The 144,179-nt window shown below is 36.5% G+C and overlaps 1 protein-coding gene across 5 annotated transcripts; it reads left to right on the top strand.

Moving 5' to 3' along the window:
* The first annotated feature begins 33,477 nt into the window (after positions 1-33,477).
* LOC131075005 (uncharacterized) lies at positions 33,478-140,867 on the top strand. Of its 5 annotated transcripts, none has more exons than XM_058011773.2 (15): positions 33,480-33,724; positions 36,122-36,973; positions 37,288-37,600; positions 54,683-54,829; positions 55,075-55,163; positions 55,805-55,897; positions 59,295-59,421; positions 98,923-98,987; positions 99,102-99,276; positions 99,956-100,153; positions 100,295-100,342; positions 114,203-114,346; positions 138,242-138,324; positions 139,924-140,039; positions 140,357-140,867. In XM_058011773.2, exons 2-15 carry the CDS (start codon positions 36,357-36,359, stop codon positions 140,443-140,445), a joined length of 2,304 nt encoding a protein of 767 aa, XP_057867756.2. In that variant the 5' UTR covers positions 33,480-33,724; positions 36,122-36,356; the 3' UTR covers positions 140,446-140,867. The 5 variants fall into 5 exon arrangements, with proteins under 5 accessions (XP_057867757.2, XP_057867758.2, XP_057867756.2 ...); XM_058011771.2 differs by having other exon boundaries at positions 36,110-36,973; XM_058011772.2 differs by lacking the exon at positions 33,480-33,724 and adding an exon at positions 33,933-33,950 and having other exon boundaries at positions 36,110-36,973.
* The last annotated feature ends 3,312 nt before the right edge of the window (positions 140,868-144,179 follow it).

Here is a 144,179-nt window from a genome sequence, read left to right as displayed (position 1 = left end):
TTTGATTGAATTTTATAAACCCTATTGTCTTGTTTTGCATTATTTCATTGATGTTTGTTTAGGATTCTTTTATTAGATAGGGATTCATGATTTCCCTTTGATTCTAGTTAAGCAATAATGATTTTTTACTTACACACTTTCTTTTGATAATGCTAGATCAATCAAACTCTTTAGAATGTCTTAGACCTTGCGAATGATAAAAGATTGCTTTATATAGGGTTCACACAGTATTTTCAAATTTAGGTGAACATTTTCAAATGAAAATATCAAAGATCAAATCACAAATGACATATGATGACACTCACACACATTTGAAACTGGGTCCCTTGTAGATGAACTAGGGTATTGGGTGTCCTAGTCCACTCAAAAGTAGGGGATGACAGATTATTGAGATCAAGAACATAGGAGCTAGTATCAAAATTAGCATATGATGATAATTAAATTGTGGGTTTAACAATTAAATTATATAGTAGGATATGGCCCAAATAAGCCTTAATAAATCTAGGAGAAAGCATAGTAAAGTAAGGGCCCAAATAGAGTGTGAAACTTTAAAGGAATACATTTTTATATTACATGTGCTTGATTTTAAATTATATTTAATTTTAACACTTGATAGAAATGATCCAATTTTCCCAAGATTAAATAGAATTGCAATAATATATTTACATTGATTTCACCTTAGAAAACATGTTATTTGTACATATCCTAGAATGTATGCACAGTTTCAATAAGAAGCATGCACATCCTAGAAGAGAAAAGTTATATATACAAAGCCTAGACATGTGATAAAATGCAAACCCTTGAAGAGAAGGAAAAAAATCTATTTGAACTTATTTACATAATTTACATATAACTCAAAAATATATTTTACATTCTACTCTTTAAACCACACAACTCATCAAGAAATAAAAGAATTAAATATTTGATATATTTTTGCAGACTATTGATCTTATCTAGATTTTTACTAAGGTAATAGTTTCAAGTCAATGGTTTCATTATAATGCATTGTTACATAGGTACAAAAAATTTCAACTAGTCAAACATGTAGAAAGGTACCAATCGTTCATGGTAGGTCATATCTATTAGTAAATTCAAGAACAAACTGAGATATTCATGTCACATTGTAACATTGTAACCTAGGTGTAGTTGTTTTAGTAACTTATGTTTTTAAAGGAAAAATATGTGTAGTTAAAGGACACACCAATCAAGTTCACTTTCATGTTCACTTTGGAAAAAGTAAAAAATCATGGCAGTATAAAGTAGATCTAGTTCAAATCATATTTCCTTAAAGGTGTTGCACACATGACTTCTTTGATTACTTAAATTGATCTTTATTTATGAAAATTGAAACATACTTGGACATAGCTCTAGTTATGTCTAACTTATACTCTAACTTAGAGTTTCATTTTTATCAAGTATTATTTGATGTAGTGAACCCATGTAGAAATCAAGTGCCATTTTTTATTAGTCTCATTTTATTAGTTCTCAAAAAAGGATTAATTGAGACATGGATCTTGTCAAATCTAACTTGCACTATAATTTAGAGTTTCATATTTGTCAAGTATCATACGCATTTAGGAATCAAGTGTCATGTTTTAGTAATTTAATTTTATCAATGCTTTATGAAGTATTACATGCTTAGTTATACAACCCTTGTATTGGTCAATTATCACTAGGGATTAGTTAAAATAAATAAATGGTGCAAAATACAAGAAACTTAAGTCATGGTTACTTTTTTAACAATCTTGTCTTAAAATATATGAATCTACAGTTAGACCATATCAAAAAAATTGTATTCTTTTTGTAGAACATGTTTTGGAACTCATATTACATGCCCAACCCTTAAGTTCAATAAGGGTTACACTTAATTTAACCCATAATACATATGCGTTACAATACACTTTGTTATGAAAATTTTATGTAATACATAATACAAGTGAGTTATAACTCTCACATGTTATGTTTCCTAGAAGGAAAACGTTTTTAAGAGAATTGTAAATTTTTGGCCACCTTTTGGCTCACCATCTTTGTGCATAGACCCTAGTCATTAGTCCATAATGATTAGATTATCATTTTTTCTCTATTATCTTAGCTTGGTACACATCCCTAGGCTAAGATGTTGAGTGTTTACAAGTTAAAATTATTATTTATAGTTTAATGTTCAATAACATGATCCATAAGTATTTGCTACGAGTTTGGTTGTTAAAATATGTAGTGAATTTTCTTCTTTCCCATGATATTTTTTCATCATGGCATGATCCTATTCATTTAATCACAATCATGGCCCTATGTACCTATGAAGAGGAAAAAGTGAACTATTATATATTTATCTAGGTGACAAAGATGGTGGGCTTGATCAATTGAAGCTTACCATTTTAATGCTCTAAAGGTAGACATGGTCTTCCTTGATTGGACCATGGTAAATTGTGTAGTGACTAAAGGCCCACATATTTTTTATTTCTTCCACCTTAGAAAGTTATAAAGAATTGATATGAAAGAGAAACATGGAATATACCTTGTACAACAACTAATTTCTATCTTTTTTTTATGATCAATACATATTTTATATGGGATCGAGATGTGCAATACTAAATGAATGAGTGCATCGTGGGATTTTCAACCTAGTAGTATGTCCAATAGGCACAATGTTATTTACTTGCTCTATTAGAATGGATGAGAAGGCTATGTTAGGAGGTGCTTAATCGTAGAGACAAAATCAAATATTTTGGAGCCATGTATCATACATAAGGATATAGCTAGGAATTAAATGGGCAACAAGTTAGAGCTTATCTTGTGTGCATAAATGAAGAAAAAAAATTCTTTAAGACATAATTAATATTCAAATTAATTTGAAGCTATAAGTCAATGGTAATTAGTATATATAGGTACACACACATGCAAGTTGGAGCTTATATTGTGTGCATAAACCGAGAAAAAAGAAGTCCTTAAGACATGAGCAATATTCAAGCATTAATTTGAAGTCATAAGTCAATGGTACTTAGTATCCATAGGTATGTGTACATGCAATATTAATAGTATAGTGCATGTGTACATGCAATTAGAGGTTCACTATGTTAGAGAGACCTCTGAAGATTACCTATACAACCAAAAGATGTCTTTCAGGAGAAAGAAATAGTAGCAACATATTGCTTGATTATGGCGCATTAAAGATGTTGAATGTACATATGATGCCTTTCTTTTAAAAGCAAGATTGAGATAGAACAAACTAGGACTGACGCAAGTTTCTTAATCTTGTGCAATGAGACAAACAATGATAAGATAAGACAAAATCACATGACACCTAAGACATCTAGAAAAATTCTTATCTCCTTAAATAAACTTAACATGTGAATTTGTATTAAGATGATCTAAGATAATATGCCTTGTTAAGGCGACATATAATTCACACAATCCAATTATGACAATGAAATAGTTTTTAAATTTGATTTCGACAATTTAATTATTAAAAAAAAAAATCACAAATAATTATAATCTATTATATTATGAGTAAATCATAACAACAAAATCTAATTACCTACTACACAAGCACTTGTCTCAATATTTTTTGCATGAGAGAAAACTAGAGGAAGAGCACCAGTAGTTGAGCATGTACCAATTGTTTTGAAAGTTGTTGATACTTTTTATCGTCTTCATTAAGCTAATCAGGCCCCTCCTGTTTGATGTCGTGTAAAACCATCTTCCTCTCACTTTGCGTTTAGAAATTTCAAACAAGCCCACTAAAATCAAACGATAATAATCGTCGCCATTAATGACAAACATCGTTAAGCCATGAGTCACGAAAGTTGTCAATCTTTATTTTTAAACCTTTTCCCACGCAATGTCAATGTCTTTCCACCTATGCCTTCTTCAGAGATCAAAATAAAGTGGAAAATATCTCATCTTCTTTATTGTTTAGTATTTATACCCCTCCGGGAGGAGAGTTGCACAACAGGAATGCAAAATGTATCCACTTTCCTTTAACATGTCTGTGGGCTCTGCATTTTTGTTGATTTGGATTATAATTCATTTCCCATATTCAAGAGCATGTTTGCAGGATGAGAGAAGCTACTTGATGGATTTCAAGGCTGCTTTTAATCTTTCCTCATCCTCAACTCGCTTATCTTCTTGGCGGGGATTCAACTGTTGCGAATGAACTAGGGAGTATGACGTAAAATGTTCTAACTCAAACAAAATAAATGGTAAATTAGAGTGGGAAAATTTCGAATGTTACTTTTTGAAGTTTGAGGGCTTTATAGGTACAAAATTGATATAATATTTAGACAAAAAATGAATGTTAAGGTTTCATTAGGGTTATGGCTCAATTAAGATTCTAGTTAGGGTTATATTAGGGTTAAAGTTATATGATTCAATAAGAATTATTTATCGTTTACTTAGGGTTATAGTTTAAGCAAGGTTAGTGTTCAATTACAATATGATTTAGGGTTAGGGTTATGGGTCAACTAGAGTTAGTTATATGATTTAATTAGGTTTATTGTTAGAATTAAGATTAGCATAATTAAGATTAGGCTTAGGGTTTAATTCAATTTATCATTTAATTATGTTGAGGATTCAACTACTATATAGTTTAGCATTAGGGTTTATTTACACTCAATATAATTAAGATTTAGAGTTAATGTTAAGGACAAAATTTAAAAATTATTGTTAGAGTTTGTTGGTGTAAATAATTATTCATCATGGATATTATTACACTTTACTTAAGTTTACTTAAGAAATGCATTTCATAGTAGTTTGGGTATGAGACACTTGGGTGTTTGTGCCACATTGGGATAGTGTGTGTAGGAGAAATTCCACCTTTTATGGTGTTGATCTTTTTGTTACACTCCACTCTTGTTGTTACACTCCACATTCAGTGGGTGATCCACCTCATGTGGACTATTATATTATTTCTCCTACCTACCCTTGTTTCTTATTGAGCCACATGTCATGTTTGTGTGCTCACATATTCCTAGCCTTGCCTATATAAGCAGGCTCATCTACATTGTATGTAATTTTGATTATTGATCATTTTCTATTGATGAGAATACAGTTTATTCTTGTCCCATATTATGTCTCTATTTTGTACATTTCATTGAGCTCTTGATCTTGGCAAAATCTCACATGGTATCAGAGCTATTGGGGTTTCATTTCAATTCGTCTTGAAGAGGCATTATTGCGACGTCAAGAGGCAAATCTGAGGAGCAGCATCTTTTGGAGGCGTCCTAGACCAGATCCGACTCCGCCATTGCGTCCAGAAGGCCGTTTTCATGAATTTTGGTTATAAAGTTGGCCTATTTTGGTGAGAAAAAATTTTCCGCCAATTTTGCTATAATTGTACGGATTTCGAAAAAAAATTATATATTTTTTGAAAAAAAAAAAATTAATTTTCTGAAATTTTTTTCAAAAAAAATCAAAAATTGAAAAAATCAAAAAAAATTCGAAAAAAAAAAAATCATCAAAAAAAATCAAAAAAAAAACAAAAGTGTTTTTCGGGGGGTCCACAGACCCCCCCATGACCCCGTACTGCAGGTCTGCAGCACAGGTTTGCGCGCCTGTACCGGCCATCCCATCCTCCTCACGTCGTCACCCGCGCTGAGACCTGAGCCGCCGTCGCCCGCGCCGAGACACGAGTCACCGCCGTCGTCTGTCAGCTCGCGCCGGACTCTCCCATCGACCGCTCATCTCTACCCTCCACCTCTCGGCGCCTCCCCAACTTCCCAGCAGCAGCACCGACCGCCATCCGTAGTGTTCCCCGTGCCGCCGGTCTCTGCTCACGGCCGCCGCCACCTCCGGCTTCCTCAACTCCGGTTGCTCCCATCCTCCCGGCACCACCACCGGCGCCGGCTCCTCCCGACAATGCCCACCGCAACCTCCGCTCGCCCGCCACCAGCGGGCCCCTCAGCCACCACCGCCGGCCTCTCGGCTCCAGCCACTCCTTCCACCAGCGGTCAACCTAACAAGCGAACCCGCGTCCACCACGTGGCAGCAACCACTGGCCTGCTGGTACCTCTCGTACACACAGTCTGCAGCCACATCATCTGCCACGTCAGATTTCTGTACGCCACTGTACAGTGCCCAGTCAGCAAATCCGTACAGTACGGCCTGCACAGTCACCTACACAGTCATCTGTCCGTACAGTATGGACGCCCAATCAGCAGGGAGGCAAAGTTTTTGCAACGGTCATACGGTCGTCAAATTTAATACAGTGACGTGCTGATGTCAGCGTCACATCAGCATTTTTCAAAAATTTTGTAGGCCCCTCTCATTGAGCTTTTTGATTTTGCAGTTCAACTTCAAATGGTCATAACTTGCTCATTTTTGCTCCTTTTTGGGTGCAATTTTTTTTGAAATGGGCTAGAATTTTGTGCTCTCCATAGTGGTGAAGAAATTTTTTGATTTTGATGCACTGATTTTTCAGAAAATGTAGTTTTTGGTGACTGTACCTAAGTAATCCCAGTTTTTGCAACTTCAGAGGCTTCGTTTGGGGTCATACGACCTCCTTTTCATGTGCCATTTTTTTTTAAAGTGCGTATTTTTTCATCTACTTTCACATGATACTATCAAATTGATTCCATTCTAAGTAAAAATTGTACTTTCAGATTTTGGCCATTTTGGCTTTCTTGGTACTTGTATATTTGATTGAATCTCAGTTAGATTCATTGCACTATTGATTGAAGTCTCTTGTATCTCATTTGAGAAGTTGTAAAATTTGCATCATAAGTCCACTTTGCCTTGTTTTGCAAGTGGCTCATTGTAATCGCACTAAGTATAAAGTGCCAAAATCATCACTTTGGGGGGGGTACTTTGATTGATTGAATTTGGGGGGGTGTCTCTTGTGCTTTTGTGCTCTTGTGTTCCTTCCTTTTTTGCTACTATGGGTTCTTCTAAGTTTCCTCTCTTAACTCCTCATAATTATGCTACTTGGAAAATTGATGCATGGAGTAAACTTATGGAAAAAGGACTCACTCATTACATTGATGGAACTATTGTTGCTCTCGCTGATCCTAAGGTTGATCCAGTTGGTCACTTGGATTGCTCACTAAAAATATCATGGCAATTGGTACCCTATGAAAGTATGTATCAAAGGATCTCATTTTTCATATTGAGAAATGTACTCTAATCAAAGATGCTTGGCAAAAATTTCAAGACTTGTATGGTCAAGTTGATGAGATTAGGGGATATCAAATTGATAGTGATCTCACCATGTTAGATCCCAAGAACTTTGATACTATACAAGATTATGTCACTAAGGCAAATGAGTTGAGGGCACAACTCAAAGATTGTGGCATTGATAAGAATGATACTCAATTGATATTCAACTTGATAGGCAAGCTTCCACAAGAATATGCAGCATTTGTTTCTAGTTTCCAAACCCATAGGATGACAATGGGTTCAAGCTACACAATGCCTACATTTGATGCTTTCAATGAAATGTTGATGATGGAACAAACTAAGTTGATAAGCATGGGCATTCTTAAGGCTTCTAAGTCTCAAGCATTAGTGGCAAATCAAGGGAACAAAGGAAATCAAGGAAAGGATAACTCAAACAAGAAGAAATGGCAATCAAAGCCTAAAGAAAAAGCACCATCTTCTCCACAACAAGGAGATTCATCCTCTTCCAAGAGAGATAATTCACCAAAGAGGGAGAGACCTACTTGTGCTTATTGTAAAAAGATTGGTTATGAGGAACAAAGTTGCATTAGGGTTAGGATCAATGATCAAATAACGTTTGGTTAATGATAGGATTAGGATTCAATTAACTTGTTAGGATTTCATAAGGGTTCAGTTATGGGGAGGTTTACGATTCAATTATGGTGAGGGATGTAGTTAAGATTCAATTATGAATAAGGGGCAATCAAGGTTAGGGTTTAAAAAAAGTTATGATTCAATTAAGATTACACATAAGTTTCAATTACAATTACCATTAGGTTTAAGGTTAGGGTATAAATAGAGTAAAAATTAACTTTCATGATTTGATGATGAATTTTTCACATATTAATATAGGTATGCTAGTCTAAACATAATGACTTATGTATTTTGATTATATGACGTAAAATAATCAAATAGTAAAAATTCAAAAATCTTATTACATTATTTTAATATAAAATTATAATTACTAGTGTTTATTAATTGTAAAAGATTTTTTTAATTAAAAAAATAAATTTGATCAATAACTTGTGAAAGATATTTTTAAATCAAAAATTTAAATTTAATCAACAATAGTTTTAAAATTAATTAAAAAGATAATCAATGCAGAGATGCATTCTACAATGATAAGAAGAGATGCAGAGTAATGACGTAAGTGTGATAACAAAAAATCTCATCTTATATTTTAAATTCGACAATCATTTATACATCAAAATACTAATATCTAGGGTTCTTCCCATAGTGCGTTGGTTAAGTGGTGGTGTTGATGTGATCACCAAGGTTCAAACCCTTCTTGGGCCATTGTGATCGTAAGCTTGTGCTTTAGCTAATCCAATATGTTCTCATGGTTTCAGCATTAGCATTGTTAAATGGGATGAAATCTCTTGTTTGTGACCTAAGCTATTTGTAGATTCAAATCAAAAACATTACACGTGAAATAAAAGATCGTATCACATTAAAAAATTTACCACACTTTAAAAAAAAAATACTAATATTTAATAACAAAATAATATTTTCATCTCACTCCGAATTGATATTTCTTATTTATAAAATATTTGTTTTTCACCGAAAATGTGAGCCGGGGCTCCCCGGGCGTGCAAGGTCAGCATGTCGGTTATAAAATATTTATACAAATAATCCAAACTTAAAAGATAGATGATAAGAAGACACCCTCAAAACCTCAAAATGTAAATGAGACTAAATCCAAACTTAAGACAGAAGTAAACTTTTGCTATACGTGTGATATAAAAATTTAAAAAATCAGGGGTTATTAGCAGAATCCTTGTTACTTATCCCAAAGAAAACCATTCTAAAACATTGCCGACCACCGAGACTTGACTTGTGTTGCTATGCGTGAGGCTTTCTTAAAAAACCCACTCGCTACTTTTTCAGCTGCATTTTTGGCGTAGAATGACCAAATGACCAGATTAGACAGAAAATGATTCTGGTTTATTTTTGACATCAAATCTGCAAAAAACTGTTGTTGCTGAACTACTGAAACCGATTTGCTCTGCCTCTCGGGCAATTGGAATATACTCGTCTGCACACCCACTTCAGATCTCATGGCACACTCCTCTATATCATCATTTTTCCTGCATTTTTCTTTCACTCTGTCAGCATTCACAATTTCATGCTTTGTATACTCATACTTCTCTTGATTTCTATTCTCGTTTTCATGGCCTAAAGGACCTTTTTCCTGATTGTAATTTGTTGTGTTTTGTTCTGAATCCATGGTACCCATGTCTTGGAATTCTTCTATTTCACTACCTCTGTCTGTGCCAATTTCGTGTTCAGACTGAATTTCATTTTTCTCCCATGTTTTTATCAGCATTTCTGCATTGATTATATCTGGGGTGCAATCACTCCAAGAAAAAGAAAAAGATATATTTGAGTGTTTTCTCTTGAGATTCTTTACTTCATTTGAGCTCACAGATGATTCTCCACTACTGCTGCATGAATTAGATCTTTTACTATAATGACCACCCATTTTTTCCAATGATTTATTTCTCTTCTTATGCTTGGTAATGCTCAAATTTCTACTGGTTTTTTTTCTTGTTGGTGATGACCTCCAGTTGAAATAGTTTGTTTGATATTTGTTTACGCAGAAAATGCGAATGGGTCTATCATTAGGATTAGTATTCCTGCAAGCTGTTTCATTCTGTTTATCATGACAGTTTTCACAAGATGTTGTACAAGTATTAATATTATTATTTCTGGGCTCTTTCAGATGATTTTCTTTCTCTTCAATCTTTACTGCCATTGTTTGAATTTTTTCATGCTTTTTTGCTTTCCTTCTGTAAGGAAAACATCTAGAGACGAAATTAGAGGCCCGATTTCCCTTCTTCTTCTCTGAAGCTTTTTTCCTCAGCGCCATTCTTAAATGTTTTAAATGTGTCTGCAAATTTGGTGGACTTGTTTATATCTGAGTGAGAATATATTTGCAAAACAATGAGATTTTATCCTCAAATAGAGATAGCGTGGCGATAGAGATGCAGCCTTTCCCAACGGTCACTTGTATTTGGATACTGATTGTTCTGCATTTACTTTAGTGGAGAATTAAGTGATTGATTTAATCAAAACATAATTTTGATTATGAATTTAAATGAAATTCAACATATTGATTTTTATATAAATTTAGTGATGTCTTCATTAAAACATTTAAAAGATTGGTATTTTACAAGATCAAATTAATGAAAATGAAATTAAATGTGAAGTATTTAATAAGAACCCTACAAACCTAGTCCCTTAGTTGAAGAATCTTTTGCAGTCATATCCATTCTGGATTTTAACAGTTTCTTTGCCATCTTTGAAGAATATCTCCACACTTTTCAGTGTTCAGTCTTCCTCTATTGCCATAGCTTTTTCCTCTCGCAATTCATCTCAGTAGCTTTACGAATTTAACCTCCTCGCTAACTTCAAATATCACTCCTTCCAATTTAACACATCTTTGGTTCCAGAATTCAGTAAATTGGATTGACAGATTTCGGTCACACTCATTCAGCCGTTCAAGGTATAAAGAAATGCCACCCTCACTCAAAATATACCAAAGGGTGTCATCCTTCTTCACTTCATTGCAAGATCTGGGCTCAGTGTGAACCCTACTACCCCCTACTAAGACACAGTGGCTAACAAGTTTGGGAAGAACCAGAGCAACCCAACAATGTAATAAAGATGTTGTGCTACTGCAAATATCTAAAGAGTTCCACTGCATGATAAAATGCTAGCACGTTCAGGCAACCTTAGTGAAAAAAGAAGCTTGATCAAAGCCTTAGCCCTCAGACATGCAATTTTCATGCATCAAATGCAGTCTCCATAAATTTAAGTACGGGGTGGTACTGGGATGGTAACCATGAACATAAGATGATATAGTTGGAATGTACATTACTGTCCACCTTGTACATCCAGGAAGTGGCTATCCAGCCATCTAAAATATAATTTAGTGAAAAATAGTTTTAAAAAAAAACAAAAAAAACTGATTGTTCTGCTTCATATAGATTATGTTTTATTTGGCTGGATAGCCATTTCCTGTCCACCCATCTTTTCAATTCCATTGTCTTATCAGCACCATGAATATTGCTCTAAACACCACATGACCCATTGATGTAATAGAAGGAAAGAGCTTAACCCCTTTCCTAGTTATCACATCACATGTAGTTATCACATCACATGAACACAGAACAATACCATCACACCATAATCTTCATGTTATTAATAATCACAATTTTCATTAGGCATTTTTATTTAAAAGCATTAAGTTCTTATGAAGAAGCGAGGGTATAGGTTTGGGGAGATTTCAAGATTTCTCCAACACTTCTATGAGTTCATATTTATACCTAGGTTATCCATGCCATTAGCCACTTGGTTCACTTCCTTGTATATGTGGTGGGCATCATATTCCTCAAGATCATTGATAAAAAATTTACTATCCAAAATTATATCAATGTTTAAGATTCTATGTAGGGTCCACTTTGCTTGAAGTAGAGTAAAAATAAGCCTAAAGTCCCCCTCAATTTGTAGTTTTTTGTATTTCAAGGGATGGAGCATTTCAACCCCCCACAAAAAAGCATGGGGCTCTACCTTGTTATGAAATTTCATCCCCAAACCACCCAAGTAGATAGCAACAAAGTCACCCTTATGAGATATTAGAACACTACCCCTATGCTAGCAAGTCCCAAATTTCTTTTTTTGCACCATCAAAGTTCATTTTACTCCAACCATCAAGGGAGGGGCTTCCAAAAGGTTTTCTGGCAAGCTATTCTTTTGGCTCTATTAACCTTGTTGATATCCATGGAGATGGCCTATTTCTTGGCTATGGTTAGTTTCATAGAGGTAGGAAGAACTTCTAGGAATTTTAGTCTATAAATAAAAATATTCTCAATGAGGAGTTTGAGAAGGTGAAAAAGACTTCCTTAGTATTCTTAGCAGAATCTAGATGAAAATACATTTATTCCTTTCTTTCCATAGGCTCCGTGCACAAGATGTGGAGGGGTCTACCTCCAAAGCTCCTTGATAATAGGATGAGATAGAGGGGAATACCAACCATCAACAAAGAAGGTCATGTTCTCATTCATAACCCAACATAATTTAAACTTATGTACACACCTTTCCCAAAATTATGTAGCAACTAACAATAGAATAACATGTGGGACAACAATTATTCATCCTTCTAATAAATAGTGCATCTATCAGAGAGTAGAAAACCTCTCTTTTACATAGATCATATTATTTGAGTATTTTTATGGGCAACATTGCACCAGAAGAAGTGGACTTTGAAGGTTATATCTTATGGTTCCAAACTTGTTTCTAGAATCAAGTCCTAGAGAAGGATATAATAGTAGACAATAAGAAAATCTAACAATGGAGAGGCCTTTATTATTTTGGATACAAATAATTTTGTCCTTGGGAAAAAATGAGAATTTGAAGGTCTTGCAACTTCTTTAAAGGTCCCTAGAAATGATAACCATATCATATTGATTATGGTAGAAATCAAGCAGACTTTTCTATTGATTAATTATTTCATTCTTCAAAATATAGTCACAAATCAAAGTGTCAGAAAAGTTATTAGCATGAGCTATCTATTTATCGTAGGCTTGGTGACTACTCACCACTTTTTCACTTCCCTTCTATACTTTCTAAGCTACAGAGACATAAAAAGTTTTAATATTATTACCTTTAATTTTGCGTGACTCTCCTTCCTAATTTCATTTTACCAACCCCTTTTTAGAGTCCTATTTTGCAAGGGAGAAAAGTTTGAGAGAGAAGAGCCCCACCACCACATCACCCTAGGACTTGGTTTTGGTTTTAGGTTATTAGAAGGGGGATTGACCAAGTTGGGAGATTTATCCTACGCAACCACTTTGTCTTTAGATTGTTTGGATCCTTCCACCACCTTATTAACCTTGGTATTCTTTGCAACAAGAGGAGTTGGGATCAAGGCCCTGTGAAAGTGAGGGTTTTTTCCCCCTTATGTGGGTTATTTTCCAAAAAGTTGACTTTACTAGGCTTAGCTAGATGTAGAGAAAGGTGGATGGTAGATGCACAAAATTAGGACTTGATGTAAAGAGGTGACTAGCTTGTTGGGGTTTTTGGAATGAATTTCCTTAGGTTCCTTAACAAAATTCTCAACATACAAGAGAAGAAAAAATAGGAAGCTAATTAAGGTTTTGTACATAAAGTGATTTAGCAAAGAAGAGTGGTTGTGGTAGTGACAATGGAAATGTTGTTTGAGGGTAAAAGATAATGTATTTAATAAGAACCCTGCATACCTAGTCCCATGATCTTAGAAACTTTTGGCAATCAAACTAATTCTAGATGTTAACAATTTCTTTGTCATCTTTGAAGAATATCTCCATACTTCTAGTGTAACTTAGATTCTTGCTCTACCATCATACCTTTTTACTCTAGCAACTCATCTCAATAGCTTTACTAATAACCTTCTCCCTAACTTCAAAGCTCACTCCTCCCAAATAAACATTTATTTGGTCTTGGGATTTAGTAGGTCACACTTGTTCGGTCATTCAAGATGCGAAGAAATACCACCCTCACGAAAAATATAACAGAGGATGTTATGCTTCTTCACTTGATCATAAGATTCAGGTCTCGTCACCCCCTACTAAGACATAGTGGCTAACAAGTTTGGGAAGAAGCAAAGCAACCAATAATATAATAGAGACAATATCAATTTAAAGATTTTTGACACCTAATAAAATTCTAGTAAAACCAACACATTTGGACAACCTTAGTGAAAATATAGCTTTATAAAATTCTTGTCACTCAAGCATATAATTTTGATGGATCAAATGCAGTCTCCACAGATTGAAATAAGTGGTAGTATTAGGATTTGATAATGATGAGTCCACAAGATGACATAGTTGAAATCTATATCAATGTCTACCCCATCCATCCATTCTTCTGAATCCATTTCCACATCAACATCATGAACATTCCTCCAAACACCACATCATCCATCAATGCAGTAGAAGAAAAATGAAGTAAATAAGAGCTTGAAATCCTTCCCCAATAATTATAGTGATATAACACATGAACAAAAAACCAATATCATCACATCATAATCCTAATTAATATTAAGGATTTTTATTTAAAAGCATTAATCCTTATGAAGAAGTGAGGGAAAGGGTTTGAGGAGATTCCCAAGACTTCTGCAACACATCTATGAGTTCATATCTATAGCTAATTTATTCATGCCATTATGCTTATTTATTTTTATATTTACTTTATTAAAATTAAAAATTACAAACATATAATTTTCTATTTTTATTTCTTTTATTATTTAAAAATTAAATTGAAATTATATATCATAATATAATATTTATTAAAATCTTTAAAAAAAAATCAAGTATCCAACATTTATTTTACTTATAAAAATACTAAAAGAAAGTGAAAAGATTTTTTTTAATAAATAAATATACCTAGATTCACAATCTTGATACTTATGTTTTGATTGTGAACCCTTTAAAGTGAATCTTGATGTTTTGATTATAAATAAATCAGGTAAAGTGAAAAGATTTTTTCAATATAAATAAACCTAGTAAAGGATTTTTTTATAAAGGATTCAAAATCAAAACATCAAGTATCCAACATGTATCAAGATTGTGAATCTAGGTAAAGGATCTCTAAAATTTGAAAGATCTTTTACATCATTTTTAACTCATGAATTGGGCATGACATTATGTGTGTATATGTATATGCATGTGCGCGCACTCACACACACACGTGGATCAAACTACTTAAAGATTTTCAATTCAAATTTGTAAAATTTGACCAATTTAAAAAAAATTAAAAATATTAGTGTGTGCACCAAGATGGTGTGCAAAAAAGTGGACACACACCAAAAAAAAGTTGAAAAAATAGCAACCGCGTTCATGGTTTTAAAATTTTAAAAAACCTCGTACATGGTTAGGTTTGTTGTGCTCGAGCCTAAAGGGACAAAACTGGGTACGTAGTCCTTTAGGAAATAAGACCGCGTACGCAGTCCTTTGGAAACTAGGACCCCATATGCGGGTTTAGTTCTTAAAGGACCGCATAAGCAGTCCCTATTAATTTTTCTCTTTTTTGACAATCGAATGTATTCTTTTCTTTCGTGGCCGAGAGTGAGTTTTAGGGGTTTTTTTGTTCCAAACCACGCACGGGCTACATATTTTCAGACCCAGATGCCATGGAAAGAGGTCGGTTACGCATTTTTTTTGTTTTTTTTGCACATTTGATAAATTTTATTTACATTTTCAAGTTTAATTCGTTTATTTTGATTAGTTATTTTTATTTTTTATTACCAATATCAGATTTTGAAAATCCAGAACCACAACAAGATGCACCTCAAAACCCACAGCAAAACCCTCAAGATACACCTCTAGCTCCTCCTTTAGACCGTACAACAGCTACACAAGAGGATTTGCTTAATTAGTTAGGGCAAAACACTGCTAAAATAACTGGATTGATTAATAGATTGAAAACATCTTGAGCATCATTTATCCCTTGCCACTAGCCTAGAAACATTGGCTAGGGTGCCACTGCAGTTTCGAGTCAAATTACAAAATGGGGAAACTATAGGGATAGGTGTTGCACTTATTATGTTGATGAGTTATCATATGATGCAGTGAAAAGAAAAAACATAAGCAAAGCACAAATATTTGCTCTTTTTGTTGATCCTAGAACTGGTGAGTCCTTACCTCTTAATGCAGAGAGATTTCTCATACATTGGTGTACCAATGTGCAGATGAAGAATCTTTTTTGGAATAGGTGGTGGATGGTCTTTGATGGACCACCTTGTAATAATTTTGAGGTTCCATTATATTTTTTTAGGAAACTATATTGTGAGTTTGTCCTCAATGAGTGGCCTAATTATTTTGATATGAGAGAGTTCTATGGTAGAGATGGCGGCTCTGCCCAAGATAGACTTATAGCCCATAGGGTAATAGACCCGCAAAGTCGTCGCCCCCTATCACCCAAAGTCGAGGTGCATGCAATAGTCCCAGTAGCCCTAACAGAGTCGATGGAGCTACAGACTATTTATGTGGCCACAACATTGACTAATGTGATCATCCAGCATGGGACATAGTTAGCACACCCTCTTGGCCCGAATGATGATCTATTAGCTGAGGCAACTGGTGTTGGTCAGCCCATTGAGCATGTGTATCCCACTTGCTCAAGCATATGCACAGGGATGGATGTCGAGGCCAGTGTAGATGGTTCCACATCCCATCTATGCACAATTTGTGCGACCAGATGATAGACCCGCATGACTGAGGATGTGGTGGTGATGGATGAATTGATGGACATGTTGTTTGCTAGTTAGTCATAGACACAGGTGTGTTGATTTGAATTCATAACATTTTATTTATCAGTCACTTAAAATTTATAATTGTAAATTAATTTTCATTTATAAATCAATTTAAATTGATACAAACAATATGCATTTCAGAATGCACCAGTGGGTGTTAATACACCATCTGATATTCCTCCCATAGTTATTGGAGCTCCAACTTTGATGCCCGAGGTATAAATTTTGTAACATGTTAAAATAGAATAATACTTTGAATTCAAAAAGAATTATAAGATATTATAAATGTCTTTAATGCTTGACATTTTTTTGTTTTGTAGGCATTGACAGGGGACCAAATGTCCCACATTGATGATGTCACGCTCTCAGCGATCGATTCTAGCCTACAAAGTTATGTGGTATCATATTTTGTACACCATATTTTAAATGTATTCTTTTGATGGAATATGCAAGTCATTTAATTTTACATTTGTTAACTTATGTTTAATATTATCTACTAATATCTCTTGTGTTAATTTTGTTTTTTTATGGTACCCCCTCCATGTCTAGGCCTTGTCCTCAGCAAAAGAAATCCTCGATGACACCTAAACGTGGGAAGAAGGTAATTGAACACATTTTTAATTGTACAATTGTTTGAAAAGGTTGAAAGTGTCTTAGTTGGAATTTGTAAATTGGTTAGTGTTTTTTGTCTATTTTATATACAACGGCCATTGGGCTTTGTAGAATTGTTGAATGCACCTGATACGCCCGAGGATTGAGAGAGGGCAGAGGTACGTATCTCTGCTTTATTTTCTTGATTTGATGATTATATGAACGTGTACATGTGAACTTATAATAAATTATAATCTTATCATTTTTCATACGGGAAATATCCATAGCTGCTTCATCAATGGCGAGCCCTCCTCCGTGTACTAGAGAAGCATCTCAAGCTTCGGTACACTTTTGTTTTATATATTGCATTTTTTGTGTTTAACCTATAATACTTATCATTATAGTAATTGTATTTAATATTTAATCATTTTTTGTATAGGTAATAGCCATAGCTGCTCCATCAATGGTGAGCACTCCTAAGTCTACTGGAGAAGCATCTGAGGCTCCGATACACTTTTGTTCTCTATATTGTATATTTTTTAGTGTTTTTTATCTATATATGTTAGTACATTGTATTAAATATATTTAATCTACAACAGGCCCCTTCGTGGTTCCGCCATAACTTGGATCCTTTGAAGTTTGTGTTCAAGAAAACTCCTAAGACTGATAAGGAGAAGACAAAGAAGACACTAGATCCTAGATCAGCAGATGAGGTAATCTACATTTCAATTGCAAAGAAATTATGGCTAAATGCATAGTTATGTTGATAATTGTGAACTATTTTCTTCAAAAGGATTCTAACTTGGCTTTTGAATTATGGTTGTGTAGCCATCTATAGAGCCGTGTACTGCATCAAAGATGCTCAATTTTGATGATCCACCACAAGTATAGGATCATATAGTGTTAGTTGTGTTCATTGAATGACCAATACATGTAGATATATTCTACATTTTTATTGTATATCGATTTGGACATGGCATATGCCACATTTTTGTAAAATTTGTATTGACTTGGCATATATTCCTTTTTTGATATATATAAATGTTGATATTTGATCCAATAAATGTGTATTGTGTTCATTATTGTTCATTTCATTGATATTGATAGGCATATTTGATACATACAAAATTTGTTCATTGTGTTGATTATTGCGCATTTTGATATATATAAATGATTATTTATAATTGATATGCTTATTTTTTTCTCAAACTATTCGGTGTATTTGGTGGTTGCCTTTTTATAAAGTTAAATGAATATTTTCCTATGTAATCAACAATATGAATATAAACGTCTTCGGACATGTAGTGTCACGATTTAAACACTTCGTTGGTGAAGCAGCCACCAAGGTTCAAATCCCTGCTGGGCCATTGTGCTCGCGGATTTGAACAAGTGAAGTGTGGGGATGAGGTCCCCCGTTTGTGGCCTCACCGGTTCATAGCCCCGGGTCAAAAGCGTTCACGTGGAGCCGGAGGGCATGTCGTGCTAGCGTCACCGGTCACGTTAAAAAGTTTACCAGACATAGTTTAAAAAAAAAAACAATATGAATATAAACAACAAAAATCTATGATTTAAAGCATTGCAATTATGAAATATGATTTGATAAGCTTTCTAAAATATTGAATTAACCCTACAAAACTCCTTGTCTCAATCAAAATGAAATTCAATGGTAATGGTCAGATTTGATCCGTGGTAATGATCACTGGATGCTTTTGATTCATTTCGTTTATATTTATCAATGTGAGAGGTGCAAGAGCACCCTCATGCTCGCAATGGTCAAATTTTGGTTTTTGTCTTGTTTTCAATTTATTTTATCTAAATAAGGTGATTTGGGGCCATTAATGATCATTTGAAGTCATTTGTGAAAGTTTGGGGTCATTTGGATAAAAGATGTAAAAGTTGCTTAGTTGTTGTCAAAGTTGTCAATATTGTCAAAGTTTCATCATGGGCACAAACCAACATCATGAGAATATCCGGGTGGGTAGGTTTATGCTACGCATGCTCTTGTTGTGCCTCCCAATGCGTCGAAACGTCGAGAGCCATACCCTACTGGTGCGATCTCTTAAGTGCCCTGAGTCCAAAAAATTGTCAAACTTTGACGGACAATTTATTGCAATCTGAGATGTATATGATCGATCCATTTGAACCTATAGGGTCATGTGAGGCTCCTCTACAATGACCTATCTAGGTTTCTGATGACTGGAGCCATTTTTAAATGGTAGCATTTATGCTGCAAAAATTATCAGTTGCATGTAATGCAAAGTTGCAAGATAGGCTAGATTTGATTCCATTAATCATGGGAACAAACCAACATCACAAGCACATCCAGGTGGGCAGTTTTGCGCTAGGAATGCTCCTATTATGCCTCCCAATGCACCGAAATGTCGAGAGCCATACCCTACTAGCGCGATCTCTCAAGTGCCCCGAGTCCAAAAAATTGTCAAACTTTGATGGAAAGTTTCTCGCAATCTAGGATGTATATGATCGATCTGTTTGAACCTATAGGGTCATGTGAGGCTCTTATACAATGACCTATCTTGGTTTCAGATGACTTGTAGCTATTTTCAAATGGTAGCATTTTTTCACCTGCTACAAAAACTGTCAGTTGCATGCAATGCAAAGTTGCAAGATAGGCTAGATTTGATTTCATTTGTCGTGGGCACAAATCAAAATCATGAGCGCATCCGAGTGGGTAGTTTTATGCTAGGCATGCTCCTATTATGCCTCCCAATGTGCCAGAATGTCGAGAGCCATACCCTACCGGTGCGATCTCTCAAGTGTCCTGAGTCCAAAAAATTGTCAAACTTTGACGGACAGTTTCTTGCAATCCAAGACATATGATCAATCTGTTTGAACCTATTGGTTCACGTGAGGCTTGTCTACAATGGCCTATCTCGGTTTCTGACGACTCAGAGCCATTTTCAAATGGTAGCATTTTTCACCTGTTGCAAAAACCATCAGTTGCATGCAATGCAAAGTTGCAAGATAAGCTAGATTTGATTTCGTTGGTCATGATCACAAACTAACATCATGAGAACATTCAGGTGGGTAATTTTATGTTAGGCATGCTCCTTTTGTGCCTCCCAATGCATCAGAACATCAAGAGCCATACCCTATCGACAAAATCTCTCAAGTGCCTTGAGTCCAAAAAATTGTCAAATTTTGACAGATTGTTTCTCACGATCCAGGATGCATATGATCGATCCATTTGAACATAAAGGTTCATGTGAGGTCTGTCTACAATGACCTATCTCAGTTATCTTCCTGGTCATCCCAAAATGCTTGTCAATCATTTCTAATCCTGCTACTATCATGGCACCCTCTACAAGCCCATTCCTAACAAACTATTCTAATATGAGGGTGAAATGGAACATAGAGAAAGAGGGATAAGGAAGAAAAGCAACAAATTCCTATCTCTCCTCCATTCTCACTCTATCTCTCCAAAGGGTGTTTTCTCCCGTCTAAGCCAAAAAGAGGCCTTTTTCTCTTCTAGCCCGCTTCAAACATTCCAAATGCCTAATTTTTGCTCTCCTCCCTGAATCCCCAATAGGAGAAATTCATGTCAGCATATTCTAGCCCTAGGGCAGCTGCAACAATGTTTTGTCAGGGCAAAAAAGATACAGATGGTCAAGTACAGTGATACTAATATATATAATTTATTGTAACTTGGTAGGACATAGCCAAAAGCAGATGGCGTTAGCAACTGATGTGCATTCACAAGTTTTAGGGCTAATGCTAGAGTCGTGGCCCATACACCTCTAAAAGTATTCCTTCCCAAGCTCTCTAACTACAAACCCACCACAGGAAAAGCCAAAACTCCCACTTCCAAACGTGGCTTATCTCAATGCCAAAACCAACCCGACCAACCCAATCTCTTTCCCATCATTATTGTTCAAATGTACTATACCACAATATCCTACCCCAAATGATAGTGAAACCAAATTGGTGAGAGTTTTAGACCCAAGGATCTAAAGATGGCAGAGGTTTTTTGGATGAAGCTTGGACAAAAGGTTGCAGCAGTATCAACTTGGACAAAAGGTTTTTTGGATGAAGACCCATTATCTTCTTGTTGGGCACATGATTAGAAAAAGCAACTGAAGGTTGGTTATGGTCGGTTGGTATGGTGTTTGGGGTTCAAATGTTTGGTCTTGAGTGAATCTATGTTGTTGTGACCTATTTAAAGCATGTTCCATGATTGGATGGGGTTTGTGGAGTAGGAATGTGTCATTGGTGGGTAGAAGAAACTTGAAGTATAATCAAGAATGGTCATGATTGACCTTATCACATCACATAAACTCAAAACCCTTAAGATATTCAAAACATAGTCACATATATTCAAAAAATGTTTTACAAATCATCTCATGGGCTTTTATACAAAATTTGGCATTTAAATATGTGTGAATCAGCTCATCGCCATTTAAATATACAAAATTTGGCATCTAAATATGTACAAATCAGCTCATGGTCATTTAAATGTACAAAATTATGCCCCTAAATATGTACAAATCAGCTCATGGGCATTTATATATACAAAAAACGAATATAGAACAATTCACCAACAGTATATACAAATTTCTCAAAATGATTCTACCCTGAACCGTAGAATCAATCAAGTGAGCCTTCTGGATCGACTCTAACTCGTATTGTGTCAAGTATTGCCTCGTGGTCAGATTCACGAACTTTCCATAAATTCTTGTTATGAGGTCTACCACAATACTTAATCAAATGAATATTTGTTGCAATAACAAGGTTGGAGAAATGAAGAATATGTCCGTGTGTTTCAAAATCCTTGAACAACCAAACATCATAATTCTTGATAGGATATCTCCTAAGCCATGTTCCTGTCATGACAACAGACCCTACTAGGTACTCAATACCCTCTCCATCAATGATTGTGGTTGTCAATTTTCTCTTAGGCTCAATACAACGACACAAAAAGTAATCCATTCCTTCTTCATTGTTCTCTTATGCAACAACTACGTACACATGACCTGCATATTATAGAATGATAATTAATACCAATAATAATGTTTAATGTTTCAAAATGAGCCAAAAAAAATTCTTGCAATAAAATTTACCCAAAAAATCACCTGGTTCCACTAGGTCGAATACATGATTAAAATCAATTGATGCTTCCATCTGGTTCAAATGTGGTGCTCTGGGAATTTGATAGGTATCAATGGGAACCAACGGTCTACAAGACCATTTGTCAAGCCACTCTTATGATTCACATTCTTCCCACAAAAAATACATACATGAAGAGCACAAATATACAATCTATCTAGTATAAATTACCGATGAACTTGCATTTGAACTTCGAAATGAATGCATGTCATTGGATCCTGGAACTGTACAACAATCTTGATAATTTTCAATGTCAGATTCAATGATCAACCAAAAATATCTATGAACCATTGGCATACCTGCATTACTTGGTCCCATTTTAGAGTTACACCATCGCACAATTGTTGTTGCATCTATCAACTCAACACCACCTTTGTACTTCAATTCTTCTCTAGCTAGGGCTCTTTTTACGCATGCTCTTGCACCATCATGCTCTCCCTTTCCATGTCGAGCCTCAGTGAAATTCCAAAAATGTTGTACACCGCTAGTCACATGCATCCTACTCAACCAATAGAACATCCTTGTATTTTTGAATTGCGAGGTACAATTATCTGACCATATTATGTATTCTTTGTATCGTATGTTCCTTTCCCTTAAACTATCATAGAAAAATTTAAAACATCCTTGTACAAACTTTGATGAATGTATACGATCGTCACTTATTTAGAAGTGATACTCTCTTATAACCTTTCTATCCTCCTCTGTGCTATCATCTACAAGCATGAATGCTATGTGTACAAAAATAGAAACTTGTGTAGAATGGTAATACATAGATTGCACTTCATTTTGAGGTTGCAGTGTATGATTTTCAGCAAAATCAACCATAGAGACAATGGTACCAAGAGGAAATTTGTCCTTGCATAACTTGAATTTCTCATCTAAACACCAAGCTCTATGTGTATGCATTATGTACTCTTAAACTAGTTTCTCTTTAAACATTCTCATAAAATCAGCTACACATATCATTTTTCACTAACTCATATCTCTTCAGTTCTTTTCCACCTTTAACCCCATATGTCATTGTCTTGTACTTTCCAAAAGATACTAGTTTCTTACCAATCTCATGTGTGTTATCCAAATGTAGACATCTTGGCAAATATTGCAAACCACCACATGTAGCACAAGAACCTTACAAACACATCATCTTATAATAAATGCAACCATCATATCTTTTACATAACACACTTGAAATAAATTCTCTTGGTGGCTTAGGAGGTGGTTGTATATTGCATTCCTACAAAACATCATTAGTGTGCAAAGTACAACATATATGACAATAAATATCATAGTGCATGGAAAATTCAATATGCATCCTCCAACAACATGTGGTGCGTACATGATTAATCTTAACATAAAAAGGTTTTGCCATTTCAAAAAATCTTTGACTAATTCTTATTTGAGGAAACTTTTGAAGGAATCTTTCATAAAATTTTGTTTGAGTCATATCCAAATAGTGTTTGGCATGTGGCTCACGATTTCTAGATCCAATTCACCTTCTAACATCATCTCTTTGGTTAGGCGAAACCCTTGTGTTGTCATGCCAAAAATTTTCAATTAATGTTCTTAGTGCTTCAACAACAACCTTGTCTTTGCATGGTAGTCTACCCGAGAATGCCCAAAGAGAATTATTGTTTGGATCCTCTATTTCTCCCACCTATCTAATGCTTTACGTAATGTTGTTCTACTTATGTTTAATGACTTACTTGTTTTGCTTATCAAACGATCTTTTTTTACTTTCTTGCTTATTATGGTTGATGTAATAACACATGGAGTAACATTAGAATCTTTAGTATATGATTTTGAAACAATAGCTCGATATGCATCAAATATATTTCTCACAATAGTTATTTTTCTATTACTTTTGGATGATCTTAGGCCTAGAATTTTCATTGTCTCTCTAAAATTTACATTTTTAATCATTTCAACAATTAATTGGCATCTTGCAGTTTGATTTAAGTTTTCAATTAGTTTTTCCATATTCTTTTAACCATTCTCCTACAAGCTTGTTCATTCATTTTATTGGGAATTGGCTTCAAAATATTCTCATCAATGTCAATTAGATACTTTGGTTTCCTACGAATGATTCTAGGAGGTGTTAACATCAGTGCATTGCATGAATTAGGTACATTCATCACATCAAATAGAGTTGGTGTATGTTCATCATTTAACTAAATATTCAATGTAGTCTCTTAGATTCAATTGCATTAGGTTCATACGATAAATCAAATGCTGGTGCATCTTCATCATTTGTTTGATTATTCATTGTGATGTCTTCTTCAATTGCATTATGTTTGTTTGGTGAATCGAATTGAGATGTTGAGGATAATGTACCTTCTTGTCCCATTGTTCTTATGCCACGTAATTTCTTCCTTTGTTGCCTTTGTCTTTCCTTTTTAGCCTCTCGTTGTTCCATCGTTCCTCGCTTGTTCTTTCCCATCGTTAATACCGATTGTCCTAAATAGAATCATATTACATATATATGTAAACAAAAGTTCTTAAACAATCAAATAAGCATAAAATTGAGCATTATCAATATTTTTTTAAATCAAAACTATTAAACAATCACAATAACATTGACCAAAATAATAAGAACAACAATTCAATCATTTGAAATCATGCAAAACAAAATTTTTAGTTACTTCTAAATATAAAACTGTCACAGAAGCATAGTAAAAGTTGCAATGGGGCCTTCAACGACCTCAAAAACTTCTTTCGAGGCTGTTCAAGTTGTTGGCCGTCAACTAAAAGTATGTCTAAGAACCACGTACATGGTATGTTCAATAGCCATGTGCGCACTTTTAGTCCCTAAAAATGCTCAACAAACCAACGTCCATATTCCCAGTACCCCGTACGCACTTTTAACTTATCAAAACCTCGTACGCGTTACTTTTAGTAAAGAAAATGTGAAGGAAAAGAGAGAGAGAGAGAGAGAGAGAGAGAGAGAGAGAGAGAGCAGATTAAGGACATTCCATTGTCTTTTATTTTCTCTCAATTGATGTTGTGATCAAATATATTGCAAAATATGAAACTAAAGCTGAAAACAAATCTGAAACATACCATGCAATGTTGTCTCGCATTTCAACCAACTTTGAGTCTAATAAGCCAACTCCTAATGCTTTTCGAAAAATACTTCTTGACAACCTTGTCGACCATGATATAGGTGCTCAAGAGAGCTACCACCTTCTACTAAAGATATTGTTGAAATGTGGCGACTGATCAGCATAGTACTGTACACTCAGCACGTATCCTCGTCGGGGTTCGGGGGCGGCAGCCCCTGAGAAAAATTTTTTTGCTGTTTTTTGTTGATGAAAACCGACATTGTAATAAAACCCTAAAAAAGGCCGACTTTGTTTGTTGCCCTAAAAACGCATGTTATAAGCGGCTGGGATGCTTAAGGCATTGTAAGGTTGATGTACTGTTTTTGCTGGATAATAAGAAAGATTGGACGGCTGTGTATGGTGGACATAACCCATTCTGGGTGAACCACGTTAAATCTCTGTGTTATCTGTGTCCTGTTTTATTTCTTTATCTTTTGTATTTAAAATCTGCATATAATTGTTAGTTCATATTTGCTTCAGATCTGCTTGAAACCCTAACAATTGGTATCAGAGCGAGGTTTTCTGTAAATTGGCAGGACTTTCAGATTTGAGTGGGAGCAATGGAGGATTCCAAATTCAAGGTCGAAAAGTTTAACGGCCAGAATTATCAGTTATGGAAAATGCAGATGGAGGATTACCTGTATCAAAAGGATTTGTGGCGGCCATTGGAAGGAAAGGCAAAGAAACCGACCACAATATCAGATGAAGAGTGGGACATTTTAGATAGAAAGGCACTGGGATCCATTCGATTGTGCCTTGCGGCGTCTGTAGCATTCAATATAACAAAAGCAAAAACGACTATAGATTTGATGGCAACATTGGCTAAGCTGTATGAGAAACCCTCGGCTTCGAATAAGGTATTTCTTATGAAGCGTTTGTTTAATTTGAAAATGAGTGAGGGAGGATCTGTAGCGGAGCACTTAAATGAATTTAATACAATTACCAGTCAATTGTCTTCGGTAAAAATTACCTTTGCAGAAGAGGTTAGGGCTCTCCTGATTTTATGTTCTTTGCCAGAAAGCTGGAATAGCTTGGTTATGGCTGTAAGTAACTCTGTCTCTGGTAAAAATACTTTGGTATTTGATGATATTGTTGGTGTTATCCTAAGCGAGGAAATGCGAAGGAAAAGCACAGGTGAGACTCCAACATCATCGGGTAGTATTTTGAATGTGGAGAACAGAGGAAGATCAAAGGAAAGAGGAAAAGGCCCTGGGAATGAGAAGTCACGAGGGAAGTCAAAGAAAGGACGCTCTCAATCTAGAGGAAAGAAAGATTGCTGGTACTACGGAAAGCCTGGTCATCTAAAGAAAGACTGTTGGTCTCGGAAAAACAAAGAAGGAGACAAAAATGAAAATGATAGTAAGGAAGCTAATATTGCAAGTAATACTTTACAAGATGCTTTAATCTTATGTTTGGATAATGTTAATGATTCCTAGGTAATAGATTCTGGGGCTTCATTTCATGCTACACCCCATAGAAAATATTTTCTAGATTATGTTCAAGGTGATTTTGGACAAGTATATTTGGGTGATGATGAGCCCTGTCAAATTGTTGGAAAAGGAAAGATAAAGATCAAGTTGCAGAATGGTAATGACTGGTTTCTGCAGGAGGTAAGACATGTTCCTAATTTAAGAAGAAATTTAATTTCTGCAGGGCAACTAGGTAGTGAAGGTTGCATAGTTACCTTCTCAGATAGTATGTGGAAGGTCACTAAAGGATCATTAGTAGTAGCTAAAGGTGAAAAGGTAGACACATTATATCTATGTACTGGTAACACTTACTCTACCTTAGCTGCTACAGATAAAGTTACTGCAGGGACAACAACAATAAATGTTGCAAGAACAGATTCGATAATGTGGCACCATAGGCTTGGGCACATGAGTGAGAAAGGGATGAAAATCCTTCACTCCAAAAATCTATTGCCAGGACTAAAGAAGATTGATTTAGAGTTCTGTGAAAACTGTGTTTATGGTAAACAGAAAAGAGTCAGATTTCTCAAGGTTGGGAAAGAGAAGAAGAGTGAGAAGTTAGAGCTTGTACATTCAGATGTATGGGGACCAGCTCAGGTATCATCTCTTGGTGGCTCTTGTTATTATGTTATTTTTATTGATGACTCAACCAGAAAAACATGGGTATATTTCCTAAAACAAAAATCAGATGTTTTTGAAACTTTTAAGAAATGGAAATCTTTGGTTGAGAATGAGACAGGAAAAAAGTTGAAGTGTCTCAGATCGGATAATGGAGGTGAGTATTGCAGCAAAGCATTTGAAGATTACTGTTCCTTAAATGGGATTCGAAAGCAGAAGACAGTTCCAGGAACTCCACAGGAAAATGGTGTGTCAGAGAGAATGAATAGGACCATCATGGAACGTGCGAGGAGCATGAGATTGCATGCTGGATTGCCCTTACATTTTTGGGCAGATGTTGTACATACTGGTGTCTATTTGATAAATAGAGGACCTTCAACCCCTTTGGATGGTGGTATTCCAGAGGAGGCATGGACTGGTAAAAAGGTAAATTATTCTTTTCTAAAAACTTTTGGTTGCGAAGCTTTTGTCCATGTTGATAAAGAAAACAGAACCAAGCTTGATGCTAAATCTTAGAAATGTACCTTCATTGGATATGGGATAGATGAATATGGCTATCGGTTATGGGATTTTGAAAATAAGAAAATAATTAGAAGTAGAGATGTTATATTCAATGAGAAGGTTATGTATAAAGAACAGATGCGGGAAAAGAAGCATGAACAGGACAAACAAGAATATGTGGTGTTGGATGAGATTCCTGAAAATGAAATGCCACAGGTACCTGATGCTCAGCAACAACAGATTGTCCCACAAACACCTGCAAGCGTTAGACGTTCTACGAAGACAAGTAGACCCCGTGAAAGATTTTCTCCTTCTTTGTATTCTATTTTATTAACGGATTCTGGTGAACCAGAAGAATATGAAGAAGCAATGCAGGTGGATGCCAAACAACAGTGGCAACCAGGCATGAAAGAGGAGATGGACTCCTTGATGAAAAATAAGACTTGGGACTTAGTCCCTTTACCTACAGAAAAAAGAGCCCTGCCTAACAAATGGGTTTATCGGCTTAAGGAGGAGGAAGGAGGTCAGAAAAGATATAAGGCCAGACTTGTGGTAAAAGGTTTTGCACAGAAAAAGGGTATAGATTATGATGAAATATTTTCTCCAGTTGTAAAAATGACTTCAATTAGAACTGTACTTAGTCTTGTGGCTGTAGATGATTTACATCTTGAACAATTAGATGTCAAAACAGCTTTTCTCCATGGAGATTTGGAGGAGGAAATTTACATGTTGCAACCACAAGGATATGAGGTCAAAGGTAAGGAGAACTTGGTGTGCAGGTTGAAGAAAAGTTTGTATGGCCTAAAGCAAGCACCCCGACAATGGTATTTAAAATTTGATAGTTTCATGGCTGAACATAGTTATCATAGATGTCATTCTGATCATTGTGTATATTTTAAGAGATTTGATAATGGCAGTTATATTATCCTGTTGCTTTATGTTGATGACATGCTTGTTGTTGGGTCTAACATGCAACATATAAATGATCTTAAACAGAAATTAGCTAGGTCATTTGCTATGAAGGATTTGGGTGCAGCTAAGCAAATTCTCGGTATGAGGATTACACGGGATAGGAAAAATAGAACCTTGAATTTGTCCCAAAGTGAGTATATAAAGAAGGTGTTGAAAAGATTTAACATGCAGGATGCAAAAGCAGTTAGTACACCTTTGGCTAGTCATTTCAAATTGACTAAGGAGATGTGCCCAAAGGCACAGGAAGAGGTTAATAAAATGTCTAACATCCCGTATTCATCAGCTGTTGGCAGTCTGATGTATGCAATGGTATGCACAAGGTCAGATATTGCACATGCAGTGGGAGTTGTGAGCAGGTTTATGAGTAATCCGGGTATGGAACATTGGAATGCTGTGAAATGGATTCTTCGGTATTTGAAAGGAACTACTACGAAGGCATTATGTTTCAAAGGATCTAATGTTGCTCTAAGTGGATTTGTTGACTCTGATCTGGCGGGTGATATTGATTCACGAAGGAGTACTACAGGGTATGTTTTTACTATAGGGGGAACTGCAGTTAGTTGGATTTCTAGGCTGCAAAAGGTTGTTGCACTTTCAACCACTGAAGCTGAGTATGTTGCTGCTACAGAAGCCAGCAAAGAGATGATTTGGTTGCAATGTTTTTTGAAGGAATTGGGTCAGACACAAGAGGATAGCCCATTGTATACTGATAGCCAGAGTGCCATTCATCTTGCGAAGAACTCTGCTTTTCATTCAAGGACAAAGCACATTCAGCTCAGGTACCACTTCATCCGGACTATTTTGGAGGAGGGTCAGTTACGGCTTGAGAAGATTCACACAAGTGAGAATCCTGCCGATATGTTCACAAAGGCAGTTCCACAGGAGAAGCTGATTTCTTCATCAGTTTCTGTTGGTCTTCTTGATTGATAATTGTGGAATTTATACCAGTCAAGTCCTAGTGTTTTATCCAGCGGATGTTGCATGTACAGTGGTGTCGTGTAGTATCAGTCTCTAAGTGGGAGATTGTTCAATGTGGAGCCTGATCAGTCTCCAAGTGGGAGATTGTTGAAATGTGGCGACTGATCAGCATAGTACTGTACACTCAGCACGTATCCTCGCCGGGGTCCGGGGCCGGGCCGGGCCCCGGGCAGGGGTTCAGGGGCGGCAGCCCCCGAGAAATTTTTTTTTGTCGTTTTTTGTTGATGAAAACCGACATTGTAATAAAACCCTAAAAAAGGCCGACTTTGTTTGTTGCCCTAAAAACGCATGTTATAAGCGGCTGGGATGCTTAAGGCATTGTAAGGTTGATGTACTGTTTTTGCTAGATAATAAGAAAGATTGGACGGCTGTGTATGGTGGACGTAACCCATTCTGGGTGAACCACGTTAAATCTCTGTGTTATCTGTGTCCTGTTTTATTTCTTTATCTTTTGTATTTAAAATCTGCATATAATTGTTAGTTCATATTTGCTTCGGATCTGCTTGAAACCTTAACAGATACCACTATCCTTCTCTAACAGATTTGTTTCTTTAAATGTAAACCAAAAAAACTTCCAACATGTATCACTCTCACCCACAAACACAACCACATACCCAAATTATCTTGTAACTTACATGGAATGACCTATACATCTAGAGACAATGTCTCTTATTGAAGTAACTCAGAAATGGTCCTTCAATGTATCTCAAAAGTGTGATCAATGGAAATAGCATCCCAAACTGGTCATTGTTCAAGTATCTCCTCGCTTCACATCCATCCTTGTAAAGGAGGACAAATATTTTCAAGCATTCTATTAGAGTGAACTAATGTTGTACCATTCATTCCGCAACATTCAACTAGATTTTAGTTCATCAGATGATGAAATACAAGCACAATGGGAGAGGTTCTCACATAACTACCATCCATGCCATGTATGACAGACAACTTCAAAAGCAATTGAAGAAACTATTACTAACACTCCTTCAAGCGAGCCAAAAGACATGCAAGAAAACTTTCTTAATGAATGGCAAGTCCTATTAGTTTTATACCCCGGGCTTCCTATTCACCTAGATGAACTTGATATGCTTGGCCAATGTGACATTGACTTGAACCATGATTGGGCTGAACACCACTTAAGTCCACAACAAAAAGTGATAGCTACTACTTTCATACACTCCAACCGTGCAACATTTCAAGCCCACCATGTCCTCAATCAGCCAACCCATTGTAGCCTATTTGTACAACAAAAGGCATATGATATAGTTATGTCACATCTACGTTCCGATACTTTATCACCATCATTGAAAATTATTGTTCAAGGAACTACAGACACGGGAAAGTCACACTTGATAACAAGCATAAAGTCTACACTCATGGGATCAACACCTAATGGACAATCACCATTACTGTACTCCATGCACCAATAGGTGTCACAACATTCAACATAAAAGCATCAAGAATTCATTCTACCCTTCGAATTCCAACCAGTGAAATGGTCCCTCTATAAGGACAAACACTAGCAAACTTCCAAGAAAGCATGTACTTCATTCTTTACATTCTAATTGATGAAATGAGCTTCATTGGTCCAAAGTTGATACAATGCATTGGTATTAGGTTATGTGAGGCATTCCCTACCCATAACCAAATCCCATTGGGAGGACGCTCAATCATGCTCTTTGGTGACTTGCACCAACTACCACCTGTCAAGGACATTCCTATGTATGCTTCAAATTCTTATGGAGGTACACTATGACGTAGCTTTCACAATAATTGTAATATTGAATAAAATATTTCGTCAAATTAGAGAGCAACTTGCCCAAATTGCTTTTCGTGCACTTCTCTTAAATTAACGAAATGCAGAACCTACAATTGTAGACTGGCAACTACTAATGTCTCGCTCTAGTTCCTCACTCACCTCTACAGAATTTTTTTTTTCTTATCGTCAACACATCTATTTGCAACAAATTAAATGGTGTCATTGCATAATAAACACATGTTGTTGCCTTTAGCAAAGCTTGTTACCCTATCTATTGCAAAATAACTCATGTGATTCACATGTTCAAATCTAGATGAAGAACAAATTCAACCTAAGATATTCTTATGTACCGGCCAAGAAGTTATGTTATGTACAAATCTATGGGTCGAAACAAGACTTGTTAATGGTGTACTTGGACAAGTCAAAGCAGTTGTATACAATGATGGTGAAAAACTACCTCAACTTCCCTTATTTGTTGTTGTTCAATCCCAAAATTACATAGGCCCATCTTGGGATCAAAACAACCCAAAAAATATCCCTGTAACTCCAATAAGTCATGGTCTTTGACATCAGATGCCACTATAAAATGGCATGAGGCTTAACAATATACAAATCACAAGGGCTCACACTTCAAAGAGCAACAATCAACATCGACAACATTGATGAACAAGGCTTGACATTCACAACTATTTTAAGGGTCTGTGAACTTGCAAGTCTTCGCATTCACCCTACCTTAACATTCCAAAGATATGCACAAATACAAAAAATCCCATATGTTGCTTGACAAAAAGAAGAGGCACGCCTGGCAACATTATCAAATGCAAACTCTTCAAGCAATCAACCATAACTGCAAAACTCTAGGTTTGTTCCATCTCCTATTTCTACAAGACTTATACAATGCCTACTATTGAAACACATCACAGTTCAATTAAAGCTACCTATCTTCTTAATCTTACCAAGCATGTATTATCAAACATTAATAATTTTATCACGTTCTCATGCTTCTATATATAATGAATGTCAAACTTGAAATTATATGGAAAATGTTTTATAAAACTCTATTTGACAAATTTGTGGTGTTTGTAATAGTGTGTGAGGTGTTTAAAAGAATGGTTTTGGTTGTGATCATATTGTACATATTTCAAATCCTAACATATGAATCCTCCTATCCTTTATTTCAAATACTTGATGTTGCTGATAAATGAATGATTTCTATATGGTAAATTATTGAACTCATTCAAAGTTATACAAAAAATTAATTTTACAATATGTGACTTTGCCAAATATTGATTTGGCCACTGTTCTTCTTTATAGTTTAAAATCAACTACACCCACTTATTGTTTTAGTTACTCTTGTTCTATATAGTTTGAAATCACTGTGCAACTATGTACAATTCAAAGATTTTTAAGACCTACAAGCTTTATATATTAATTATGCATTTGCTTATGATGTTCCAAGGAAATTTCAAATGTAAACCTTATGCTCAATTCCATAATGTTTACAATTATATTGTGCATTTTGTACATATTTTTTTAAAAACACTATTAGCCATTGATCATATTTCCATGTTTATATAGACTACAAATCCTAACATTCAATCTTCCTATCTTTCATTCTAATCACCTTGTTTTGCTATAAATGAATTATCTCTATATGAAAAATTACTAAACTTGTTTAACTTCTTAAAAAATGAACTATAACATGCCAATTTATCAAATTGACTTTCCAGTTATTCTTCTATTGTTATTCTTCTATTACCCCTCTTTATATTTTTGTCCAATTTTATTGTTTTCGACATACCCATTGCACACCAAGAAGCAATTGCTAATTAAGTTTTATCATTTGGATAAAGACTACACTAGAAGGTCGTATTATCATTTTTGCAAATGAAATAAAAAAATAAGAATAACTAGGTAACTAGAATCTTCCTGCACTTGCGGGAATGATCCCAGATGACTGTTGAACCTAAAACCCTGAATGTACCAAAAAATTCCTTACTAGTCATCGCGCCTGCTTTCCCATATTTTGTTTCTAGGAAAGTAAATAACTCCTCGGAGAGCCTTGTTAAATCATCGCAAGCGCACGTTTCTCCATTCAAAATTGTTTGATCCATCATAGTTCCAGCATTAAAAAATTTAGGATTCGTTTTGGCGTTCTTTTAACTGAATATATTGGAAGGTAATTTTTTCATTATTTTGGTTTTCTTTTGCACTTGTTATAGATGTCTGAAACCAGGCTTCTAAGGATCTCAAAACCCACATAAGCATTTTTTTGGAACCGCTTCTTTTGAAAATACACTGGTGACACATGTCAGGATTGAAGAGTGGATGTAAATTATTCAAAACCAGTAAGAACTTTAGTATCTAGTCAATCGAATTCCCCTTGGCTTTGCACCTGGCTTCCAGTAAGTTATGCCTAGAATTGGATGTTATACGTTGGTTTATATCGTTTAAATTTTATTTTATAATTAAACAAGGCTTTAGCACTACCCTTTTTAGTGAAAACACAAACTAGGTCGTGGTTCTGTTTGGGGAACGAGCATCACAGTGATCATGGTGTAGACGAACAAAGCCAAATTGCACTGGACCTGATTTGGATTGAATTGGTCAGTAGAATTAAACTATTCAAGATTTTGTGCATCGATAATGGTCTGGACTCTGTACTCGAGTATAGAAATAAACCAAACACTCTTTGAACTAGATGAACAGAATAGGTGTAAACCAAAACGTCTTAAAGGTATAAAATAAGGGTTATATCCTGCAACCAATGCCAAGCCAACCGGTCAAATGGCCAAATATTTCCTGAACATTATAATCTTCTTGCCCTAAGCTAGTTTTACTCAATATTACACATTGTTAAAATGTCTTTCAGGAATTTACACGCAGGGCTTCTGCACGAGAGACTTTTTGAGTTACCCAAGTCTTATTCTTGGAATTGTAGGACATGTGTAGGCTTTGGTTATTTGATCACAAAACCTGATTTCGAGTTTCCATCTACAAATGACTCTTCTTCTTCTGCTCTATTTTGATCCTCTGTGATGCGCTTATTTTACAAGCTGTTCACTATACTACAATATCCCTATCAAGGGATTTCATTGCACATTGACACTCTCGTCCCTCTTCAAATGTCTTGCTATTTGTGAAGTAAAAGGTAAAGCTATACATGCAAGGAACTTCCAAACTCAAAAATCTCTTGCCTAAAAGCTACATCCTGGGACTTCCTTCCAATTTCATCACATGATGGCCTACCATTCGATCACATATGGAACTATGTGGCTGGAGCAAGCTCAATGAGGTTTAGGTCATTATCGTGGCAGATGTTCTCATCTTACCACTAGGATGTCACCCATTTAATATAAAATTTTAATTAATGTTGTCATAACTTTTTGACCGGTAAATGTTGGATGAGTTTGTAGATCGTTTTTAATGTGGCATGAGATAAGCCTGTGCTCCACTCTTAAGATATGTAAATATCGGATCAAAACTTGACGTGTCCATAGTTGTTGCACTGCAACTTCAATAAATGTCTGCTAGAGTTTTGGGCTGCTTTATTTCGACAAGGATAGTTTGAACTTGGGCCATGCACTTATAGGTGATCCCCATCGCGTTCACACCATTGGATGCAATTGGCATCCTTTTAAATACAATTTTGAAGTACTTTTTTGAAGCATGATGTTGGTCCTCAGATTAAAATTATATCTTTTTGTTTTCTCTTGATTAAGTTTTTAACAGTGCGGCAATATTTGTGTTACGAAGTGTATGTGGATACGATTATTAGCACCAAAATGTGAATGTAGAGAGCTACAATGCATATTTGGTTTATATTTCATGCATATTGACAAAGATATAGCATATCTCAACCCAAAATGAGAATTTACTGATTTGGTGAATATGTTCCTCATAGAAGAGTATCAAATTTCAATAGTTGAAACTTTATTTGTTCAAACAGGTAGAACCTAGTTGAAGTTAATTTATTATTGATGATAATATTCTTTGTACATGTACATACAAATTTATATGCTTCTAGGGCAATAGTTATTTTTTTTTTAATGTTTATTTGTTTGTCCATATTTAAAAAATAAAGTTCTGCACCGTTCTGAAGTGTCTTTGATAAAGTCAAACTTTCATACATCCATTTGTAGTTTTGTACATAGGCCAACAACAATAATTAGCCTTGATTTCAATAATCTGTTTTGCTTTAACATTGTGTCACATCACATTGAATGTTTGAGGCATTTTCACATCAAATTCTAAATAGCACATGGTTGAGTTACAAGTGGGATTTGTCTATATCAGTTTGATTAAATCTTGTGAAGGAAGTTTTTAACCTCATCTTTTTTTCCTTTTGACATCTTGAATTGCTTTGGTAGAGGCAGGTTCATGCCTAGTCATTTTTTATCAGACTCATTTACAGCTATCCATTCTTATAGGTTGGCCATGGAATTAATTTTTTTGAATCATCTTAAGCTTCACGACCCCAAGATAACTTATACTTTATCTGCATGGCTATACTCTTGAATTGTTTTCCTAGCTGATGACTGAAATGTGATTCTTTGGAATCCAGCTGTTTTTGCAGGCTTGCACTATTTCCTGGAATGTGTCAAGGGTTTTTTCATGAACTATTTTTATGCCTGTCATGAACATGTTGGCTGTGAAAAAGACACAGTATATGGTCATCTGTCTCTATAAAGAAGTTAGCGCGGTGTCTTAGCTTGTTAACTTCAGCACGCCAGAGTCAGAAATGCGAATAGAATTTCACTTCATTCCACTGCATGCAGTTTCTTTTATCTTTAGGATAAGATTATTGGCAAATGGCATCCAGGCAGATAGCTATCTATCAGAAAGTAAGAAAAGCCCTGCTATTATCCGAGGATTCTGCTCTTTTACTCCGCATCTTCTCTTATCCCTCTTTAGATGAAAAGATTGCACATACAACAAATTGGCCTTCATTGCAATCACTCTCAAAGTTGCCCATTGAGCACCATTGCCAGATTGTTGATAATGTCACAGATCGGAAACCAAAAAGCATATTTTATGGGTTCACTAAATTGTGGGCAGCAAACCATAATAGGATGGATTTCAGAGATGCTTCTACACTTAGTGCTGCAAGAACTATCAGGGAGAATCTGTTTCTATGTTCAGGAGTTCGATGGATATCTCACTCCACCATGACTTCTTCCCCTGCAACTGCAACTCAATGTGTTCCTAACAATGAAGAAGAGCTGAATGAAGGCAAGGTCTTAGAACAAAGGAAAATCGAAGCATCCCCAGAAGAATGTGACCAAGCTGTAGCAGGATTGAGCTCTGTGAAAGCCAAGGCAAAAAGAGTTCAGGAACTCCTGAAGAAGGATGAAAGCATTGTGAAAAGGTTCTGGGTTGCACTGATCGGAATTGGACCTGCACTAAGAGCAGTGACATTAATGAACAGGCAAGCATTGCTGTTTTAAAGGGGCTTGAAACTTATAGTATCATTTAACATGCAGGCAATCTACCAGATATTTAGATAAGGAACAGTTGTAAAAAATGCATTTGGAACATTAAGGGATTTAAAAATTTCTGGATTCTAATGAAAGCCTCACCTACATGCCATTTCTTGTAGTCATCTTGTATCAAAGTTTACTTCAATCTTTGATGGTCATCAAAAATACTTATTCTTTTCATTTTTTTTGTCATGTCAATTTATTTATTGAATATGTTATGAATTTGTTGTGCTGATAGTTTGTTGATTTGTGTAACTAATAGGGAGGATTGGGCCAGGAAGCTGCTTCAGTGGAAAGGTGACCTCTCTAAAGCCATGCAACACTATTGGATGGGAACTAAACTTCTTTGGATTGATGTCAGGATATCCTTCAGGCTTCTATTGAAACTTGCAAGTGGGAAGAGTCTTTCGCGAAGAGAGAGGCAGCAATTAACTAGAACAACAGCAGATATTTTCAGGCTTGTGCCATTTGCAGTGTTCATTATAGTTCCATTCATGGAGTTCTTTCTGCCAGTTTTTCTTAAAGTATTTCCAAACATGCTGCCATCCACTTTTCAGGATAAGATGAAGGAAGAGGTACACTACTATTTCTTGATATTGCAATTGAAAACATCATGGTATGATAAATTCACACTCTATCTGTTAATTAATTGCATTAATATGTGGGAAATGCACAACATAGCCTTCTTAATAAAGCGGGGTATGGTTATTAGTATTTAACCATTAAAATCAATAATCTTGCTAGTATATAAATGGAGGTGAACTGTTGAAGGGATAAAGGAGGCTATCCATTAAGTACGGTTTTGATATGTTTACTTCTAGATATTTATTAATGTTTGGAAATTTGGGTTGCCTTAGTGAGCTAGGTACATATAACATAAGGTTTGTATCATGCTACATTCATTATAAGTCAGTTGAGGGTACATAAAAAAAAATGAAATAATTTCTTTTTGGTGGTAATAAAATGCTAAAATCAAGCAAAATTTCTGTTAAAAAATGACATTAACCTTGGGGTAAAAAGCAGAGAGAAATCATGGCAAATGCAAGGATGAAATTCTTTCATTATCAACAACTTAGAATAATTATGATATTATGAGGTCAACAGAGGTCAAACAGAGACAAAACTTACAGCATAAATTATAAGAAGCTTCATTGAGTTCCTGTTGACGTGTTTTTTACGCACATGCGAACACAGAATAAAATACCCAAGGGTACCTTATCCTCTCTTGAGTAAAGCCTTTGATTGCTGAAGATATCGCGAAAAGGATCAATCAGGATGACTCCAAGGTTCTTCGATGTAGGATCTCTACGTGTGGATAAGCTCTCTGTGGTATGATGTGATTTGCTGGAATCACAAGGGGGACTTACACTTGATGACTGAACTTCTGATTTGCTTCGAATATTGCTGGAACACAGGATTTTACTAGCTTTGACTTGAAAAAAGGAAAAAAGATGAGGGCGAGGAAAGGATCTAATCCTAACACTAAGAATGTAAGAGCAATGAATGATCTTTGATGGAATTCTAACTAAGTCTTGTTTTGACATCACAGGACCATCTCCACAAGGTTAGTGCGATCTTCGAAGGAAAGCTTTATGATGTTCAAATCATCACTGCAAGCAAAGACACCATCAGGTTGATGCATATCAATGAAGAAGCGACAATTGAAGTTAAGCTTAAGCTGAATGATTCCAGTTGACTACACAAGGCAAGTCTGCAATCAACAAACTGCTAGTAGTATGGATATACGAATTTCACCATCAATCAAGCACATTTCTTCCACTCATCAATAACATGAAATCAAATATGAGAAGTATAAAGACCATGCAAATTGTCGAATCGACCCATAAATTTCACCATTTCTTCAATGAAGTTACAAGTCTCTTACAACAACATCTTGGCAACAATCTTTGCCTTCTCTCTGTACTCTACTCTAATTGCTATTCTAATCACCTTCTAACTACTCTCTATTCACTAACTCCTTTCTATTGCTTTCTATCTGTTGCCTTTACAAAATGAAGAGTCGGGGTATATATAGTGCCCATAATACAATTCGATGGCTAAGATCAATTTGAGATCAATGGCCAAGATTCAATAATGAAAACCCTAATTAGGGTTTGTTACAACCATTACATAACATTTAATGCTCGACCAATGAAATAATTGTATTGCTTGGACACATGTCCTCTTTGGAAAAATCGACCAATGGATAGCCGGGGTAGGTACATTGGAGTTTGTGCCATCTCCCATGAGTTAGGTACATTGAATCTGGACATGCTGAGGTGGACCACACTAACTGGAGAAATGATGACTAGGATGCCACCTCGTCTGACACTTGTAACTTGGTAGATATTTGATTTCATGTTATTAGATGAGTGGAAGAAATGTGCTTGATTGATGGTGAAATTCGTATATCTATACTACTAGCAGTTTGTTGATTGCAGACTTGCCTTGTGTAGTCAACTGGAATCATTCAGCTTAAGCTTAACTTCAATTGTCGCTTCTTCATTGATATGCATCAACCTGATGGTGTCTTTGCCTGCAGTGATGATTTGAACATCATAAAGCTTTCCTTCGAAGATCGCACTAACCTTGTGGAGATGGTCCTGTGATGTCAAAACAAGACTTAGTTAGAATTCCATCAAAGATCATTCATTGCTCTTACATTCTTAGTGTTAGGATTAGATCCTTTCCTCGCCCTCATCTTTTTTCTTTTTTTCAATTTAAAGCTAGTAAAATCCTGTGTTCCAGCAATATTCGAAGCAAATCAGAAGTTCAGTCATCAAGTGTAAGTCCCCCTTGTGATTCCAGCAAATCACATCATACCACAGAGAGCTTATCCACACGTAGAGATCCTACATCGAAGAACCTTGGAGTCATCTTGATTGATCCTTTTCGCGATATCTTCAGCAATTAGAGGCTTTACTCAAGAGAGGATAAGGTACCCTTGGGTATTTTATTCTGTGTTCGCATGTGCGTAAAAAACACGTCAACAGTTCCCTACTTTAAAAATGTTTTAATTCATCTTTCTTTATTACCATTTGTTTGTTAGAATTGTTTCTTAGGAAAGTTTTTGGGTGATCTTCCTTGCAAACTCTCAAGTTTGTCTAACTGGTTCTACTTAGTCCATGTTATTCTCATGCAGGCCATTAGATTTTGTAATGGCTCTTTTATGGTGGTTGATAAGGATGATATCTCATGTACTTACTAGGTACATAAAATTTTACATATTGAATAGGGAATTGAATTATATTAAATAGGTGAATGGATAGGATAGGGGTAATAGGATATAATGTTTGTTACTAGGTTTTCCTCTACCATTCCACAAGAATCAAAATTCCTGCCTACTTTGCTCAATTATTTGAAGGTGAGGACGAGTTGTTGATGGAAGAAGAGCTTACTATTATGCAAAGTATGCCATATGTTTTTGAAGGAAGATGGGATCATGCTAGCACTTGAAGATTTGAGTTGCATTCTAATTTTTCTTATTGATCAAGAAGACATCAGTTGTACTAGAGAAGGTTGTCATGTCCCCTTTCTAGAGTGGACATCAGAGGCAGAGGAGTTGGCCTGTCATTGGAGCCTCGTAGGCTAGCAGAGGTTGATTGGTACTCATTCAGTGCATATAGTGATTGTATTTTGGCTTTATAGGCAGTTTGGAGCCAGTTTGGAGCAGTTCCTTGATTTTAGGAAGCAGTTCCTACATTTTAGGAGGCAGTTCCTACGTTTTAGGAGGTTGTGACAGCGTCCAGGGTTGGGGTTCCACGAGACCATTCCTTGGTTTCAGTTTCAGGAGATTTGGGTGTGTTTCCTAGTTTCTAGGAGCATCCCTAGATTTTAGGGATGAGACTGTCAGTTGATCCATGATTTCCGACATTAGTCACAGACAGGTGACAGGTTTCGTTTCAGGATTTTGGAGTCATTTGAGCATTCTACAGCTACTTGGGATATATTTTTAATATATTTAAATATTTCCTAAGTTAGCGTTTAATTAATTAAATAAAGCTATGTTTATAGCCATTTTGGAGTAATAAGGGGTTTTTGGCCTCATCTGGATGCGTATCCCTTGGTGTAATAGCTCGTTGGAAAGGTGTTGGACTTTTCTAAATATTTCTCTTTTGACTCAGATCCTTTCGGTGAACGGATTTCTTTATATTTGAAAAAAAGGTCGTTTTCTATGCACTTGGCAACTTAAAATGAGAAATATAACATTTTAACCCTAAACGCCCCATTGAGTCACTTTTAGGGTTTGAGCTAAGTGGGAAGGTGTTATAAGGAAGTTGAGACCTAATTCTTGCTATCTTTTACATATTTTACATCTTGGATTTGAGATTTGGCTCTGGAAGAGCTTTTCAGCATCTGGGACGCCAACCCCAATGCCTTACCTGTTTGGGACGTAGCCCCCAATACAGTGTTTTGGATTTGTTTGCAGCTATTAGCATCTTGGAGATTGTACAACATTCTTTCTGGAGGTTCAACGATTCTGACAGAGTTCAGTTTGGGGTTTCTAACCAGTTGGGTGTACTTGGCAGCCGTACGGCTATACTTGGCAGCCACTTTACTTCCCACGTGCAGCACTTGGAGGGCTGGAATCTTGCCACAGCTTCATTCCTGGTTATGTTACTCTTTCAGCATCCAGGTTGGGATTATTCCTGATTGCAATCTTCCTGAAACTATTGGAAATCTTCATCTGGTCAAATATTTGATTTTATATTCAGAAATCTGCCTTGAATCGAATTTGTCTTGGTTGTATATGAACTTCATTTTCAGTACTTTGTTCATGTACTTGTACTTCACTATTTACTTGTTGAAAAATCATCAAAATACAAAAAGAATCCAACCCTTTTGCAACTTCTGTCTATTTTTGAAAGAAAATATTAATAAGTAGGAAAAATCAATTTAAAATAATAAAAATTACAGCAGATTAGTAAAAGAGATGCATCAGGGATCTTTCAAAGGTGATGAATCAAATTACTTCTTTTTTCCATTTGAATGGTCTTTTGAAGAACCTACTCAAAACCAAATTGCAGAAGATTAGATCTATTAAGTTTTTCAGGCAATATCTGCTGAAGAAATGGAGTTGTGTGCAATAAATTGATATTTTTTCTCAAAATTTGACTCTATTGCCAGAAGACAAATATATTATTCTTTCTTAGGAGATTGTAGCTTCAAGTCTTCTAGATTTTGAGAGCAATAATGATGAGGAATTTTAGTTCCAAGTGCCATATTTGCTAGAGATAGGAACTTTGCCACTAGAGGCTGACATTTTTCATGTTGTTAGTGAGGTATTCCAGCTGGGTAATGAACATGATCTTCTTGAAGATAATTTAGCTCTAGAGGCATTCATTAGATCAGAGGTATATATGGAGTATTCATAACCAGATCCTAATGGTTTTCGGCAGTACGTTGAGAGTGGGTCTTCAGTGGAGGACATAATGAATTTCCCTTGAGGTTTGACTCATCCCCATTTTCAATAGATCCCATGTATATCAGTGAGGAAGCAAGTGTGGAACATTTAGTGGTTATTAGTGAGCCTATGCCAGAAAATGTTACTATAGAGGATGGAGAATATCAAGAAGGTGATATATGGATCAAAATTTGAAGTTGTTATCATTCTTGAAGATGCGTTGCAATAGTAGGTTTTTTACAAGATATATTTAGGAGGAAATTGAGTATCTTTGACAAATGTGGATAGATTTCAATGAGAGGGAAGAATATCCCAAATCACTAAGAATTGACGAACTCTCACTTGCGTTTTATCTGCATGATTTTCTTCTTTAGCCTTTCTTCTCAACAAATTGTTTGCATGTTTGCAAGGCTATGTGCTGCAATAAGTAGATTCCTAACTTATAAGGAAAGGTTACTACTTTTCCCAGCTTGTATATGTTTTTGTGTAATCTATGTCCTTTTCTTGTGTTCATGCTTGTAAAATAGCATCTTTCTTTATATTGCATTATATTGTGTTTCCCAATTTGAGACGTGTTTGTTATTTAGTATTTTGTTTTCTCATTTTGTGATATCATGTTGGATTCTTGTTGATTTAGGAACATCTTTTAGTTGGTTTAGGTGTAGTCCAATTTTGTACCCAACTAATAAAGAACTTGTCTATGATAAAATTAGAGATTCCAAGGTCCTACTTGCAAGTATATCTTGTGGTCCCTAGGTAGTGCCAATTGTTATACCCATAGTTGGACTACTCGCGATTCGGCTCGACTCGCCAAGCCCCTGAGAAAAAAACTTGGCAAAAACTCGGAAAAACTCGGCGAAAAACTCGGCAACGTAAAAACACGCTTAATTTAATAAAAAATGCATTTTTTTTTGCAAAATTTAATGAGAAGATGCATCCAATGAGTCAATAAATGATAACACAAAAGAAACAAGCTGATGCTAGATATATTTAAATGCAAAGTGTCTACAAAATCGCATCCTCATGAGGAATGTTGATGGCTGGAAGCAAAATAGTAAATAGTTTTTGTAAAACCAAAAGTAAATACATCATTACAAATTACAATTACAACTTCCTCTTCCCAGCTCTAGCTAAAACTATTTACTATTCCTCTTCCTCTTCCTAGTGGAGATCTTCCCAGTTCTAAGGGTGAGAAAAAGAGGGGTAGAGAGATAGGTCTAGATCTTGGTGGAGATCTACAAACGCGCAATATTTGAAATTTCATCATTCATACTTTTTAATTATAGTCTCAGTTGTAACACTCAGCAAAATAAATCCATCTCCTTAGTTTTATCAGCACACAGAAACTAAGTCTATCATTTGCAATTTATTTAAGATTAAATTTAGTTAGTATTAACTAAATTTAATTGCTATGCTATAGTTAATGCATCGTGGAGTTTATTAAAGGAAATGATCGCCGGTGTAGAAGGATTGTGGCTCCACACAGGGGTCACGACCCTATGTGGAACCACGTGGTTCCACATAGGATCATGGCCCCCTGTGGAGGCACGATCCAATGAAACAAAAGATATATATGCGCTACACTCTCCATTGATAACATATTTCGACAGGAGAAAACAATATACTGTGATCGGTAGTAAATATAATCGTTTGCTTTTCATCTGCAGAAGCAAATCGATAAGACTAATAAAATCGATTTTACATTCCTTATATCCCACGCTAAAACTTTAAACTAGTTGTCTCAGAATTCTGATTGCTTAGAAAGTAATAACAGTCTATTTACATTTACATGGTATCAGAGCCTAACTACTTAAGATCCGAATAGACTGAAAGTGAAGTTTACAAAATTGAAGAATTCTAAAATGGCGAACACAATCAGATTCGAGGACAGACTCGAAGGAGCAGCAAATTATGTGGCTTGGAAAGTCAGAATTATGATAGTGTTAAAAGAGAACAAAGTAATCAAATTCATAAAAGAAGACAAACCCGAACCTGAAGACGAACTTGAGAAAACTGTATGGAACGAGGGAAATGATAAATCTGTAAAAATCATGATAGATGCAGTAAGGGGTAACATAATACCACTTATATTAAAATATGACAACGCATATGAAATGTTCAAAACCCTTGAAAGGACGTATGAAATAAACAATCCGAGCAAAACCCTAGCTCGAAAAAGAGAGTTGAACCACATAAGTATAAATAAAGGTGAAACAATAAACTCATACTTCATGAGGATAGGTTCACTCAGAGATCAACTGCAAAAACTTGATTATCATGTCGAGAAGCAAGAACTATCAATGATTACCCTAGACGGATTACCTGAATCCTGGGAATCATTCAAACAAGGCATAAATGCAAGGGATAAATTCACAGAATTTGATCGACTAAGGGATGACTGTCTCCTTGAAGAATCAAGGCAAATGAAAGGGGGAAATCACAAAACTAAAGATGAGGACCTCCACATTCTGAATACCGACTCCCATAAGAAAGGCAAGAAGAGAAACTTCAAGAAGAGAAAATCCCATTATGGGAAAAGCTTTCATAAGAAAGACATGTCAAAAAATCCAATGTCATAGATGTGATCAGTATGGACATATGTCATTTAATTGTCCTGACAAAGTAAAACAGTAGGCATCATTCGCCAAAGTAGAGAGGAACACAAAACTTGAATCTGAGAAGTTTGTATTATATTCAGCACTATCAAGTCAAGCTTCAAACAAGTCTAACACTTGGGTGATAGACAGTGGATCGTCAAGACATGTCACCAGATTCAGAGAATTACTAGACTCGATGGAAAAGGGATCAAATGAAGAGGTAACAATAGGGGATGAATCTGCACATCCTGTAAAAGGTGTCGGGACATGTACAATCAGACTGAAGTCTGGAATCTCAATCCAACTCACCGAGGTACTATTTGTACCAGGCATCAAAAGGAACTTAGTCTCTATCTCTGCACTTGAGGACGACGGATATAGAGTCTTATTCATAGAAGGAAAGGTAATGGCATGGCCAAAAACAGCCACCTTCAAAAGAGCACAAGTGATTGGTTACAGACAAGGGCACCTATATGAATTGTGTAATGAGCCAAATCAAACCTTACTTCATGAAGTCATAGATCAAGCAGAAATTTGGCATAGAAGACTAGGGCACCTACATTTTCGTGCTCTACCCTCTATGGAGAAATTAGTCACAGGACTACCTAAACTAAAGCCAATTCATTCAGATGTTTGTAAAGGATGTGCACTAGGGAAAAACACTAAAAGCTCTTTTCCTTGCAGTTCTAGAAAAACTAAAGGAGTACTAGAACTAGTTCACTCTGACTTATGTGGGCCTATGTCTGAACCATCACTAGGAAACGCATTATACTATGTTAATCTTTGTAGACGATTTTTCTAGGAAAACTTGGATTTATTTCCTTAAAAGTAAAGAATCTGAAGATATTCTTAGGAAATTTAAAGAGTTCAAATCTATTACAGAAAATCACTCTGGTAAGAAAATCAAAACTCTTAGGACTGACAATGGTAGGGAATACACATCAGAAGTATTTAAAGAGTTTTGTAAAGATGCTGGGATTAAGAGGGAGTTCACTGTACCCTACAATCCTCAACAAAACGGGGTTGCTGAAAGAAAAAATAGAACAATAGTAGAAGCGGCAAGAGCTATGTTGTTAGATCAGAACCTAGAAACTGCACTATGGGGAGAAGCCACTAATACCGTTGTATACATTGAAAACAGATGTCCTCACTCTCATATTGGTGACAAAACTCCTGAAGAAGTCTTTACTGGAATTAAACCTAATATTAGCCATCTCAAAATATTTGGATGTCCTGTTTATATTCATGTACCTAAGGAGAAAAGAACTAAATTAGAACCTACTGGACAGAAAGGGATTTTTGTAGGATATAGTGAAACATCTAAAGCCTACCGAATATTCATCCCTGGTCAAAGACAAATAGAATTAAGCAGAGATGTCATATTTGAGGAAGATATAGCTATTAACAAAACAAGGAGTTCCATCACACCTGAAATCCCAACTAATTCCATTAATTTGGAAGAAGATTCTCTTTCTGAAACTCAGAGGGAGCATCCTGAGGATAACACCTTGGAACTTGAGAACACTACAATAGAGAATCCCAGGAAGAGACCACTATGGGCCACTAAAACAGTACAGGAAGCAAAATCCCTTGCAGCACCTAGAGGAACAGTTAGAGAAAGCAAAAGACCTTCAAAGTTTTCTAGCTATGTTACTCTAATGACAGATCTCATAAATGCTGAACCTTCAAGTGCCGGAGAGGCTCTTAAACAACAAGTATGGAAGGACGCCATGATAGAGGAATATCAATCTATCTTAAAGAATGATGTGTGGAAAATTGTGCCTAGACCTAAAGGAAAATCAGTTGTATCTTCTAAATGGCTCTTTAAAATTAAGCATGCTGTTGATGGCAGTATAGAAAAACATAAGGCAAGATTTGTTGCTCGAGGCTTCTCTCAGAAGGAAGGAATTGACTATGAAGAAACTTTTGCACCTGTTGCACAATACACTTCTGTCAGAACAATCCTAGCTATAGCAGCATCTAAAGGATGGAATGTTCATCAAATGGATGTAAAAACTGCATTTTTGAATGGAACAATTGAAGAAGTATATCTAGAGCAACTTGAGGGATTTGAGGTAAATAATGCTAAAACACATGTATGCAAGTTAGAGAAAGCACTGTATGGATTAAAACAAGTTCCCAGAGCATGGTACGAAAGAATTGACAGTTACTTATTAGAGATAGGTTTCTCTAAAAACATTGCTGATCCAAATTTGTATTTCAAAATAATCAAAGGTGAAATGTTGGTACTCATATTATATGTAGATGACTTATTAATTACAGGCGAAGATCATCTCATTGCAAAATGCAAACAGGAACTAGCTTCAGAGTTTGAGATGAAGGATTTACGTCTACTCCATTATTTCCTTGGATTAGAAGTATGGCAAAAACCAGATGGTATTTATCTAAATCAAGGTAAATACACCATTGACATTCTGAAGAGATTTGGAATGATGAATTGTAAGCCAATGTCATCTCCTATGGAAACAAACCTACATAAACTAAAAGAAGCTATAGCAGATTCCAAATTTGCAGATCCAACATTATACAGACAGATTATTGGATCATTAATGTACCTAGTCAATACCAGACCTGATATATGTTATGCAGTAAATGCACTCAGCCAACACATGGTTGAACCCAAAGAAATACATTTGGTTGCAGTAAAGCATATATTAAGATATCTACAAGGTACCTTGGACTATGGACTGTATTATGAACACACTGCATTGAACCTACATGGATACTCTGATTTAGACTGGGCTGGAAGCGTGATAGACAGGAAGAGCACTTCAGGATGCTGTTTCAGCTTAGGGTCAGCTATGGTATCTTGGATCTGCAGAAAACAATCATCCGTAGCTCAGAGCTCCATAGAGGCTGAATATATAGCTACATCCATGGCAGCTAAGGAAGCCGTATGGTTGAGGAAATTGATAGTAGGACTGTTTGGTGAAAATCTGAAGCCTACTATCATTCATTGTGACAATCAGAGCTACATTAAACTTTCAGTGAATCCAGTTTTTCATGATAGATCCAAGCACATTGAGATCCCATATCACTATGTAAGAGACATGACAGAGAGAAAGGTAATAAGACTGGAATATGTCAATACAGGAGATCAGATAGCTGACATTCTCACCAAACCCCTAGCAAGAGTGAAAATTGATCACTTCAGGAGGTATCTTGGTATGGTTAAAATGTAATTGATGTCTAAAATTTATGTAAACTTCTTGGTCATATATTTGAGTATATGAAGTATGTAACTTTTCCCTGTGTTCACTCCTAAAGGATGACGATTCTTTAGTTAATGAACACTTGTATTTTAACATTGTAAGGTGACGATCTTATAAATGTTTGAAAGATCATATAAACTGAAAATCAGACAATTTGAATATCAGTAATATGATAAGTTATAGTAGACATTATGTAAGCAGATTAATGTCAGTGCACATACTATAACAGGGATATCAAAGTGAGTATATCCTTAGTATCACATGCTGATACTTATAACAGGGATATCAAAGTGAGTATATCCTTAGTATCACATGCTGATACTTAAAACAGGGATATCAAAGTGAGTATATCCTTAGTATCACAGGCTGATACTTAAAATTGGATATCAAAGTGAGTATATCCTTAGTATCACACGATGATACTTCACACCTATGTGATGTAATTCTCATGAGATTAGTGGTGAGCTAAATTAAGTTTTAGGTCTATACTCCTAAGACTAAGAGGGAGTGTTAATTATAGTCTCAGTCGTAACACTCAGCAAAATAATTCCATCTCCTTAGTTTTATCAGCGCACAGAAACTAAGTCTATCATTTGCGATTTATTTAAGATTAAATTTAGTTAGTATTAACTAAATTTAATTGCTATGCTATAGTTAATGCATTGTGGAGTTTATTAAAGGAAATGATTGCCGGTGTAGAAGGATCGTGGCTCCACACAGGGGTCACGACCCTATGTGGAACCACGTGGTTCCACATAGGATCGTGACCCCCTGTGGAGGCACGATCCAATGAAACAAAAGATATATGGTTCCACATAGGATCGTGACCCCCTGTGGAGGCACGATCCAATGAAACAAAAGATATATATGCGCTACCCTCTCCATTGATAACATATTTCGACAGGAGAAAACAATATACTATGATCGGTAGTAAATATAATCGTTTGCTTTTCATCTGCAGAGGCAAATCGATAAGACTAATAAAATCGATTTTACATTCCTTATATCCCACGCTAAAACTTTAAACTAGTTGTCTCAGAATTCTGATTGCTCAGAAAGTAATAACAGTCTATTTACATTTACAATACTGATAGTTTCAAACTTTCAACTCTAAAATGTATAATACCAAGATTTCTTCGATGCTAATTATGTTGTTATATGGAGCCTAATCAGACTCGGAGGTTAAATTTTCCCTACTTCCATCAGCGCAGTTTCCCCCCTATATTTTTCGACGGGGGTTTGGGGGCAGTGCCCCCAAGTTAGGGTCAAGGGGCATCGCCCCTTGTGGGGTCAAGGGACAGCGCCCCACGAGGCCAAAATTACTTTTATTATTTTATAAAGGTGACGGGTGTTATAAAGTATAAGAAAGGAAAAAGACATATTGAAATGCCACTTATACTTAAATGTTATATTTCATGTGTATATTCTGATGAAGAGAATGAAACTGACCTGAAAAAACCAGTGTTCCACGGGCGTTGGGGACGGGGGGACGAGGGGGACGTGTTTTTGGGACGGGGGGACCAAGGGCCTAAATTTGTGGACGGCGAGGGGACGGCGGAGGGAGGGCGGCGGTGGGGTGGCGGGGTGGTGGTGCTCATATATATACATATAGTACTTGAAAAACTAGTTTTGAAAAGATGTATAACAGTATAACAGTATAAGAATTAGATTTCAAATGAAACTATAGGAAATACCAAGATTACTTAAATTAGTAATACTAATTGCTAAATGCTAAATAAAATTTGACAAATGAAATTGTCAAATTGGAGATTTCTCATTTCTATCATATGAATATCGAAAAAGGAAAACGAAAATACGAATATCTGATGCCATTGCAAAGTCTATAATAATAAAGATGATTGCATAATTCATCATTACAATGAGTAGCCAAATACAAATACGTGTAGCAATAGCATTACAAAAGAGACTAGAGTCAAAGACAAAATGTAGCTAATGGAGGCCTCTAATCATCTGCGAACTCCTCCTCACTGGAACTGCTGGACTCTTGAAGATCAAGGTCCCTCAAGCTCACACCAACTAGCCCTGTATCTGAAGTGGTAGGATCATCCTCATCAATCTGTGAAGGCTCCTCTGGCTCTACATCCCATCGTGCCGCTGGACTCTCCTTGTACACGAGTGTCTTGCGGTCTATGAGACGCAAAGCACTGTGTACAGCCACAAGCTTCTCTGCTCTCTTAGAGGTAAGTCTGTTCCTCTTAAGAGAGTGGATGAAGCTATATGTAGACCAGTTCCTCTCAGCAGCTGAAGAATTGGAAACCTGGGATAGCAGACGGATGGCTAGAGTGGTGGTCAAAGATTTCGGGCCATGACAAGTCCACCACAAAAGTGGGTCCTCCTGTGCCATAGTGTCTATATCCATCTTTGCCGCATCTGAATAACCTCTAAGAGTGGCAAATCTTCCCCACTCAGTGCGCATTGTGCCGGCATCTCTGGAATCAAACATCTTCTCTATGCACCTAAAGAAACCCGCCTTCACCTCATCATCCTCAATCGGTGTCATTCTACCCGGTCTAGCCTTGTACCACTTAGGATTCAAGGCAAAGGCAGCCATATGCAAAGGAGTGTTCAACTTGTCCCATCTACTCTGAATGATAGGCCGGATTTGCTCATTGTAGAATGCTAGAGAGGGGTCCTTCACTCGCACAACAGCCCTCATCTGGTCAAGCATAGAGTCAATGCACTCATACACCTCTCCAAGGTTAGGTGCATCTCCATCCCCATATCTGATCACCTGGAATACTGGAGAAATGATGGAGACAATGTATTTCGCATCAGTCCAAAACACATCACTCTTCACAATCTCCTTCACCCTTCTCCCTTGCTCTGTCTTGGCCTCAGCCCACCTATTCCACTCATTAGTCATAACCATGAGTTGCAATGCCTCTTGCAACTCAATCATTCTCTCCAAGAGAATGAAATAGGATGCATATCTAGTCTCAACTGGTTTCAAGAACTCCTTCTTCGCGAAGGTCCTGAAGAGTGCATGTGAAGTGTGGTGGTTGCAGATAAACATCTGCACATCTCTCGCATCGGTGACCACTCCTCTAATCCAGTCAATCTTCCCCATGTCCTTGAGTGCATTGTTCATGGCATGCACACAACATGGGGTCCACCAAATGTGTCTATAGGCTGCCTCAACGAGTCTCCCTGCTGCTCTACACACATAGGCTGCATCTGTCACTACTTGGACCACATTTTGTGGCCCAACCTCCTCAATAGCCTCCCTGAGGACCTGAAACTGGAAATCAGCATCTTTATGATGCCCTGTACAATCAACTGCTCTAAGGAAGTATGGGCCCTCTGCACATGTGACCATGACGTTGATGAGTGGACGATGGCTAATGTTCGTCCACCCATCCATAACTATGCTGCACCCCGATGCCACCCAACATGCCTTCATCTTCTCCATCAAAATATTGATCTTGGAATAGCTTTTATCCAAGATCGAGGTCCTCATTTTCGTCTCCCCTGGTGGCACATAAGATGGTCCTCCCTTGGCCACCATATCCATTATCTTCCTATAATAAGGAGACTGTGTAACATGAAATGGAATGCCATTGGCAAAGAAGAAATTGCCAATGGATTCATCTATCTCATCTCTCAGCTGCACATTAAACATATCAGCAATGGGGTTGCTCTGTGGTGTATGCAACCTACGTTTCCCAGCCCTGGCAGCAGTAGAAGTGGAAGTAGATGGAGATCCAAACATCATTCCTCCTGCCTGCGAAGCATGAGAAGTATGTGGCACTGGCACATTCTGGTTGTCGTGAAGTGATGCCCTAGCAGACAAAGTAGTAGGCATTGAAATATTTGTGTCATCTGGAACCCCCCAAAGCCTGTTAAACTCAATTCTGTACTGTATATTTTTGGGTTCCTCCAAAAACTTACAATGTTTCACGCCTTTTCCTCTCCAAAACAGAAAGTGTGCATTCACCCTGCTAATGCTACCGAACCATTCTCTGTCACAAATATTGCACTTCCACTTCCTTGTTCCCCCACTTGAATGTGATGCAGTGCCTTGTGCTGATATTCGTGAAGCAAACTGTTTTAGAGGAGACTTAGGATCAAAATGACCCCTAGCATATGGTGCCAACAACTCTGAAGGGCAACCTGTACTAGCTGGTGCACTTGCCATAGAACTAGATTGGGCTCCAGGATCAGCCCCATGGTCACCCCCCTCATTTTCAGGTTCATATTCTGAATCATTCTCACTATGAGAATGGATTTCCATGTCATCTTCACTCATGCCTTGGGAGCTCATTGTGAAATTGACACTGCATTTCACAAAATAAAAATAAAAATAAAATCAGCCTTGTTTAACAATATATTTTTAAATTTTTTTCCTATTCATCTCAAAATGAGATTTGATGTTGAATCTTTAAGGCAAAATGATGAATCATTTTGCCCTCAAGATTCAACATCAAATCTCATTTTGAGTCTTGAGATGAATAGGGAAAAAAAAACCAAAAATGACATAGAACAATGAAAATCAGAAAGTAAAACAAAAAAAAAACAAGAAGAAGTTGAAAAACCCTTTCTTGTGCTTGAAAAATCTCTCCAAAATGTAGAAGAATCTTCTTCTTCCTCTTCTTCTTGCTTTTTCTAGCTCCTATCACGCTTGCAATCACTTTTTTCACCCCTTCAATCAATCTTCTTCAAGTATTTCCTCCTCTTCAAGTTGCTGGAAAAAAAATCAGTTTTCCAAAATGAGAGTGAAATCCAAAATAAACATGCTTTTGTGTTGTTTTGGGGGGTAGGGTGGGGCCCACGTCCAATTAGGGTTACCCCTTAACCCCCCCCAAAAGGCACATGTTTTAAAAAAACTTAAAAAGTTGTCTTTTTTCGCGTGGGAACGCGGGAGACGCCTGGGCGTCTCCCCGTCCCTTGAGAGAGGCCTGGGCGTCTCTTGAGGGACGGGGAGTCGCCCAGACGTCTCCCAGGAGACGCGGGGACGTCTCCACGTCTCCCTGGGAGACGCAGGGACGTCTCCACGTCCCAGCGGCGTTTGGGTGGCGGTGGCGGGATGGCGAGGGACGTCGCGTCCCCGTCCCCCTGTCCCCGAGACGTCTCTGACGGGGGGACGTGCTCAAAAAGGGGGGGGACGCATCCCCGTGGAACACTGGAAAAAACAAAAAATGATAATTTTTTGACATGTTTGGGCCTCTTTTTTTAGTCTAGCCGAGTTTTTTAAAGAAAATCACCGAGTTTTTTACTCAGCGAGTTTTTGCTGCGAGTTAAAGTCGTAAAAACTCGCAGAACTCAAAAACTCGGCGAGTTTTTGAAACTCGCCGAGTACTCTGCGAGTGTACCATCTATGGTTATACCTATATTTAATTTTGTATCATTTCCAATCTAATGCTAAATCGTTCTCTTTTTGCCACAATCTGTAGTCATGTTTTAAAATTGTCTTGTTTGTCTTTATTTTTTGTCGTTTTGTTCATGTCTTATGAGTATGGAAAATAGATAGAGATTTCAAGTGGAAATGAATATAATCAAAGTCAATCAATGATGAAAAAATGACATCTAAAATTTAAAAAAATTTGTGATTCCATTGCTTAGAGTTGCCTGGTACAAGAAAAATAGGTTTGCCCTAAGTCAAACCCTATATTGATAGGAGAGCAACACACACCATACAAGGGAAAGGATAAACTTTGGTGTGAGGTCAAAATTGCAGGCAAATGTGAAGAAGCACATGCCCCTACTGTTATACAAATTTTCCACAAATGAAAGCCTACAGATAGAGCATAATGACGCACACCAATGTTACATCAGAGGAGACAACCAGTTATAAAGGAGGAATAGGAAAGAACATCTTCAGGTTTTAAAATATAACTTAACACAAAGGAAAGGGAACGGTAGAAGAGATAGCAATCCAAATGGTTGAATCCCGAGCCATAAAACATAGTACAAGTAGCCTTGTGAGGATTAAAGAAGGAGACCATGAAAAGAGATCACAGTTGTCATTCCTTCATTAAGCTCAGGCTTGAAGAAGGAATACGTTGCCATCTATTGTTGGAAAAGGGCCAATGCAAGGACTGAGATTTTCATAGAGAGATGTATGAGAGGTCCAGGCTGGACAATCCCAGGTGAAAGCTGTTTAATTTTCCTAGAGCCTCCTAACATGTAAGGGTGAAGAATAAATAGAGAAAATTTTAATGTTATAGCATATGTGGTTGTTTCTTGGTACAACCATTCTATGATTACTAAGTTTTCTTGGCATGTATTTATTGCTTGATTTTCTTCCTTTCATTTACTTCCCTTAAAGCAGGTCCTTTGTGAAATATATGTGGAGAGCATCATCTGATTGCATGTTCTGTTTGGTTGCTCTAGGCCTCTAATCATTGATTTTGACTTGGACTTTCTGATTATATTGCTCTTAAGAATCTCAATTTCTTATTACAGGAGGATCTGAAACGACGGTTGAATGCAAGGATTGAGTATGCCAAATTTTTACAGGACACTCTCAAAGAAATGGCAAGAGAAATCAAAACATCTCGCAGTGGAGAACTGAAACAAACAGCAGAAGACCTTGATAATTTTTTGAGTAAGGTGGATCTTTTATTTGACAACATTACTGGCTTCATATACACAGCATGGTCCCTAGATGGTAATATTAGAGTTTTATAGGTTTGTAATTGTCTTGGTGGTGTTATCTTTTTGTTTGTTGATGTTATTGAGTAGGAAGGTAACTTACAAGCATTGAATGTAGAGGGGTTTCAAAGTTTGCATGTAAGCAGAAATTACAATGGTTTTAGTTTTAGCAACCTTAACAGTTTTCTATTGTTATTCACCAGGTCCGCACAGGTGCGAAGGTATTGAATGAAGAAATTTTGGGTTTTGCAAAGCTATTCAATGATGAATTAACATTGGACAATATTAGCAGGTGAATATGGAAATTCATATCAAATAAATTGTATTTATATTTCAATTTAATAGATATGGAAGTTAATGTCAGTAGATTTTCACAATCCATTAGTCTATTTGAGTATGAGCTTCTGGATTTGATTGTGTGATCTTTTTTGCATCAACGTTTCGGATCACACTCTGTGATCCATCATCAGGATTCAGGATGATTGAAGAGAGCACAAGGAGAAAAAAATGTCACACAATCAAATCCAGAAGCTCATACTCAGATAGATATGGAAGTGTTAAAGAAGGTACTGCGATGTAGGTTTGGTCTCATGTTTAGTTGTCCTGTCTCCAAAACAGTTAACGACTTTGATTATTGTAAAGTGGCTATTATATTAAGTCTCTTAAATGTTAGGACAAGTATCCATGGATACTTATTAGGTGAATGTGAATAAGTGTTTATGTTATCTCTGGGAGTTTGATGTAGTGTACTGGCAGTTTTTCAGGTATAAGAAGGAAAACAGCTGGTCTTGATTTATATGGAAGTTAAATAAGTCATATTTAGGTCACTGATATTCATCATTAATAACTCTTAACTGTTTTGTAGATGGCCATAGTGTTATTGTTTGTAGACTTAGCAAACTAGTTTAAACTTTGACATCTTTGACATTGCAGACCAAGGCTTGTAAACATGTGTAAATATATGGGAATCAAACCATTTGGAACTGATGCATATCTGCGCTACATGCTACGCTCAAGGTTGGCAAGGTAAACATGCCTTACGTTTGATTTTAATTATTTACAGTAAATGAACACACTATTGATGAATATGATGGAATGATATTTTTTTTGCTTTACTTCTGTTGAGGTGAAGCCTAATGTTTACATATGGCTGTTATGTTATGGCCTTTATCTCTCTGATGAATGCCTTGTAAAAGTCATGTTTGGAGGTATTTGGTCTAACATAAATGTTGTTAAATGCCCTTGTTCATTTAAAAAGAGCTCCCAAGGTTTGAAAGATCCATAATTGTTTATAAATTTTAGGATCTCAAAAAATGTAATTTAAAGGTGAATGACCATGCACAAGTAGTGATTGTAGCAGTTTCCAGAGTCGGCTTTTAAGTCCCATTGCTATATAAAGGTTATATACGCACAATTTCTTAAGAGGTGACACTTTATAACCACTGTTTTTTCTTCTAACATTTAATTTTTCTCTTATTATAGTTGTACGACACCAAAGTAACATGTCCTGTTGTCTGCTGAGATGAACTTTCCTCTTCCCTAGTTCAGTGATTAACTATTGTATTGCTTCTCTGCATGTGGACTGGATTTTGCTGAATGAATCCATGATTTATTCTTTGTTCTTATGTAAAAGATAATCACAAACTGTACTGAATTTTCTTCTCTATAGATTGCTTTATTAATACAATGATCATTGCTTTATTGTTCCAAAAGGAAAGCATAGTGCCATTATCAATTCCAAGCACAAAGGGTGTAATCCATCTCTGATTTTGATCCATAGAATTGTTCTTGTTGCCCATCATAAATATGTACAGCCTCATTCATGGTTATGTATTTCACTTTCACTATTAAGCAACAAGGTAAGGGGAGAAACATGGAGTTCCCAGGCTAGCTTCATGGCCAAAACATTATTGAACAGTTGTATATATTTTGAGTTGAGGTCCCTTTTCCTTTTGGTGAATGGAAACTCCATGCTTTTAATGGGTATTTCGAGCTTGGATCAATCCCTTTGCAAAGGAAATTCTTTTGAATTTTGGTAAATTCTTCTTGGACTAACCTGGTGTTGGGAGAAGAGATAGAAAACAAACTGGTATGGAATTGGAGAATAAATTGAATAAGCTTAGCCTTTCCCTTTAAATATCTCCATATATTGGTCTATAGATTGAGTTTAATCTTAACTTTTGATAAAACAGTTTCTGTTTGAGATCTGGAAGGGGTTTACATTAAGTGGAATTTCCAAACATATTGAAAGTGTTCTTATGAATTTTCCTTTTTCCTTCTGGCAGTGCTTCAGAAAATAGACTAGGATTTGTTACCATTGACATGTTGACCAGAGGCTTCTTGGAAAGTACAATGCAGCTGCTTAATTATATGATTCTCTTGATATAGACTTATAGTTGAGGGAAATAGAGTATCATTTGCATCTGAAAGATGAAAAGCATTTTCCAGATTTGGTGGCAAGGAGCCAAAAGAGTTGGCTGTTGAAAATTACTTCCACTATCATACAATTTAAAATAACACAAAGAAGAATAAAATAGGTATTGGGAGAGAGGATTTCTCTAGTGGAGTTCATGGGACAAGGATATAACTAATTCACCATTGACCTTATAGAGAAGTATCTGGCTTCGTAACACAGCTAGATACCTCATTGGACATATTATCAGTTAAACCTCAAATTTATAAAGAGCAAAAGGAAACTCCCAATTACATCAATCATAAATTTTTGACTTAATAGGTTAATCAAAATGCCTGGCTGTTTTTGCCATTCAATGAATGATCTTCTGGGAAGCAATAACGTAGTCACATATCTTCCTCCACTTCAACAAATGCGGATGGGGCTGGTGTGATTACTTTTGAGGGGGCTGGCTGTGAAAAGAATCTAGGATTTGTCAGTGTTGACTTGTTGTCTTTAGGCTTCTTGGAAGGTACAAAGCAGCTTCTTGAGTATACTAGTTTCACTTAATATTTTAGTTGAGAGAAATAAAATATATCCTGCAAATTGAAAGCTGAAAAGCATTTTCCATATGGTGTGGCATGGAACCCAAAGAGCTGGTTGTTTGAGGTGGCTTCTGCTATCATATGATTGTACGTTTCACAGATGGGGTGACTGAAAAGGTTCTGCTAGAAGAATGAAAAGTTGTGGTAAGAGATGATATCCGTGGTGCTGTCCATGGACGAGGGAAAGCCTTACCTAATTCGCCATTGAATTTTAGAAGGATGGACTTGTAACACTGTCAGATTCCCAATTTATTTATAGGACTCTGAAGAGAAACTTTGAGTTACATTGACTGAAAGGCTTTTGACAACTGTTCAATGAATGATTTCCTGGGCAGCAATAATGTTGTCACATATTTTCGCCTCTGTAACAAATTCAGGTGGGGCTGTTGATATTAAGTTTGAGAAAAGTGTAGTATTCTTCTGGCAATGACTTGTGAAATAAGCTTATGCACTTTATTTCAAAATGAAATAGGCTGGAATCTTCAAAGGTCAAGGCTCTTTCTTTTTGCCATATGAGAGTCAGCATGTTTGAATTCAGTGCTTGTAGCATCTGTTTGTTGTGCCTTGACTCTTCCACTACCTTGTGCAAACGTGCACTCGTTGTATGATGTACTCCAATACATTTGGTAGAGTGTAGAAGGAAATATGTCACGTCTGATGATTTATCTGCAAAGTTGAAAATGTCTTTCCGGACTTGTAAAGAAATTAGCCTGAGGAAGCTTTCATTGCCCTCCTCCAAGCTGAGTCTTTGAATATATCCTACAAATTTATGAGCGTCTTCTCCTGTTTTTGAATTTTCAAATAGACTTTTGAATTGTTCAGTAGCTGAATCCAGTACTTCTGGTTAATGTAGTTGGGATACTGCGCATTGAGCATTATTTTGTGAAAAAACCTGTATTGGGTCTCCAATACATTTCCTTTTGCTTTAGCAAATATATATCTATTATTAACTAAGCATGTACCCTTTAGCATCTCTCCTTGTTAAATTCTTCTGACAGGCAGTAATACAGTAGTTCATTACTATAGAACACCTACAACAAAGGATAGTGAAAAAACTTGAATTAATTTGACAAGGTAGCAATATTGACTATCCATATTGATGAATATTCTGATCCCACGCAGAGCAGGTTGTAAATTTCTCAAGTTTTAAGGTATTTTTATCAAGCCTGTATGAAACTATTGACATGGATTGTTAAATAGATTTCTTCTTTCATGTTGGATCTGGCACAAATGATTTGCCATATTATATTATTTGATAGTGAAGTTCAGGGGCTGGATCTATAAACAATCCTTGTTTTGCGCTTTCCTTGATTTCATATGAATGCCATCCTTACTCTTATTTTTCTAATTTTATGATATCTCTGGGTTTTAAAATCCAGTTATGAGAAAGGTACACAGATACTCATTTGATTGTTTTGATGGCTAGGATCAAGGAAGATGATAGAATGATCCAAAGTGAAGGAATTGAGTCTCTTTCTGAAGCTGAACTCAGGCAGGCTTGTAGAGATCGTGGAATGCTGGGCCTTCTCTCAGTTGAGGAAATGCGTCAACAAGTAAGTTTCGAGTCATCTGCATTTAGCAAAATATGCTAGTGTCAATAATTTGTTTTTCTGGTTTCCATCTCACGGATGCAAAACTGAATGTTGTTATATGTTCAAAATAAAGGTGTAAATTTTGACAATTGATTGCATCCTGGATGGAATGAAGATTTTGTTGTGTACTGAAATTTATAAAGCTAGGATAAGATTATACTACTTGTAGTTATGTTGGTTGGTTGACCTTAAAAGATGTACCTCATAAACACCTTAGTATTTTATTGATCTTTCATCCTTGTCATATGCCACACATTAATGCTACATTCCATGATGACTATTTTCTGATGTGGGCCATATAGTACACAGTTCCTTTTTTAAGCATATTTAATAAGCTTGCCAACATACATATTAATATGGGTGTTAAATGCAATAAAATATTGTATTTGTACTATATCCAATAAGGTACATTACAATCTCTAACCTTTAATGCAAAATTGTTCTGAAAATTGGTTTCTGGAGGAAAATTTGCTTGATATCCCAAATCTCTTAATAGGAGCTAACTGATTATATACATGTCACAGATTGGCATGCCTTGATACTGCACAAGCAGAAAAATACAAGAAATCAATGCTGGCTATGCTAGCACCTACAGACAAACGAAACAATGTTATTAATCAAGAAGCAATAAGTTTAGCACCGATGAAGACCATCACCAAACTGCATTGCAAATATGCTGATTCCTTGGTATCGATTGCCTTGAAGACATCAATGACATGGATTTTAACCAATTTGTCCTCAATTTCCAGCTCAAAACATCACATATTAGAACATTAACCTATGGTGCTGAGATTCAGATTCAACACAAACTCAGCAAATGAAAAACTTGGCCAAAACAAAGGAAATTTTGACACTCGTTAAAAAATAATGAATTTCAGAGAAAAAGTTATTATATTGCTTTCCACATCAAATCAACTTCAAATGTACACAAAAACTCAACAACTAGATTCATAGCAGCAAGACAAATGGGGAGTAAAAAACCAGCAATTTTGAAAAATTGGGATTCTAAAAAAATGTTAAAAAAGAGAAAAAAGAGAGGATAATAGTAAAACGTATTGTTTGTTAAATTTGAAGGCATTTCAATGGCATAGAGATAGAGAAAATTAAATTGAGACTATAGCCTATGAATTGTTGAATATATAATTTTGTCATTTATGTTCATTTTGTCGATTACATTGCATTGCAGAATACATAATACCTGGTGCATAATAATAACTAGATGTTAATAGTTTTCAAAATTTTAATTACAATCTAGTTTGTACAAAGTCAAGGCAAAAATCGAGGTGAACCATTAGAAGGTGAGGTGAACTAGTTTCTAGGTGACAACACATTAGAGATAGGTGTTGCACACACTAGGTGAAGCTCTCAAAGAAAAGGTCAATCATGTGTTGTATTTTTTATTTATTCACATCTTTTTTATTATTTATGCTGCAGATTCAACTCTAATGAAAAATTTGAGAGCAACCTGGTTTAGATTTTGTCCATTTGCTACAAACACATCTGAAATTAAGTGATTTTAAGCTACAATTCAAATATATGATCAAAATAGTAGAAAACTATCTTTTAAATTCGAAACCAACTAAATATTTTCATTTATTTTTAACTTCCAAATGTTCTAATTTCTATTACATAATCAACTCTAAGTTAAATCATTTCAATTGTATTAATTGTCATAGTTTATAAAATGTAATTATCTTGAGAGCTGTTCTATTGTGGTAACAAGGGGTGTCATGCCCCCGCCATAATGTATCTCCGTTGCACCTAAAGAAAGAAAAATACAAACATGCTGCTGCACGTTGACAATCAGAAAATTGCCTTACTAAGGCCACACAGGATGAAGAGCACGGGGTTTGTTGATATGATGCAGTGATCCAAATACGAAGTAGCATGATAGTGATTGGATTAAGGAGGATAGGAATTATGTTCACATTGACAAATATTACTAATCCTTGAAAAGGAGCGATCGAATGACAATTGTTAATTAGAGGCAAAGGACAGGTGCAGTTATGAAGAGACATCACTCAGCAAACAAAGGGACACCTCTTCTTCAAATGGTTGTGTCCATTGGAGGGATCACAATCCTCCACCTCCAAGAAAAAGGTATAGAAGGCAAATCTAGCAGTCCAAGGAAAGCATCGATTAAGTAAATCTGATCTAAGTTATTAATATTCAGGCCATTCAGCCGATTAGGCAGTATATAAGTAATTTTGGTAGGAGTTATAGTATAGTATATTATATGGCTATCTTTCCTAATAAATAGATCATAAATCATAGACATTGTTTTAAATTTTAATAGTTCATAGACATTGTTTCTAATAAGATTAATGTTTAAATTATTTTTGCTTCAAATGAATAGATCATATATATAGCTTTTCCATAACCAATCAGATGTGAGGTTGGAGGAAATAAGTTAGGGAGATGCAGTTTACGGGTTCTCCCACGCTGAGTAGGCCAGCCCAAGGGATGGAATTGTCTTAGTGGAACGTTCCTATTGCTTGTGGGCCAAGAGGCAAGGGGCAAGTTGTCTTAGTGGGACGCTGTCCACTCTTGGTTTTAGTTGGGTTGAATATGTAATGTCCCCTTCCAGCCAGTGATCACTCTTGGTGGAGAATAGCCTATTTAGGAGGCCCGTAGGCTATTTTCGGCAGAATTAGGGTTTCCATCTTCCGGGAGGATTTTGAGTGGGAAGCAGTTGGAGTCTGGGATTTCTGATTGTGGAGTTTTTTTGGGTTTTCAGAGAGCTTTGCAGTGATGGTACATGCATTGCGTTCAGTTGAGGTTTGCAAACTTACTATTTTTAGTAGGTAGGGTCTGAGTAGCACATTTTTCTGGGTTTTTCAAGAGTTTTCTAACAATATGACATGCAACTTCATCTGACAACTCTTCAGTGGACTTACTATTTTTAGTAAGTAACAGTTGATCTCGGTTTGTGCCCTAATGGAGTTGGGAGTCCCTTACTATTTTCAGTAAGTGTGGAAATTTTTAGGGTTTCAGTCTAGTCAAACAGCACCGGCTATTTTTGGCAGTTATGTGATGGCTCAGTGACTTAGTTCTATTCTAGCAGGCATAGTTGAGTTCCAAATGCAGTTTAATGGACTTGGTCATTTATCATTAAAATGACTTAAGTTAATGTTTTTATGACATTTGGTTTGCAAAATGGTTTATTAAATATTAATACTTTGTCCCAAGTTTAATATTCAATTATTAAATTGGACGACTTAGGAAAGAGGGAAAAATATTCCATTCATAAGATTTTATTATTTCTCCTAAGTCAGGGGTCGGAAAAGGGAAAAGTATTTTGTAATATTACTTGTGGACCTTGGAAAAGTTCGAACTTGTCTAGGAAAGGAAAAAATATATCTTGGGCGGCCATATGCTGGTGTAATGAAATGAAATGCAACATTCATTTGGGTGAAATGAAATGTCATGTAATGTGGGTGAATTTGCAGGTGTTGAATTTGAATTTCGGTGAGCAAATGTTATAAATAAGATCTTGGGCTCCCATTTGAATATCTCTTGAAAACTTATACTGTTCTGCTGTCGGATTGACTCCAGACTTCTTCGAGGGTGAAAACCTCCTAGGGCTTTTTGCAATCTCGAGAGTTAGACATCACTCCTAGCTGTGGTTCGATTTTGGATTTGCTTGGTTTGATTCCTGTGGGTAGCGTTTGTTGGAGTGCTGAGTGTGTGGCATCTTCTTCCTTTGGAGGGTGCGATTTTTGGTGAAGAGCGTGGCTTTCATTGCTGGCCGTACTTTCCTTGCAGGCCATACTTTCCTTGCAGGTCGTACCTTCCTTTGCTGGCTGTCCCTTTTGGTGTTTGTTGCTGGACGTGTTTGGTGTGCTTTGTGTGGGAGATTTCAGTGATTCTGTGTTCAGCGATTTTGGTTTTTGGGTGTGTGCAAATCTCTAGTGTTGTTTGTGCTTCGTTGGTGTGGCTTTCCTTAGTTTGTTGTGGTTCGTGGTGGCAGATTGGTGGAGTTGCAGCAGGCTGTTCTTTGTAACAGCAGTTCAGTATTGTGGTTTTTACTCTCTTGCAAACCTTTTCCTTGTTCTCGGGCTTCTCCTTCAGTTCTATGTTTGTAATAGTTTATATTTCATATTAGTTGCCATTTTTTAGAATGATTCATTGTAAAGCTAAATGGTAATACCATTAGCTATCATTGTTTGCATCTTATTTGTAATTCCCACTACACAAGTGGAAGAGGATGGCTTGGCCGCCTTCTATGTTTGTAATCAGGAAGTGAGTTCAGTCCTCTTGCTGAAATACTGCGGTAGAGTTGATTTATTGTAATAAGTCCTCCCGCTGAAATATTGCGGACGAGTTGATTTTGTTTGTAATAAGTCTCTCGCTGAAATACTATGGTAGAGTCGATTTGTTTGTGTGTTGGTGTTTCTCCTTGGCTGGTTTACCGCCAAGTCTTCTAGTTTTCTATCCCGTTGAAAAGTGGAAGGGGCTGGCTTGCCGCCCAAATTTGTAATCAATTTCAGTTTTCAAGCACCTAACAATCCCCTCAAGATTGTATGCTCTCACCCTCCCAGATTGGGCTCTTGGTGATCAGAAAGTAGAGGGTTACTTTCAACAGCATTTGGTTTTCATTTCCTAACCATAACAAGTGTTGTGTTGAATGTAACTGTGGGAAAATTGGGAAAAAATTAAGGGGGATATTTTAGAATAGTTTCTCGGCACCCTTTCAAGGTTTTCCTATCGAACTAAACTATAATTATTTATGGGTTAGTTTGCTAGCACTAATGGTTGATCATTCGATATGTTGAAATTATTCACTAACCTATGTATTTGTTGATTGTTTCTAAGTTTATCAAGGATTAAATGAATTTACTTTAGTATGATATTGTTAAGAATAAACTATATTGTTGGAATTGTTGATTTTTGACACAAATGGGTTAATTTCAAATTGGGGACATTACAATTGGTATCAGAGCATCATTTCTGCTAGCCTGAGGGAACATGAGTAGTTGATGCAACTTAGTCAAAGAGATTTAAGGGCTCTAGAGAGGGAAAAGAAGAAAATTGCAACAAGCCAAGACAACACGAGGAGTGAACAAATGGAACAAGAATTTAGGGCTTTTATGGAACAAACAACTCAAGCCTTGTAGAATTTAAACGCCTCCATGAATACTCGTAGATCCCACCAAAGAAATGGAAGAGATGTTACCCCTAACCAATTTTAAAATGACCATAGAACTACATTAGGATCCACCCCAAGAATAACTTAGCCTCCCTTCTTACCTAGGGAGGGGCCTTCAAGGGAAGAAGAGGAGATTGACACACCCAATCTTGATTTGAATGAACTTGGCAAAGCATATGCAAGGCTTGACCCTGAAGTCAATAGGAGCATTCCATTTACAATATTTTGTGAGGCTAGGACAAGAAGTACCCATAGAATGGGGAAGAACCAAACTAATAAAAACTTACAATACAAAGTAGGCAAATTGACCCTCCCTAACTTTGATGGGTCGGGTAAAGTCACAGCCCATGCATGAATCCAAAAATTAGATAGCTATGTGACTCTTAACACCATGTTAGAAGAAGATGCCCTTAAATTTGTAATATTGCATCTAGAAGGTGTTGCCTATGATTGGTGGTATCATGGCTTAGTCGCCCAAAACCATTAAAGCATAAAAACCTATGACGCCTGCACCAAAAAAACTGATTGAGAGGTTTGACCAAACACATCTGGAAAGATATTTCAAAGAATTAACAAGAATAAGGCAAGGAGGAACCTTTGAAGATTATGTGGCAAAGTTCCAAAGACTATCAGTTATGGTTCCTGGAATATCGAAGAAAAAGCTCATCTATTTATTTATAGAGGGGTTATCAGATACCACTTGTGGCCTAGTAAGTGCCTTAGTCCCTACCACATTCCAAGAGGCAATCCTAAAAGCCACACTACTTGATACTGCCCATACAATGGAAAAGGGACACTCTTAATACACAACATCAAAAGATAAAATCTTCTATGATAAGGAAGTACATAAGAGAACCTTTCTTTCAAAAGATGACTGTGAAAAACTACGAAGAAAAAACTTATGCTTCCAGTGCAAGGAAAATGGGAGTATGGGCATGTTTGTAAACAAGAATAGGGTAGAAAGAAGAAATTGTGTTACGAATGCAAAGGGAATGGAGGAATGGACACACTTGTAATCAAAAGGACCAAAAAAAGAAAAATTTGTGTTTCAAATGCAAAGAAAAATGAGGACCATGGCACATATGTGGGAAAAGAAGCCAAGCCCATAATATTGAGGCAATATTCGATGAAGAAAAAGGAGAAGAAAGCCCAAGCAAAAAATTGAGGTATGATGAAGAGGAAGAGGAATACAAAACATTGGCCTCCATCTCAAGGGCATCCAAGCATCATCCTATTAGAATTTGAGGTGTTATTAAGGGGCAAAAAGTAACAATCCTAGTAGATAGTGGGCAACCCATAATTTTATTGATGAAAACTTAGTTGTAAGATTAAAATTAGAAAAATAAGACTTTAAAGGCTTTAAAGTAGCCTTGGTTGACAGATCTACTACACCATGTATAAAGAAAATTTCCCCACTAAACATCACTTTGGGTAAACATCCAGTAAAAGACAAATTTTACATTGTAAATATGGAGGACATCGATGTGATTTTAGGTACTCCATGGTTACAGTCCTTGAGCCATTGCACCCTAGGCTTCCCAAAATTAGAAATATGTTTTTGAACATAATGGGCAAAAAGTTCTTCTACGAGGACTATCCGATGGGTCCTTGAGGGTAATCTCATCCAAGAGAATGGAGAAAACTTTTAAGCATGGACAAGTAGAATGGGCCGCCCAATGTTTGATCCTAGACAAATCTTCCTCCAAAGGAAAATTAATTCATGTTGACATACAACCACTATTGAACAAAGTTCAAACACAAGGTCTTTAGTAACATCCCTCCGAGACTTCCGCCAAAGAGAGGTTTCAAGCATTCTATTGACTTAGAAGAAGGGACAAAACATGTTATCACTCTCTACCACCATCCTCTAAGATACAATGAAGAAATTCAAAAAGCCATAAAAGAGTTGTTAGAAAGGGGCATGCCCAACCAAGCTCTAGTCCCTTTTCCTCTTCTATTTTACTTGCAAAAAAGAAAGATGGAACCATGAGAATGTGCATTGTTTACAGGGCACTAAATAAAGAGACAATAAAAAATTGATAGACCATCCCAAGGGTCGATGAACTAATCGATAAACTTCATGGGGTAGTTTACTTCTCAAAAATTGACCTATGGTCGGGTTACCATCAAATTAGACTAAGGGAGGAAAATGCACCCAAAATAGACTTTAGATGCCATTTCAATCACTTTGAGTTTCTTGTCTTAACTTTTGGACACAAATAGCCCTGCCACTTTTTAGTCATGTATGAACCACATTTTTTAGGGGACAACTAAGAAAATTCCTCTTGGTTTTCTTTGATGATATTGTAATTTATAGTATAACTTGGGAAGAGCAGTTAAGACACATAGACAAAGTGCTAGGAATACTTGATCAACATTCACTATTCACCAAATCATTCAAGTGCGAATTTGGGTTGGAAAACTTTTGTACCTAGGGCACAAAATTAGTGCTCAAGGAGTTAGTGTTGATGAAGAAAAACTTGAAGCCATAAGAGGTTGGCCAAAACCAAAAACTTTAACACACCTTAGAGGGTTTTTAGGACTTTGTAGCTACTATCGGAGATTTGTCAAAGGATTTTCAAAATTAACTGCCCCACTAACCGACTTAACTAAGAAAGGGGCATTTTCATGGAATGAAGAAGTACAAGCAACCTTTGAGAGACTTAAAGAAGTAATGGGTTCTTGCCTCGTCTTGGCCAAATCGGACTTATCTTCACCTTTTGAATTGTATTGTGATGCTTTGGGAGAAGGCATTGGGGCGGTATCAATTTAAAACAAACACCCCATAACATTCAAAAGTAGAAAACTCAAAGAAACATAATTGTCCTATTTTGTCTATGACAAAGAAATGCTAGCAATAATGCATGCTTTAGAAAAATTTAGACAATACCTAATTTGTGGGAGATTTGTAGTAAAAATCAATCACAATAGTCTGAGGTTTTTCCTAAACCAAAAGGACTTGAATGATAGGCAACAAAAATGGGTAAGCAAGATACAAGCATATGATTTTGACATCGAGTACATGAAGGGAAAGAACAATGTTGTGGCTAACGACCTTTTACAAAGACCCCACCTTGGCTCCATGACAATAGTATCAACGGATTGGGAAACATCCATAATTATAGAATATTCTAGGTACACGCTCTCAAGTGATATATTACAAGGGAAGGTACAAGATGAAAGATACCGAGTCCTTGATTACCTCATCCTTACAAAAATAGGATATACATCACCCCAAGGTCAAAGATGAAAAAGGAAATTTTGAAAGCCTACCATAACAACCCCTTGTTAGGGCATCAAGGATACTACAAAACTTACAAGCAAATTAGGGAAAGATTCTCATGGAAAGGTTTTAAAGGAGATGTACTAAAACATGCTAGGGAGTGCATGGTGTGCCAAAGAAATAAAGAACATACATTCCCAACAAGTCTTCTTCAACCCTTGCCCATTACCTAATCAAAAGTGGGAAAATATTTCTATGGACTTCATAATAGGACTACCTAAGGTACAAGGCAACAAATGCATCTATGTTGTGGTAGACTGTCTAACCAAGTATGCACACTTTATGGCCATATCAATAGATTTTAGAGCTTCTCAACATATTTTCTTTAAAGAAGTCTTTAAATTGCATGGTCTACCTCGAAATATTGTAAGCAACTGAGATAGCCGTTTCCTTAGCTTATTTTGGCAAGAGCTATTCAAATTTGTTGGAATAGAACTAACCCCCATCGCCAGCTATCACCCACAAATAGAGATTGTCAATAAATGGTTGGAGGGATATTTAAGGAATTATGTCACTGGGCAACAAATTGCATGGATTAAATGGCTACATTCGGGAGAGTATTGCTACAACACCACCCACCATATTGTTGACGTGTCTTTTGTACACTATCAAACACAGAATAAAATACCCAAGGGTACCTTATCCTCTCTTGAGTAAAGTCTCTGAATGCTGAAGATATCGCGAGAAAGGATCAATCAGGGTGACTTCAATGTTCTTTGTTGTAGGATCTCTACGTGTGGATAAGCACCAGTGGTCGTTGTAAAAGCTGTTTCTTCAAGGGGCCTTACGTTTTCAAACTGCAGGAACAAAATTTTTCTAAAACTAACAGGTTCTCAAAAAAGATCAAAAGATAGGGTTTGCAAGAGATAAATTCTAATCTAATCCTAAGAATGACTCAATGTAGGCTAGACTTGGTTAGATTCTACCAATTTCAGTATAGCCAAATAATTACAGCTCTACTGGAATTGATGCGATCTTCTAAGGTGTTCAATGATTTTCAAATCATCAAGAATTATAGATACTACCATAAAGATACATATCAATAGTTGAATAATGATTGAAGGTTCAAGCAATCCAAATATCTCCAATTGACCACGCAAGGCGTCCTTACAATCAGTAAGAAGCTAGTGGTTTGGAACGTGAATCTCACCAAAGATCATGCCCAACACTTAGTCCTTCAAACTTAAATAGTACTTCGACTGAGAATGATTCAAGAAGGTAAACAACCATGAAAATAGCCACAAGAATTGCAATAAAACACCATAACTTCAATATTTTATTGATCTCAAAGCCAAAATAAACGACAATTGCTTGAAATTCTTTCTTCAATGCTCAATCTTGCTACAAAATAACTTTCTTCTCTCCAAAAGCTCTAATCTTCTAATTTCTAACTATCTAATGACAAAATGAAAATGAGTGAGGGTATATATAGCATCCTCAATTACAATGAACGACCCAGATCAAAAGAAGATCAACGGCTGAGATTTTGACACCTAAACCCTAATTAGGGTTTGTTACAAAAAGTTCCCTTTTTAGTTGAACATTATTAAATGCATAGCCAAATATTTAATTGGCACAAAAATCGAGGGAACATAGACCAATGATAATTAAGATGCCACCTCATTTTATAACAACCTCTCTTCTAGAACCTTATTCCCTTTCCAATGCTCTTTCTTAGCATATGCAACGAATTTGGACACAATTCCTTCAATCTCAGCAATAGGAATCTCGAGAAGATTGCTCATTCGTTCCTCCAAATGGATAACCTGATCAAAGGCCTTGAGAAGAGCAGCTTCCCATCCAGGTTCGAGTTCTTTGATCTTCTCAATCAGGAGCATAGTAGTAAACATTAGATCTCGCTGCTCATCTGTGATGACATTCTCATCTTTGCAAAAGATGACCTTGATTCTTTCTTCCAATTCTTGAAGATCCACATCTGTCTCAACTTCGATCCTCCTGCCGAGAATGGTACACAACACTTTGAACACCTTGTCCTGAACTGGATGGATGACGCCCTCGACTTGATTGCATTTGGTGCTGATGTCCTCAAAAAGAACCTCTTTCATCTGGAGTAGAGTTGACCACTGAAGTAAATTATGAGCTCCTCCATCCATTATCTTTTCTTGTGCTAGGATCTTCCTTGATGTTTGCCTGATTACTTGCAGAACAGGAATGATAACATCTCTAGTGTGAGCGAAAGCAGCTACAGTTATCATTAGGTTGTGTACGATCTCAAGGACCTGGATAGCTCGATGGATTGTCTGCATCATTCTTGTTGTAAATTCAATGGCAACTGTGTGGGATTTGTCAATCCAAGAGCTCATAAGCTGAACCAAGCTCTTGACTCTCTTTGCCTCGCCAACTGATTCAAGGGGAAGTGCTTGCACAGGAGACACTGTTGGATCCTGACATCCCAAAGGCTGATTGAGATGGCTGAAGTAGCCTCTCCAAGCACCAACCTCTCTCTCAAGCTTTCTATTCTTTTCCATTTCTTCCTTAAGCTTGTCTTTAAGTACTTCAAATGAATCGGTTGCCTCATCTAGTGCCTGCTCAGTAGTGAGTGGACCAAGCTCAAACGTTTCTACATCATACTCTTCTGTAAGAATTTCACCTTCATACTTGTCCACTACTGGTGTAGCTATCTGCAACTTCCTGGACCCTGTCTCATCTCTGATCATCTTGGACATCTTGGTGGCCTTCTTCTTCTCCGTTGCTTTTTGAGAATTTCCTATAAGGCTCTCTAAGTCAATTACATCATCTTCATCTTCAATCACAATCACCCTTGTTAGTCTCTCCTTCAACCAATCTGGAATGGCAGATCTTGTCTCTTTAACTTGTATTTCCTTAAGCAATGGTTCATCTTCTCGGAGAGGAGATGTCACTTCATCATCATTCTTTTCTTCATGTAGCTCATTGACTTGGGGAGATTGACTTGATGAATGCTGAGGTGCCTTCCCCTTTTCAGGTTTATCATTCTGTACCATTGACTCCATAGATTCGTCAACCTCAGGCACCGTCTTTTCTTGTCCTTCAACTTGACTTGTCCTTTTTTCATATTGAGAAGATGTACCTGATGAGCAATCTTGATTGGCCTCTTGCTTCTTCTTGGAGGGTTCCCTTTTCTCAGGTCTTTCTTTCCTCTTCACGCCTCTAGGATGAGAATTGCCTTCACTTGCGCTTGCCCCTCCTTCTTCTGGTCTTTCTTCCAAAGTAAAAGTCATTGGTACGTTCTTCTCTCTTAACTTTTGATGCTGTACATCCACCCATCTGCGAGTACATGACAAAACTGGGGCCATCAAAGCTCTCAAGTCTGAAATCTCAGGCTCGTTCCAATCTATTTTCACTGCTTTGTCTTCTCTGTCATAGGATGACTGGAGATGTCTGCCACTGTCCTGAGCTTGATCGGCCACTTTGTAGACCTTGCATTTCCTGATGAAATCTAAAGGTAATCTGGAATGCATCTTTCTTTTCACATCTAAATCACTTGAGAGATTCATCCAAATGTCCTCTACCTGAAATTCGTGCTTGTACTTCCTTCCAGTTGTCTCTTCCATATAACCATGAGGATCAAAATTCTCCCTCAAGGCAAAGAACGTGAATGAATATAAAGCTAATTCCTTCTCCGCATCATCCAAGGCTTGAGCACTAGGACATACCTCAACTGAATTCCCCAATATGATGGGCACGAGAATTCCATTTCCATGCCTGTGTCTGAATGTCTTCGCATAAGCTGCCAACTGCCTAGTCACCTCAAGTAGCACTATCCTGTCTGTCGGATACCTCGGCAACATGTAGGGAGGTGAAGGACACCCATGAACTCTGATATATGTAAACTTTTGAAACTGAATGAACCAAGCACCATACCTCTTTACAAGCTCTTGTGCATCCAGAGATAGTCGATTGTGAATCCCGCCTTGCAAGATCCTAGTGATGTTCATCGTGAAGGTATCATTGACTAACTTGTAGTCACTTCCAGGTGGATGATGCAAATGAACATAAGAGTCACAAACTCTCACCTCTTCGGGTCCTCTTTCGATCACTCCTCTGTGAGGTAGTCCTGCATATTCGAAACTCCTGATCAAGGCATATATGACGTATGAGCTCATGTGAAATGACTTGGTAGGCTTTAGTCTTCTTAACTGCACGTCCAGGCAATGGCTAATAATTCTAGCCCAATGAATCGTTCCTTTCCCTTGAACTATCACTTGGATGAAGTAGAACATCCACTTCTCAAAGTAGAAGGCTTGAGGGGCCCCTGTAACTCGATTGAGTAAAGTTATCAAATCTCTGTATTCCTCCTGGAAGTCGATCCTATGTGGTGTGTTGGGAATCTTGCTCAGGCGAGGACGACTTTTGAGTAACCAATTCTTATTGATGATACTCAAGCAAGTGTTTGGATCATCTTCATACATTGACCTGGCTCCTTCTAGGCTTTTGTAAATCATATCTTTATGCTCTGGAAGATGGAAAGCTTCACTTATAGCCTCCTCTGATAGGTAAGCCAAAGTGTTCCCTTCCTTGGATACAATCGATCTCAATTGTGAGTCATAATGGTGGGCACACTCGATCATCAGTTCATGACACTGGACTGCTGGAGGGAAACCGACCGCCTTGATGATGCCACTTTCAATTATTCTCTTTGCGATAGGTGATGGCTTGCCAATGTAGGGGACCTCTCGAAACTTCTTCACACTGAAGTTTCCCAAGTTGGTATCTCCAATATTGCTCCATTTGGACACGATCTTGGTCTCCAATTCTTCATTCCTCTGATCTTCCTTCATGAGGGCCAGACGACTAGTGGATGCTCCTGCCTTTGGAGTCGCCATCCTGACACCTACACGACATTTCATAATGAGTAATATACCTTAAAGTGTAGAAATATAGAGTAGAAAAGAATATTTAAGATTTCAATTAGGAAACTTCATGATAAATCTTGAGTTATCATTTCCTAATTAACTACATCAAACTTAGGATTTTCAAAACAAAGCGCAAAATTCAAATCTTCAATAATGGTGTCAAGGTGATTACACCATACCTCCACTTGAGAATTAATTCTAAGAAATGATGCAAAAATAAGGTGAATTTTGGCTAGGCAAAATGTAGATCGAAGTCCTCCTTTTAGCAAAATGCGCCTCCTTTAGTCTTCACAAGCATCAACTCCACCACCTCTAGTCTTCAATACTCAAGACAAATTCACTCCAAATAGACCAGCTTTCGCACTTCCTCTTGCTCTCCAAATCGCACTTGAAGTAATGAGTGAATGATTGTTTAAAATTGCTCAAAACACCCCTATTATATAGGGCACTCACCACTTCACCTCCCCATAGGCCGACTTGCAAAATAGGCCTAAAAAAAAAAAAAAATTGCAAAAAGGAGAGGCCGACTTGGCAAAATAATAAAAATGATACCTTAAGCGCTCCATTTTCAATTTTAATTTAATAAAAATTAATTTTAAATGCCTTTATAATAAAAATTCGATTTTTTTGAGGCTCAAAATTAATTTATTAAATGCCAATTTAATTTAATTTTTTTTTCAAATATTTCGAAGTTAGCAATTTGGCATCTAATGCAATTTTGGAGGATATCAACGTTGAAATAAGGTAAAAGTGAAGAATGCCATTAATTTCGCCTTGGACCCTTGGAGAGGGACAGGAGCGAACTTGTATTTTAAGCCTTGCATTCGTCGTTTTTACGTTCAAAACTTCATCTAGGCATTTTAAAATGGCATTTTCAACTGGAGTCTTGAGTTTAATTCATTTGATCTCTAAGAGGAAAGTGCATTAGGACATTTTCGCCCTGGACCCTGGGTGAGGGATAGGAGCGATTTTTCACTTTTGTCCTTGATCCTTCATCTTTAAATTTGTCAATTCACGTTGTGGGGCTAGCAATGATCCCTTTCATTCATTCTATGCATGCTTAACTCGTTTTTGCAAGGCAAAATTGATTCTCCAAAGATTTTCACCCTGGTCCTCCAGTGAAGGATAGGAGCGACTTTTGCATTTGGCCTAGGATCATCAAGTTTTTGAGTCAAACCTTTGTTCACCATGTTTTAGAAGACATTTCTCATCTTGCACAACCTTTCCTTAGCATAATCTTGGAGGGAAATTATTGATTTTGTAAAAATCGCCCTGGTCCTTCAGTGAGGGACAGGAGCGCTTTTGAGTCCATTGCACAAATTCTTGATCACATCAATCTTCAAATTACCCTCCAGGCGTAGAACATCATTCCCCACTCCTTGAGCTTTGGAAAGAAAAATAGCATCTCAAAATGTAAGGTAAATGGGCACATTTGGAAATTTCGCCCTAGTCCCTTGGAGAGGGACAGGAGCGCTTTTGCCAATTGTCATCAAAATTTGCAAATCTTGCTTCTCAATTCCACCTCGAAGCATTTTAAACATCATTTCAAACTTGCGCCTTGGCCTAGATTTGTCCAAACTTGGAGAGAAGAGCTAGATAATATGTTTTTCGCCCTGATCCCTCAGAGAGGGACAGGAGCGCTTTTGTAAATTCAAGCTTGTCTGTCCTTTGCTAGCCTTCCAAATTATCTTCAATGGGCCAATCATGCCTTCTTCCATTCATTTCAATCACAACACTTGCCTTGTCTTTGCAAGAAATTTGCACTTTTTAGAAAATTGCTCTGGACCCTTGGAGAGGGACAGGAGCGCCTTTTTACTTCTTGGTATACTTCCTTGTCCTTTGAACCCTGAATCGCATCTAAGGCATAAAACATCATTTCTCCCTCTTATCCAAGTCGAGTTTTGCCTTAACATCTCAAACAAAGAGGAGAATCTTGAAAAAACGCCATGGTCCTTCAGTGAGGGATAGGAGTGCCTTTTGTCATTTAGGTTGATTTACTCCTTTGTGGACCACTCAAATTATATTCAATGGATAAATCATGCTCCCCTTGATCTCTTCAAATCATAAAATCACTTTGATCCTGTAAGAACAGTGCAAACTTGAAAATCAAGCTCCGGACCTTCAGTGAGGGACAGGAGCAAACTTTGTCTTCTAGGCAAAACTCCATCATTTTTCATCACGAAATGTCTTTGCTAGGGAAGATTTCATCTTGTCACACGCCATGGATAAGAGTTCAAGTCCAAAGAAGGTCTAAAAATGTGGATATAAAGAATTTCGCCCTGGACCCTTGGAGAGGGACAGGAGCGATTTTACCTTTCTAGACAAAAACTCCATCATTTCATCGTCTTTAATCAAGTCTGGATGCTCTATCACGTTCATTTCGTCCTCCACCATGCCCTTGACGTTTCAATTTGACCGAACAAGGCCAGGAATGACTCAAATAAGCTTTTTCGCCCTGGTCCTTCAGAGAGGGACAGGAGCGATTTTCTCTTAATCCTTCAAAATTCTTCATTTTCATGCCTTCAAAATCCTAAAAGGCATCAAGTCACATCCAATCATCTCTTCTGAGACCTTGCACAAAACAAAATAGAAAAGTCAGTGACAAATATGCATTAAATAACATTTTCGCCCTGGTCCCTCAGCAAGGGACAGGAGCGATTTCATCCTTTCTGGCTAATCTATCCAAAATTTAAGTCTCCAATCACTTCACAAGGCAGAGCTAGGTCGTCTTCAAGGCCAGGAACCAGTTAGCAAGCCTTCTCAAAATAAGAAATTGCACTTAGAATGAAATTCGCTCTGGGCCTCCAGTGAAGGACAGGAGCGATTTCTCTGTTTCGGGCATCATCTTACCTCCAAAATTTGATCAAAATTTACCTAGGTAAGAACACAATTTCACCTTCAAAAATGCTAACACTTAGACAAAATTTGAATTTTACCTTAAAAACCCTGATTAGACCTAACCTGAGACCTATCTGACTTTCCTGACAGGCTTACCCTATCGTCTCAATCTCAATCCTCGGGAGGATGCTTAATAACTTTCAAAATTTGACTGGACTCAGCTTGAATAACATCAGAAGAAACCCCTAAGGTTTAGCCTTAGCCCAGACAGACAACTCACTCACTCAAAACCCTAAAAGTAGAGAGAAGAACAGGCAAAACAAAAGCGAAAAAGAGGGGGTCCCCATTCTAATGGGGCGATGTGTGAAATGGTCACAACACATATGTATATAGGGATGAGTCACTTTCAAGCATTATACTGATACTAAGCAACAAATTTTGGAGATTTGATCAGCACAAAGAGTTGTGAGCTAGGAGCTAGAGACTTTATATGTACATCATGAATACCCTTAAGGATGACCTGCATCAAGCACAAAACTAGCAGAAAATGTATACGGATAGAAAGAGAGCCGAATAGGCATTCAAAATAGGGGACTTGGACTTTTTAAGATTGCAACCATATAAACAGTCATCAATCATAGTAAGTGGGGCTGGAAAACTTAAACCCTGATTTTATGGACCATACAAAATTTTGAGAAAGATGGGAGAAGTGGCCTATGAGTTGGAGCTGCCCTTAAATAGCAGAATTCACAATCTGTTTCATGTGTCTCGCCTCAAAAAGGTAATTGGGACAACATATTACCCCTTGTCCGGAGTTGCCATCACTATATGATGAAGGCAAGTTGATTTTGGAACCAAAGTCGATCTTTAATATGCGAGAAAATAGATAAAGAAATACAACTATTGAGTACTACCTAATTAAATGGAAGGATCTACCTATAGAAGATGCCACGTGGGAAGGAGCTGAGATCTTCAATCATCCGAACCTAAAATTGCTTGAGGACAAGCAATCTCAGGAAGGTTGGACTGTCATGCCCCTGCCATGATGTATCTCTGTTGCACCTAAAGAAAGCAAAATACAAACATATTGTTGCATGTTGACAATTAGAAAATGGCCTTATTGAGGCCATGTAGGATGAAGAGGCACGGGGTCTATTGATATGATGCTGTGATCCAAATACAAATCGGGCTGATGGCGATTGGATTGAGGAGGATGGGAATTATGTTCACATTGCCAAATATTACTAATCTTTGAAAAGGAGTGATCAGAATAACAATTGTTAATCAGAGGCAAAGGTCAGGTGTAGTTATGAAGAGACATCACTCAGCAAACAAAGGGACGCCTCTTCTTCAAATTGTTGTGTCCATCAAAGGGATCACAACCCTCCTCCTCCAAGGGAAAGGTATAAAAGTCAGATCCAGCAGTCCAAGGAAAGCATCAACCAAGAAAGAGAAATTCAGAAGCATCGATTAAGTAAATCTGATTTAAGTTATCGATATTCAGGCCATTTAGCCAATTGGGCAGTACATAAGTAATTTCGGTATGAGTTATAGTATAGTATATTATATGGTTATATTTTCTAATAAATAGATCGTAAGTCATAGACATTGTTATAATAGTTTATAGATGTTATTTCTAATAAGATTAATGTTCAAATTATATGATCTATTCAAATGAATAGATCATATATATAGTTATTCCATAACCAATCAGATGTGAGGTTGGAGAAAATAAGTTAGGGAGATGCAGTTTACTGGTTCTCCCAATCTGAGTAGGCCACCCCAAGGGATGGAATTGTCTTAGTAAGATGTTCTTGTCGCTTGTGGGCCAAGGGGTGAGTTGTCTTAGTGGGATGCTGCATGCTCTTGGGCTTAGTTGGGTTGAACAGTTTACCGATGCCCTTTCAAGGTTTTCCTATCGAACTAAACTATGATTGGTTATGGGGTAGCTAGCTAGCACTAATGGTTGATCATTCCATATTACTCACTAACCTTTGTATTTGTTGATTGTTTCTAAGTTTGTCAGTGATTAAATGAATTTACTTTAGTATGATATGGTTAAGAATAAACTATATTTTTGGAATTGTTGATTTTCAACACAACAGGTTAATCTCATATTGGGGACATTACAAGGAGTCTCATGTCATAAATGCGTACATGAAAATCCCATCACTTGAATTTAACAGCTATTTACACATCAATTAGTTAATATTTAATAATGAATTTGAAAAGTTACATACAGATATATAATACGTACTACACTTTTAAGTAAAAACAAAACAAAATAGTTACTGAAAAAATGAAGGATGGCATTTTCAAAAGTAAATTAAAATTTACTTAAAAATAAAATAGCTCTTCAAATAAAAGTAAAGTAAACATGTAACAAATTAAAATAATTCTTAAATAAAAAATAGAATTTGTGTGTCCATGTAGTAAACAAAATATTTCTAGAGTAAAATAAGATAACTTTTAAGTAAATAAAATAGCTTTAGATTGATTTCTGTCAATGTTTTTTAGATAGATGTATTTAAGACATGTATATTAGTTTTTATAAAGAAATGAAAGATTCATAAAACCTAATTGTAATTTTTTTAAAATACTCTTTTCGATTGAACAAATTCTTAAAATCTAAAGAAAGGCAGGCTGCAAAGATTGAGAAACTCACTGATTCCCCATCCTTTGCATGTAAACATTGCCAGCGAACTAGAGACCTTCGACTAGATCATCACTATCTTAGACTTTAAAACATCTAACCTTGCACCAACATAGCAAGATAGGGCAAGAAATTGTATACCATGGATGATTTCTTCCCTTTTGAAAGAGCATTGCAACACTCTTGCAAAATATGACATAGTAAAAGCACTAATAACTCTTAAAGTTCCATGATCATGGGTGACAAAAAGAGACTTCACAACCATATGGAGGTCCAAGTAAAATGCCTTCAAGTCTTGCAACTCCGTCACAACCAAGACTTTTTTGTTCGAGGTCCTAAGGTCTCCCACTACCTTTGATGCTCCAAAACTACTTGGGGTAGACACACATTTCATAGGCTGATCTTGCTTAGTGGTGCCATTTATGTGAGGGGAAACGAGCAAGATATGAATCCACTTCTTTGTAAGAACCTTTCACAGGCTGTGTTTATTGTCTCTGTCCGTTTAGTTGAACCTGGTGTGTTTGTGTTGCAATGGCAATTGTTTTTGACAGATAAAACAAGTTTTGACAAGATATGAAGGAAAAAAGCAACAGTGCTATAATCTGGAAATTTATTAATTTGAGCCTGAGTTCTCTCTCTTATAACATTCAAACAACACTAATATTCCATGGAATGCTAATAGAATAATTTCATAGGTAAATTACTGATTTTTTGATTGGAAATTCATTAAACCCTTGCTGTTCATGCAAGCAAATTTATGACAGCAGCTTACTGTTTATTCAATACTAACCGGAATCACCCATGCAATAGCTCAAAGTGTCAAGGAAGACTAGTCGCCACCTTTAGTAGTTATTCCATGATTTTTAGAAGCCCCCTTGCCAAAATCGTAGTCTTCCAGCTATCTAGGGTACGGCTTCCAAAGCAGGTCAAATCAGCAACCAATCACTTCAGAATTCCTTTATTTCTTCTCTAGCTGTAGTTATCAAACCCTCTTCAAAGAACAATGCCTCTTTATCCAATCTGCTCCAACTTGGTCTCTGAATGAAACCAACAGTAACAAAATCATCTGATATTTCACAGACTCTAATGTTGTTGCACAAGAATCCAACGTTTCCTTGCACCGATACCTTTGCTCACCTGCAGAATAATCTTCTGCTGAAAACCCTTGGCCAAGTCTCTTCTCAGAGCAAAAATCAGAATATCTTCAATCACCTGCTTCTTTTCAAAACCCAAGGCAACCTTATAAACTTTCCAAAGGATGAATTAGGGCTGCAGCCCTAATTGGCGCAGCTTCCCAATTTGCACGATTTTATCATTTAAAAGATGTTTAAACTTTTAATATTTCTTTTTGACTATTGAGGTGTCAAAAATAAATCATCTCCAGTCTAATATAAAAAGTGGCCCCATTTGATGAGAAATAGACCCCCACTTAAGTTGTAACTTAAAAGTGACTTAATAATATTAAATATTAAAGTTTGCCACTTAATATTTAATTAAAGTAATTAAATATTGATATCTAACTAAGCATCCATCAGAATTGCCTGCCGTCAGAACTAGAGACTGCCAAACCATACTTTGCCACTGCCCAACCCAACTGGCTAAAAATAGCAGGACTGCTAAAAATGGAAAGTATCTCAAACGGAGTCCTGGATACCTCAAATGAAAGCCAGTCTTGTAATGCTCACTCTGAAGATGAAGAATTAATCTCTAGAAGACCCTCTAACCAACTTCATCAGCTTACGAGGGTCAGTGATAGGCTAATCTACCCAGCTGACAGATGTCAACTAGAAGGGGACATCACATTCTTCATCATTGGAGATGGCACCATAGACTCCAATATAGAATGAAAAATAAATAAAAATTATTGCTCAAGAGCGCAACACACCATCCTTGAAACCCCTAGGGCTATGAATGCTCTTAACTAGGTTGAGGGAGATAAATTAAAGACACCTAAAATGGAATGCAAGTGGTGGTTTGTAACCTTATCCTTGAGAAAGAGGTCACAAGGTTTACCGGGATGAACTTGTGTGCCATCCTCTCACCCTTACACTAGGATGACACTTGTGAGGCCCATGTAACACCTAGCAACCTGTTGACGTGTATTTTGTACACTGCCTAACACAGAATAAAATACCCAAGGGTACCTTATCCTCTCTTGAATAAAGCCTCTGATTGCTGAAGATGTCGCGAGAAAGGATCAATCAGGATGACTCCAAGGTTCTGTAATGTAGGGTCTCTACGTGTGGATAAGCACCAGTGGTCGTTGTGAATGCTGTTTCATCAAGGGGCCTTACGTATCCGTTCAGGAACAGATTTTCCTAAAACTAACAAGTTCTCAAAAAGATCAAAAGGTAGGGTTTGCAAGAGATGAATCCTAATCTAATCCTAAGAACGACTCAATGTAGGCTAGACTTGGTAAGATTCGACCAATTTCAGTATTGCCAAGGAATTACAACTCTACTGAGATTGATGCGATCTTCTAAGGTGATTATTGATTTTCAAATCATCAAGAATCATAGACACTACCATGAAGGTACATATCAATAGTTCAATGATGATTGAAGGTTTAAGCAATCCAAATATCTCCAGTTGACCACACAAGGCATCCTTACAATCAGTAAGAAGCTAATGGTTTGGAATACGAATCTCACCAAAGATCACGCTCAACACTTAGTCCTTCAAATTTAAACACTACTTCGACTGAGAATGATTCAAGAAAGTAAACAACCATGAAGATAACCACGAGAATTGCAATAAAACACCATAACTTCAATATTTTATTGATCTCAAAGTCAACATAGACAACAATTGCTTGAAATTCTTTCTTCAATGCTCAATCTTACTACAAAATAACTTTCTTCTCAAAAGCTCTAATCCTCTAACTGCTATTCTCTATCTCTCTCTTATTTCTAATTTTAAAATGAAAATGAATGAGGGTATATATAGCATCCTCAATTACAATGAACGGCCCAGATAAAAATAAGATCAACGGCTGAGATTTTGACACCTAAACCCTAATTAGGGTTTATTACAAAAAGTTCCCCTTTTATTGAACAATATTAAATGCATAGCCAAATATTTAATTGGCACAAAAATCTAGGAAACATAGACCAATGATAATTAAGGCGCCACATCATCTATAACAACCTTTCTTCTAGAACCTTGTTCCCTTTCCAATGCTCCTTCTTAGCATATGTAGTGAATCTGGACACGATTCCTTCAATCTCAGCAATAGGAATCTCTGGAAGATTCCTCATTCGTTCCTCCAAGTGGATGACTTGATCGAAAGCCTTGAGAAGAGCTATGTCCCATCCAGGCTCGAGTTCCTTGATTTTCTCAATCAGGAGCATAGTGGCGAACATTTGATCTCTTTGCTCATTTGTGATAACATTCTCATCTTTGCAAAAGATGACCTTGATCTTCTCCTCCAACTCTTGAAGATTCACATCTGTCTCATCTTCAATCCTCCTGCCAAGAATAGAACATAACACCCCAAACACCTTGTCCTGAATCGGATGAATGACCTCCTCAACTTGATTGCATTTGGTACTAATGTCTTCGAAAAGAACTTCCTTCATCTGAAGTAGAGTTGACCACTGAAGTAAATTATGAGCTCCTCCATCCATTATCTTTTCTTGTGCTAAGATCTTCCTTGGTGTTTGCCTGGTTACTTGCAGAACAGGAATGATAACATCTCTAGTGTGGGCAAAGGCGGCTACTGTTATCATTAGGTTGTGAATGATCTCAAGGACTTGGATAGCTCGATGGGTGGACTGCATCATTCTTGTTGCGAACTCAGTGGCAACGGTATGGGATTTGTCAATCCAAGAGCTCATAAGCTGGACCAAGCTCTTAACTCTTTCTGCCTCACCAACTGATTCAAGGGGAAGTGCTTGCACAGGAGATACTGCTGGATCCTGACGTCCCAAAGGCTGATTGAGATGGCTAAAGTAGCCTCTCCAAGCACCGACCTCTCGCTCAAGCTTTCTATTCTTTTCCATTTCTTCTCTAAGCTTGTCTTTGAGTGCCTCAAATGAATCAGTTGCCTCATCCAGTGTCTGCTCGACTGTGAGTGGACCAAGCTCAAATGTTTCTACATCATACTCTTTTGCAAGGATTTCACCTTCATACTTGTCCACTGCCAGTGTAGCTATCTGCAATTTCTTGGATCCTGTCTCATCTCTGATCATCTTGGACATCTTGGTAGCCTTCCTTCTCTCTGTCACTTCCTGAGAATTTCCAACAAGGCTTTCTAAATCAATTACATTATCTTCATCTTCGATCACAATCACCCTCGTTAGTCTCTCCTTTAACCAGTCTGGAATGGCGGACCTTGTCTCTCTAACTTGTATTTCTTTAGGCACGGATCCCTCTTCTCGGAGAGGAGATGTCACTTCATCATCATTCTTGTCTTCATGTAGCTCATTGACTTGGGGAGATTGACTTGATGAACGTTGAGGTGCTTGCCTTTCTTCATGCTTATCATTCTGAACCATTGATTCCATAGATTCCTCAACTTCAAGTACCCTCTTCTCTTGTCCTTGACTTGTCCTTTTTTCATGTTGGGAAGATGTGCTAGATGAGTGACCTCGATGGGCCTCTTGCTTCTTCTTGGAGGGTTCCCTTTTCTCAGGTCTTTCTTTCCTCTTCGCACTTCTAGGATGAGGATTGCCTTCACTTACGCATCTAGGGTGAGGATTGTCTTCATTTGTGCTCCTAGGATGAGGATTGCCTTCGCTTGTGCTTGCTCCTCCTTCCCCTGGCCTTTCCTCCAAAGTAAAAGTCATTGATGTGTTCTGTTCTCTCAACTTTTGATGTTGTATATCCACCCATCTGCGAGTACAAGACAAAATCGGAGCCATCAAAGTTCTCAAGTCTGTAATTTCAGGTTCATTCCAATCTATCTTCACTGTTTTGTCCTCTCGGTCATAAGATGATTGGAGATGTTTGCCACTGTCCTGGGCTTGATCAGCCACTCTGTAAATTTTGCATTTCCTGATGAGATCCAAAGGTAATCTGGAATGTATCTTTCTTTTCACCTCTAAATCATTTGAGAGATTCATCAAAAAGTCCTCTATCTGAAATTCGTGCTTGTACTTTCTACCAACTCAACTGAATTCCCTAGTATGATAGGCACTGGAATTCCATTTCCATGTCTGTGTCTGAATGCCTTTGCATAAGCCGCCAACTACCTAGTCACCTCCAGTAACACTATTCTGTCTGTAGGATATCTTGGCAACATATATGGAGGTGAAGGACACACATGAACTCTAATATATGTAAACTTCTGGAATTGGATAAACCAAGCACCATACCTCTTTACAAGCTCCTGTGCATCTTGAGATATCCGATTGTGAATCCCACCTTGCAATGTTCTGGTGATGTTCATCGTGAAGGTATCATTAACTAACTTGTAGTTACTTCCAGGTGGGTGATGCAAATGAACATAAGATTCACAAACTCTGACTTCCCCTGGTCCTCTTCCGATCACTCCTCTGTGAGGTAGTCCTGCATATTCAAAACTCCTGATCAAGGCATATATGATGTATGAACTCATGTGGAAGGACTTGGTAGCCTTCAGTCTTCTCAACTACACGTCCAAGCAATGGCTAATAATTCTAGCCCAATGAATTGTTCCTTTTCCTTGAACTATCACTTGGATGAAGTAGAACATCCACTTCTCAAAATAGAAGGCTTGAGGAGCCCCTGTAACTCGATTGAGTAAGGTTATCAAATCTCTGTACTCCTCCTGGAAGTCGATCCTATGTGGTGTATTTGGAACCTTGCTCAGGCGAGGACGACTCTTGAGTAACCAATTCTTATTGATGATGCTTAAGCAAGTGTCTGGATCATCTTCGTACATGGATCTAGCTCCTTCCAAGCTTTTGTAAATCATATCTTTATGCTCTGGTAGATGGAGAGCTTCACTGATAGCCTCTTCTGAAAGGTAAGCCAAAGTGTTTCCTTCCTTGGACACGATTGATCTTGATTGCGGGTCATAATGGCGGGCACACTCGATCATCAGCTCAGGACACTGGATTGCTGGAGGGAAGCCGACCGCCTTGATAATGCCACTTTCAATTACTCTCCTTGCGACAGGTGATGGCTTTCCAATGTAAGGGACCTCTCGAAACTTCTTCACACTGAAGTTTCCCAAGTTGGTATCTCCAATGTTGCTCCATTTTGACATGATCTTGGTCTCCAATTCTTCATTCCTTTGATCTTCCTTCATGAGAGCTGGACGACTAGTGGATGCTCCTGTCTTCGGGGTCGCCATCTTGATATCTACACAACATTTCATAATGAGCAATATATTTTGCAACGTAGAAATATAGACTGGATTTAAGTTTTAAATTTAGGAAACTTCATGATAAATCTTTGAATTATCATTTCCTAAATATGACTATGCAATTGGAAATTCAAAATTTCAAAATTTGAACAAGGGAGATATCGCCATACCTCTTCTTGAGAACTAACTCTAAAAAAAAAAGATGCAAAATTAAGAAATTCGCTAGGCAAAATGAAGATCGAAGTCCTCTAGCAAATGCGCCTCCTTCATCAACTTCACCACCTTTTGGTCTTTAACGCCTTGAGGAAAACTCGCTCTACCTCTAGCCCCCAACAAAGTTTGCACTCTTAAATCAAACTTCGCACTCCCTCTTGGACCAGATTTCACACCTCTATTGCTTCTCCAAATCGCATTTGAATAAATGATTGAATGATGGATTAAAATGCTTCAAAATACCTCTCCTATATAGGTGCTCACTATTGCAATTGCCCATAGGCCGACTTGGAAAATAGGCCAAAATAAATAAAAATGAAATAAGAGAAGAGGCCGACTTTGCAAAAAACATTAAAATAATATTCCCAAGCGCTCCATTTTTAAATTTAATTTAATAATAATTAATTTTAAATGCCTTTATAATTAAAATTTCGATTTTTTAAAGGCTTAAATTAATTATTAAATGCCCATGCGCTCTTATTAAATGCCAACTTAATTAAAATATTCCAAGTTTTAGCGAATTGGCATTTAATGCAATTTGAAGGATATTGGAGCCTAAGCATGGAAAAAATAAGGGAGATCAAACAACATCGCTCTGGTCCCTTGGAGAGGGACAGGAGCGCCCATGCATTTTGGCCTTGTATTTCTTGCTTTTCACGTTCAAAGTCTTATCTTGGATGTCCAAAATGGCATTTTCGTTTGGAATCTTGAGTTTGATTTATTCCATCTTTGGAAGGAGTGCACCTTAAAACACTTTCGCCCTGGTCCCTTTGTGAGGGACAAGAGCGATCTTACCTTTGTCCTTGGTCCTTGTCTTTTCCAATCGCCAATTCATGTTGCAGGGCAATCAATGATCTTCTTTGTTCGTTCTATGCATGTTCATCTTGCTTTCTTAAGACAAAATGAGTTCCTCTTAAGATTTTCGCCCTGGTCCTCCAGTGAAGGACAGGAGCGATTTTTGTATTTGTGCCCAAGATAGTTGATCTTTAGGGTTGGTTCCTTGTTCATCGTCCTTCGAAAGACATTTTTGACTTTGCATAACCTTGCCTTGACGTGGTTTTGGAAGACAATGGTTGATTTTATAGAAATCGCCCTGGTCCTCCAGTGAAGGACAGGAGCGATTTTTAGCTTATTGCACACATCCATGATCATATCAACCTCGAATTACATTCAAGGCGTAAAACGTCATTCCTTATTCTATCTTGAGTGTTAGAAACGAAAGTGGCATTCTAAATTTAGGCATACTTGAAGATTTCGCTCTGGTCCCTTGGTGAGGGACAGGAGCGCCTTAGTATTTTGATCAAGTCTTGTGGTCTTTGCAACTTCGTCCTTCCTTGTAGCACTTTAAATATCATCGCCATCTTGTGCCTTGGCCTGGATTCATCTAAATTAAGAGGGGAAGACATGATAATGTGTTTTTCGCCCTGGTCCCTTGGAGAGGGACAGGAGCGCCTTGGCCATCATGAGCTCACTTATGTTTTGCAAACTTTCAAAATTATTTTCAATGGATCGATTATGCCTTCCTTCATTCATGTCAAACTTGAAACTCGCTTTACCTTTGCCCAAAATTTGCCTTGTGAGAAAATCGCTCTGGTCCCTTGGAGAGGGACAGGAGTGCCTATTGCAACTTGGGTCGATTTTCTCCATTGTGGCCCACTCAAGTTATATTCAACGAGCAAAACATACTTCCCTTGTCCTCCTCAAATCGCGAAATCACTTAAATCTTGCAAGGATAAGGCAAACTTGGAATTCAAGCTCTGGTCCTTCAGTGAGGGACAGGAGCGCCTTTTGTCCTCGAGGCTAAATCTTTACAATTTTCATCTCAAATTTCCTTTGTTGGGGGGGGATATCATCGTTTTGCAAACCATGAACGAGAGCCTAAGTCCAAAAGGGTCCAAGAAGATGCATACAAAGGAAATCGCTCTGGTCCCTGAGTGAGGGACAGGAGCGCCTTTATCTTTCTAGGCCAAAAGTTCAACCTTTCATTGCTAACGACTAAGTCTGGATACTCCATTATGCTCGTTTCATCCTTCAGTGCGTCCTTGATGCTCTAGTTCGATCAACCAAGACCAAAAATGATCAAAACAAGCCATTTCGCCTTGGTCCTTCAGTGAAGGACAGGAGCGATTTTGCTTTAAACCTTAAAAAACTTGTCATTTTTGAGTCTTCAAAATCTTCAAAATCTTCAATTCACGTTCGATCATATCCCCTGGCGACCCTGCACAAAAACATTAAAACAAGTCAGTAACCAAGATGCACAAGATATCAATTTCGCCTTGGTCCCTGGGAGAGGGACAGGAGCGATTTTATCTCTATAAGCCAAAATATCCAAAATTTAGGTCTTTAGTCACTTCACAAGGCATAATTAGGTCATTTCTAAGGCCAGGAATCGGTTATCAAGCCATCAAAAATTTGGTCAAAAATTACCCAGACAAAAAATACACAATTCCATCATTAAAATGTTAACACTTAGACCTAACTTGAATTTGCCCTTAAAACCCCTGACTGGACCTATCCTGAGACATACCCAACCTTCCTGATAGGCTCATCTTATTTCAGAATTTGCAACCCTCGGGAGAATGCTCAATAACCTTCAAAATTTGACTGGACTCGGCCTGAAAATATCGAATAGAAACCCCTAAGGCTTAACCCTAGTCCAGACAACTCACTCACTTACTCAAAACCCTAAGAGCAGAGAGAAGAACAGGCAAAACAGAAGCAAAAAGAGGGGGTCCCCATTTTAATGGGGCGATGTGTGAAATGGTCACAACACAACCTTACAAACCAAAACTCTTTGCAACCATACATTTAAAACTTGTAGAGTATTTGTGTGGCTTGCAAGAAATTTTTAACCCCTAGTAACTTGATCTCGAACTTGTTGAGTTTCCATGAGCGTGTGGTTTAAAGTTGTGATTGTTTATGAGTGCTTGGTAAGTCCCATGCAAACTTGTCATACATGGGAAGATTGTGTGATATAGGAAAAACAGTAACGCGCACACAAAAAAAAGGGTTTCTTGGCCTTTTTTAAGCAAATCTAACCATTCCACTTGCTCACACAAGCATGTGCAAATCTGTTTGAGTAAATTTGGATGAACTTGAATCGATTTGAGGAGCAAATTTGCAATTTTGGGATTTGGAATTCCTCGAGATCCTAGTTGTTGTGCAAGACATTCCTGTCGCTGTGCAAGAGATCTTAGTTGTTGTGCAAGGGTTTCTAGTGGTTATGTAAGAGACTACTTTGTTACACAAAATGAAGCCAGTTTGAAGAAGAAATTAAATAAATTATCTTCAGAAAAGAAAATGTAGTCCCAAATGGTCTAAGTAGGAAAAAGTGGGGTGTAAATATAGAAACTCTTGAATGAAGCCAGTTTGAACAAGAAATTAAATAAATTATCTTCAGAAACCTATTTTCAATCACTTTATGAAGGATTAAAAAAAAAATCTTTTAATGTACATATAAATGATAGACTTGAATTTTATATATATTTTATTAAATAATGGTCTCATGTACCATACAGGAAGATTATGCATTTCAAATTTACCAAATGTTAAGCAAAATATGCTTAAAATTTCCCATGATATACCTATGTTAAGCCTTCTTGGTTTTCACAAGAAATCTTTCAGTTTTGGCCTAAAATGAAATCAGACATTTGGACTGATGTACAACAATGTTTAGTATGACAAAAAGTTAAAAATGCACAATGCAAATCACCTGATCGTTTACAACCTTTGTCCATTCCTAATTGTAAACGAGATTCTAGTGTGGGTTTTATAACCAGAATGCCTCGTACACATAGAGGCCATTTCTATCTTGGTACTAGTAGATTGATTAACTAAAACAACACACTGCCCACAAAAATCAAATCTTCTGTTTTAGATATTGCTCATTTATTTGATAAAGAACTAATTAGACTACATGGACTTCCCATGAATTGTTTCAGATTGAGATCCCAGATTCATCTCTTCTTTTTACAAATCTCTTTTCTCTAGACTTGGTACTATTCTAAGTTTTAGTATTGCATATCATCTTGAGTTTGATGGGAAAATATAATGAATCAATAGAATCTTAGAAGACATTATTCACACTTAATTGAATTTACATATAACCAAGGATAGCATTCAACTATCAAAATGTCATCATTTGTTGTAGTGTATGGTCAAAATTGTAATACACTGATTTCTTGGTCCGATCCTATCCATAAAATATGGTATGAAATAGAAATTTACAAGAAATGAAAGAAATTATTAATATTGCAAATAAACTTGAGTGATGAGGAAATTATTTATTCATGATTCAACTATCAAATTGTCATCATTTGTTGCAGTGTATGGTCAAAATTGTAATACACCTATTTGTTGGTCCAATCCCATCCATAAAATATGGTATGAAATAGAAATTTACAAGGAATGGAAGAAAGATTAATAAAGAAAAACATGATATGAAAACTGCATAGGATAGATATAAAAATTGGGCAGATTCAAAAAAATCTATGACAGAAATAAATATTGGTGATCAAATAACTCTTAGAGTAAAACCTAAAAGGAGTTCTTTAAAGTTTAAAAATTGGTAAATATATGCTAAAATAACTCCTCATTGTTGTGGACCTTGTGGAATTCTAGAAAAAATAGGTAGTGTAGCATATAAATTTAGACTACCACCACGATACAGATCCATCATGTATTTTAGGTAAGTTTATTTTAAAAATATGTTTATAGTTCTGACCATGTTATTGATTGGAAAAGTATCTGTTGAAGCTAATTGTAAAATTAAAATTGAATCAGAAAGTATTATTGAAAGATCTAGAAATTTAAAAAACAGAAATATTGATGAAGTTAAATTAAAATGGACTCATTGTAATATTGATAGTGTGACTTGGGAAAAGATTGATTATATTAAACATCAATATTGATGCTTATTTGACTGTACATTTTGTAGATGAAGTTAAATTAAAATGGACTCATTGTAATATTGATAGTGTGACTTGCGAAAAGATTGATTGTATTAAACATCAATATCGATGCTTATTTGACTATACATTTTGTAATCCATGTTGCAGATGTACCTTGTGCTATTGATGTTAAGAAGAAATTATGGGGGGAGTAGTGTTATGGGACTATTTCCCCTAGTAAAAATAAAAAAATAAAAATTAAAAGTGAAACATTTGGAAAAAAACCCTTTGTAAGGAAATCAAACTTGAAAAATAAAATAAAAAAAACTTTTGTCAAAAAGGGATTATAAATTCGTGGAAGGCAACTTAAAATAAAGATAATAATGAATAAGCCCTTTTATTAAGGAAGTTTATGTGAAAAAGGCTTATTTAAGGTAGAAACAATGTAATTAATAAATAGTTGTTTAATACAACTATTGTGAATGAGTATGTTGGTTGTAAATTTGTAATCACTCCCCAGAAATTTACTTAAATTGTGTGAGGCTTGGAAATGGGATGTAAGCACTTTTTGAAGAAAGTGAAAAGGCACATAGTGGGCATTGGAGAAGGGGCACACAAAATGGTGTCTAACCTACGATATAGAGCATGCCTTGGATGATTCTTGGCCATGGCACTGAGAGAAATTTTATTTGAGGCTCGGAAATTGGATGTAAGCGCTTTGAGAAGAAGTGGAAAGGCACATAGTGGGCATTGGAGAAAAGGTACACAAAGTGTGTCTAACCTACGATATAGAGTACGCCTTGGATGATTCCTGGCCATGGCACTGAAAGAAATTTTATTTGATTATTAATTTTTCTTGGATTGCAGCCATAGTCTAGGGGCCCTCACTATTGTTCTTCTAAAGTGTTTGAATCCATTTCTGAGTTTGTCTCAGGTAAGTATTATTTAAACATTTGATCTCATATTTATATTTTTACAATTGATATTAAAATTATTTAACTTATATTATATTTAATGACTAAATAATATTTTGAATGTTATAAATTCATTTGTTTTAATGTAGTAAAATTGTTTACTACAAAAAGTGAAAGTTAACATCATTTGAATCACTAATAAATTTAAGTTGTTACATCATAATTTAATATATTACAAACATTTTATTTTAGTATTTCATTTTTTTTAGTACTTTAGTATCAGTGTTCATTGAAAATACTACTTTTTAAATCCGTGTCAAATCACATTCCATGTATTATCCAGTTAAATCAGGACTTTCAATTTTTGGTTTATATCCACAGTAATCTCTAGGGTTAAATTTTTTTGTTAAAATCATTATTGTGCGCAGTAACAAGAATTGTTAAAAAGATCTTTGGCATGTAATGTTTCCTCTTGGCTTTTTGTTACTTCCTTACTAGAGCGCTTTTTCCTGAAGGATTGAAAGGAAATACAAGAGCAAGGAAGAATAATAAAATCCAAGTAAGTTTATTGATGAAGTAAATGTTACCAAGAGAAATGCAAAAAACCTTGGAGCAATCACCCAAATGTGAAGGAGGCACAAGAACTTTTGAAAGGGGAAAAGCAAAGAAAAACCCTTTGTGATATTATGAATGAGGCAATGCCTAAAATGAGAGAGAGAGAGAGAGAGAGAGAGAGAGAGAGAGAGAGAGCGCAAGAAGCTCTTTACAATATTGTCATTAAGAAGAAATGAGAGAGGAGACATCTCTTAAATAGAGATGAGGAGAGGAGTTACAAAGTAACTCCCAAATCTATGAATGCCACCATTCATAAAATGTGTGTGCCATGTGTCCACATCCTCTTATGGAGGAAATCTAATATTCCTTAATAAAGGAAAATAAAAGAAATGACTTGTCCTCACACATGTACTAGAGGACAAATTACATGTAGGAATTCCAAAGGAATATCCTAAATTAAATACAAATAAACCTAAGCCAAGTAAAGATTAAATATTCTAACACCCCCCCTTAAGCTTTACTTGGGGAGTTTACATCAAACCCTTCAATGGGTTGCAAGCCAAAATTTTTACAATGAAATTGGAACTTTTCTTTACAAAGTGGCTTGGTCAAAATATCTGCAACTTGGTCTTCCCCCTTGCAATAGAGGAGTGAAACTTGGTTGTCTTCAATTTGTTCTCTAATAAAGTGGTGTTGGAGAGAAATGTGTTTTGTCCTTGCGTGGAAAACTGGATTTTTAGCCAAGGCATGGCACTTTGGTTGTCACAATACAATTGAGTTGGTTCGTGTTGAGGTAGACCCAAATCTTCAAGTAGTCTTCTAAGCCACAAGACTTCTTTGGAAGCATTAGTGCATCCTTTGTACTCAGCTTCAGTGGATCCAAGAGAGGTAGATTGTTGCTTTTTACTATTCCAAGAAATTGCTCCTGAACCAATAAAAAAACAATAACCACAAGTAGATTTCCCATTATTGGGATCTCCACCTAGATCGGAATCAGTAAAACCTTTTAAAGTAAAATCAGAATTTGCATCATAAAACAAGCCTACATTAATAGTTCCTTTAATATATCTTAAAATTCTTTTAGCAACTTTAAAGTGTGTTTGTTGAGGTTTAGACATGAATCTTGAAACCAAACCAACACTATAAGCAATATCTGGCCTAGTAAGAGTTAAATAATTCAAACTTCCAACTAATTGTCTATACAAAGTAGGATCAACAAGAGCAGTTTGCATATCAAGCATTAACTTAGTGCCTAATTCAAGAGGAATTGAAACATGGTGAGCATCATTCATGTGAAACTTATCTATGAGATCTTGAGCATATTTACTTTGAGATAAGAAAATTCCTTTAGAGATTTGCCAAATTTGCATTCCTAAGAAATAATGTAAAAGACCTAAATCAGTCATTTGAAATTTTTGATTAAGTTGAAACTTAATATCAGAAATCAAAGTATTGGAACTTGAAGTAAGAATCAAATCATCTACATACAAGATAATAATGATAATATCATCTTCACTATGTTTAATATACAAGTTAGGATCATTTTTACTTCTAATAAAGCCTTGAGAAAGAAAAAATCCATTAATCTTTGAATACCACTCCCTAGGAGATTGCTTTAATCCTTAAATTGATTTCTTTAATTTACAAACTAAGTGTGCATTACCTTCTTTAATAAAACCAGGAGGTTGAGACATATAAATTTCCTCATGTAAATCACCATTAAGAAAAGCACTTTTAACATCCATTTGGTGAATAGGCCAATTCATTCTAGAAGCTAAAGCAAGCACAAGTTTAATTGGAGGCATTTTAGCAATAGGAGCAAAAGTTTCAGTATAATCTAAGCCTTCAATTTGAGAAAAACCTCTAGCAACTAATCTAGCTTTAAATTTACTAACTTGATTATTAGCATTCAATTTGGTTTTATAAAGCCACTTGCAAGAAACAAGATTTTTACCATGAGGCAAGGGAACTAAATCCCAAGTTTGGTTAGAAATTAGAGTATCATATTCTTCCTTCATTGCTTTTTGCCAATGTGGTTGATTTTTAGCTTGATCAAATGTTTTAGGATCATTAGAATTCATAATAGTAGTCATTAAAGCATAATTACAATAATTAACTCTTCTAGCTTGAAGTCTATCCATTCTAGCTAAGTATTCATCACTATCTTGAATTAAAGATTTAAACCATTTAGGTCTTCTTTTAGAAGTAATGGATTCATCACTAGAAGAAGAGTCATGAGGAGTAGAGTTATTATTATCATCATCACTATCACTAGAAGGAATAGAAAGAGATGCATTAGGAGTAGGGTTAAGAGAAGGAGGTTGGTCCTCCACAAGCACAACTTTGCTTTGAGCAAGTTCATCATCCTCCACTTTAGAACAATCATGAATGCCTTTTTCTGCAATACAAACATCTCTTGCAACTTTTACCTTGTTAGTAATAGTATTGTAGACTCTATAACCTTTTGTATTTTCATCGTAACCAACAAAAATAAAAGGAGAAGATTTAGCATCTAATTTTTTTCTTTTCTCCTTAGGTTTGTGAACATAAGCTATGGAACCAAAAATTCTTAAATTCTGCAAATTGGGCTTTCTACCAGACCAAGCTTCTTCAGGATTTTTATCCTCTAAGGCTTTGGTAGGTGTTCTATTAATTAAATAAGTTGCACAAGCCATAGCTTCAGCCCAAAACTCGTAATCCATATTTTTTGCATGCAATAAACATCTAGCCATTTCAACAATTGTCCTATGCTTCTGTTCCGTCACACCATTTTGTTGTGGTGTATAAGGAATGGTAAGCTCATGTTTAATTCCAAAAGATTTCAAATAAGAATTAAATGCATTATTGACATATTCTCTTCCATTGTCAGTACGGAGAATCTTAATTTTAGAACCAGATTGCCTTTCTACAAACATATGAAATTCAGTAAACACATCAAGCACTTGATCCTTACTATGAAGGAAATATATCCATGTTCTCCTTGAAAAATCATCAACAAAGGTAAGTGCATACCTTGAACCTTGGATGGAGGGATTCTCCATGGGATCCAAGAGATCACTATGAACTAAATGCAATTTAGTATATGCCCTCCAAGATTGACCATGAGGAAAAGGTTCCCTATGCATCTTACCACTCATGCAACCATTGCAAAAAATTTGAGAAGGAACAATACTAGGCAATCCATCAATTATATTTTCTTTTTGCATCATTGAAATATAATCAGAATTGAGATGGCCAAGTCTTTCATGCCATATAGTAAAATCAACAGTAGGAAGCAAAGAATACTTTGGAGGAGCAAATTCATAGAACTTGAATAAGTTATCACTATCCATTTTAGCAATAGCAATAACATGATTAATTTTTGGATCAATGATATAACATATGCCCCTATAAAAGTTAATCTTATAATCTTGACAAAGTTTAGGAACTGAAATCAAGTTTGATTTTAATTTAGGAACATAAAGAACATCATGTAATTTCCCATAGGAACATTCACATCACCAATAGCTTCAACTTTGCAACTATGATTATTAGCTAATTGAACAAGAATATTAGAAGTATCAGGATATAAAGATTCAAAACATTCTTTATGAGAAGTAACATGCTGAGATGCACCAGAATCAATAATCCACTCAAGTGGTTGAGAAACTTTATAAGTACATGTAAATGCATGACGAGATGAATTACCATTATTATTACCTTTCTTATAATGAGGTTTATGTTGTTGATTATTTTGGTTCATGGGCTTTTTACAATTTTGCTTCTTAAAACAATTATTAGTAATATGTCCATCTTTCCCACAATATGTGCAATGGGGTCTTGTTTGAGAATTATTCCTTTGATTATTCATTATTGTATGTATTATTATGATTATTATTATGAGAATTGTTATGATAGGATTTAGAATGAGATTGATAATTAGAAGATTTGTGATTATTATGATGATTATGATTATGATTACTATTATTGGATCTAAAATTATTATTATGATTTTGATTTTTAGACATAAAAGCATGTTCACTACTTTTAAGAGTACCAAATTGAATTAATTTAGCTTCCTCTTGACGTAATAAATTACGAAAAATATCATATGTTAATTGAGTAGCTAAGCTAGGAATAGCAAGTCGAGCATGAATATTCGTAATAAATTGCTGAAATTGACGAGGAAGACATTTTTTAAGAATAAGATGAATTAAACGTAAATCAGTTAGCGTAACTCCTAAACCGGTTAATTGACTATTAATAGAATCAAACTTTAATAAGAATTCATCCATGGTTTTAAAATCTGTATACCTGAGATCTTCAAGTTGATTTTGAAGCTGAATTTTTCGGGATTCATTTGAGCTATCATAAGTTGTTTTTAAAATTTCCCAAGCTTCATACGCTTTTGTACAATTTCCAATTGGAATATACAAATCAGGAACCATTGAAATACCAATTAAACCAAGTGCTTCCTCATTTTGAGCCTTCCATCTATCTTGGTCGGCTTGAGGAGCAGTTGTAGCGGGCTCAAAGGTTTTATCAGTTGCAACATCCAAAAGATGCTTGAAACGAAAAATAAAAGAAATATGTGTTTTCCATGAATGATAATTAGAACTATTTAATTTGATTTCCGGAATTAAAGTAGACATGATAACAAAATAATGGTTAATAAAAAAAATTCCCTTTGATTAAAAACGAAAATTAACCTCCTTGATTAAAAATTGAATCAAATTTTAATAATTAAAAAAAAATTATCAAGAAATATTATTTTCAATTTTTTTAATAACAAATTAAAATTGAAAAAGAACTTAAATTTTAATTAAACAAACGTATATTAAAAAAACTTTAAATCTTTATAATAACAAAATAAAAATTCTCTATATTAATAACTTTATTTAAAACCTAAAATTTTATTAAAAAAAATTAAAAAAAATGAACTCAACGAAACTTTACTTTTAAATAAACTTTTATAAAACTAAACTAAACTTTTAAAAAGAAACTAAACTTTTTAAAGATTAAAACTTTTACATTAAATAATATTAAACTTTACTTAATGTTAAAGAGCTAAACTATTATTTCAAAAAAGTTAACCAGCCTTATTACATGTAAGACAAATAAACCTTAAAATTTTAAAGTTAAATTTTAAAACCTTATGATATATGTGAGAAGGATTTATCCTTTGACTTTTTCTGAATTCAGTTATATGAAACATAATAAAGCTACAGATAAATAAAACGTAAGAACAAATCAATACATAAACTATGATAAAAGCTATACGTTATGATAGAGATAAACCAAAATAAATAGAGTTTGGTGCTAAGATACTCTGTAGGGAGAGACGTTACGACAGAGATTTGGTGCTGCAGGGAGGGACGATAAGCAAAAAAAAAAACAACAAATTACCAACTCAAATGTAGGTAAAATGGTTTCAGAAGTGTGCAAAGAGAGTACACGAAAAGATTTGAAGATAAGAGGAATCGTATGTTAGAGTAGAGCAAACTAAAGATTTAGGAATTAATCAGAGCAAGCTTTAGATACAAGCTGCAAAAGATTTATCATATTTCCAGACAAAGATAGATATGTAACCCAGATGATTGAGTTAGTATTTGTAAGTGAAATAAAACTTTAAATAGAATTATTTTAAACAGATTTAATCAGAGAGGAACTAAAACAGTTCTTTGAATCTGCAAATAGAAATAGTTAGAAAATATATAAACCAACAATAATCTGCAAGTGAAATAAAATTTTAGAACCTGCAAACAAACAGAGAAGCAATGTCATAATAAATCAGATTTGGCGGCAAGCCGACCAAGCAGATTAAGGAGGCTGAGTTTGGCGGTAGACCTTCCAAACTACTCACACTAAAAAAAACTAGAAACTTTGGCGGCAAGCCTTCCAAAGCCACAACTTTAAACCAGAAAGAAGAAACTTTGGCGGCAAGCCTTCCAAAGCTTTTTTTGTTTTAATAAAAAAAAACTAGAATAGAAGATTAAACCTGCAGGCAAACTTGTTAACAAGTTTGAAAAAAAAATTTAAAATCTGAAATAAAAAACCTGCACAATAGAAAATAGTAGAAAAAAAACTTCTTCTCCTCTCAAGAATGCCTCCAACAAGGTGAACTCCACAGAATGACAACCTTCATCGATCTCAACTTGAAACAAGGATTAGAAACCTGCTCTGATACCATGAAAGGAAATACAAGAGCAAGGAAGAATAATAAAATCCAAGTAAGTTTATTGATGAAGTAAATGTTACCAAGAGAAATGCAAAAAACCTTGGAGCAATCACCCAAATGTGAAGAAGGAGGCACAAGAACTTTTGAATGGGGGAAAACAAAGAAAAACCCCTTGTGATATTATGAATGAGGCAATGCCTAAAATGAGAGAGAGAGAGAGAGAGAGAGAGAGAGAGAGAGAGAGAGAGGCTCTTTACAATATTGTCATTAAGAAGAAATGAGAGAGGAGACATCTCTTAAATAGAGATGAGGAGTAACTCCCAAATCTATGAATGCCACCATTTATAAAATGTGTGTGCCATGTGTCCACATCCTCTTATGGAGGAAATCTAATATTCCTTAATAAAGGAAAACAAAAGAAATGACTTGTGCTCACACATGTACTAGAGGACAAATTACATGTAGGAATTCCCAAGGAATATCCTAAGCTAAATACAAATAAACCTAAGCCAAGTAAAGATTAAATATTCTAACAGATTTCCTTTGCTCCCCAACTACATCTTGAATATAAAGATCCAACTTCCCTCCTCCCATTCTTTCTTCTTAGCTTTCACATCGTTACACTTACAAGAATATAAATTTAGTTCTTTTGGGAGGTCAAAAAATTTGAAAATTTGGAATTTTCAAAAAACATCCAGTAAAATTTAGATAGTAAATGAAAGGTCTGGATTGGATTTGACAAATCTGCAAGGTCCGAAAAATGGATCTAGTCTTGAACCAGATCTGGCCAGATTTGGTAGCTGTGCTTAGAAGGGAACTGTTAGATTCTCTCCACCTTTTGATGAGTAAATTTTCGTGGGTAATTGAATATTCTTTTCATCTCAATTTGTTCAAATTAATTATTTTTCTCAGTTTTAATTTCCATTTTGATTCTCAGTGTATAGTCTTATACACATTCCACCCATCAACCACCTCCATTCCCATTTGAACCTCTCCACTCTGCCATTCTTTGCCTTAAATGTTTTATTCGCTATATGGATTTAATCTGCTAACAGATTGTCATTGAAGAGGACAATGGGTATAGCCGTATAGGCAATGGAACTTATCATTTGCCATACTAAATATTCCCATGTTACGTTATGACAAAGTTCTTTAATCAATAATTATTTGAACTTCGGAGCACGTTGATCCCTGGACATGTCATCTTCAAAATCAAAATTTAGCACATTTTATTCATAATTATCCAACAGGGGATTTCAAGTCATAGCTTCTGCCCATTGTCTTCCAAATATGTAGCTTTTTGGTGCTTTATCTTTTGTATTTGTTTAATTTTGTTTAATTTTGATACTAATAGATAACCCACTTCCTCAATAGTACTCTACTCTAGTAATGAACTTAATATTTTGGCATTTATAATGGTTTCACAGTATAAAATCTATGGCATTCAACAGCTATCTTTATTCCTCAACGTGATGTATTGGCTTCTGTTTGATCTTTTTTATTGGTCAATAAAATTTGTGTGCAGTGATATTATGAGCTCTGCTTTCCATTTTTTTTTTGCATTTGCAATATGGTGATTTTCAAGAGTTTGAATGTGTAGTATATGTCAAAATGTTGAGCATTGATATTTGGCTTTTCTGATGTACATAATACATGTTTGCTACAGCTGCATGATTGGTTGGATCTTTCTTTGAACCATTCGGTACCTTCTTCCCTCCTTATTCTTTCAAGGTAACTACTTTTGATACTTTAGTCTAATTCCTGCAGTTTGTATCTCTAAGAGAGGAAAGTACTTCAGCATTATTGTCTATTGTGGTTGTTTGATTCATTACTCTTCTTTGCCAGAGCATTTACAGTCTCAGGAAAAGTCAAGCCAGAAGAGGCTGTTCAGGCCACACTGTCTTCTCTTCCAGATGAACTTGTTGATTCTGTAGGGGTTACCGCATTTCCAAGTGAGGATTCAGTTGCTGATCGAAGAAGAAAACTAGAGTACTTGGAAATGCAAGAGGAGCTTATAAAGGTTACATCAAAATTTTCAATGAGCCTTTTCCTAGTAACTATGAATTTGTATTCTTTGTGAGCTTGTAAAAGAAGAATGGGTGGTATAAGGTTAGAGTGGTAATCATGGTTCTTTCATTACTGATAGTTAATCCCTCTGGATCCTGCACAATCCTGTTGTATCCAAATTTTCAGATGTACCAAATCAACCTGTTCCAAATCTGGACAGCTTTTATTGATTTTTCTTTTAAAACATTAAAGTTATCATTTCTGTGATTATGCACATTCTAGCCCGCTTATTCTGTGCCACAAACAATCAAAATATTACATATGTTTATGATATATTATGTGTACACAGACACGCTTTTTTCATGTCCATATTTTCTGAATATTTTCCAGATTTTTCTCAGATTCCAGATTTTTGGACTGTGTTTTCTTTTGTATGAATCTGTATTTCTGAAGTTGGTAACTATGCTATCTGAATGGTTTGTCATAATGTTTTAGCGAGTATCATTTCATAAACTTATAAATTAGAAGGGTCTTTCCTTTTTGCTTGTTATATGATGTTTTCTGTGAGATGTTCTAACATCCTCATTTCTCATTGGTTAAGCTATGGGGAGCACATGTGAAGGGATTTGTAAATAGGGAAAAATGGTTAGTTTTTCAGGAAATGAATTGATTTCATTTGAATTACATGATAGGAGGAAGAAAAGAAAAAGAAAGAGGAGCAAGCAAGGCTGGAGGAGGAGGCAGTTTTGAATCAAAAAGATATTGCATTACAGGAGATGAATGTTGCAACGGAAAGAGAGGTGCAAGAGTTGGCAAGAGCTAAAGCCATAGAAAAGCAAGATCAACTTTGTGAGCTTAGTCGCGCTTTAGCTGTTCTAGCTTCGGCTTCTGTATGCTTTCTTCCTTTCTCCTTTTTCTTTTATGTGCTTATTTCCTTATTCAGAACAATTGCTATAAATTTCTTTGTCTTATTTTCAGCAAATCTGTAACTCCAGTTCTAGATTGTAACTGACACATACTTGTTTTTTCAGTCAGTCAGTGAGGAACGTGCAAAATTTCTGAAGCTTGTAAACAAAGAGGTAAACAATTGAATAACGTTTGCTGTCTACTTCATTTTTGAAAATTGCTAGCTTGCAATATTATTTTTATTTCTTGCTTGCTTTAATTTATTTTGAATAGTGAGCTTCAATGTAGCCAGTGAATTTCATGTCATTTGACAAAACTATTTCTATATTAAAATGATATTAATTTGATGCTTTATTATTAATCTAAGATTTATTGTTATAGCTATTTTTCTAAGCTTTACCTTTATAATATGTTTTTTGGTTTCAGATATTACTTGATTAGCTGTGTAGATATACGATAGAGTATGTATATGATACTGGATTTTGTATTTCAAAATCAGCAATTATTGCCTCACTAATCAAGTTCAAAATGATATAGAAATGTAGAAATATGATTATATAAATATAGAGCTCATCAAATTAGAGGGTTTGTGGTCTAAGCAAGGATCATAATCAAATATGAAATGCTAGTATTGAATAACAAAACAAGTCTACACAAGAGTGGGCTAGGTTTATCCTTAAGAATCCAGTTCTCCAAAAGTTATGCAAGTCTATGGAAGGGGGGCTTGGTTTATTCCCTTGTTCCATGGGGACACACCCCCTTGCAAAAACACCCCTTTGCAAAACTAGGTGTTTTGAGGTGGGTACTTTTTGGATATGCATGGACTTGGGGGAAGTGTCTTTTAAAACAAATGCAGAAGCATATGGATTTCAAAGAATTGATTCATTAACAGAATGAGCAAGACGCTCATAAATAATACAAGAATAGCAAGTTTCTAATAAGAAACTGCTGAGAAGATCGTAGACGATCTAACTAAAATAGAATATACACTATTGAGCATTAATACTAAAATTAACATTATTTTAATATTCTATTACCCTCCCTTAATGCTCAATCTATTAACTACACCTATAGACCCCCTGAATTTTACAAATTTATCAGGACCAAGGGGCTTGGTGAAGATGTCTGCTGGCTGCTCCGAGGTAGGAACATACAACAACTGGATGGATCCGTCTTCAACCAGCTGTCGAATATAGTGACAATGAGTTTCCACATGCTTGGTTCTTTCATGGAAGACTGGATTCTTGGTGAGTTTGAGCACTCCCTGATTATCACAGAACAAGAGAGTAGGACCTGCCTGGGAGACATGCATATCCACAAGCATTCGTCGAAGCCAAACCGCCTCACAAGATGCCTTAACTACTCCCCGATACTCTGCTTCTGTCGAGGAGAGAGCCACTGCCTGTTGCTTCTTACTAGTCCATGTGACAGCACCAGATCCCAAACTAAACACATACCCTGCTGTAGACTTACGGTCATCAACCGAACCTGCCCAGTCAAAATCTGTGTAGCCACTGAGTATAGGATCAGAACTCCGAGTGTACAGAAGTCCATAATCAGGAGTGCCACTCACATAATGCAGCACACGCTTCGCTGCTATCCAATGATCAGCCTTGGGAGCTGTCATGAAGCGTGAAATGTAGCTCATTGCAAAACTGATGTCAGGTCTAGTGGCAGTAAGATAGATGAGGCTGCCCACTAGTTGCCTGAACAAAGATTCATCCACAACTGGTGAAGATGACTGAGCTGAAAGTTTGAGCCCGGGTTCCATAGGAGTAGAGGCAGGTTTGCAATCCTGCATTCTGAACCTGTCCACAAGACTTCTAGCATACTTGGACTGAGAGAGAAAGATACTGTTCTCAGTCTGCCAGACTTCAACTCCTAAGCAGTAATGTAGAAGTCCCAAATCTGTCATATCAAAGGTGCGGCACAAATCCTGTTTGATCCCAGTGATCAAATGTGCTGAACTGCCAGTAATGATTAAGTCATCCACATAGACAACTACAAACAGAACATCATTACTAGTATGCTTGATATACAGGTTTGCATCAGATGGACTTCGCTGAAAACCATGATCTGTCAGGTACTTATCAATTTTCATGTACCAAGCCCGAGGAGCTTGTTTCAGACCATAGAGTGCTTTGACTAGTCTACAGACCTTCTGTTCTTGACCAGCAACCTTGAATCCTAGGGGTTGCCTCATGTAGACTTCTTCCTGTAAGTCACCATTCAAAAAAGCACTCTTGACGTCCATCTGATGGACTTTCCAACTGAACTGGGCTGCCAAGGCAAGAACGAGCCGTATGGTACTCATTTTGGCTGTAGGAGCAAAAGTCTCCTCGTAGTCAATGCCTTCTTTCTGTGAGAACCCACGAGCAACAAGACGAGCCTTATACTTGTCTAGGGTTCCATCAGCTTTGTATTTTACTTTGTACACCCATTTGCAGCTAATGGGCTTCTTCCCTGAAGGAAGATCAGAAAGGGCCCAAGTGTTATTCTTCTGAAGACTCTGGAACTTAGTTTCCATAGCCTGTTCCCACTCAGGTATACCTTTAGCCTCTGAATATGTTTGAGGCTCAAAAACACTGTGTATGTTAGCCATGAGAGCAAAATTGACTGTATGCTGCTGTTTGCTCTTATTACGGGAGTTTCTACCCTCAATGAGCTCAGTATCCCTGAGATCACCAATGGTCTTGGCCCACCATTTAGGCCGGAGAGTAGAAGTGCTAACATCTGGAGGAGCTGGAAGAGGCTCAAGATCGGGAACAGGAGTAGCAGGAGGAGGATTATTCTCCGGAGGGAACTCAGGTAGTGCATCATCGAAAATAGATTTTGCATCATCCCTCCCATCAGGCGAACCTAATGGAATAAGAACACTGTGAGGCTAATCCTCAGAACACGGCTCAGAAGAAGGGGATTGAAAGAATCCTCTGTCTTCATCAAATACAACATCACGACTGAAGATAAGATGTTCAGTGTCTATATCGATCAGTCTGTAGGCCTTATGGCGATCACTGTATCCTGTCATCATGAGTTTCTGACTTTTGGAATCCAACTTGGAGCACTTAGCATCTGGAATCCAAACATAGGCAACAGAGCCAAAAACCTTCAGGTGGCTGATCTTAGGCTTCCGACCAGACCAAACCTCTTCTGGAGTCTTCCCCTTAACAGCCTGAGTAGGGGAACGGTTAAGGAGGTAGACAACAGTAAACACTGCTTCAGCCCAATACTTATTCGGAACACTCCTGTGTTGTAACATAGAGCGAGCCATCTCAACAACCGTACGATTGCGACGCTCGACAACACTGTTTTGCTGAGGAGTGTAGGGTGTAGTCAATTGGCGTTTGATGCCATGGGTATCACAGAAGTTGGAGAATGCAGAAGAGCAAAATTCCCCCCCATTATCTGTCCTAAGAGTAATGATGCTATATCCAGACTCTTTTTCAACAAAGGACTTAAACTTCTGAAAGATACTAAATACATCTGATTTGTGTTTAAGAAAGTACACCCACATCTTTCTACTAAAATCATCTACAATAAGCAAAAAATATTTGCAACCAGTAACAGAAGATGTATTCATAGGACCACAAATATCAGCATGAAGTAATTGAAGTACCTTAGATGCGCGCCAAGACTTTCCATGTGTGAATGAAGTCCGATGCTGTTTGCCAGCTTGACAGGCGCCACATACAACAAGATGCTGAGTCTGAATATCAGGTAACCTTGAAACAAGTCCCTCCCGAGATAGCTGAGAGAGATACTGAATGTTGAGATGTCCATATCTCTGATGCCACAAAGTGCTGAGAGGAGAAACACGAGCTGCCAAAGCCACTTCAGGAGAATCACCAGTGTCAAGAAGCCTGTATAGGCCATGATCCTTTAGACCAACAGCAATAGTAAAACGAGTCTCCCGATCAATGATGGAACACTTGTGAGCACTGAACACCACATCTAGCTGAGGAGAATTCCTCATAATCTGACTGACAGAGAGTAGATTAAGTTCCATACCAGGAGCATAGTACACATTCAGGAAAATGAGAGTCCTGCCACCAGACTGTATCTGAACAGTGCCTCTGCCAACAACTGTATACTCCTCACCTCCGCCAAATACAATGGAATCACTAAAAGATGAGAAGTCTGTAAACCAGTCACGCCGATGAGAAAAGTGACGTGATGCACCAGAGTCAATGTACCAAGCAGAAGACCTGGCATGATTCGAAGACCTCTTAGCCATAAAGGCATAAAAGGCAGACTCCTTCTGCTCGGAATGTTCAACAACATGCGCCTTCTGGTGTGACCCTCCCTGCTTCTTTTGTTCAGAAGCGAGCCTCTGACGGCAATCTTTCTTCATATGGCCGTACTTGTGACAGTAATTGCACTGCACATTCTTCTTCTTAGCACCATCCTGTGTCTGAGAAGAGCCTTTCTGCTGAGAAGACTGAGAGGACTGAAATTTGCCTTTATCCTTGTGAAAGGATTGGGCTGTGAAGGCATTTTCCGAGGAGGCTGATGTAGTACCACTACCAAACTGTTGTTTCCAGCGATCCTGCTGTAGAAGTTTGGTGCACAATTCTGAAAACTTCAGATCAACATTAGTGGAAGTAATATTGAGGGTCTCAATGAAGTGTTCATACGATTTCGGAAGACTTTTCAGAGTGATTACTACCATGTCTTCTTCCTCCATAGTCTGACCAATAGCTTTGAGCTGATCTCGAATGTCCTTAATCCTCGTGAGGTGTTCCTGTAAGGACATACATTCGTCCATCATAATGGAGAACAGCTGATTCTTTAGAAAGAATGCTCGGCTCTTGTCGGATGTCTCATGCAATTCCTTCAGATGCTTCCAGATGTCGGAAGTTGTCTTGCCGGAAGGAATCTGCGGTAACTGATCATCAGTCACTGAGAGTTTGAGAAGCATAACTGCCTCCCGATTGCGTTCATCAAACTTATCTTGATCTGCACCAGGTGTACCAGGATTGAGCTCTTTTCCCAAAACAAGTTGGTCAAGACGCCTATATTCAAAAATGGTCAACATACGCTATTTCCAGATGTTGTAATTGTGGCCATTAAAGCGTTGACTGCCTTCTAACATCAGATTGGTGAGAGAAGCCATTTGCACGTTTCCCAATGTACTGAAAGATGAGAGAAAACCTAGAAGGAATCTGAAAACCAAATTCAAATCCGTTGGCTCGAAAATCGAGGCACGAAAAACTATGCACCCAGAAAAATCGGGCAACTACCCAAATTAGGTTTCGAAAAACCCACCAAGAATCTGCAAGAAAAATTTATTTTCGATGAAAACTGGAAGGTAAACACCTTAATCGAAAAATTCAGAGGGTTGTGGAAGCCATGAGATGCCTAGAAAAAAATGCAGTTGAAGAAAACTTGGTACGGGAGCCGCGTCACCAGTATAGATGTCCCCACGGGTTTTATAACCCACAGTAGCGAGCATAAAACAGTGTGACGTCTGCAGGTCATGCACAGAGCCGCGGACGCAAAATACAGGTGCAAAAAAAACAGTGTGACGTCTGCAGGTCGCGCACAGAGCCGCAGACGCCGTTGGACACAGGTCACGACGACTTTGCAGGTCGCGCACCAACCACGAACGTTGCCGAACACAGGTCGCGCACCAACCACGAACGCCGCCGAACACAGGTCGCGCAAAAAAAACGTGACTGTACAAACCCGCGAGGTAGTTACAGAAGCTAGGAAACTGAAAAACCCTAGATGGATTTTTAAAAACCAGAAATAATTTCGAAAATTTCCACTAATTGGAAATTTGAATTAAAAAGTTTTCGAAAAAAATTTCTCCTATAGCTCTGATACCATAAAACAAATGCAGAAGCATATGGATTTCAAAGAATTGATTCATTAACAGAATGAGCAAGATGCTCATAAATAATACAAGAATATTTACAAGAATAGCAAGTTTCTAATAAGAAACTGTTGAGAAGATCGTAGACGATCTAACTAAAATAGAATATACACTATTGAGCATTAATACTAAAATTAACATTATTTTAATATTCTATTACTTGTGCTGTACTTGCACCATCACCATGTATCTAGGGACGTTTTTGGGAAATTCAAGAATCTCCAAGAAGAGAGGAGCAATAAAAAGGAAATTAAATTAATCTTGGAGCTATCCCAAAAGCCTCTGGCTGTTGGACATTTCCAGAAGATATGATCAACTTTTGCTTCTTTCCTAGATATAGTGCAAAATGAATTTGTAAATGTAGTCTTGCTCAAATTTATTTCGACAGCTTACTAGCCATCCCATCACCTTATGTTTGAAGGATGTTTTTGTTTTCCAAATAACTTAAATATCTGTTCCATCTCACTTTAGGGTCTTGGATGTTTATATTGTTTTTGTTGCTTTTTATTGCTTTATTTGTGATATTGTCATTCTTGCCAAGAATTGAGTTTTAATCTCTTTTCCTTGACACTTTCATATATTGTTTGTATTATATTTTCTTTGTATTGCCATACTTGAATCTTTTTAACTAAGAATTGCTGATGGTGATTTCCTTGAAAAAGAATCAATATAAATCAGAACATGCATTGACTTCAGGAGTCCAAATGAAATCACAATTAAAGATCTTTTGCCTATTCCATTCGTAGATTTCATTCTTGGAAAAGTGGTTGCATGTGAATTTATTCTTTTATGGATGGTTTTCTTGGTTAAACCTAGGCAAAGTTAGTTGAAGATATAATGAAGACTAATTCATTTTGGAATATGATGTCTCTGCATACAACATATTTAGTGCCTTTGGATTTGGTAATGCACCAGCTGCACTAGTTATATTAGTGACATTAGACAATTCTTATGAGAAAATAGTTCTTAATCTAGATCAATGCACATGTTATGGGTAGAGCTTTAGCTATGGCTCATTAAACAACCTTGATACTTTCAAGTACTTAATGCGTGTTTTCTAATGAATATGCTATGACTCTAGTTTATTAAGGAAGACACTCCTTTAGTTAAATTCTATCATAATTTAAAATTGAAATTTCCTCAATTTTTGTTAAAAATTTGATTCATGTAGGATTTGAAGGTGGCAAAATCTCCCAAAGGATCACAAACATGTGTTAGCTTCTCTGAAAAATGAAGAGTCACATTGGGAATAGGATCATTAGGGAATTGCTGAGTATCATGATCGCCATATAACTCTCTAATGTGAGTCCAAAGAGCATGTGGGCATTCAAAATGAATAGGTGACTCCAAAATGTCATCATCAACATGATCAAAAATAACTCTAAAGACTTTGGCCCTAGAGCCTTTCCAAATACTAATCTCACAAGTTGTGCTAGGAATAGGAACAAGATTATACAAATATGGCTATAAATGACGCTCACTAAGATGAGTGAGTGTGAAATCACTTCATTGCCCTTCTCCAAAATAAAAGAAAAACCCATTATGATGATTCCTCAAAATAAGTACAGAGATAGAGCCATTGCAAAATGATATTAATACTATCCAAATGATAAAAAGAGCCTATAAGGCTGAAAGTGCAACAAAAACCTGAATTGCTGCTAAAAATGGAGCCCTTTAAGGGTGATGAACGATAAATTGGTAGGTGCCCAGGCCAACAAGCTAACAACTTCACAAGTGTTCCAATAAGCAAGTCACCAACAAGTGAGCACAACTGCCAAAGCGCACATGCCTTCACAAAGTAAGCAAATCCACATGTGTGCGTGTGGGTGTGAGCCCTTTCAAGTGCGCACACATAACAATCAAACTTGCAGGTATAAAGATGCAGAAAAAACCCGTCACACTATCAATGTGGGATAAAGCATAAGCAAAGACTTCCTCTGGCGTATAGTGGGTCCATGGGCTATCTTTCCTCACGAGAAATAGAAACCGTAAGGGTGAATCTTAAACTTAAGACTTTAGAAATGAAAGGTGTTTCAATAAAAATCGACCAATAAACATCGACTGTGCAAGAATCCGAGCTTTGTATCCAAACGACAAACTAGTTTGCTCAATCTATGGCAAAAGCAAGTACCACATGAGCCCCAAACAGATACATGCGTGCTAAGTAGACATGCTGCCAAAGAAAGATTGGAGGACCAATTTAATGCAATGAAGTCGCTACAACAATATCGTCTGCAAGCATTAAGCTGCCACCTTTACTACGATATTGATGTCACAAAGTTTTCAATTTGAATGCCCTATCTGTGAAAAAACCCCGCCACTAGCACAAGATATGCCCAACAATCATAGATATAGCTCCGCGAGCCAAAACAATCGAAAGGCCAATCACTTTGTTGGAGACGCTAGCTTCATGGAGTGGGCCGATAAGGAAGATGATGTAAGGTTTTGATCAAAAGGTTTTAGTGCAATACATAACAGCCAATAAAATTGCAGAGAACCTTCAAAACTTCCACTCAAATAAAATCGCTGCCACAGGAATATCACCCACCAAAAAAATTGCTCACGAAAGACAAAACGATACAAAGAGCAATATCGAGTCATATGATCAATGAAAGTGAGGTTTGTAAATTTGTGGTGAAGCAATTTGGGTAAACCACTTGCCAACAATGGAGCTTGTCACCACACAATACAAATTTCTTCCAAAACTAAGCAACTGTAGAGATATAAGCCACCTAGACCATAAATGCCAACCAAAAACAAGAAAAACGCTGGTTTGCAAACTATGGAAATTGATATAACCGAGAATGGCACCAAATGAAATGGTGCTTGTATCACAAAATTGCAACTCTTGGGACCTCAAGCTCAGACTGATGAAGATCTCAGATGCAAGAGATTTATACCATGTTGGATAGAAGATTCCACTCTTGGACCACAAACAGAAAATACTGCTGGTTTGCAAACTATGGGAATTGATATAACCAAGAATGACACCAAATGAAATGGTGCCTGTATTGCAAAATTGCAACTCTCGGGACCTCAATATTAGATTGATGAAGATCTCAGATGTGGAAGGAGACGCTGCAAGAAGGCTTTGATACCATGTTGGAGAGAAGACTCCACTCCAGGACCACAAACAACAATATAACCTTCACAATTCAAAGAAAGATATGCACTAGAAAGATAACTGATATTGAGATGAATAAAATGTACAATGAGCTCTGCTTATAAAGGCAAGAGTGAGAGAGATGAGAGCACACGATAATGACATGTCTCAATGAGATGCAAGGGTAGGTAGGAAGTAGGTAGGTAGAACTCAACCACCTGACACAAATATTAATGTAACCTAGGAAATACTGATACCTAAGCTAACTTAAGCATGGGTAAATTATTAATTTACTCCAACAGAAAAAGAGCCAAATTGAACCACTTACTTGTATCACATTTTTGGATTTAGGTTCTTTTGTTTCTTGCTCTTTGTTGGATAGTACTTTACATAATTAATTTGGCCTCTGCCAAGGCATCTATGTCCTAGTTTCAAGGTTCCTTGAAGGTAAAATACAACTTGTTCTTGCTTTATTTTGGCCTTTGTTTCATCATTGCTCTAAGGTGGCTGTATTTTTTGTTGAATGATGCCCTTTCTAAAATGTTTCTTAGATTTAGGGGGATTGGATTGGAACTTAGCCTCTTGAAGTGATGGTGGATTGAAAGATTTAAATAACCCTTTGAGAGATTTAGTTAATCCTTCTATGAACAAGATTGTGAGTCTCCTTTTTAAGACATTAGGAATAATAAATGATTATTTTTGGAATTTTGCTACATAGCTATCAACAAAACTAATTTGCTTCGTTCAGATCAGTTCTTTAAAGTGGATCTAAGATCCTTTCTATCAAATTGTTCAATTAGCCTTTTGCTAAATTGATCATAAGTATTGATAAGATTAGAGCCTTGGGTAACCAACCCATGATACTAAGTTACTAACATTTGTATGCTATCTCATCAAGGCATAGTGTGGTGAACTTGATAGCTTTTTCTTCAAATATTGGTTTAAGTGATAGATAAGTAACTATTTTTTGAATCTCAGATTGTGTTGTACTTTTGTTGGAACCATCACAAGTAGGAAGAATTAATTTCCCTAGGGAGTGCTAGAACTCTTTTGTGTTGATTAGGTTGGGGCCTTTGTTCAATTCTCAACCCATTTTTCAATCTAAGATTGCACAAATTGGTTAGGGTCATTTCTGCTAGGATCTTTGGTGCAAGAGATCTATACTCTTTGGAGTCATCTTCTTAATGACTTGTGTGGGAGACGGGTTAAGAAGGTACACTGTAGTATACATTGCCTCAGTCCAAAACTTCTTTGGAACATTTTTTTTCTCCAGCATACAACGGGCCATCTCTCTAATAATACAGTTTCTCAGCTCAACAACACGATTTTGCTGAGGGGTATAGGGTGTGGTAAGATGATGCTTAATACCGTGTTTAGCACTAAAGTTGGTGAATTTGTTGGAACAAAATTCACCCCCCATTATCTGATCTAAGAGTTATGATCTGACATCTTGACTTTTTTTGAACTAATGCTTTAAACTTTTGGAACTCATTAAACACATCTGATTTTTCCCTTAGGAAAAACACCTACATTTTCCTACTGAAATCATCAACAAACAAGAGAAAATACCTAGCACCAGTGACCAATACATTATTCATTGGTCCACAAACATCTGCATGAACCAATTGAAGGACCTTCGATGTTGCTTCCTTGCTTGGAAAGCCCTGCACACACCATGTGTCTGCTGCTGAATCTCAAGTAAGCCTTCTACCAAATTCTCTCGAGCCTACTGAGAGAGGTATGATAGGTTGAGATGCCCATAACTGATGCCAAAGAGAACTGATGGATGAACTCTGTGCAGCCATTGCTTGCTCCTGAGACTCTAGCATCAATCAGTCTATACAATCCATGATCTTCGAGCCCAACTACAATTGTCTTCTTGGATTCCTTGTCAATAATGTGGCACTTGTGTGCATTGAAAGCGACATCCAACTTTGAACAGTGTCCCATAATCTAACTCACAAGAACAGATTGAGCTCCATGCCCGAAACATAGTATACATTGAGAAATATGAGATTTCTCCCACCAGATGTAATTTGAAAGTTGCCCTTGCTGACAGTTGTATACTCTTCACCACCATTGAAGATCACTAAATTAGAGCAAGCCTTGTATTCCGTGAACCAATCTCTCCTGTGTGTAAAATGCCGAGAAGCTCTAGAATCAATGTACTACGCAGAAGATTTGACATGATCTGCTGGTCTGTTGGCCATAAATGCATAAAAGGCAGACTCCTTTTGCTTAGTATGCTCTACAACATGGGCCTTGTGCTGAGACCCTCTTTGATTGGATTTTTGATCAGTCAACTGCTTTTTGTAGTGTTTTTTCATGTGACCAAGCTTACCACAATAATGACATGTGATGTTTTTCTTTTCTGCTGAGAGGACTTGCCTTTGCCTTTGTCTTTGGCAGTAAAAGCTTGTTCTACACTAGTTGTCTCGCTACTACTCTCAAACTACTTCTTCCACCTATCCCGATGCAAGATCTTGTTGCATAGTTCATCAAATTTCAGATCAACATTGTTGGAAGTAATGTTGAGAGTTTTGATGAAGTGCTCATAGGATTGTGGTAAGCTTTTCAACGTGATAACCACCATATTTTCTTCTTCCATCTTGCGACCAATGGCCTCCAATTGATTGTTCATTTCTTTGATCTCCATTACATGATCTTGCAAAGACATCTTGTCGTCCATCATAATCGATAACAACATATTTTTAAGGAAGAATGCTTTGCTCTTGTTTGACGTTTTGTGCAAATTCTTCAGGTGTGTCTAGAAATCTGTAGCAATCTTGCCAGATGGCACTTTTGGAAGCATCTCGTCAGTGATAGATAATTTGAGCAACATAACCGCTTCACGGTTACGCTCGTTGTCTTGGTCTTTGCTTGTTGCTGTGGGACAAGTAGAATTACCCAAAACAATCTGATCTATGCACCGATACTCGATAATTGTGAGTATTCCCTGTTTCTAGGTATTGTAATTTTTGCCATTAAATCTCTAGTTACCTTCCAACATGATGTCAGTCAAAGACACCATCCCTCTCGTTTTCCAAAGGCACAAAAAATGAGTTCAAAGTCAACTCTAGCAACAAACTTCGATTTTTTATTAAAAAATCAGCAAAAAAGGTTTGATTTTTCTGTCAAAATTTGTCAAACTCTTTGTGAGCTATTGGCACAAATCCCTAGGCAATTAGCTTGCAGAGAACCCATGATTTTATTAAAAATCATCAAAAAATGCAACTTATAAGTCAGGCCTGTTAGAAACCCTCTAGTTGCACACAGAAGGGCACAATTTTGCAAAAACTCATCAAACCTGGGTGCACAGTAGACAAAAATTCCTCACGTGGAATGAGAGGATTGCGGTAGGTAGAAACACATCGTGGAAGTCACGATCTCAATTTTTAACAAAAATCACAAAAAAATAAAATTGTAGAGGCATCTCAGAATGAGAAACCCTAGTCATAGGAAAAGAAGACCCGTGATTTTATGTAAGAACCGTGCAGAAATGAAGAGTCCTTCACGTGCAAATTTACTTGAAAACCCTTGGCATAACAAGAAGAGGACTGTTGGTGTGATTAAGAGCAGAAACGACACGTTTTTTTAAACAAAATACCCACTCGATTTTTCATTGTGAAAAATCTGAGATTTTCCTCAAAACTGAATTCGTGATTTTCACAGAATGGGATGCCCTAAAAAATCCTTAGAACAAGCTTCAAATTTTCAAACGAAAAAAACCCATGATTTTTATTTAAAAAATCTTTCAAAAACTTTTGGAATTTTTTTTCCAGGTAACCCAAGAATTTATTAAACAAAAATTCGCCAGAAAATTCTTTTTTAAAACCTCTACTTTGATACCATGAAATGATAATTGATTAATTAGAAAGCAGCAAAAGACTCCTTAAATAGAGATTGCAAATGATGTTTCTAAAACAGAAAGGATCGAGAACAAGAATTAAAAGAAAGCTACCAAAAACAACTAATTGATTAAAATGACCATTACAAGCTATAATTAACAATATTACTTTAATAAGGGCAAGCCAAAACAAAGAGATCACTATAGTTAATTGCTAGAAAAAAGATCAAGCAATGGAATTCCTTCTAAAAATGCCAAGTACAGATAAATTTAAAAAATTAATAGATGGGTTTAACTGAAATAAACTTTATAGGACATGCAAAAAATATTAATGTTTATTTAAGAAATGTAATATGGTAAAGTTGTGTCTATTATGTATTAAAGCTATTAGGAGATGATTAAAGATTAGGTAATCAAATAGCCAACACACATCCACATCATAAAAAGTATTGTCCAATTTCACATTTACTACATCAATAAAATATATATATATATATGTTGTGTTATTTTATTTTGTTTCTTTCGTTCTGCCTGGAGAAGCTTAACTGCAAAACTCCAAATAATGAGTATACACCAATGATATACAAGAGATAGATTATACATGTACTATTACATAAGAAAGAATGATACAATGTCTTATGAAGTATTTAGATTTAAATGGCCAATTCTGTGTTGCTCAGTAACATAGTAACTGCAACCAGTTCTTGACATGAGTATGAGCTTAAAGACAAAGCAACTAATTACATTTTAAGCAAAAGATGTTTAAAAGTGTCGCAGTTGGTAGTGAACTATTGATCCTTTTTTCACATGCTTGGAAATGTAGCACACATAATACTGTAAATTCTAGACATTAAAATTAAATTACTTAATTTTGCACTCTTTGTATATTCCTTAGGAAGCAGTACTATGTTGATAATGTTGAAGATAAAACCAAGAAAGTAATGGCTAATATTCTATGGTGATCTGGTTGCATTGTTTCTTACTTTCTCAAAATTATGAAAATGTCTGTTTGGACTACTTCCCCATTATCTTAAACACATTCATGTACTTGTTTAAAGGTTTTCTTTTTAATTGCACTGCCTTATAATTGTCTTTTATTTTATTGCAAGAAAATGCTCAGAAGGAATTTAGTCTCTCGTTTTGCAAGTAACATGTTCTTTTTTGTATGAAATTACTCCTAAGGATGTTGGTCATTGGATGCTCTGCAGATAGAACTGTATAACAGCATTGTAGACAAAGAAAGTGAAGGTGTGAACATGGCACTAAAGGCATATGATGCAGCAAGAGAACAGAATGACCAAGCAGCTGAGATAACCACTGGAAGTAAAGTTTCATCTGCTCTCATAAATAGGGTAAGGATGCATGTGGATATGCCGTGTCTTTAATGATACAATTGCTTTGAAAAATAGTTTCTTTGAAAAGTATGTTTTAACTTTACATATTTGTAAGATAAAAACTACATGAGTAAAAGTTTCAGCAAATGAACTTTATTGATGGAATTGCTAGAATAGAGGAAATGAGACTACAATGAGCAAATTTTGTTTGAAGAATCTCCCCTTTTCACCTAGTTTGGAACTTTTTCCATAAAACCCAAGCGGACTCTTTGCCTTCCAACTTTTCACCTAATATCTTGTTTTGAACTGTTGAAAATTACACGTGACAACTATTTATATGCCATTTTATCATGTTAAGGTCTTCATAATCCCTTGATGGTACTTGAAGACCTATGTTTTAAACAGTTGGCTCTCTTTCTTCTTTCAGATTTCACCTTTATATATGGTTTGGAAAAATGGATGTTAATGTGAGTGAACTTGAACTTTTAAGCACTAGACTTCAAAGCCTGGGAATTTAATGGGTGAAAATTAAGGTGTTCAATATCATAGGTAGTTTTGGACAAGCAAGGTTTATAGGTCCTCATCGAAATGGAGAATAAAACTTAATTTGGTCTGGTTTCAAATATCTTAATTTAGGCAATCCAGTCTTTTACAGTTACAAGATACACAATTAGAAGGGAAGAGAGGTATAAGGTCTATATGGAAGAATCGATGAAAACGAAAGGCTTTTTTACTATTATTTCTCAGCTTGAAACTTCTGACCTCTGTCATCTTGCTAATCTGATAAATGCTGTGAAACAATGAAACAGACTGGACAACTGAAGTATTGATGTGCTTGGTTACTACGTTTAATATTATAGAACTTTGCTTCCTTTGGATAAATAAATGCTTGATAGCGGTTGGTGGGAAAGAATATGGCCAAAGTATACTACATCCACAGGTTATTGTAGTTACCTTTAAAACCATCATACTCCCAGACTTTCATCTTTCCTTGTGTGATGGTGATTCATTATTGGATTAGAGGGAGTGGAAATCACTTTTAAATCTTATTAATCATGCAAAGATATTCATATTTTGAAATAGTTGTGTTTGACCACTTGAAGGTTGATGTAGTTGAGAATTGATAAACTCACTTCATAGGTGAGTATGATCTTCCATGCAAAGGTATCAGCTGTCCGATGAGAGATGGATCATGGGAAAGAATGGAAGCCAAGTTGGTGAAGGTGTAATGTTGCTTGACCACTTCTATAAAAGTCACTAACCTTGATCTAAAGTGAGAGCAGATGAGGGTCAACATTGCATAGTGTGTGCACCAATTGATTATTTTGTTTATATTTTCTTGTGAATGATTGCAGGGAGTGGAATATGTGTGATGTGTAGAGGCTACAATCCAAGTGCAGGTCTGATCTACAAGGAGGTGGCAAATTGAGATTAGTTTTGAGATGGGGATTGATCCAAGTGTTCAGATTCTCACTTGCATTTCTGTCCTTTTCCTTCCTTCAAGATGAGATGAATGTCATGATATTTTTGATTGGGATTGGGCATGGATCATCAAGTATCTACACATTATGGTAGCTATTCTCAAAGCTGCCATGCCTCTAAAACCATTTTTCACCCTATTGTTATGGATGCTAGATTGCCACTAGGCGAGAAAGAGAAGACTCAGAAGAGGGAATAGTTGTTGTGCTATATAGATAGTTTTCTAGATCAATGAAAGAAAGCTCGAGTTAAAATGAAGCATGGTGTTTGCTCATTAGTGGTGAAGTTATGATTTGAAACCATAAAAGAAGCCTATCATACACTTTGCACTTTAAGCTTAGCATGACCTTGATTTGATGAGTAGCAATGTATAAGTAGACATAAACAATTTGAAATGGAGGGATAGAAAATAAACAGGTGCTTCTTTTCACAATCACCAACTCATTAGGACAAATAGTGAAGAATGTTAATTGAAAGCAAAGAGGAGTTCTTAAATAATCTGTTTTCTTATTGAGAAGCCCTTTGTGAGAAATGCATATTGGTTTGCCCTTAGCCCATATAAATGAAAATATAATGTAACTACTAATAAATCACTGCTTAAAGCCTAGAGCTTGATTTGTTTTTGGAGGATGACTAGTTGAGGGTGAAAGAAATTTAGTAGAATTGAGATTCTCATTCATGGAAGTTGGAACTCAGCCAGAATACAATGCAGCCAAACTAATTCACAACTAGTATAGACAACTGGCTTGTAATTTGCTTTGTTCTAAAGTTAACTTTTCCAGAAGCAAACCAGGGAAAAGATGTATGCAGTAATGGACTGTTTGATACCCATTGAGTACACCCAATTAGAGTTCATGTATCTTGTCAATTCAAAATTTGTTGCCCTTTGATGTAGTATACTGAAGCAAAGATTACGTTTGACATATTGCAAAACTCTTTTTGTCACTATCCAATGAGTGAGCTTTGGTTTGGTCAAAAAGTGAGAAAGATAGTTGACAACAAAGCAAAGATCTAGTAAGGTGGATATCAAATATGTTAGGCTGCCCACAAACTATTTGTAGAGTGATTGACTAGGGATGAATCTTCATTGGCTGACAACTTCAACGTGATCTTCATAGGTGTAGAAGAAGGATAACCATCTACCATCCTAGACCTCTCCAATAGACTCATGACATATTTGATTTGAACCATGAAAATGATTTGGTAATTTGCAGGAATTCAAATCTAGGCAATAGTGTAGGAGGCTTAGATCATTCATGACAAAAGCCACACTTAAATCTGATTTCACTCTTTGAAGAGTATGGATCCCACTCCTTGATGGCAAGATTCCCAACATATACAATAAGGATCACAATGTCATCAGCGATGTTTTTGACAAAAAGATTAAAATTAAAAAAATTCTTCTGAATATACAAAGTTTGTGGAACCTGTTTAAGCTTTTACAACAAATTAATCAACCTCTAGAGTAATGATCATGATTAGATACTTGAAAAACCTCAAGTTGAACTATGTATATCTCCTTGTCCAAATCTCCATTAAAGAAGGTTCTTTTGACATTCATCTCTACACCTTCCAACCAAACTGAGTTGCTATGTAGAGAAGCCATTGCAACCTCACTATCTTAGTTGTAGAAGCAAAAGTCTTCTCATAGTCCATTTCCTATTGCAAATATTCGTTTGCAACTAGACAAGCCTTCCATATCTCCATTGGAGAAGGTGCTCTTGACATTCATCTTTACACCTTCCAACCAAACTGAGTTGCTATGTTGAGAAGCCATTGCAACTTGACTATCTTAGTTGTAGAAGCAAAAGTCTTCTCATAGTATATCTCCTATTCCAAATATTCATTTGCAACAAGACTAGCCTTCTGCCTATCTGAAGTACCATCAACTATTCACTTGATCTTATATACCCATTTACATCTAATCGGCTGTTTAGTAGGAGACAAATCTGTTGATAATCTAGGTGCAAATATAGTTAAAGGTTAAAACTATTGATTCTTAGTGCTTACAAATTCATCAATATGATAGAACATGGATGGAAATAAAAATAACAGAGTAAAAATAATAAAACATGCAATACCCTGAGAATGCTAAGATATGTAGGGAAATCGCTATGGGTAAACCAGCCGCTTGCTTGCACCCCCACTAATAGAGTACACGATAATCTTAAATGTAGAGTACATAAACATGGCTTACTCATTCAATCCAACATCATTCTAATAGCATAACATCATAACTTGTATAAACCATATAAACTACAATGTCATGCCTCCAATATATATAAACAAATTCAATCTAGGAAAGACTAATTTGCTCCCAATAGAATAGAATCAAACCATGAGTTAAGTAGTCAACAGACCTCATGACATGTCTAGGAGTTACAATCATCTTTCTATAAGCTTCAAGACTTTTCTCGTGAACTTGGTTGACCAACCCACTAGAGGACAAATTAAGTTCCCTAAATCTAAAAAAGACAATCCACATTTTAAACATCATCATAAATGCTATTCACACATCTTACAAAGTTATAAATTGTCATAAATTCCCTTCCACTTCATGCCAAGTGTTTGATGATGCTTTACAATGCTTCCTTCCATGTCATGCTTCAAGTCACCTAAAGAATAATAATTAATTAGAAATACCCCCAATCTCATGTGGATGCCCAAGTTGGTCCTCCATGATTCTGAGAGTTGTACATGTAACGAATCAACTATTAAATAAACAAATTACTGTAGTCTCAAAGGATTGCAAAGTGAATATCACTCCCACCCCTAGCAAAATCCACCAAGTCCTAATTATGATTTTTTATCAAGGCATCATACTCAACCTTAATGGTAGATTCCGGTTCAGGTTGTCTCCATGGCTTTGAATATTGTTGTGGTTTAGGCACTTGAAAAAGATTTGATGAAGAGAAATGAATATGCTTGCAGAAGCTCAACTATTGAATTTGCAATTTGTTTCTTGGACCTCCAAGGTCATGCATCTGATTGTCATGTCCCCTCCTTGATCGTTATATATATCCTAAATGAAACAATTATGATTATTAATTATTATAATAATTACCAACAAATGATTATTTAAAATTTATTTATTTATTAAATATAATTAGTTAATCAATATTTATTAATAATAATATTCTCGAAATATTCTAAATTAATATTATATTATAAACATAATTTGTATATTTGTTCACTACGAAGACGATCATCATGGCATCTCAATTCTACTTGAAGATATCGATAAAACCTAGGAGGCATCGATTGATGATAAAAAACAGCAATTATAAATTGTGAGCAGCACTGATAATGGATAGAGATTCTTTTATCAAGGGCGTTGTAATATGCAAACACGCATCGATTAATAATGAAGATCGATATTAATTGAAAGGACATCGAACTATTAAGGGAAGGTGATTAGTAGTTTATTATTGACCAAACCATAAATAAGAGACAATGATTAATACTAATCGTTTGTTAAGAATTATACAACAGGCTACTATGTGACTTGAAACAATAGTAATGCATTTACAAAGAGGTGCGATTACCTTGAAAGGGTGCAATCTTACTAAGTTGATACAATTTCATTGTATCTATCAAAAGCTGCCACTTGATTATAATAAGTAATGTTTCCTCATCAAGTATGATTAGAGAAAAGAATATAGTTACATGGAGGGTTGCAATTAGAGGTTATGTCTTCTTGATATCCAAAAGGGTATTAACGGTGGAAGGGTGTGATTCCCTACATAGAAAGGAAGATATAAAGAGAAGAACTCCATTTGGAGGACGAGGGAAAAAGGAGAGCAGCAGGTCCATAGTAGAAATAAAACCAGCGATAAGATCAGATGAGAACTGTTATTATGTTACAGGCAGTAACATCCTTGTTCTGGGTGGTATGCATGGGGATGTGCTTAATACGTATGCTTAATATATGAAGTCTGATGGTGTTTTTATGCAGAATTTAATAGTAATATTAATATAAACTGCAATACGATTGACAGTCATTCTTAATTCCATACACAGTGGCAGACCAGATTTGACGTATGTCAGATCTGTCTGCCCTTACAGCCACTAAATATAATTTATGCCTTAGGTAATGGGATAGGAGACTCACACGTAGAGCAAGGGATTACAGCAGGAAAAAGCCAGCAGTCAAACTGATTTTCAGAAACAGCACGGTATGGTCATTGGGACAGTGATAAGCATATAGGGTACTGCATTACTAATTTAGTATAAGTATTAACAACCCAACTAACAATAATATTAAGTCTTATTAATATTGATAATGTTATGATAATTAAATATGGTTAATAATATAAATATAATATGGTACTGTTAATGATGCAACAAGATAAGTGTAATAGGATGCTGTTAATAATAAGAATAATATAATATAATATAAATGTAAAAAGATATAGTATAATGCTGTTAATATAATGATCTTAATATAATATAACGCTGACAATATCAATGATAATGTAATATAACATAATGACAGTGTAGGTTCTAGACAGTGATAAGCATATAGGGTACTGCGTTACTAATTTAGTATAAGTATTAACAACCCAACTAACAATAATAATAAGTCTTATTAATATTGATAATGTTATGATAATTAAATATGGTTAATAATATAAATATAATATGGTACTGTTAATGATGCAACAAGATAAGTGTAATAGGATGCTGTTAATAATAAGAATAATATAATATAATATAAATGTAATATGATATAGTATAATGCTGTTAATATAATGATCTTAATATAATATAACGCTGACAATATCAATGATAATGTAATATAACATAATGACAATGTAGGTTATAGACCAAGTTTTATTTGACATAAATGTCCTTCTATTGTTCTCTCTATGTACTAAATTGTGATTCGAGGACAGAATATATGTGGGTTCCATTAGGGGACATTACATGAAATATTAATAAATATTGATTAACTAATTATATTTAAAAAATAAATAAATGTTAAATAATCATTTGTTGGTAATTATTATATTAATTAATAATAATAATTGTTTCATTTAGGATAAATATATAACGATCAAGGAGGGGACATGACTTTGATTGACAAAGTTCATCCTTGTACACACCTTCTAAAGTGGAATAAAACCACTCAGGCCTCCAATGCATCTTAGGAGAACTTTGGTGAAACCTCTATTAGAGTGGTAATTACTTCAAGACTGTGTCTTTGATAGATCAATGGTGTAGTAGCAGCCAAAGATTGATATCTTGGAGTGCAAGATAAATTGAGGGTTTAATTCATCTCCGAGTTTGCTAGACTTCTTAAGGGATCTTCAATTTTTTTGTAGAAGAATGGTTGATTTTAAGCTTGCGCACATACCTTTTTAGTCAAGTGTTGTACTATTTGCTAGTTGTACTATTGTAATAGTTGATGCTACTTTGTATCAATAGTTGGTTGGCAATCTTTTGTACTTGACAAATAGTTGTCTTGATATTTTCCTTTGTGGTTGTATTTTTCCCCAATTTCTCTCAACAGTCTCATGAGAACCATTGGAAGGCAGGCAAACATATCTTAAGGTATATCTTGTGTAACATACTAACATACAATGAAAGAAAAACGAAGGAAATTTTATTCAACTTGCATAAAGAAAATGCTAACTATGGCATGAACAATTTTTTTCGACATTCTAAACTTTTCCATTACATGAACCAACAGAGAAGCATAAAGCATCAATTGAAAGATTATATGAAGTAAAAGTAACAAACTTCTTCATTTTCTCTATCATAAACAAAATGCAACAATTAAATAGAGAAAGGGTTTAGAGAGTACAATGATCTACATTTCAATCTGGATTCTCTTACAAGTCTTTGCTTGTTTTGCACGAGGGAGAGCATCATTAGGGCGCTTTTCCTCCAACCATAGACCTAGCGCCCTGGACACCTTCCTTACGGAAGTGGTCCTATCCTTCACGAGGGTGTAGACACAAGACTAGGTCTAATTGCCATTTGAGCTTGGTGTTTAGAAACCTACACAACTCTAGTCGGTCACACATCATAGGTTCCTCCTAACTAGCATGTCCCTCTGACTAGATAGTGTATCTGGTTCAAGTGAACTGACAGGCACATGCAGAACCCTGCACCACCTTGGCCAAAGGTTTTGTATAATTTGTAAAGCACGTTAAATGTGCAGTCATTGTTCACCGCCCCACTCGACTTGTTATGTAGAATCATTTGAGGTCCTAGTGGACTTGGTAAGGTGGACTTAGCATTTACAACATGCTACAGTGCATTTTGTTTACTGTATAAGGTAGGTTAACTCAAGGACCAAATAATGGCTGTTATCATGTGGTAAGTTTGCATTTTCAGCACCTTTTTACTTCTTATTACTGGTCAAGTTTTATCTCAAACTGGAGTTATAATCAGCAGGTTTGTATTGGCCTCAAGTGTTTCACAATTGGTTAGGCTCACTTTCCGATGACCTCCTAGAAAGTGGTTTTACCCTAGTATGCACGGGGATGTTTGAGCAATTTCATTCACCTATAAGTTCATTCTGTGCAACTTCTGAACTAAGTATGCATATATACAGGTGGTTTCCTGGTTCATTGCATGGATGCATCTAGGTGCTTCTTCTGCATGTACATGCATACATGCAAGTGCCTTCTCCACATCATAAATAAGTAACAAGCTCAATTCTTCCTCAACCCTACTCATACTAGTAGTAGAGTCTTTCTTATTCCATTCATTGAATTTAATCAATCAAGAAAATAATTATTAAATAGAAAAATACAAAGTTACTAATTCTAAACTGCTGTTCCATTCTGCATACATATGTTTACTATATCGACTTCCCTTAGCTGGACTAATCAATGTTAGTGGTTAATCTGCAATTTTTCTCTCAGGACTTGTAAGCCTGCCATGGCTTAGGAGAAAATGAGGTATTCACATTTGCTCACAACTTAATTCACAACATTTCAGTTATGGTTCAGATAAGAACAATAATTGGATTCTTTGAGTTATTTAATAGAAAAGACTCCGTGCAAGAACGTTGCAAAAATAAGATTTCAATCTGTATTCCCTTCATTTAAGATTAAGAATTACTTCTACAGTTCAGTCCAATGAGTGTTCTGAAGTTTTTAAATTTTCAGCTTTCTCTATCAACCTCATGTTTCTAAGGTCTCGAGAACAATTTCCAAACCCTGCATTCAAAGTAATACAACTGCTCGAATACAAGTTCAAGAATAAAACTGGCACTCTATGAGATTTGATGACTTAGTTAAAGATTCTTATCTTCATTCATATCATAGATTAACTTAAGGATTTCGAGGTGCTTTCCCTCGTATAAAACAATATTCCTTTTACCAAATTTAAGTAGAAAGAATTCCTTCAGGAGGAAGTGTTTATTACTAAATGCATTTTCTCACGAAGCATGTTTAAACAAAAGTATGAAAGAAAAGATTCATGCCTGCTAAATCTTGCTAGTTAGCGAGTTGAATCAAGTTCCTTCTCCTTTAGCTATGTCTCATGAGCTTTCTGAAGATGAGATTTTGTACACTATCAAGCTAGTAATCTGCTCTCAGTTATATTTTGTATTTTTTGAAAGACTAGAATAAAAACTGTTCATTCTTTTCCAAGAATTGCTTTGCCATATATGGTCGGACCTCAAATTCTCTTTCAATTGAAACATCAAGAATTAGTTACCTCAAATGCTCAATTTCCATTTAACTTTAATTTCATTTGCATTTAGAAGCATGATGGAGTCAATCACCATGACCTTTCCCATAATGATGGGAGTGGTTCTTTATTATGCTAATAATCAAAATTATGATTTGCTATATTTTCCATGGTGACTCGGCTGTCTTAGCCATGCATAAGTTATCCTGGAATTATTAAGTTTGATATAATTAAGTTATTAAGGGTAGCTATTCTAGTATCATATGTATAGATATGAACTTGCACATATATATATCTAATATACCCGTTCTTGGCATTTTAGGCTGGGTCCGGGCCCTGGTTCTTGCCCGGTCCTGGTCCTCCCCGGGTTCTCCCTGGGTTCCACCTGGGTCCTGCCCAGGTGGATGGGTTCTTTGTGACTCACAGAGAACCCATCCACCTGGGCAGGACCTGGGCGGACCCAGGAGAACCCAAGCCCATGGGTTCCCAAAAAAGGGGCTCACGGGTCATAAAAACACAAAAACCAATTAAAAAATACTTTTTAAAATATTTTTTTAACATGTAAACCCATGTTTCTCTGATCTTTTCCAATATGCTTCACCGGTCTGCTCTAAATTTTGTTCTTATCCTCTACATAAGGCTGCTCATATATTCTCTTGTTCTATCGCACCAAGCTGTTCTAGACTACTGCAGATCTGCTTTTATTTATGTCCTTATTCTTTCCTAATGCTATTCTTATTCATCTCTGTCGTGCTCTAACTTAGGATCCTTTTTAAGTGGTTGAATGATGTTGTATTATATTATTCTCTATAATATCTGATATGTTTATAACTACGGTAATATATCATTGCAGCAATCCAATTGTATATTTCATTTTTGTATGGATTGTATCATTGTAATAATCAATAATGGTAGTGATAGTTTATAAATTATATAATTATATTTTATAATTTTGATGTTTGAACATATATATATATATATAAAATTAAAAAATATATATATATATAAAATTAAAATATATATATATATGTGTGTGTGTGTGTGTGTGTACGGACGAACTTGTAACCGTATCCAAGAATTTTTCTTTTTTGCCAAATCTGCGAATCCGTACTTGAATCCGAACCTGAACCGGTAACTTAGATATATATACATACATACATACATACATGTGTTTGTCATTCTTTACATGCACATGTATATATGTGTGTGTGTGTGTGCATGTGTGCGTGTGTTTATGTCATTCTTCACAGGCATACACACACACATTACGCATAACATTAATTAAATGAGATTGAAAACTATCAATCTTCAAATTCGTGTTCATTATCTTACTCCAAATTGAATCATAAATTACTTGAATATTAAGGATTATAAACATAATGGAGATGACCCTAACATGACCAATGGGACTATACAAGGTCTTGACACCCAACGACAAAACATCGACTCAATCCTAAACGACTCTAGGGCAACAACAACAAACCCTAATTAGGCTGACTTATCTCAATAGCTAGAACATGGCGTCAATGGCAATTTTGACCTCCTCACATGTTTGCGCCCCTCTCCTTGATGATGCTCTCCCTCCCTTCTTAAATGGTGATAGGATTTCCTACATCCACTTAGACACACAAAGGTAGTTAGACAAAATCTTAATACCGTACAAATATCTTTATTACAAGGCATTAGCTCACTTAATTTCTCAAATTAAAATTCATTCATTCCATTGAAATTCATCAAACTGATGTACTCATTATGTTTCACAATTAATCATATCATCTGTAATATGCAACAAAACAAAATGAAATTGTTCAAGTGAAAGAGGGATGCAACATTTAGGGCACATCTCATTTTGGCATTCACTACACATCAAGAGCTTCTCAAATTGTGGGCTTCATTAATTTAGATTAGGCTTGTGATGTTGATGAGCGAAAGTTTACTTTATGTTTTCTTTTTTCCTTGGTTTTGGTCTGATTGCATGGTCTTGAAAGAAGAAGACAATGATAAACTTATAAGGCACTGAGAGGGGGGGGGGGGTGTGAATTAGTGCAAGAAAAACAATATAAATCTGATCACCACTTTAATTAACTTTAAAATCAATAAGCATGCAAGAAAGATAACCACATAAGCCAACACCAAATAAGACATGCACACCATAACACAATGATTTTCACGTGGAAACCCAAATGGGAAAAACCACGGTGGGAATTAGAACCCACAAGATTCACTATCTGCAGAATAGAAATCTTTGACCGGTTAAGGTCTTACAAACTTGCCCGGTTAAGAGAAGACCTTGTTAGGAGTCACCCGATGAGGGGATTTACAACTTAGCTCTATTAGAAGCTTTACTCTGTTAGGAGTAACCTCGCTGGAGGATTTAAACTCAATTTGTTGAGCTACCCGGTTAAGAGGTTTATACAATCAGGCCTTTTAGGACCTACTCGATTAAGGGATTTTGACTGCTGCAACTATTAGGAAACAACAGCTAGATGATCTGCATATAGCACCTCTGTGCCTGATAAGATCCACTTTAGTTTTGCAATATACTTCAACAATACATCAATACAATGCTTCTCAATTCACCACACAATCAAATTCTCACTCTACGCTTATGATATCATCCTTTATCTCATAACTCGTCACACTTTTTATAAACATCTCAACTTAGTCGGCTAACAACCTTGGAACAAGTTCCTAGGTTCAATAAATCTAGTCAATCTTGCTCAGCACGCTTTACTTATGTCGGCCACCGACATAACAACCCAAAAATAAAACATAAACACATCCGGTTAACCGATTTATGTCATTCTGCTCTAGTGGTTAACAGTTTTTCAAGATTGATTGCCCTGTATACCATAACTCACTCATACTGTTGAATCTGCCAATGTGGTATGGGATATATCTGCAAGTACCTGTCTCCAACATTCCAGTAGAACCACATCACCTAACTCTTCATCGATCACCCATACCAGTTGCCTGAATGTAATACTGATCCTCGTTTACCGGTTGAAGTCCTATTTGCTGTTTCACTGTTAAACTGTCTCCTGTACCGGTTATGCTTTACTGGTTGGCCTAAAAGACTTAGATGACTATCAAAACATAGTTGCCATCAATGGCAACATAAAACAAGTCATCAATCAACCTATTACATCATATCATTATCATCAAGCCAACAATCTCCCCCTTTGGCATTGATAGCAACACTTAGGAATTTTTTTGTCTGAGTGTGCAATACAAAAATTGACTCAACTCATGACACATACTCCCCCTTAGCAATTGCATGCTATTACAAAATTTACAAATATAAATACAACTACCTATTACAAAATTTTCATACTACTACTCCCCATTACAATTCAAAATTTTAACTCATACTACTACTCCCCCTTTGACAACAATGACAAAGGTAAGCAAATACATAAAAGAGAAATGCAATATACATCAAAATTTGCATTATCATATATAGATATAAAAGTTCAAAATGTTTTTACAATGACATATTAGAAAAAGTGTCCGCAAAATGTAACTTTAACTGCTTCAAGTCATTATGCCAAGTCTCCAAAAGAGTGTCGGTTATCTCAACATGTGTTCTGATCTGATAAGCCAGCTCCTCCATGGCATCAATAGTACTCATCTCAAGTGTAGCTAATATAGCTTCAATCTCTTTATAGCCTCTTTGTAAGATTTCAACTTTAGGAATCAAAAGTGTTTGTAATTCCTTCAGAAACTGCATTCTTTTAACCTGTTCTCCTTCATAAGCTTTTAACTTATGCTGTAGCTCAACTACCGATCTACCAAAATGTATAGCTGAATCATTTCCTGTTTTGCTTCCTGCTTCTTCTTCACCAAATCATCACAAAACAATGAAAAATTTGCAATAGTAGATAGGAATTTACCTCCATTTGGCAGTGCATCTTTAATAAGGTCTTTGTTGACTGTTAGAGCTACCTTATCCTTATCAATATCATTCATCAACTGTTCTATTATCTTCTTCTTATATTCCTTTTCCACATTCAAATAAGCTGCATCTTCAAAACGTTTCATTTGTTCACCAGCATCAACAACCAATTGGCCTAACTTATCAATCGATGTAGACAGTCTATTAGTGTCCGTCTCTGGTAACAGACTAGACAAAATCTCAACTGCACATTGTATTGATTGAGCTTCCTTTTGCTGTTCCTTCATTCTTTTCTTCTTAGCTCTAGATTGCATGGCAGATGCAATCTCTATTAGTTCTGTAGAACTCAGCGCATCCATATTGATGGGTCCTTGTATACTTAGTGCATCATCATCTTCATCATCATCAATTTTCTTCTTAGAGGTAAGTGATAAAGGTGTCACTTTAGGTTCTGGTTTCACTGATTTCAATTCTTCCTCTTCTTTCTTCTCTTTGGTCTCCTCCTCTTCCTTCTCCTTGTCCTTTACCGGAGATGCCTGTGTAACAACTGTTTCAGTGATCACCGGTGGCTCTTCAGCTCTCTGTTGCTCTCCATCTTTCTCTTGTCCCCGTTCCTGTTGTTCAGTCATTTGAACATCTTCATCCTGTACATTTTCAGTTTGTTGTTTCTTTTCTCCCTCAGTACCAGTTATATCAATTTCTGTATCATCATCAGGAATTACGACTGTCTCATTCTGTAAATTAACTGGTTTAACATCTTCCAATTGATTAGCAAAATCAATCTCATCCGGTGAAAAATCATCAATATCTACATCATCTGGGAGATCTTCTGCCTTAAGCTTCTCCAATTGCTCTTCTTCCTCATCAGGTATTGTTGATGTGTTTTTTATGCACATGCGAACACAGAATAAAATACCTAAAGGGTACCTTATCCTCTCTTGAATAAAGTCTCCGAATGCTGAAGATGTCGCGAAAAGGATCAATCGGGATGACTTCAAGGTTCTTTGTATGTAGGATCTCTACGTGTGGATAAGCTCTCTGTCGTATGATGTGATTTTGCTGGAATCACAAGGGGACTTACACTTGACGACCTAAACGTCTGTTTTGCTGGAATCACAGGATTTCACTGGCTTAGATTTTGAAAAAAGGAAAAAGGACGAGGGCGAGGAAAGGATCTAATTCTGATACTAAGAAATGTAGGAGCAATGATTGATCTTTGATGAAATTCTAACTAAGTCTTGTTTTGACATCGCAAGACCATCTCCACAAGGTTAGTGTGATCTTCAGAGGAAAGCTTTATGATGTTTAGATCATCGCTACAGGCATAGACACCATCAAGCTGATGCATATCAGTGAAGAAGCGACAATTGAAGTTGAGCTCAAGCTGAATGATTCCAGTTGACTACACAAGGCAAGTTTGCAATCAACAAACTGCTAGTAGTATGGAAATACAAATTTCACCATCAATCAAACACATTTCTTCCACTCATCTAATAACATGAAATCAAATCTGAGAAATATAGAGACCATGCAAATTGTTGAATCGACCCATAGATTTCACCATTTCTTCAATGAAGTTTTACAAGTCTTTTACAACATCTTGGCAACAATCTTTGCCTTCTCTCTCTATTTTATTCTAAGTGCTATTCTATCAACTGACTATCCACTATTAGCTAACTATTCACCTTCTAACTATTGACTAACTATTGTTGACTCCTATTCCCTAACTATTAGCCTTTACAAATGAAGAGCCAGGGCTTATATAGTGTGCCCACAATACCATTCAATGGCTTGGATCAATTTGAGATCAATGGCCAAGATTTTACAATGAAACCCTAATTAGGGTTTGTTACAACAAACTTAATTCTGACCAATGAAATAATTGCATTATTTGGACACATGTCTTCTCTGGAATATTTGACCAATAGATAGCCGGGGTAGGTACATCGAAGTTTGTGCCACCTTTAATGAGCCAGGTACATTGAATTTGGACATGCTGAGGTGGACCAACCCGATTGGAGGAATGATGACTAGGATGCCACCTTGTCTAACACTTGGTTGATTCTCAATTTGGTGATGCTTTCCTTCAAATGCTGGACTGGAAAATAGATGGAGAAGGTCGTCCTTAATGATGCTGGACTGGAGGAGATCGTCCTTGTCCTAACTTGATCTTCCTTGATGAGGGTCCGCCAAGTAGTTGATCTTCCGACTCCAGGGTCGCCATTTGATGCCTACACAAAAGATTAAAGTTAGTCTTTGAGCATCAAACCTTAAAGCATAGAATTTAGGACCTTCCAAGAGAATGATTTAAGATATTAATTTGGAAATGACATGATAAATCCAGAATTCTAGTTTTTCAAATTAATGGCAATGAAATCAAAATAAATCTTGAATAAGAACTTCAAAATGATTCTTCATACCTTCTCCTTTGAAAGCCTAACTATAAAACCTTGGAAAATGATGAAAGAAGACCGGATTTTGCTGGACAAGGGTTGAATTGTGGTCTTCCTTTGGATGAATTATGCCTCCATTAGCCTCCAAAAGGCCTCACCTTCCACTAGCTTCTCCAAAATCTGGAAATTCGCCTTAAAATACCTTAAAAAATCTGGAATTATCCTCCAACTTGCTCAATTTCGCACCTCCAAATATGCTCTTCAAGTTCGCATAAGAAGGAATGAATGAATGATTTGAATTTTGAAACAATACTCCTTCCTTATATAGGGCGCTCACCCTAATTCTTGTTGAGGCCGACTTGACAAAAAGGAAATAAAATGAAATAAAACCCCCCTTTTGAAGGATGGCCGACTTGGCAAATAAAGGCAAATAACAAATATTGAGCGCTCAACTTAATTTTTTCATTTTTTGAATTAATTTCAAAGCTTTAAGGGTGGATTTTTACATTTATTTTAAGGCTTGAAAATTAATTAATTCAATTACAAAGGCCTCAAATTATGCGAACTTAATTTAACCTCCCCAAATGTTTTAATTTTAGCAAATTTGGTAAAAATTTGGGAATATGGAAGTTTAATTAAGGCTTAATGAAAGTTCCTGATGACTTCGCCCTAGACCCTCTGGAAGGGTCAGGAGCGATTTTTCAAATTAGGTCTTGAATACCTCATTCCTTGGCTCCAAAATCTCCTGGAAGGTGAGTTCATGTGTGCGTTGACCTAATCAAAGTCTTGCATTTCAATTTTATATCTTTTTTCATGAGGAAATTAGGTGAACATGTGAATTTCGCCCTGGGCCCTTTGGAAGGGTCAGGAGCGATTTTTCTCATTTGGGCTCAATTCCTTCAATCTTGATAATCATTGGCAATTTGGAGTCATTCCTAAGGCCTTCTTTAATCATGATCCACACCAGATTTGGCATGAAACTAAGGGAAAAGATAGATTTTGCTCAATTTCGCCCTGGACCCTCTGGAAGGGTCAGGAGCGATTTTCCCTTTTTAGACCAAAATCATCATTCTTTCAAACCCAATCTTTATTGCAAGGTAAATTCTCATCTTTCTTCGCCCTAGGAACAAGGTTTTAAGCTCAAGCAAGGTTAAAAATATAGGCTTGCAAGGAATTTCGCTCTGGACCCTTTGGAAGGGTTAGGAGCGAAATTTCCTTCCTTGGCTAAAACACTCATTCCTTAACTCCTTCAAACGTCCTTAAAGATTTCAATATGCCCATTTTCTCTTTCAACATGCCTTAGACTTTTCAATTTGACCAAATAAGGCAAGAAATGAGTCCTAGGTTGATTTTCGCTTTGGACCCTTTGGAAGGGTTAGGAGCGAAAATCACTTTTTAAGCAAAATCTTGATCTTTGAAATCATCCAACTCCCTCAAGGCAAGAACATTAAAAAACACCTCCACACATGCCTTGGAAACTAGGAACTTGGTCTTGATAAGTGATAAATTGAGGTGTATAAGGATTTTCGCTCTGGACCCTTCGGAAGGGTTAGGAGCGAAATTCCTAATCTTGGCCAAAATCCTGACTTCATTTTCACATTTCTCCATCCAAACAAGTGTTTTGCCCTCAAAGATGCCTGGGAACGAGTTGGTTCTAAGTTTGGGTCAAACTAGAATGTCATATGGAGAATTTCGCTCTGGACCCTTTGGAAGGGTCAGGAGTGAAATTCGCTTTGGACCCTTTAGAAGGGTCAGGAGCGAAATTTGACTTTTTGAACTCTCCGTCAGGATCATTTTATGGAATATAACATTTAAGTATAAGCTTATACTTTAAGTTATATTCCATATATACTTTCAGGATGTTTGAGATTGGTTTTAGACCTCCAGGAGCTATATTGCAAAATCTAGTTTTTGGAGGATTTTCAGTTTTCCAAACTTAGTCAAATTTCAGGATCAGGACATTCCAGACTTAGCCAAATTTGAGGATCAGGACATTCCAGACTTAGCCAAATTTCAGAATCAGGACATTCCAGACTTAGCCAAATTTCAGGATCAGGACTTTCTAGACTTCATCACTCACCAACTTGACCTAACTCAAGCAGAACTTGCTATCCAGGTGATCCCCCTGGCGACACTCGAAAGCTAAAGGCTAACAGACAAAACCCTAAAAGACCTAGAAAACAAACCCTAGAAAGCAAAAAGCAGGGGTCCCCATTTGCAATGGGGTGATGTGTGAATACGTCACAACAGGTATCAACCCCAAAAATTTCTTCAGTATTTCCTCAGTCTCAATCTGGACTGATTGGGTCTCACCAATAAGCAATCTAGTAAGTCTTTTCTTTGATTAAGAAGATTTTATTTTTAAAAGAATATCATCTAATTCTTCTTTTGTAGCTTCCGGTTAAAGATTCTTAAGAATGAACTCAATAAATTCTTTGTCTTGTTTAATGGCTGCCTGCTATCTTGCATCAAGTTTATTAGACAAAGAAGTGGGAATTTTGCCTTGTAACTCAATTAGGGCTTTGCTATACTTATTTATCACCAAAACAATTGCATCCTCTAACTCCCTTTGCTCATCCTCACTAAACTTATCATACAGTTTATTCAATCCAACAAGAATACCATATTCCTTAATACTTATTAACATCTTTTCAAAAGGTGTAGGTTTAGTTACCGGTTTCTTTGCTGATTTAACAGTAAATGCTCCTACAACCTTTGACTTTTTACCACTAGCTCTCAGAGCTTCCTTCTCACCTTCTGATTCAGTTTCTTTTTCATCAACAGCGGCCGGTTTCTTTGCTTGCTCCTTTTTCCTTTTATCGGTTACTATCGGTGCCTTAGGTGTAGGGGGCTTAATTTCTTTCCCCTTTCCCTTGAATTGGATTTTAGAAGGTTTCTCCTTCTTTGCCTTTGCAGGTTTCTCCTTCTTAACCTCAACTCTTCTTGTCTGCATACTGGTGCTAGTACCGGTTGGGGCACTAGATGATTCAGCCTTCCTAGCTTCAAAATTTGCTCTAGCCTCAACTATTGCCTCCTTGGTAAATCCTTGTTGAACAACAAACTCTTCAACTTCCTTTGTAACCTTCTTTGCAATTACCGGTTTGTTAAGTTCAGAATGTACTAGTAAAGATTTCTCTTTATAAGTACCAAACCTTTCTGCAGTAGAATCTACCGGTTGTGCAAGCAAGAGTTTAGCATAAGCAATCAAAAGACCAGCTTCAACTTTGTAGCCCATAGGCATCACCCAAGATGTTCTAGGATCAACTGCCTCCATCTGACAAGTGTCAGTGTCAACCATAAAGTAGATGGTATCCTCATATCTCTGAACAACCTGTGTCGGTATACTCTCTCTCTCATGCATCTTTTTTTGAAAATCTTTGAAATAACCCCAAGCAATCTTGTTGAAATCATTTCCCAACATCCTTATACTGTTCTTCATTTGTAACACTGCCAGTTTGTCCTCAGACCATTGAACATCACCGATGCCTGGAAAGAAGTTCTGAAAGTAAAAGAACAGACCAACAATTAGTTGCCCAAACTTGAATTTTTGTCTTTTATCTTTCTTTATGGATTCAATATTTAGTACCAACTGACTTCTTAATGCCTTAGACAAATCATAATCCACATTTTCCTTAATCATCCGATAAGCTGTGTGAATGGTTGCAATAGGGATGTTGTTCATCCTGCTAGAATGATATACCCGGTATCCAATGACCACAGAAACAAATTTCACTGCGGGGTCATCAATCTCATTGAATGTCATCGCTCTTCCATCCCATCGTGACTTGGTCAGCTTGGCTACATCATCCTTAGGGACTGATCTTAATACAGGAAATTCACCAGTGGCACACAATACGGTTATTGCATGAATTGCTTCCTTAGTGATCTTATGTGGTCGATCAATCCACATAAACTGGTCATGTACACGGCTCAAAACATATCTCTCATGATCATACTCAAAATCATCAATAGAGTTCAGTGAATGGTGAAAACCTTTGTCGGCAACACTCTTAAATTGTTCCTTCAGCAATCCATTCTTATCACACAACAATCTATATTGATCTAATATAACAAAGATTTCAAGATCTTCCAACTTATAGTGAATAAAGGATCTAGCGTCTTCTACATGCAAAACTCCATACGGAACTCCAGAGAGGGCTCCAGTAGGATCGGTTTCGATCGATTTAAAAGGGTGCCTCTTAAACTTCGGTCGAGGTCTAACAGTTACATCTACCAAATGTGGTGTATCCATCGTCAAAGACTTAGACTCTGAAACAGATAGACAGATTTTCGGATAAATACCTTTTACTGCCTCTGCAACTAGGGTTTCAACACCGAAAATGCTCTTTCACCGATTACTGACCGCAAATCTCCTCAAATCTCCTGCTAATCTTTTACCAAACCAGCAATCTCAAGCTCTTTCTGCTTTCTTCGCTCTTCAAGTGCTCTCAAGAATGCAAAGTGACAAATGACATTCAAAAACTTCCTTTTATTTGCTTTATCACCTATTGCATTAAATGCTTTTCCCGGTTGTATAAACAAATAAACCCTAAAACACCATTCAACCCAAAAGCATACTATCGGTTCTCATATCACATCAAACCTACCGGTTTGATCATAAAAACACTTCACAATATCATAAAGCATCACAATATGCAGATTTATCTTACCGCACAGTCATTCAGGGGGTCCGCAAATAGATCTGACAATACGTTCCCCCTAAGCTTTATAACAACTTAGTTAACTGGTGATTTATTCTCCACATTTGGTGAAGAATGGGAATCTTCAGGTGATTTGTCTTCGGTTTTCTCATCACTCTTCTTTCTCCAGATCTTGTTCATCTCATTCCTGGTTTCCTCAACATCAACTTTCTTCTTACCTTTCACATCAACAGATTGAATTACCGGTTGATTCATCCTTGCTCTGCAAAACCTAGTAATGTGTCTCGGTTGATGATAATGATAACATGTTATACCAGATGCTCTCCAGGGTCCAACATTGCCTCTATTAGTTCTTCTTCTGCAATTCTTAGCAACATGTCCAAAATTATGACAGATTGTACAAATCACATTCATTCTCTTTTCAATCTCATAGGGACTAGACCGGTTAGCATAGGGTCTCTACCAATTAGGATTTCTCCGGTTATTAAAAGTTCTTTGCTAATCACCACCGGACCTCTTATTCATGTGAGGTGTTAGATTATTTGCTCCATACCTGCATTCAACTGTTCTATGCCCATACATGTTGCAAGTGTAGCAATATCCATTAAAATTTATAGGTTTATATCCTTGATAGGTATTAGGTCTATAACCATCAAAAGAACTAGATCTATTTCTACAAACATTAGCAGTATGTCCTGGCTTATGACAATTAAAACATACAGGTTTGTGGACTTTCTTACCGGTGGTTTTCTGGATCTTAGGTGTAGATTTACCTTCTTCCATGTTGTCCTTAGCACCAGAAGACTCACCTTTCTCATATGTAGTATAACCCAAGCCTTGTGTCTCTCCTTTCATCCTTTGAGTCTGGATCTGCTCATCAAGCATAGTAGAGCTCTTGTTAAATTTAGACAGTAACTCATTAGCATCAGCCAGCTCTTTAGTTAGATCTTCATTCTTCTTCATCAGACTTTCTCTAAGAGACATTGCCATGTCTAGATTAGCGTTTACTTCTTTTTCTTCTTTTTCCTCTTGAAGATATGCAGTCAGGGTTCCAACCTCTTGGGTCAATTTAAAGATCTCATGTTCCTTTTCTCTGATTCTGTCTTCAGCAGGCCTTCTGGCTTCCAGCTCTTGACTCATCCTGATAGTTAGGGCTTCAAGTTCTCTCCTCAGATTTGACTTATCATCATTTAACTTTTCCACCTCATTCACCAAAGCATCCATGTTTGCTTCCTCAGATGAATTGCTTTCACTATGTTCATACAATTGTTCAGCTAGCTCCCTCCTCTTTGCCAATGAAGCTTTGTACTTAACTCTCAATTCACTATCTGCAGAATATAAATCTTTGACCGGTTAATGTCTTACAAACTTGCATGGTTAAGAAAAGACCCTGTTAGGAGTCACCCGGTGAGGGGATTTATAACTTAGCTCTGTTAGAAGCTTTACTCTGTTAGGAGTAACCTCGCTGGAAGATTTAAACTCAATTTGTTGAGCTACCCGGTTAAGGGATTTATACAATTAGGCCTGCTAGGACCTACTCGGTTAAGGGATTTTGATTGCTGCAACTATTAGGAAACAACAGTTAGATGATCTGCATATAGCACCTCTGTGCCTGATAAGATCCACTTCAGTTCTGCAATATACTTAAACAACACATCAATACAATGCTCAATTCACTGCACAATCAAATTCTCAATCTACGCTTATGATCTCATCCTTTATCTCGTAACTCATCACACTTTTTATAAACATCTCAACTTAGTCAGCTAATAACCTTGGAACAAGTTCCTAGGTTCAATAAATCTAGTCAATCTTGCTCAGCACGCTTTACTTATGTTGGCCACTGACATAACAACCCAAAAATAAAACATAAACACAACTGGTTAACCGATTTATGTCATTCTGCTCTATCGGTTAATAGTTTTTCAAGATTGATTGCCCTGTATACCATAACTCACTTATACTGTTGAATCTGCCAATGCGGTGTGGGATATATCTGCAAGTACCTGTCTCCAACATTCCAGTAGAACTGCATCACCTAACTCTTCATCGATCACCCATACCGGTTGCCTGAATGTAATACTGATCCTCGTTTACCGGTTGAAATCCTATTTGCCGTTTCACTGTTAAATTGTCTCCTGTACCGGTTATGTTTTACTGGTTGGCCTAAAAAACTTCGATGACTATCAAAACATAGTTGCCATCAATGACAACATAAAACAAGTCATCAATCAACCTATTACATCATATCATCATCATCAAGCCAACAAACAACTATTGCATTATCATTGAAAGTCAAAGATGCTGAGTATTGTGGTATAGTTTTGGCTGGTTAGGAGATTCTTTGGCTTTGATAGGTAATGATTGAGTTTGACTTTCCTATTGATCATCTCATTGTGGTTTGACGTGACAATTAGAGTGCCATTCACATTTCATACAACCAAATGGAGCATTAGCAGACTAAGCACATTGAGATCCACGTGCACTTTATTAGGCAACTTGTCTAGGATGGAGTTCTTAGCTTGGACTACTTGCCTATTGAGGAGCAAGTTGTGGATATCTACACTAAGCCTTTGGCTTTGCCTTGCTATCTTCAGTTATGATCAATTCTTGAGGTGCAGAAAGTCGTCCTTGGGTGGGGTCTTCTTGAGTCCTTCCTTCAAATTTTCATGTTTTCTTTGCATGTTTTCTCTCATTTGGAGAGGAGTTTTTTCCTATGGGTTTTCGCCTTTTTACTGTTTGCAAGAGATTGTTTGTACATGAGTACCTTAACAAGCCTTGTTGTTGTGATCCATTTTACATCTTTGCATTGGTTTGTTCCTCCTTAAGTTGCACTTATAGGAGGGTGCTGCTAAGAGTCAGTCTAAGAGAGGAGAGCCCCAAGACAAGAGATGACTAACATTGAAGAGTAGAAGTAAAGAATGTTGAAAAAATTAAGTCATGCACAATGTGTAAACAAGGCAAGATAGGAGAAATTTTTAGAGGTGTTAGGAAAATCTGCATTGCATTTTAAGAATAAAACCATTAAATTGGCTTGTGAAAACGTGCAAGATGATAGTGGACATGAAGAAGCATAGCTTCATGGTGATGATCTTTCTTTTCATGTGTGTTTGAATCATTTGCTTTCTTACTTTAATTGCCTGCAACTACTTCACCATCTTAAGTATTTAAGAAAGCATATTAATCATATGTTCAACTGATTACAAGCATGATATTTGTGCACAGCAACATATTGAAGTGGTCTTTAGTCATATTAGTTAATTGAAATACTTTTTACTACACCATTGTCTTGTTTATTGAGAAAGGTTACATGTTGGTAGTACTATAAAAGGATCATAAAATTTGGTAAATTAACTGTGTAGGCGTGTGTGTGAGCATTTGTACACTTTCATTATGGATAAATGATGTATATAGAAACTGCAGAGCTTTGGTAAACAGGATTTTTCACATTCTTATGTATGTTGAATCTCGGTAGCATAGAACATTGAATCAACATAGAAGTAACGAATCTGTGATGGTGAATTCTTCATTGGATTATCCAAGTTGATGATGGATCAATAGAGGACAAATAGATTCCAGGATTGTATCTTTTCTGGATTCTTGAGGAAAAACAAAAAGGTTAAAGTAAATCCTTTATTTAAATACAATATTTTCTTCAATTAATGATGCAGCTCAAAAGGATTTTACAACATTTGGTTATTATTAATGTTTCTTTAACAATGCTGCATCTAATGTGTATATCTAAAAGTTGAAAATGATGCTCATGTAATCCTATTGTGTATAATAATAACATATGCTTTGATCGTGTCTTAAATCTAATACACAATTCTTTCTGCAGATTGATGCTATGCTACAAATCTTAGAAAAAGAAATTGATGATGTAGATGCAAAGATTGGTGACAGATGGCGACTATTAGATAGGTACAGTTATTATTATCTTATTTTGGTGTTGTCGGTAATTGGATCTGTTGTTTAAAATGTTACCTCCTAAAGTTTTAGATGTATTTTAAGGCTCATGTTATTATAAGATCTTAGGCAACATCTTTAGCATCTTCCTCTTGGGTATGGTGGTTAATCCCTTTTTTTCTGGCTACCTTGAATTTAGCCTAAAATTTTAGTAACTTGTTTTTGACCTCAAGTTATAGGATCGTTGCCATCCTATTAAGAGTTAGTAGCTGTCTTCCACCATATCCCACAATATCTTAGACAGAGAAATCATTTCAGGTCTGGATCTTATCAAGGGTAACCCAAGTGGGCATCTTCCACTTATGATGAACGTCCCTAATTGTTGTGTTTGTAACTTCTGGATAAAACTGTGTAGTACTTTTTAACATCAAGATTTCATTTCATGCTTTGTGATCCATCATCAAGATGATAAAAGGAAAGTTAATCATTTAGTGTAATTCAAAATGTTGATGAAAAAAGTACCATGCAGTTTAATCTATAAATCTTCAAAAGCAATTCTAATGGACTCTGAAAATCTAATGGTCTTGTCCTTATCTATTATAGAACTTAATACATTTTCCTAGATCCCTGTCCCCTCTTGCTATAGCCTATTTCTAGAAGCAGTTTTTTCTTTCAAACTTAGGAGTTCTAGAGTCCCTTAGAAACCTTAACTGTTTAAACCCCCCTTGCTATTTTTCACCTCTCCAAATCTTTCTGACACATTTTTTTATGGTGGGTATTGACTTGTACTTATACCATAAAGACTCTATCCATGTATTTTAGCCACATTTTTTTAGTTTATACAGTGGAAGTATAAAATGGCTTTATATGGTAGGTATTATATGGGGTAAATGATTGAATAACAGTCAGTCTATGGTAATCCGTTGTCCTCTTGATTAAGGGTTTGAAGTTGAACCTTATGACCTCCATCAGGCTATAATTACTGTTTCCCATGAGATCATATCTTGTCTGTCCTACCATGGACATGTTATTAAACCATTTCAAAGTTCTTAATTTGTTGCTAATGACTTTTGGGTCTTGATGCACATACTTTATATTGAATTTAGCTGCATGTTTGTTTAAAGATTAACCCATTTTATATTGTAAACATTAAGTTTCTTCTTTGATCCTTTCCTTAAGCTTTGCTCATATTTTCTTTTGCATCTGATTTCAACAGTGTCATGGATTGGGCTCTCTTTTATTTTCACAATAGTAGCATATCCCTACAATGGAATTTGGTTCCACATTAATAGCATCCTTCCCCTTCCTGTTTATGACCTTTTAGTAATGATTGAATGTAACCTAGAGCAAGTGCTGCAGGATGCTTCATGACTCTGGATGTGTCTCTATATTTACTAAGTTTAGAGATTTTCTGTCACTCCTAGTCTTGGAGGTTGAAAATGTAAGGAATATTTGTGAACAAGGATTTCCCATCTATTCACTTAGGTCCCATCAAAGAGCCAGAAAATTTGTCGATAAGGATTTTCCATCAGAGCCAGCCGTTAATGGAAAGCCGAATTGAAAGAGAATAAAAAGGGTGATGAGGATTTTGATATACTTATATCATTGTTGCAGAGATTATGATGGAAAAGTCACACCAGAGGAGGTAGCTGCGGCAGCTTTGTATCTCAAGGACACTCTGGGTCAGGAGCCAGTGCAAAAATTTATCAGTGACTTGGCAAAAGATAAAGGTATAGGGCTCAAACTAACTCAGTGGGCTACTTTTGCAAATGTGCATGTTTTATAAGCTATAATATTGATATAAGCAAAGATATGATGGTTAATTTGGGAAATCGCTTCTTTCGCCATCCTTTTTTGACTTTTGTTCCAAACAATATTTCTATAATTCTTTCCTGCATTAGCTTTGAATGAAGGACTGAACTATGTCATCTTTGTGTTGCAATGTGTGGGAATTTGTTGTACCTTTCTTGGAATCCTGTTCCAATACATGTGTTACCATCAACTGACACGGCGGAATTCTAACAATGTTTATTTTCCATACCATCAGATGGGAAGATCCTTGTGGAAGATATTGTGAAGTTAGGGGCCAGTGTACATGATGAAGACTACAAGCAGCAAGAAAAGGAGCTTGATTAGTGACAGACTCTGCGTTATCTCTATAGCTCAAAATTGCTTTCAGATTTTGGGAAATTTTGTTTGCATATAACCTAGATTCTATATTTATCTTGGGAATTGCAGGGGTTATTTTGATTCAACTTTAATGCAAGACTTTTTACAGCTCAGGGATAAATGTAAATCCCTTATACATGCCCTCAGGTCATTCTCTGGCAAATTAGCATAATTTATAGGTAGGTGTAATTTATCGTTTTGATTCATATCTCGCATAAATTTTCAAAAACAGATTCCCCACTACAGGACAGACTATAGCATGCTTTCCAAGGGATGTCGTGGTGATATGTGTTGTTACTACTAGTATAAACACAATGCCTGCTTTCTAATTTTCTGTATAAACCCGTCTGTAATATTTATTTATTTATTTATTTTTCTTTGTAAGGTAAGTGCTATCATTCATGGGGATAGCTCCCTATATTGCATAAAACTCGAAAAAATTACATATTGTTTAGACAAGAGAAGCCTTGTCGACCATACACCCCCTGCACATATTCACCATACTAATAGCCCCAAATTTACATATATCATCCAAATCTATCCCAAAATTACATCTTCCCACCAATGGCTTGATAAATCACGACAGCAAATTCACCAATGTTGATTGCATTGCGGGTGGAGTTCTTAGGGAGCCACCAATCATCTGACTCAGTCAATCTTCGAAAAGGTTCCAAGTTTCCATTGAATAGTGCACATCTAAATACTTCCCATGCATTCTCTCCAAATGTCTTCAATAGCTCACGTTCCTCCTTCCAAACTCCCTGCGGGCCATCTCCCGAATGGTGTCACTGTCGACAAATACATCATCCACGACAGAATCCTCACTATCCTCCTCTTCATGGTCATCCTCAGTTTTTGAGGGTAGATAATTATCAAACTGGAAGTAAACTTTCAGTATGCTAACTTTGACAACCTCCTCCAGACTTACGATGACATTGGCAATGCTGTCCGCAATGAATGGTTTTATAAACCCTGCAAGCAATTCAATCGCACGCTCCCTAGAGTCGATGATATCCACTAGAGGCAGGAGAACAACTTCCAACACCACTGCATCACACCAATGCCTTTCAAAGTTTAGAGTGATGCCCACAAGCCCTCGAACAGAATCATACACATGGTCTTCTGTGAGGAACAGGTTTCTCAACTACATTTTCAATGTGCTTTCGCAATTGACGCAGTTGATCATTCCAAAATATGCCATGGCTCAAATCTGTCTCTGCAAAGCTCCCAAAATGGCACTTGCACTCTCATAGAGTGCCTTCACCGGGACGATCATCATATAGGCTGCGATTTGGAGATAGCAATCAATTAAGCCCTGCCCATATCCTGTTAGGATCTCCAAACTGCACTAAAGCATGACCAATGTAGTGGATAATTCTAGGCATCATGATGAGCTGTTCAAAGGCCATGTGATCCTACCGCCGAAGAGCTTGTTTTTGTCTAATCGAGTATTCAGTATCGTACTTCTCCAATGTTTACCATGGTGCCACCACAATGTCCCGATAGGCAGGTAGGTCCAAAAAACGTAGGCATGCTACCCGATCCCCTGTCGTGGGTATCTTTGGCAGTCCTTCATACATTGTCCTATGATATCCTTCGTAGCAGATGCTTGGCAAAAGTAAATAGGGTCATCATTTTCTCCAACTCCAAGGTTCGCAAGGTAATTAGCCCCCTGATTGCCTTCTCTGTATACATGCTCAATCTCGTAGCTCTTTATTGTTCTCAAATGCTCTTTTATCATTGGGACCCATTTATTAAGCTTCCAGTTATGTTAAGTTGACCGCTTGATCCCATCTATTATAATTTGCGAATCACCCTCTATTATGATTCGAGATATTCCTTGCTTAATACAAAGACGGAGTCCTGCCTCTAGTGCACGAATCTCTGCTTCATTGTTCGTGGCAACTCCAATGCCACCAAACAGCCCATGAAGGATATCACCCTGCTCATCTCAGATTATTGCTTCTATACCGGATTCACTCGGATTCCCCTTACAGGCACCGTTGAAGTTTAATTTTGTCCAATCCCTTGGAGGGGCCTTCCATCTGATTGCTTTTCTGTCTGGACGCTTTGTTAGAGGGACATATGTTTGTGGTTCTTTAAGGGCCAATCTCTTCTCCATTAGTGCATCCCAATTAGTATATGTTTTAGGACACCCTTTTATTCTCTTTCCATTTATTACTTCTTTTATTGCAGTTTTGATTTTTTCCACAAGCATGATTTGTGGCAATGATGCCTCTTTGAAAATTCTCTTGTTCCTTTCTTTCCAGATATGCCATACTATTAAGGAGGGTCCAATTAACCATAGATCACACCATTTTGTCTTCTCTCTGCTTGGCCAAGCATGAATGAAGTCAAATAGTCTTTCATTTTTAGCTGTCGCCCAATTAATTCTCTCAAGGAACCAGTTCCAACAATATTCTGCCACCAGACACCAAAATAGTAGATGATTTGATGATTCTTCCTCTGCACAGCACATAACACAGCGATTGGGGCTCGAGATACCAATAGTTTTGAGCCTATCCCCCGTTAGGATTCTATTATGAAGAGTGGTCCACAGGAAAGCCCCAGCTTTTGGAAGTACTTTGTGATTCCAGCACAATTTATGTGGCCAAGTGTTGATGGAGCCTCTTTGCCTTCGAATTTCATATCCTAGTTTGGAGCTGTACATCCCGGATTTCGCTGCACACCAAATTATGATATCTTCTTCCATTGACTTCGGTATTTTCCTATCTTTTATTGCTTTCCATAGCTGCTCACATAATGAGGGATTTCCAATGTTGATTTTTTTCCATTTCCTCAGGCCATTCTGATCAACATGATTTTCCATGTTATTGCACACATTCTGTCCTATGCAATTTTCCACCATGTCAACCCATCCCTTGTCTTCAAATGTATCTGCTAATGCAGGAAACCCGTCCCAGGAGTCTCCAAAACAACGCGGTGCAGCCATTACCAATTTGCCATGAAATGTGATCTGTGATAATGTGCCTACAATCCCATAAGAAGTTCTAGGTAGCTGAGCCTCTCTCAGTGTTTGCCAACGTGAGAATTTTGTTAGTATCTTCTAAATCAAGATACTTCTTTTGGAACAGCCTGCACCATAATTTTTGAGGTGCCTTACACATTTTCCAAGCTAGCTTATTAGCACCAAGAGCAGAATTCTGTACTTCCATTTTCCTAAGACCAGCACCACCATCTTCCTTAATAAGGCATAAAGTGTCCCAATTGATAAGCGGAATTTTCTTGTTGTCTTTAGCTCCATCCCACACAAATTTCTTCAATAAGTTATTCAGACTTTTTCCAGCCGCAAACGACATATTGAAACATGACATGCTATATATTGGTATTGTTGATAGAACGGATTTGATCATGGTAATTCTACTGGCTTGAGTCAGCCATCTATCTTTCCAATTCTTAGATTTAGATTGACAAGATTTAATAACATCTTCCCAAATTTGAGATTGTTTGCACCCTTTGTTAATCCAAACCCCTAAGTACTTGATCAGAAGCTCCGCGATGCTTATGTCCAAGAGTTGTGCAATTCTGCCCTGAGCTTTCCTATTGGTGTTAAAGAAGAACAACTGGGATTTTCCTTTATTCATAACTTGTCCCGATGTCGAAGTATACTCCTCTAGTGTGTTCCTAATGCCTGAAGCTTCCCGGATGGAAGCCTCACTGAATATGATAGTGTCATCAGC

The sequence above is a fragment of the Cryptomeria japonica genome, chromosome 5, assembly GCF_030272615.1.
Source record: "Cryptomeria japonica chromosome 5, Sugi_1.0, whole genome shotgun sequence".
NCBI lineage: Eukaryota > Viridiplantae > Streptophyta > Pinopsida > Cupressales > Cupressaceae > Cryptomeria > Cryptomeria japonica.
This window is presented reverse-complemented; position numbering and strand designations above follow the sequence as displayed.

Bases quoted from the DNA above. Each gene is read 5' to 3' on its own strand.
- LOC131075005 (XM_058011773.2), top strand. From the start codon at position 36,357: ATGGCATCCAGGCAGATAGCTATCTATCAGAAAGTAAGAAAAGCCCTG. The intron at 98,988-99,101 runs GTAACTACTTTT...CTTCTTTGCCAG, and splicing joins TCCCTCCTTATTCTTTCAAG to AGCATTTACAGTCTCAGGAA. The intron at 138,325-139,923 runs GTACAGTTATTA...TCATTGTTGCAG, and splicing joins AGATGGCGACTATTAGATAG to AGATTATGATGGAAAAGTCA.